The 144,179-nt window shown below is 42.1% G+C and overlaps 1 protein-coding gene across 4 annotated transcripts; it reads left to right on the forward strand.

The window, feature by feature from the left end:
- The first annotated feature begins 6,385 nt into the window (after positions 1 to 6,385).
- JPH1 (junctophilin 1) lies at positions 6,386 to 114,556 on the forward strand. Of its 4 annotated transcripts, XM_065398111.1 has the most exons (6): positions 6,386 to 6,764; positions 13,301 to 14,057; positions 72,315 to 72,433; positions 100,096 to 100,757; positions 114,274 to 114,369; positions 114,539 to 114,556. In XM_065398111.1, exons 1-5 carry the CDS (start codon positions 6,386 to 6,388, stop codon positions 114,352 to 114,354), a joined length of 1,998 nt encoding a protein of 665 aa, XP_065254183.1. In that variant the 3' UTR covers positions 114,355 to 114,369; positions 114,539 to 114,556. The 4 variants fall into 4 exon arrangements, with proteins under 4 accessions (XP_065254183.1, XP_065254185.1, XP_065254186.1 ...); XM_065398113.1 differs by lacking the exons at positions 114,274 to 114,369; positions 114,539 to 114,556 and adding an exon at positions 78,350 to 78,496 and having other exon boundaries at positions 13,301 to 13,486; positions 100,096 to 100,299; XM_065398114.1 differs by lacking the exons at positions 114,274 to 114,369; positions 114,539 to 114,556 and having other exon boundaries at positions 13,301 to 13,486; positions 100,096 to 100,299.
- The last annotated feature ends 29,623 nt before the right edge of the window (positions 114,557 to 144,179 follow it).

Consider the following 144,179-nt stretch of genomic DNA (forward strand, 5'->3'; position numbering starts at 1 on the left):
CAGACTATTGCTGGACAGTGACAAGAGATGCTCCATTTAATGAATACAAGAGACAAGCCAAGAAGCGCCGAGTAGACACTGAATAGGACTAAACTATGTACATAATAGTTTTTTGCCTTTTGTTTCATAATAAATTTTATTTATATAACCCTTTTGCTGATTTTTAAAATGTTACATAAACAGGACAGGTGAAATATTATCATGTAAAGCAACCATAAACACATGAAAAGACCTAGGTTTACAATTTATGATTAAAACTCTATCTACACAATATACATAGACATAAAATGTAAAAACTTAAATATCTTAGAAACAGTAGCCAATCAGTTGTTTTAATTGTCATATTTGAATTCAGCACATCAAAATACATAATAAATAGCACATTTTATCTCTGAAGCAGACGACTTCTCAAAAATTGTAGACCAGTGTAATCGCTAATGGCTCAGATATCCCCTCAGTCAGCTTCTTGAGTATTCTAGGATGCATTTCATCAGGTCCTGGTGACTTGAAGACTTCTCTAAGGGCTGGTCTACACTGGGGGGGGCGGATCGATCCAAGATACGCAACTTCAGCTATGCGAATTGCGTAGCTGAAGTCGAAGTATCTTGGATCGAATTACCTGGGGTCCAGACAGCGTGGGATCAACGGCCGCGGCTCCCCCATCGACTGCGCTACCGCCGCTCGCTCTGGTGGAGTTCCGGAGTCAACGGTGAGCGCGTTCGGGGATCGATATATCGCGTCTCGTTAAGACGCGATATATCGATCCCGGATAAATCGATTGCTACCCGCCGATACGGCGGGTAGTGAAGACATACCCTAAATAATGTTTAACTTGTTCTTTTCCTATTTTAGCCTCTGGACCTACCTCATTTTCACTGGCATTCACTATGTTAGCCGTCCAATCACCACCAACCTTCTTGGTGAAAACCGAAACAAAGTAGTCATTAAGCACCTCTGCCATTTCCACATTTTCTGTTATTGTTTTTCCCCCCTCATTGAGTAATGGGCCTACCCTGTCCTTGGTCTTCCTCTTTCTAATGTATTTGTAGAATGTTTTCTTGTTACCCTTTATGTCTCTAGCTAGTTTGATCTCTTCAATTGTTTTTCCCCTTAGTCTTGCTTCCCATGGAATCTGGCCTACCAACTCCCTGAGTTTGCTAAAGTCTGCCTTCTTGAAATCCATTGTCTTTATTTTGCTGTTCTCCCTCCTACCATTCCTTAGAATCATGAACTCTATCATTTCATGATCACTTTCACCCAAGCTGCCTTCCACTTTCAAATTCTCAACCAGTTCCTCCCTATTTGTCAAAATCAAATCTAGAACAGCCTGTCCCCTAGTAGCTTTCTCCACCTTCTGAAATAAAAAATTGTCTCTAATAATTCCAATAACTTGTTGGATAATCTGTGCCCTGCTGTGTTATTTTCCCAACAGATGTCTTGGTGGTGATGGGGGACTTCAGCTACTAAGTCCTGTGCTTTGGATAATTTTGTTAGTTGTTTAAAAAAAGCCTCATCCACCTCTTCTTCCTGGTTAGGTGGTCTGTAGTAGACCCCTATCATGACATCACCCTTTTTTTACCTCTTTTATCCTTAACCAGAGACTTTCAACAAGTCTGTCTCCTATTTCCATCTCAACCTCAGTCCAAGTGTATACATTTTTAATATATAAGGCAACACCTCTTCCCTTTTTTCCCTGCCTGTCCTTCCCAAGCAAGTTGTACCCTTCTATGCCAATATTCCAGTCATATGTATTATCCCACCAAGTCTCTGTGATGCCAACTATGTCATAGTTGTGTTTAGTTACTAGCATTTCAAGTCTTCCTACTTATTCCCCATACTTCTCACATTAGTATACAGACATTTAAAATACTGATTTGATTTCCCCCCCACCCGCCCTTCTGTCGTCTCTCTCTTATCCCTGCTATAACAGCCCATGCTCCCCCCAAATTCCGACCCTTCTCCCAGGTCTCCATGTTTTGTCTTACCTGTGGGCTTTGATCACCTGCCTTCGAACCGAGTTTAAAGCCCTCCTCACTAGGTTAGCCAGTCTGTATCCAAATATGCTCTTCCCCTTCCTCGATAGGTGGACCCCATCTCGGCTTAGCAGTCCTTCTTCCTGGAACAGCATCCTGTAGTCAAGGAAGCTGAAGCCCTTCTGGCGACACCACAATTGCAGCCAGGCATTCACCTCCAGGATGCATCTGTCTCTGCCTAGGCCCATACCCTTGACCGGAAGAATCGAAGAAACCACCTGTGCTCCCAACTCCCAGAACCCTGTAGTCACTTCTGATCTGCTGAGGGTCATACCTTGCAGTATCATTAGTGCCCATATGGACGAGTAGCATAGGGTAGTAGTCAGAGGGCCGGATGACCCTCCACAATCCCTCTGTAACGTCTCAGAGACAGCCCCCTGGCAGGCAGCATACCTCTCGGGATGCCAGGTCAGGGCAACAGATGGGTGCCTCTGTCCCCCTCAGAAGAGAGTCACCAACCACCACTACCCTACGTTTCCTCCCGGGAGTGGTGGCTGCAATCCTCCCAGCCTTGGGGGTACATGGCTTCTCCTCCTCCACTTTTGGGGGTGATTCCTCATCACTCGTTGCGAGGGCAGCATATCAACTTTCCATCACCACGGTGTGTGGGTTGGGAGTAGGGGTGGAGCACTGCCTGCTGCCAGAAGTAACCAGCTACCAGTGACCTCCCTGTGACAGAGCCATATCCTTCTCCCCTGGTGGTGTGACAGCAGTCCTCTGTAGTTGGATAGTTTCCTCAGCCTTGGACGTCTCCATATCAATACTTTCAAGGAATATCTGTCCTTTGACCTCCTGACTACATTTCTTAAAAGGGCCTCTCTAGGTCATCTCTTTCACCCTATGGCCCCTCCCTGAGCAGCAGCTTCCTATTCATGGCTTGGCCCTCAAGTCACTAAGGTCCTCCCCTTCCAGGGTAGTCAAAGTCCTACTGGACCAGCTTTCTGGCTGATGTTTCCAGTGCTCTGTGCCACTCCCCAGTGGCTGGTAGGAGAACCCTGCCCTGCCCTCTACATTGGGTTCCAGCCCAGGAACCCTATAACAAGCAGCCAAGGTCTGTACAGGCTACCCCTTGCTGCTGTTTTCCTGGGCTTCTTCCTACTTCTCTAGCTTCTCCCTTTTTCTGGGTTTGCCAGCCCAAGTTCCCACCTCACAGAGTGACTGTACACTACTTCCTTGCAGCTCCCTTGCTGCTTATAGTTCCTGGGCTTTATAGAGGCCCCTCCTGTTCCTGCCCAACTGAGCTCATTTCCAATTAGTGGCCTGCTCCCTGTCTCCTTCTGCAGGTGCATCCTGGGCAGTTAATTGGCCTGCCTAGCCATTTCAACCTCTCTAGACCTTGTGTGGGGTAAGCACCCCCATCAAATTCCTGAACGTATTAATAACGTTTGTCGTTTTTTCTCTTTTTGCAGAAAATCCTATGGTGTTGACATGCCAGCATACACAGTAACACTTTTGTGACTAATCTATGTGATATTCAATTTGTACAAAGCGACATGTTCCTGTCTACAGCAAACAGACATCATTCAATTGTGTTAAATATAGTCATAACTAAATATATATGTGTAAATTTATTAACTTGGATAACAAAAATGATATCTGCCACCATGGAGCCAGGAAAGAATTTTCCACTTGTCTTTGAGTTTTCTCATATAAAGGCTTTTATACCACTTTTACTCCTTTCCTCCCAGCCCCTGGTGTCCACAACCTGTGCTGTGTACTACTCAGCCACAGCCAAGGATCTGGCTCTATGTGGCAATACAGCTTTGATGATCACAAAGGTTTTAAACTGCTCACATAAGCCCCGATTCAGCAGTCCATACCTGTTCTGCAAAGCATTTAAGAATGTATTTAAATATTTTGCTTAACTGGATCCTAGGTGTTTGATCCTGAAAAGTGCTGAGCTCTCTGGCCCTGTCTGGCAAAGCTCTTAAGCATGTACTTAACTCTAAGCACATGAGTAGGGGGACTACACAAATGCTTGAAGTTAGATGCATGCTTAAATTCCTTGCTGAATCAGGGCCTAAGTGCCCAATTTTTACTAATGCAAAAATTCCTTATACAAGTAGTCCCACTGATTTCAATCAGACTACTAGCATTAATAATGGTTTGCATGCTATCGCCTGTAAATTGGTCACCACTCTTCTCCAGCTTCCATAGTTTAAGGTCTTTACTTACTATATTATCACTCTATAGTACTCTGTAATCTCCTTGCAGAAGGGACCTTTTCTTCTGTGATTCAAGAGCCAAGTGTACTCTTATGGCACTATGTAATAATTATAGTCCCCAGTACATGAATGATAAAAAAAAAAACCCACCACTTTTTGTTGTTCACGATTAAAGCCATAGCTGAATTTCACAGCTTGAAATGTCACAGGTATCTAGTCCTCAGTAAGAAACAGACCTCTGATAAGTTAGACAAAAATATTTAATAAAGTTAGAAACAATTATATTCATTCATAATTACTTGTGAAATTGCATTACAATTGTGCAACTCAGTACAACCATAAGGTTGTAAATTTGTGAAAGAAAGCCTGAACAGTAGTGTTAACTCAGCAACATTATATAGGTGCAGTATTTTCAGTTAGTGTAGACTTAAGAAAATGGAGCTACACTGGCTTACTCCTGGGCTGAATTTAGCTTAATGTATGTGTCATGGTTGTTACTCTTTCATTTCCTGATTTTTTTTCTCCAATTTTTTCACCTTGCATTAATAAGGTTTTTGCTTATAATAATCTGTAGTTTCTATTAATTTATTTTAGACGTTGCTTGACCAAAACACTTCTTCTTAGCATATGCGCAACATGCCCTCAGGTGGCACATGACCAGGATTCATCACCGAATTTGGTCTGCTGGTTGGATCATTAGCTTCCCCAGTTTGGGCCAGGTACTGATGGGGGGACTGTGACGTGAACACTGATCCAAGCCCCCCAATCAAACCACTTTTTTTTTTTTTAATTCTGCTCTATCAGCGTAGGAGGTCACATATCACAGGAGATGAAATTGAGGAAATTATGAGATGTATATGTACTCTCCCACTCCCCAAACACCCGTTGCAGTGAAAAGTTTGCTTTAAAATGTTCTTTCAACCCATTTGTAACTTTAAAAGAATGTGAAACTAAGGTTTCAGAAAATATTAATCCCTGCAGTTCTGAGCTATGACCAACCACAATTTCCAGTTTCTTCTCCACTAAATCTTGTCCAGTGTTTCTGTGCCACCTCCTGTCACTTCCCTTATATTTTTATCTGATTACCAAATGTCTGGTGAAGAGTGCTTGGCAGTACTTGAAGCTATGCAGTCATCCAAAGGCCATCAAGTTAAAGGCATAATGAGACTTCTTAAAAGGTGACCACCATTATGTCTTTGAAAGATCACAGATACAACTACAGTATCCTGTGCCCCATACGCCTAGACCTCACTTCCTGCAACTATTGTCAGTTCGGCACAGTGTTCATTAGCACTGCAGTGAGGGTGGGTCTTCTATGCTGTTTAGGATGAGATAAAGTACCACAACTAAGCTCAGCTTTACTCAGACAACATTAGCTCCTGGGACCACACCTAAAGCTCTGAGAAGTGCAAAAGAAGAATTATAAACTTGGAATATGTTTGAGCATGTTGGTAAAGTTAAACTATCCTCTAAAGGGGGGCACTGCTACCACCTGCAAGACAGAGAGGCTGCCCCCAGAATCCTTTGTGCATTATCTATAAAAACACACATGTGTAAACATTTGCAGTCACATATGCACCCCCCCACACACTTCCAAACACACATTGTGTCCTTTCCACAGGCAGCTATATAACTACAAAGCTATATTAACACATACCTACAAATCTTCGCAGAGAGCCACAGCTGTATTCTCCCACATACTGTGCTTGCAGCCAGCATACACCCCTGCATAGCCCGATGCTCGCGCACAGACACTCGCCTACAGGCACACCATCCCGTACTGCTCTCTGTGCGCCCAACGCACCTGCACAGGGGAACGCTAGCACCTAAGCAGAGCTCACCCTACACGCGCCTCCAGCACGCTCGGCTCACCCCTGCACCCACAGCGGGGGGGGGGCAGGAGCCCGGCACCCCCAGAAGGGTCCACGCGCCCGCTCCTGCCCCCACCGCCGCGCGCCGCTGCCCGCGGGTGTGTGAGCGGAGAAGGGGCGGGCTGCGGGGGAGGGGCGGGGGGCGGTGCCGGCGCCGAGCTCCGGGGCGCCGGCGGAGGAGCCCTTGTAGTCCTGCCGCGCGGGGCGCTGGAAGCGGAGGGGCCGCGGGGAGCGCAGCGCCCGGAGCCTGGCGGTGGCGGCGGCAGCAGCAGCAGCAGCGGAAGGAAGGAGCCGAGCTCGCCCCGCGCTCCCCTGAATGACGGGCGGCAGGTTCGACTTCGACGATGGCGGCACCTACTGCGGCGGCTGGGAGGAGGGCAAAGCCCACGGGCACGGCATCTGCACCGGGCCCAAGGGACAGGGCGAGTACGCGGGCTCCTGGTCCCACGGCTTCGAGGTGGTGGGCGGCTACACCTGGCCCAGCGGCAACACCTACCAGGGCTACTGGGCGCAGGGCAAGCGCCACGGGCTGGGCGTGGAGACCAAGGGCAGGTGGATGTACCGGGGCGAGTGGTCCCACGGCTTCAAGGGGCGCTACGGGGTGCGGCAGAGCCTCACCACCCCGGCCCGCTACGAGGGCACCTGGAGCAACGGGCTGCAGGACGGCTACGGCGTGGAGACCTACGGGGATGGAGGTGAGCGCCCCGCGGGAGGGAGGGGAGCGCGCCCGCCCCCTGGCGCGCGCGGGGCTCGGCGCAACATGCCTGGCGGGCCACACGCACTGCATGTGTGTGCGCACACACGTGTGCCGCCGCTGCCACCTGGCCCGCCCCACGCACGCAGCCCCGGGCGCCTGGGCTCTCGCAGGAGCTGCTCTGCCCGCGCACACGACCCAGCAGGGGCACGGCTGCCAGGAGTCAGTGTCAGGCGCAGGGGAAGAAGGAGTCTCAACTCTTGACAAAGTTTCGCCCCCCCCCTTTTGTGTATAGATTGCGCGCACGAGCAGGGCCACATCGAAACCGCGGGAGCGGTGCATCTTTTGCAAGGGGCAGCTGCTGAGACTCTGAGCAGATTCCCCATTGTCAGTGGTTGAAGCTGCAGCCAGCTGACAGAGTTCGGTGAGGCCTCGATCCTAGAGCTGGACCGCTAGTACTAATGTGACACAGAGCGGAATGCAGGGAGGTTCATAAAGGAAGCTACCGTTGCTTTACACTCATTAAGGCAATGAAAACAAAGTGTCGGTTACACTGTTGCAGGTGACCTAGGGTTAATATTAATTTATCCTGTTAGAAACGCTGCATTTGAGTGATATATGCAGAGGGGATGAAACTTATGAGCTGTTTCATTTCACTTTTAAAAGTTCCACATTCCCAGGGCTATCGTTTTTCCTACACCAGCTGGTAGAAATGTTTGCAGATTCCTAAGCATTAGAAATAAATTGCGATTGCTTGAAAACATAGGTTTTTGCCTGTTCTTTGTACAACTGCTGGAGGTTTCACAAGTGGTGTTCCCTTGATTTAGCAACACTTACATATTCTATCAGAGAGAAAACTGGCAAATAAATCTCGATCACTCACTTTTGAGAGTTTGTATGGGAAAACAATATTGATAAAGTCATGAGAAAGCTACCAGTGGCCAAATAGATTATACATTATTAGATGTAATGAATCTTGGACCCACCTAGATTTTTATAAAATGAGCTTATTTAATTAACACAGAAATATTGTAACTTAAAAAAACCCCCACATGGGATTCTAAATACAAATCATGTTTTGAAATAAGGCCAGCTGCTGTTTCTCTCCCTTACAAACTCCCCTCCCCCCACCCTCCTCAAAAAAACCCAACCCTTCTAAAACTCTCCCATATTTCGTGACTTCTGACATCATATTTAGCATATCAAGGGGTATCAAGTTGAGGTTCAGCAAGGTGACTCATGAGTAAAGCTTATGCAGTTGCACAGTTTCATTTAATCGTAGTGTACATGTGTCATTTCAAGCGCCACACAAAAGACAGATGGGCCTGTTTCTGCTCTCATGCTGATTTTACACTGCTGTAGCTTTTGGAGTTACAGCAGTGTAAAATCCGTGTAAGTGAGAGCAGTGACTAATGGAATTACTTGATCTATCCCAATGTAAGGGGAGAATCTGGCCTAATTTTTTAGAGCTGAAATCTTTTAGAAATGTTACTTAGTTTAACATTTATCATGTACATTTTGCAAGTTCAAATTTGTGTGAAACTGTGTGAGTGCTGTGCAAGAAGTATAATTTAGCAAAACAATAGATAATATATAAAATCTGCCTTCCTTGTGACTTAAAAACAAATCTTTGGTTCAGGCCTCTTAAGTAATGCTGTGTATCAGTTTCTACATGAAGTTTGATTAGCGACTTGTGGGCAAACCCGGAAGAGATGCATCAAAGAATGGATGCCCATGTGCTAAGGGGGAGTAGAGCCCCACACTTACAAATGAAGCTTTTTATTCCAAAATTTAGTCAGACCATAAAATTAATTTTATAATAAAGTTAAAATACATTGATTTTATAGTTAATTTTATATTGGGATTTTAAAAAAACAACGTGTTTTCACATGCTCATAGTGATCTCTTGGGGCTGAAAGTTTTAATGCTTGGTCTCTGCCTAGAGGGTACATGCATGTTTTTTTTTATTTATTTAATTCTAAAACACAATCAGAGTTTTAGTTCACTTTCACTACACTGTAGGATTCTTTTGTTTGTTTGTTTTCTGGTGGATTAGAAGTTTAAGAAGGGCTGATGGCAAGTATAATTCATTGTAGCCATATTTTTAAAGTAAATTAGCATGCTCGTTATTGTTAGAAATAGGTTTCTCAATAATTAACATACACTGTTCTTTTTTTAGGGTAATTGTGGGAATCCATCGCCCCCTCCCCCCCCTTAATGAAGCAGAATGTAATTCAGAAGACAATTGTCTTCATAGATAGTTTCGAAGTCAGTAGCTTTATAAAAAAATCCACACTATCCTATCTTAAGAATTTTTGTTCTATTAATGTAAATCTATTACTAAGGCCCCAATTCTGCAAACACTTAAGAACATGTCAGTATATTTGAGCATGTGCATTCCTGTGGATTTTAATGGGACTACTCATGTGAGTTAAGTTACACATATGCTTAGGTGTCTGCAGAGTCAGGGCCTTAGTTTTGAGGCACTGCAAACAACACAGCAGCAAATGAGAAACTGCAGAAAACTATTCAGAAAAAATCTGAATTGTTACTACAAACTGAGCATATACCAAAGCTGCTCAAAATAAGCAGAAATCGGGCTTGTTTTATGCTGAATCAGCTTGTGCGTTGCGTGTTGGCTAGTTTTTCTGGCTTGTTATTGTTTTTAAAGTAGCTTGTAATTACAGGCCATTGTTTGCTGTCCTGGAGAACACTAGCATAATGAAATAACTTTATGTATGTACTGATACTTAGATTGTAGTGATTTTAAAAAAAGAATCTAAACAGAAATAGTTTCCACAATAATTTTCTCTTAAAGTGTCTTAGTGTGAGAGGGATGTACATATAAGTATAGAAATAACAAACACTGGCAACAAGCAAACGTCTTCTGCTCTCTCTCTGCATACAAAACTTCCTTTGATTTTCATGTGCACCACAGCGTAATACAGTCCATTGTGCATATGTGCTTTTTAAACTGATGTTCAACTAAATCTCCATGGAAAAGGTTATAAATTTAGGTTTTAATTAGAGCTAGGTAAACTTTTTAGATCAATAGTTATTTGCTGACAAATGCAATTTTGGGCCATCCAAAACCGTTAGTGAATTTAACTGTACTGAATTCAACTATTTGGCTGTGTGGCCCAGTTGTAGCTCGTTTCTTTGAGGAGCACATGTAGTTTTTAAATCACTTGGTAATTACAGTGGTAGCCTTAAAGCCACTATCAATGGCACTAATTAGAACTATCAGTTATAGTTAAAATGAACATGAAAAAAGGCATGTAGTTTCTTGCATGAATGAGTGTGCATAGTACAGGAACCAAAAGCTTTCCGTTATGTTTTTTGTAGATCATGTTGTTTATTGAATATGTTAGCCTTTCATTATATTACAGTATTATTATGGATAATCATATTCCTCTAACAACTTCTTAAATTTTCACTTTGGAAATAATAGATGCAACTATAATTTATGTAAGACTACTGTTTCCACATTTATGTATATGTATGCTTTCAGCATACATTTTAAATGGAAAATATTTTGAATATAACTGGAAAACTTAATGCAAGAGTGGACACTTTTCTACATGATACCGCCTAGTAATAATAAAGAGGGATACCTTTCTGATTAATGCCTAATTACAACCAAATATCTGAGTCCTTGAGAATTGTTGCATTGCAAAACTACACACACACAAAAAATCAGATGAAATATCCATGGCATGGTGTTTGTTTGTTCTCTCCCCTCCCCCATGTTTGATTTATAGAATATTCCACTTCCTCATTAGCTAATTTTTCTTTTCTTTTTTTAATAAGGAGCTGGCCTTGATTTCCTTGTCCCAGTAGAAAGAAGAGTCTGATAAGCACATAAGAGTAAATTAATTGTCCTGGTTTAATGCCCTCCGGGGCAAATTGTAATCATTTCCATTTTCTCCTACAAAGAAGTGAAAAACATACGTCATAATTGAGTTATATGTTTTTGATCTTCTGTGTTCACTTTTCAAAACAAAAATATTGTATGATAAAAAAAAATTGCAGACCATCCTAGCTTTGATATTTATGATAGCTTTTTTCATTTAAATAGAGTGGACCTGATTCTGATCTACACTGTTCTGGCAATATAAAGAGGCCATGTGGTGGGATGCCAACATGATGTAATGGGGCCTAGTCTAAATGAGAGTCAAGTGTATTTATTTTAAAGTAATGGAACAGTTATTACTGGCATAACAAATTAGACAGTTGATATATGTAGCAGCAAAACATCTGTAGCCAGATTCTCACCTCGGGGTTCTAAAGGTACACCTTTTGTAATCACATGGATGGAAGTGGGGGCAAAATATAGCTTCAGTTATGCTAGAATATTCATACATTTATTTCCAGGAAAAATATTTATTAAAGTAACAAGTGTCAAGAAAAAGACTGTACTTTTAAAACTATTTACAGACCACATCCATGTATTATGCTCATGTTTTTTATTTGCCCTGCTCCATATGTTGAGTGTTTCTAAATAACCATGTTTCTAGATTCAGCAGCCTTAAAAAACAGTGCTTCAGCAGGTATCTAGGATACAGAGAGGGAGAGAGAATCTAAGAAAGTTGCTTACTGTTGATGTCAGCAGCCATCTGTTAGAAAGGAAAACCTTCACTTGCTAGAATATTTTAACACTAAATAGTTACATTGTTGAGCTTATTTAACATTATATGAAATATAAATTGGTTAAAAAAATCTTTGTGACAAAGCTTATAAACTGATGCTTTTAAATTAGCGTGTTCAGACAGGTATGATAAGTGATAAATGGTAATAATATTGTATATTGATGAGTAATTGTCACACAGATGTATAACCAAACTGGACTATGTACATAAAACTGAGATTTAATTTCAAACAATTACTCAAATTAAACTTTAAGTGATGTTAAAATTTGAGGCATTTGACAAATGCAAACATTTACAGAAAATCTCTGACTTCAAAATGTCAAATATATTTCTCTGAAGAGCTGTATAACACATTAAATTGCTAACAGACTAAAACCAAACAAGGATATTTTAAAAGTTTCTTATTAGTACTTTTCTAAGAATATCCAGAGTTGTGTATGTTAGTGTTTTGGGTAGTGGATGGAGAGTGGGGGGAGGAGAGAGTGAGATAGAACCTCATGTTTCAGGGTTTAAATCAATCTCTAACTTTTAAGGATTAGGACAAGAACTTCTTGGGGGACAAATCTGCCTATTGTGGGGTTTCTTGCACTTTCCTCTAACACATCTGGTATTGGCTATCGTCAGATGCAGGATATTGAACTAGGTGAACCACTGGTCTTGACCCAGTATGGTAGTTCCTATGTTCTTAAGGAGACAACCATGTACCAGGGAGTAACCTGAAATCACTTTTTTAACCCCAGACAATACAACTTCAATCACACAGATATCTGTTACTGCCTCTTTTCAAATGTTATGCAACTCCCTTTTCTGTTTCCATTTTAAAAAAAATCAGTGTTAAGACTGTGACATAACATATTCAGGTACAGCTAAAATGGTATCCCTTAATTCTCTGCTATTCTGCCATTGGCCTGTCCTAACAACATACCTCTTATTTGTGCTCATTTGTAACTTCAAATTCTTTTCATATTTAAGTGAATAGTGAGAGAAACTTGAAGTTTCTGCCTTAGTTCTGATAGCCTCGTCACAAATTTAGTAATGCAATATTTAATTGAATATAAAAACAAAATTTACAAGCAAAACTATTTTCCATGTCTTGTCAGTCATCATTGTTCTAAATTTCATTATGGCTGATAGAGGCCTTGAACATGTTGTCTTTGAACCTGAACTCAGTTGTTTCTTAAGCAGATCTCCCAGTGATTTCACTGGGACTTTTGCATATGATGAGACTGCAGGTTAAGATGTATGCTATTTTTCTGGGTTCTTTGTGGATGTCTCATAATACAGTATTTCTGTTGCTACAAATAGAATAAAGGTCTGAAATGAAATACAACCTACAGGGAAGTTATTGATGTTATAGAGAACACAGCTATTCAGTATTCATGATAGCGAAATATATGTTGGCAGCAAAAAATGTAAATGCCAAAATTTCACAAGGAGTAAGAAGAGGCAAAGGTAATATACTACGGTTTCATTCCTGGCATCTCAGCAAAATTAAACGTGGTTGTTTTTTTTTCTGTTAAAATATATTTTGACACTAGTGTGCAAGGGGTCATTGTGCAATAAACCATTAGGAGTGCCTTTTTGTTGAGAGACCCAGATTAAAATCAAACTGGACACTACTGGATTTTTAGTTGTCTCAGTACTGGGTAGCATTTCAAATGCTAAATTTTTATTAAACAGCAGAATAATTTTTTAAAAGTTAGAAAAATATTTTTTTATTCTAGGATTCTTTTTATCATGTAACATGTGTTGCCTTTTCTGATGAAATTTTGCCAAAAATGTTTGATAAAATAGCTGGCAGTAGGTATACTATTATAGTGATGGCATCAGTTCCTCTGTAATTGAATTGCTTCTTAAATGTTGTTTCCATTGGTTATTCTTTTAAAAGGTACATACCAGGGACAGTGGACAGGAGGGATGCGGCACGGATATGGTGTACGTCAAAGTGTACCTTATGGCATGGCAACTGTGATCCGTTCACCCCTCCGAACATCTCTAGTCTCACTTCGTAGTGAGCAGAGCAATGGCACTGTTCTGCATGACATTACTTCAGACAGCCCAGCTGGAACAAGAGGTGGGTTTGTTTTGAATTTTCACAGTGAACCGGAAGCCATGGGTAGTAAGAAAAGAGGAGGCTTGTTCAGAAGAGGATCCCTTCTTGGTAGTATAAAACTTAGAAAATCTGAATCTAAATCATCAATATCTAGCAAACGTAGCTCTGTCAGGAGTGATGCTGCTATGAGCAGAATTAGTTCTAGTGATGCCAACTCTACGATTAGTTTTGGAGATGGTGACTGTGATTATTGCCCTATGGAAGACCATGTTGATGCCACCACAACAGAAACGTACATGGGAGAGTGGAAGAATGACAAGCGCAATGGTTTTGGTATTAGTGAGCGTTCAAATGGTATGAAATATGAAGGAGAATGGCTAAATAATAAAAGGCATGGATATGGATGCACCATATTTCCAGATGGCACAAAGGAAGAGGGAAAATATAAAAACAATGTTTTGGTCCGTGGAATAAGGAAGCAACTTATACCAATAAGAAACACCAAAACTAAAGAAAAAGTGGATAGAGCCATAGAGGGTGCACAAAGGGCAGCTGCTATGGCAAGAACCAAAGTGGAAATTGCATCTTCAAGGTATGTAATTGCAAAATGCATACTTCTGCCACTTCATGTGTAGCAACAAAAATGTATTGTTTGCAGTAAATTATATTGATAGAGGCTCTTAAAAGTTTGAGTACAAATTGTTGTCTTCAATGGGCAATATTCAGCTCTGTTTCATATGTGCATTTGACTGACTTTAATGAAGTTGCATATGTGAACCTGAGAGTAGAATTTGCCCCCATAACTTGAGAGAAGTATTACTTGCACACTTCAGAAATATACTGTCAGTCTTGCAAGCTTGCACTTAAACTATAGAACTACTACTAAATTATATCATTGCATTCCATTGTACATATGGGGTTTCACCTTTATATGCCATCTTGAAAATTAAGCTGGTGAAGAATGTGGTGGCCTGTTTATAAAGTGGAATATCTTTCCATAAGCATGTTACACTTTTGCTTAGTGATTTGTTCTTCTTTACTGTAGGTTTCCAGATAAAATTTAAGGTGTTGGTTTTGACTTATAACACCCTAAGGACTAGATTCACAAAAGAACTTGGGTGCCTAATTAGCACTTTAGGTGCCTTAATCCCAGAATCATGTCCCACTGGGATTCACAGAACCCCTGCTCAGTTGCCCCTGAATCCTGTAGGCACCTAAAATAGATTGGCTTCTCAATTTTTGCAATAAAATCTCCCTAAGTGCCTATGTGTCTGCCTCTGCGCATGCGTGCTGCAGCCCCATGCCAGGCATCCGGAGGCCTGAGCCCCAGAGAATGCATGAACCAGGGGAGGACAGGCTTTCCGTTGCCTAACTCACCTGCAGTACCCGATCTGGTAAGCATGCTCAGAGCTCACCTACCAGACTGGGCCTTTCTGGGGAAGCTTACACAAAACGCCAGGGCGAGGAGGAGGAACTCCTTCATAACTTTCAGGCCAGTCGTTGGAGAACTCACCTGGAATGCAGAAGACAGACTTGCACAGTTGTGCTCTAAACATCTATTTATTAGCAACGCTCCCTTCCCCCCAGTTCAAGTCCCCCTAATGCCAGGAGAGGGTTTGCAGCTGAGAATCCCATGCAGAAGGAGGAGCCTCCCTGCAGCCCAGACTTAGGTGCCTATCCAAAAGAGAGGGGCAGGTCTTAGCACGCCTCTTGGCATGGCACCTCCCATTGGCTAAGTTACGGGAGGCGTTGTCTAGCATGCTGGCTTTCATGAATCCTGTTTTTGAGGCACCCATCTCTCTGTACATTCATTGTATAGGGATCTAGGTGCCTAACTCAGGCTTTGTGAATCCAAGTGCTTTTTCTGAGTACCTAAAAGTTATACATGGTGATGTTGAATGTCACCATACCTAAGTTTCTTTGTGAATCAGGACACACTGTGAGCGACACAGTTATACTGACCAAACTCCTGGTGTAGACAGCACTATATTGATGGAAGAGCTGCTCCCATCATCATAGCTACCACCTCTCGGGAAGGTGGAGTACCTATGCCGACGGGAGAAGCTCTCCTGTTGGCGTAGGTAGCATTTTCACTAAGCGCTGCAGCTGCACCATTGCAGCACTGTAAGTGTAGACAAGCCCTAAATGTGATTTGAGAAAGATTGTTGAGGCTGGTACCGTGTGTAATTGAAGTTACAGGATGAAATTAAGAAAAAGAAATTGGTAATGAGGGCCGGATATATACCTAGATTGATGTACAAATGCTCCTTGATAGCCCTTGAAGGGTATTCTCCACCTGTACTTTCTGTAATCAGCTTTTGTCATCCTGAAGCAATCAAGTGATAAAAGAGCAAACACGTAGCAGAGCATCAGAAAATACTTGCGTGTCAATCATAACTAAACAAGGAAGTTTTAAGGTAGGAAAGACCAGTAGTGACTTGTCTTGAAGGACATTCATATAGGAAAAGCACAGATTATATTGACCCTCTGCTGTCCTAATTGTTTAAGACAGTGGACATGGGATGGAGATGGTTATAAAGGATTAAGAGGCTAGAGGAGGTGGTTGATAAACATTTTGAGAAGTAGGGTAGAGTGAATCTGTGAAATGTATGTGCATATAGTTCCATAAATTAATGTTTATGGGAACATCAGGGAATATTCCATGTCAGAAAAATATAACCCTTTAACAAAAAAGAGAGGCAGTCTGGCCTAGCAAGACTACCCATTTTGGGTTGATCTCCATTCAACTTTCCTTTTTATTCACCGTCACCTTGCCTCAGTTTCCTCCATAAGTCAACCAAACTCTATTCTATAACTTTTGCTTAAATTGCCTTTAGTCATTTTGGAAACTCATTCTGTGTTTATTAGTATCCTCTGCATTAAATACTGGTAGCATAAGAATAATTCCCTTTTTAATTCTAGCTCTTGGGCTGTATCCTAATTTTTGACACTGTTCAATAGTGTGAGTAGTTTCTCTTGTCTTTTCAAATGGAAATCATTCAAACTCATTAAGCCTTTCTATAACTGATTTTCTTGAGACTGTGATAAGAGAGATGCTCTGACTTAACAAGATTTGTTTGATGCAGGAATTAGTAGGTAAAATTCTGTGGCCTGTATTATGCAAGATAGACTAAATTATAATAATGGTCCCTTTTGGCATTAAAAATCTATGATGCTCCCTCTCAAAAGAATCAATTTGTATGGAACAGTAAACAATTATATACACACAATTCTATTTGGGGGTCTAACAAGGGTTTATCCAATAAAACAGGAACCATTCTTTTTCTTATTGATCATTCTTCAGGTAATACAATCAGTTTCTGCTTGCCTTCTTTTATTGTAGCTGTATTCCTGGCTGAGAGTTTCATGAATTTTTTTGTTGTAACTCTGAAATTCATTTCCTGATCCATTCATCTCCAGATGCTTTTCTAAAAGATACGCTCTAATTCCAAACGAAATTAGTTCAGAGAAGTTCTATGGCCTGTGTGTTATACAGGAGGTCAAGCTGGATCATCACAATGGTCCCTTCTGGCTTTATAATCTACAACTCTATGAATGAATGTGTAGAATGGCTGTTCTATTTAGCACAGATTCCCTAGCTTCTTCATTCTTTGTTCCCGAACTAATTATGTTACATTTTTTAGCATTTTCAATCTACTTACTCACTCAAATTATGCCATTCCCTTTTATTCTAGTTGTATTGCTAATTATTTTTTACTCAGATTCTAATTTCAATATTATCTACAGATTTGAAAATTTTTGTTTTCAATATCTTGGCCAAATAATTTAATTGTTTAATAATTGTTACTGAAATTTTAAAACTGAGCCTGGATTCATAACCCTTTTTCAACTCGTAAAACTTCCATTTGTAGCTATCTTTTTGTTTCCTTTTATCTAGTGCACTGTTTTGCTTCCTGTTCTCAGACTCTTTGTTGCCATTAATCTCTTGATATATGGAAGGTGTCAAAAGCTTTCTGAAAATCTGTTTTATGTATCCTGCCTTTCTTTTATCATGACTGTAGGATTTATAAAGTAATCTAGCAAGTTAGTTAAACATGACCTCCATCAACCTAAGTTCTATCCTGACTCAGAATGTGCTTTCCAATTTATTTTTATTGGTGTCTTTTTGACATAATTACTGTCATAGCAATTACTCAAAAAATAAATGGACAGGATTACAAAATCATCATATACATACAAAGCTGCTCAACAGTTAAGCATTGTAGACCAATCCCTGCTACAACAAAAGTCACAGAAAGACTAGATACACATCTAAAAAGTGATTATTCATTAGCAATGAATAATAATAAAATTGTTTTAACAAACACCAGTATAACTTGGGGATCGTGGCATAAAGCAAAAGTATCTCAGAACATATTAAACAAAGAGAAAACACTGGAGCTCATGTATTAAAATCTTGGAAGTAGAGAAATTTCAGAAATATAGGGGTGCTTCCCCCATTTTATCACTTTAATAGTCACTGTGGAGAAAATCTTTAAACTATTTTAAAGTCACTGAGACAAATCCATTCATTTATTGCCTTCAAAAATGTTACACTGGGGATAAATCTAGCCTACTTCTCCAGTTTCCTGTATTTGGAAGGAAAAATGGCTACTTGCCAGTCCTCAAGAATATTGAACGGTGGAATTTCTCCTGTGTGTGTATTCTAAGGACATACAAACTATGGGTCCAATCCTGCTGGATGCTGATTGCCTACTGTAAGATACTATGGATGTTCAACACCTATTGAAGCAGTAGTCAATCAGCAGGTTATACCAGGAGACTCCAAAGACTTTGTTTTCTCATTGTAGGTATTTTGAACTTTTTTTTAAAGGCAGTTATACATTTCTAGTGTTATAACGTCCGAGTATTTCTAGCGTAAAGGTTTTATTCTTGCTAACTAGGGTTATGTGAGATAAGAATACTCCCCCTCACATCTTGATGGTGTTAGAAAAGAAGGAGATGGAGGAAATAAATAAGATTAGTTCATTGTTCTTTACAAAAAACTATTTATTGTGATGGAGTTGCTTAAAACAATTTGAACATATAGTAGTTCAGTCTTTGTCATTAGCTAAGATTTTGTCCAGATTTTAAACTCCTCTGTTTTCAGGAGTGTACACCTCATCTGAAATATTTTATTTACTCTGGGCATATAAGCAGTTTCACTATTACAGTTAAGTATGTGTGTGAGGCTTTGCAGGGTCAGGGCTAAGTCTGCAGTGTGTGTGACGTTGCAGTCTATATGATTTTATAAAAATTTGATGAGTGAATATAATGTAACTGGAATATGCTTCATGCAAAAGGTCTCTTGTAAGGTATCATTACAAAGCTTATTGTCTATTGAGTGTGGTCATCCTATTTGTATAAAGGTATCACTCTTGTATCTGAAATTAGAAATATGAAATATAACTCTGAGGGCCTATTGTAATTATAAAAAGTGTGGGCCATTAATGGTGGTTTGGAATCTTAATGGCTCCCATCAACCAGGACAATAGACTGGATGGCTCTGTTTGCAGGCAAGCCTTCCTGTGAGTCAGGCTGGGAGGAATGAAGGCTTGGGGGTCTTACAGTGACATGTGATCATGTCACATGAACTGGAATCCATCTTTAACCTGGTGCTTTTCCAGTGAGGGGGTGGTGGAAACCCAGAGGGACAAAGGATTCCCGCCTTATGCAAAAGATATATAAAGGGGTGGAACAGAACAGAGAGGAGAGGAGCAATCATGAAGAATCCCCTAGCTACCACCTGAGCTGGAACAAGAGCTGTACCAGGGGAAAGAATTGTGCCCAGGCCTGGAAGGTGTCCAGTCTGAGGAAAAAACTTACTGAAGCATCTCGGAGGGTGAGATTATCTGTATTCAGTTTGATTAGACATAGATTTGCGCATTTTATTTTATTTTGCTTGGTGACTTACTTTGTTCTGTCTGTTACAACGTCACACACAATATTTCAGTAAAACTATATTTTTAATCACAAATTTGTTACAATAGTTTGTGGTGATAAAGGCCGCAGTCCTAAAAACACTTAAGTGTATCTGTAACTTTGCTAAAGTGAGTAATTTAGGTTTATTAAGTTTTTGCAAGATCAAGAACAGATTCAGTCATACTTCACAAGTTTGTAAAGTTAGAAGAATTCACATAAAACTCTAGGCGCTAGATCCTTAGCTGATATAAGAAGGGACCTTTAGATCATCTAGCTTGATTTCCTCTATATCACAGACAAAGTACATTTGCTTTTGGTTTTGATTTTGTTTAAAATTTCATGGGAATTTCAGTGTTTGTTATTATTTTTTTAAAAGGGTGAAAATCAGTGTAAAAATGAACTCAGTATTCTGGGTAAATATCAGGGTTAAAAGCATCAACTAAAGAAAAGTAAGAATACTGAAAGTAAAAGTAGTTTAATGCTGTGGTTTATTTCATCAGCTGTACATTAACAGTATGTGTCCACATGTGGGTATCTTCTACTACATTACCTTACTTTAACAGACAGCCTCATATTTACAATTAGACTAATTTATTATTAACAAACACATCTACCTATTGTAATGCATTGGATTTTCTTAACATAATCAGTATTTTCATGTACTTGAGGGGTCCAAAAGTCAAATGAAAATTGGTAAAAACTGAATAATAAATATTGTAAAAACCGAGGAATTTGTCTGTAAAAACTGAAAATGAAAGGCATTAATCACAGGCCATTACATTTCACCCAGTTACCTCTGTATTGAGCCCAGTAACTTGTATTAGCTTACCCACGCTAAACATCTGGGCCTGAAATTTTTTAAAAACCACCAGCTACTGTTTGTTTCAAGAGCATGTTGTGACTGTCTAAATTACATGGTTTTAGAGATCTCCTGTGTCCTCTAAGCATCTTTCCTGAACTCTACACTTGGCCCCATGCTGACTCTCCTTCTCCCCCTCCCCCTTTAGAAATAGGTGGAAGTCACAGGTTCTGTGACAGCCTTAATTAATTAAACCAGAATTGGTAACATGAATAATCAGGAAAGCAATGTGTCCAGGAAACAGCTCACAGTTAAGACAACCTATCTCTAGATCTTACATAGAGGATGCAATCCAGGGAGTTTGCCATTGTATGTATGACTGTTTTCAAGTAATATAAGTATAAACTAATCAATGCTTACTCATTTCAGATATTTAAAAAATCAGAGCATTGTTATAGGATCACAAAACTAAGCTTTGTCAGCTTTTTATCCTTTACTGTGTGCTAAATATTGTCCATAGTAACCGTTTATTATTATGAAAAGTTGTCTGCATGTGTATCATAATATTCTGAGAACTTTTTTGATCATAAAATTTGATTTTCTTGACATAATTGCACTACTACAATATTTTTTTTTCAAGAAGTAGATGAGTAGAGAAGGGGAGCTGGATAAGAGTTTTGACTATATCCTTCTTTATACAACCTTATTAACATCCATAGGGTGCATATTATGGATAAATATAGGATTACAGCAGATTCAAAATAAATACAACTGGTCTTGAAAAAAACACTTGCATTCCCACCAGTGGTGAATGGAAAGCTTTCCCTGTGGGTGGTAGAGAGGGTCTCTGGCATATACCCTTCTCTCCTCCCACTCCCCCCAACCATCCCATAAATTTATGCACTAGAAGCCAAGAGACTTGTCTTTGGCTTGGAATTCCCTTCTTTCCTTGGTATGTGTTTTTGTAACTACTGTATGGATGAGATATAATTATAAAAGGATACAGTTTATTCTTAAGAATAATAATAAGCACATGTGCCCTATACTTTCTGATACTCTATATTACTGAGTTCTTCCGATTTTCTTACTAAGATAAACACTTCTGGTAGTTTTCTAGTTCTAGCTGTGACTATACAATGTTAGAAACAAGCGTAATGATACTTATCACTTACATAGCTCTTTTCATCTTCAGAATCTTTGATTCATTACTGTGTTGTAGGTAGGTATTTTACCAATAGGGGGATCAAGGCAGAGAGATTAATTTCTCCCCTGCAATTCAATTCCTGCCGCCGGCCCATGTCGGCTGACTCGGTCTCTGACTGCAGGGCTATAAAATTGCAATGTAGACGTTCAGGCGCTAGCTGGAGCCCAGGCTCTGGGACCCTCTCCCCTCGTGGGGTTGCAGAGCTCGGGCTCAAGCTCAAGCCCCAACATCTGCACTGCAATTTTATAGCCCAGAAAGCCTGCGTCAGCTGACCTGGGCCAACCGTGGGTGTTTTATTTCACTGTAGACATACCCCTAGTGTCTAACCTGAGGCCAGAAAGAGAGTTTGTATCAGGAGCTGTGACATGAGTTCCTGGAGCTCAGTCATTTGCTCAAACTATGAAATTGTGCTTTTCCCTCTCTCTCCGTGTTAATCACAAGAATTGCTACATTTAGCATTGGATTGATGTTGCAAGGGAGAGAGAGAATAAACGTTGAAAGCGCATAGGGGGAGAAAGTGGGAATGGCAATGAATGGGAAAGAAGATTAGTAGAAGAGAGGAGAGATGGGATGGGGAGAAGAAATCAAAGAAAATGGAAGGCATTCCTGCTTATCCTTTCCTGCCTCATACTCCACAAAATATTTTTAACCAAATCCATACTACCACCTAAATCAGACTTAGACTCAGCATTCTGAGTGTAGTGTAACAAGCTTTAATATGCATAATTATGTAACATTCACTGATCTTTGAGGTGGATAAAACAGAATATAAATAGATATTGTTCATTAACCTTTTTATTCACTACAGCAGCTGTACAACTGCCACAGAGTCCAGCTCTCTGCAGTAAAGCACTTAAATAGAGGCAAAATATTGTCCTGAGTTTTTAAAATGTTTCAACACAGTTTAAACTGGATGCTGTGAATGTATATTAGGATGCTGTGAACAGAACAAACAGGAATTAAAACTGAAGCCTCCTGTAGATAATTACAGTGCAGTGTCCATTACCCTGTCTCACTCACGTCCTCATTTTTGACCTGGACAAACTGTGATTTCAAGGGAGAGAATTTAGTGTGTATTGAGTATGTATAGTTTGCATCCCCTCTGAACAGCAACTGCCAATCATGCCAAACCGTGTTGAATTATGTGCAGCGCACAAACTTTCCACTGTGGATTAAGCTGACTCTACCAATCTCACTTTACTCAAGGCACTAAACTGGACACTCGCAAAACTAGTGCCTTGCAAATCTTTGAGATGCTTTACTTATTATAGATGAAATATGAACATTGTGTTTAGAAATAGGATCCAACTAATACCAAAGGTATTTATATGAGTCTGCTTGCATTAGTACAAAGATAACTTGGGTTTAGAACAAAATCAGTTATATTCATTTTACTGTTTAGTCTGATTCATGATCAAAAATGAAATTTTGCCATGGTAAAAATTAAATCAAGTTCTATGGATAAAATCAAGCTGCTGTATAATACATTATGTGGATAGTCTTAAAGTATAAGCCACTAACTCTACATTCTGGCTCTGTTGAAGTCAGTGGGGCCAGGATTTTACCCATTATACAGTTATTTAACTGGAAAAAGGAATGCAGGTTTGGACATTTAAAAGTCTGATTTGTAACAGTCCCTGTAGTGTGTGTTGGTGTATATATAATATATCTATTTGAAGTGTAGAAATTACAAAACTGTCAATGGCTACTTCTGTGATTTGACTTTATTATTTAGTTCAGATGAGTTAATAGCTTTCAGTTAAGCTGTAAATAAAAAAAAAATCCAAAGTATTTAATTTTTCAATCAAATCATAGAATATTAGGGTTGGAAGATACTTCAGGAAGTCATCTAGTCCAATCCCCTGCTCAAAGCAGGACCAACCCCAACTAAATCATCCCAGCCAGGGCTTTGTCAAGCCGGGCCTTAAAAACCTCTAAGGATGGAGATTCCACCACCTTCCTAGGTAAAGCATTCCAGTGCTTTAGTTTTTCCTAATATCCAACCTAGACCTCCCCCACTGCAACTTGAGACCATTGCTCCTTGTTCTGTCATCTGCCACCACTGAGAACAGCCTAGCTCCATCCTCTTTGGAATCCCCCTACAGATAGTTGAAGGCTGCTATGAAATCCCCCCTCACTCTTCTCTTCTGCAGACTAAATAAGTCCAGTTCCCTCAGCCTCTCATAAGTCATATGCCCCAGCCCCCTAATCATTTTGGTTGCCCTCCACTGGACTCTCTCCAATTTGTCCACATCCTTTCTGTAGTGGGGGGCCCAAAATTGGACGCAATACTCCAGATGTGTCCTCATGAGTGCCGAATAGAGGGGAATAATCACTTCCCTCGATCTGCTGGCAATGCTGATACTAATGCAGCCCAATATGCCTTTAGCCTTCTTGTCAACAAGGGCCCTGTTGACTCATACCCAGCTTCTCATCCATTGTAATCCCCAAGTCCTTTTCTGCAGAACTGCCACTTAGTCAGTCGGTCCCCAGCCTGTAGCAGTGCATAGGATTCTTTCATCCTAAGTGCAGGACTCTGCCCTTGTCCTTGTTGAACCTCCTCAGATATCTTTCTCATCAGCTATAGATTCTTAAGATTTAGAGAAAGGGATCTGAAAAAAGACAACGGGCCCTATGGAATATTAGTGTGGACGAACTCTTGTCTGTAGGTATTAATGCTAGATCACTTTCACAAGCAGCCCCAAACTAAAAACATTATTATACAGAAATAAAAAAATAATTGTGCCGTGAAGTTTACTTGTGGAGCTCCTACTGATTTCAGTGGAAATTGTGCGTGCATATTAGATCCAGAAGTTGGTACAACAGAGTTGTTCTCTTAACATGTTAAAAATTGAGAGATTTGAGAACATGGACGTATAGGAAATTTCTGACTGTATACATGTTTTAGTTAAACTGAAGCTCTGTGCACCAGGCCTTTCAAAAGACCCATATAAGGAAAACCGTTCCACTAAGCAAGACTTTTGGAATGTTTCTCTGTACAGGGCAGATTATTACATAAGTATTTTTGGTTGATTTGCAGACTAATTAATTTAGGAGCTGAAAGAACCTTTAAAAAGGCAGCCCAATATATTATTTAAAAAAAACACCACTTTTTGTGGGTCTTAGATCATATAAGTGTAGGACCAACATCTCTTGTTAGGGCCAGATTGTGAGGGAAGACATTATGTACACGTCCCCTTTAGCTATTCCAATCCATATCACTTCTGATGTACAATACCCCAGTCATTCCAAAAGCTAAGCCTTTGAGCAGTGTCTGCCACTTCTTCTGACTTGGAGTAGAGTTTTTGTGATGGAGAGATGTCTATTTAGAATGAAGAGACCACCAGATGCATTTTCACTTGTAATCTGAAGTACAACTTTGAACCTAGGTGAAAGTAAAAGGTTAATGAATTAACCTACTGTTTCCTATCAAAATGTTCTGCGGTAACTGTCATGCTGTCTGGAGTGGCTCAGAACTGAGTGCCTACCTCAGGGCAGACTGTCAGAAAGCAGGGCAGACACCCCAGGCTGGTGGTGTTTTCTGTAATTAGATTTCACCAAGCCAGTAACAAATGTGAACTCCTGGATCATTATATCAGTGTTACCATGGAGTCACAGACAGTCCCCTTAGACCAGTGGTTGGCAACCTGCAGCCCGTCAGGGTAATCTGCTGGCGGGCCACAAAACAGTTTGTTTACATTGACCGTCCACAGGCACGGCCGCCCGCAGCTCCCAGTGGCCACGGTTTGCCGTTCCCGGCCAATGGGAGCTGCGAGAAGTGGCGGCCAGCACATCCCTGTGGCCCGCGCCGCTTCCCACAGCTCCCATTGGCCGGGAATGGCAAACCCCGGCCACTGGGGGCTGCGGGTGGCCGGGCCTGCGGACAGTCAATGTAAACAAACTGTCTCGCGGCCCGCCAGCGGATTACCCTGACAGGCTGCGGGTGGGCCGCAGGTTGCCCACCACTGCCTTAGACTCTCCAGTCTATCCTGCCACTCAAACAAAGTGGACTTTGTGATAAAAGGTTACTTAAACCAAAAAAATCACATCACATCAGGTTGCTCCCTGTCCCAAGAGACCAGTCACTTACCTCAGATCAATTGGCACTCTAGATCTTACACCAAAGATAACACTGGTAGCAAATTCTATAATAAACTAACTAAAGGTTTATTAGATAAAAAAAGGAAATGAGTTATTGAGAGGTTAAAGCAGGTAGAATATATGTAAAAGTAAGTCAGAATTTGTAAATCCAAATGGTGACAGTGATGTACTAAACTGCCACTTTCCCAAAAGTCTTTTCAGGGTACCCAGATTGTCTCTGGGGCTCTCCACTTTGCACCTGCTACACTTCCCTGTAAGAGTCCAGAGATAAAGGATCTTCCCCTGAATCCATACTTACAGTTTCTTCTCACGAAAACATACTGACAGGGTCACTACCTGCTTTGGCTTTTCCTTTGATGACGGAGAGCAAGGAATATATTTGGAGTCTTAGACCTCTGATCATCACACTCAATGACCACTTGCTTTGGAATTAGCACTTTTCTGTTAAAGTTCTTCATTTGCATTTCACAAGGCTTCTTTCTCATTTGGTTATTTATTTACACAATGTAAATGTTAATAATATTATAACAGGATATTGCTAAGTGAAGACAATGCAAGTAATATCCCATTAGTTTTCATGAAGTTTAAACACCAAATACACTCTTCTATACATTTAATAATCATTTTGATCTATACTAATACATAAGTGAATTGGCCTGGGGCTTCGGCATGAGCTGGCACCTGGTCTGCCAGCATCACAGTAACATTTTTTGATCATACTAATGCATTTATTGCATCATCTTTAGTGTTTGCTAACTATGAATATTTTACTAGTAATCAGAACTTGAGAAATTCACATGGCACCGACTAGTTTGAAAACTAAGCCTGTTAGGAAGAAAAATACCTCTGCCTGTACAACCCTTCCCTTCCCCCAAGCTTCTTCCCTTACAGGAATAAAAGTCATGTGTTGTTTATTTGTACTGTATTTAAGTGCAATGTTATCAATCAATTTTCTATTTAATTCTTTTTTTTAAATGTAACTTACTATAGTAATTTATTTAACTTACCGGTATTTGATTAATTCCTTCTGTATTAAACTAATATATTTGCTGAATAGTTTTGAGCTGTGCATATACCACAAAAAGTATTAATTAAATAATTTATTCCACAAATGCTGTAAAATTAACTGAATAATATATTTGCTGGATACTATTTGACCAGCCCTACTTAGTTACTACTTACTCTTATTTTTGTTAGATTTTTTCCCCTTTCTTGTCTTTAGTCCACTTTTCCTATTTTATTCCTATCTTTTTCTGAGTTGACGTCAGTGTCTGTTTCCTCTCTTTTCTCTCCCTTCTCCCCCATATTGTGGTGTTCTACTATTGTATGTTTTCTGTCTTTTCTTCCCAAACTCCCTTTCCCTGGTCCCCCTGCCAGAGTTCTCTCTAGGGTATTTTTTTCTCTCTTCCCCCACCATAGTTTATCTAATCAGCTTCACCCTTTGCTTCATGTACTGCATGCTGGTAATAACAAGAGAGGACTCCATATTTCTAAAATGAAACTGGCTCTTTATCAAGAGAACCATTTAAAGAGATGCTGCAGCCAGCATTTAAACCATGTGCAAACAGACTGATTTGCTTGTGCCTCCTCCAAGCTCTTCCCTCTTGCCACCTGTGCTCTTTCCTCCAAATTCCATGCAGGGTTGTTAAACATTCACAGCCCTCACAGGACTTGGAATTTTACTAGACACCCAATAGCCACGTGACTAAACCTACAGCTACGACGGCTATGAAAGATGGGGTGCAAGAGGTCCAAAGTTCAGGAACAACAGCCAAGTAAGAAGCCAACCCCTGCTCTCCTCTAGTTGCTACGAAAGAGAAGGCACTACATTTTCTATCAGTGTGCTATCCCCGGACACTGCTCGTGGAGCCATATTTTTTTATATTAGTTTCTGGCTAGTATGCATCTGATGAATTTGAAGCCATCCCAAATTCTCCCTTCCAGCACTCAGAAAGGGCAGAATTATTTTCTCTCTGTTCTTTCTTCCCATTCCAGAGCCTCCTCTACTTTAACTTTCCCTAGTTTTCTTGTTATTATGATGTGTCTCCTCCACTGTACCCCTCCCTCAGTTTACTGGCTGCTGCAGAGAGATGGGGGAAGGCACATTTCTGCTACTCTACTCTTCTCCAGCCTTCATTTTTGGAGTTCCCCTTCCCAGTAAATAGCTTCAGGACATGCATCTGTTGTTGCTCAGAATTTTCCAGGCCCCATCTGAATGAAATTAAACAGTTGTGTGTGGTGTGGGGTTTTTTTGGGTTTGTTTTTGGTTTGTTTGTTTTTTGGTCATTTTTCACTGCTACCCAAAGGGATCTGAAAAATAGCAATGAAAATAGACTGCTTCATCTGATTCTTGTCAGTCTTCAGATTTGGGCAAACATCATTGCATTGATTCACCCTTGGATCACATTTGGAAAGCTGTTTCCACAACTATAATGGCTAGAAGCTTAATTTTTGATTAACTTAATGAAAGCTTAGTTTCTACAGAAGGTAAAGGGATATGCCCAAGAAATATTGCTACTTACCTAGCAGCACAAGTGGAATTTTCAAGTCCTGTTAATAATAGTTCATTGTGTCAGTTTCACAACCATCTTCAAAAGAGCTCAAAGGTGGTGTTGAATGTTTTGTAATGGCAAGCTGTAAAACAAGGAATAGTAAGGTGAGTAAAATGTAAGATAATGTGTGATCAGTCCAAGTTAATGTTATAGCACATCAGTTAAAACCCTTTGCCTAAACAAAATGAGGGGCTTTGTGCTAAACATTTATCTGGAATCATATCCTTACTTCTATGGGGCAGTTTCACTATTGGGATTAATTCCAGATGTACCGAAAATCTAGACTAAAATGCACATTTTATCCATACATCTGATGCCTTTCTAACTATTATTTTGTCAATCAAAAGCAGTTTATTTCTGGAAGCGTTGGACTAGAAAATATTGTATGACACTCCCCAAATCATATATCTAGAAATACCAATTGCAGAATGCCAAGGTGGCTTTTTTGTACTCCTATAATGTTCAGTAATATTTTAAGTTGTACGAATCTATTCAAGTAGTGGGAGGTTGCCTTTGGGATAAAGAAGCACTTTGATTTATTTATTGAGGGCTAGATTCATGTTGTGAATTTAATTACTCTCTATGTGTGTGTTAAGTTTCCAGATACTTGGCGAGTTACTGAATGGTGAAATGTCCAAATATAAATTAATTCTTCTTGTTTATATCCTCAAGTTACAATTGCACTATTAAAAACAATCAAATTGGCTATCTCAGTTATTTAAGTATATATTCATAGGATAATATCACTCCCCTGTAGTTGGGCTTCTTTTTTCTAATGTAGATTTCATCATCAGTTTCAGCAGGGAGTCTTGCAGCAGAATATTTGGATATGGAGGAGTATATCAAAGCTGTAGTTAGTATTACTTCCTGTGTCTTGGAAATGAGATTCTATCTATAATAATTATATAGATGTTTATAATTTAATAATAAAAAATAGAAAAAGATTAAGATAATTTATTAAGAAAAATTGCTCAGCAATCTTGGGTAGAAACCTGAATCTCTGATATGCACGGATGTTCTCTGTAATAATGTACAGCATTTCAAATGAACAACTGCTTAGTGGCACTCCTGGGAACAACCTTTGGTAGCAGACAGATTAGAAAAATTGACAGCATTGTGCTTCCAGCATTGAGTAGAGTTCCCTGACAATGGAATATGTGGTTTGGTTATTCAGAATGACAGCTCTGTAAAAATTTACTGGGTCTTTCCTAAAGTTCCAAAAAACTTGAATATGAAAAACAGTTTTAGTTAATACATGAACTCCTCCACATTGTTTTGCAAGATTCTATTTAGGGAAACATAGGGATGGCAGAAGCAAAATTATAATGCCTTTTCAACTTTGATATTAAGCCGCTTATGAACCATTTACTGTTGAGTTATAGTTTTGAGACATAGATATTTGATGTTAGTTCATTTGCATTCTGCAGTCTCATGTTCATTAAAAAGCTGTAAAATGATCTTGAATTTAATATGATAGTTATTTTGTGGCTATGTAACAGCTGTGAAATATAGCCCCCTGATGATGGCATAATCATAAGATGACTTTTTTAAAGTATTTGTCTTGGACCTTTTCTGTGAGCTGTGCAGGGCCGACGAGGGGGGGGAAAGCCGGTACAAATTACCGGGGCCCGGGGCCAGGCTTCCCCCCCCTCTCGTCGGCCCTGTTTAGCCGGTCCGCCCTTGCTGGGGGGCCTGAAAAATTTTTTTCACCGGGGCCCGAATCCGCTCTCGGCGACCCTGGAGCTGTGTGCATACTTGGTCCTGTATATAGCATATGGATCCTGCCTCAGCAGTTCATAATACAATACAGATGGGATTTTCAAAAGTGCTGGGCGTTGATCTAACTTTTTGCTGCTGTTGAAGGTCAATAGTAAAACTTCCACTGACTTCATTGGGAGCAGCGTCAGGCCAAAACCCACCCTACAATTCAGAGGCGCAAAATACAACATCTGGCAGTACAAGATTGTAACCATGGATATATCTGAAAGGTAATTTCTGAGATCCATTTTAGTCAGAGTCCTTTTTATTCTTTTACTGGGGCAATACCAGGGTCTTCATCTTCCAGGAAATCTCCCCATCTCTTCTAAATCTTCAGAGGCAAATCTACTTCTAATCATCACTTGGCCATAGCAAGACCATTATTTAAAGTAGATTGAAAAGGGGGAAGGGTAAAGTTCTCACCATGCCAGCTAAGGGGGAATGGGAGCACTGCTTACCAAGCTAGAGAGATGAGGAGGCACGCCCTTGTGTGTTTAGCAGAGGAAAGGGAGCTGTCTTTCCCCCTTACTTTAACTCCTGGCCAAATATTTTCTTACTAGATATACTCCCAAACCCTTAGTCCAGCTCTGGGGATACAGCAACTGCTTTTCGGGAAGGCATTCCTGAATTCCAAACTTGTCTACCAGTTCCAACTCCTATTCTGTCTTCAACTGTTCTCCAATCCAGTGAAGTCATCTCCACAGTCACGGATGTCAGACTTGTTTGTGATCAGGCTAGAATTCTTTTGCCCAGAAAAGGATCTTTTGAGATGCCTATTGTTTCACTATTCCAAAATGGGCAAAGAGAATCCAGCCTATAGTACACTTAAAATGGTTAAGCCTATGCAAGGGTTGATAAAAAAATCAAATAATTTTTAAAATCAAAAGTGGACTTTAATGTATTTTTATTTATTTTAAATTACATTAATTGGTTTATTTTCAAAAACTAGACCTTTTTGAAAATGACAATTTGTTTAAAGCCTGAACTTACTTATCTATGAAAATAATTTAAATTAAATACAAAGAATAACATTAAGTGGTACATTTATTGCCAAAATTTTAAAGAAAATCTGGCTATGCACCTGCTACCACAGTTTGCTGAAATGCTAAACCAGCTTTTGACAGCAGTACCTTCTGCTGATGCAGAGAAGAGAATATTTTCTTCATTTGCTCTTTTCTTTTCAGTTGAGTTTCTTTAGCTAGTTCAGTTCAATGACTTGTTTGTTCAAAGTTAAGAAACCAATTGAGAGTTGAAAAAGCAGGAAAGCTTGTTTTGCTTTTCCAATCTATGAAAAAAACTAGGTGTGACAGGGTGTAATCTACTAGTTATATAATCTTGAAGGATAGGGTGACCAGAAACAATTAGTTCAGTTCCCTAACTATAGTGAATACTTCTGTGATGGGGTGTGTATATCTTACAAGGCAACAGACACCAAAGGGTATAAAAAAGGGAGCAGTTATCTCCCCAGTAGTAGTCTATGGGAAGGCTAACAACAGCCGGGATAAAAGGCTGCAGCCCAGCCAAATGGGCAGCTGCTGGAGTCAGAGCCACAGTGAAGGGACTCTACGAGTTCAGACTGGAGGAAGCTGCCCAGAGATACCAGTTTTGCCAGAAGGGATCAGAGAAGATTGCCAGGTAGGAAGTGCCTGCAAGGCCCTGAGGTGGGAAGCAGCCTAGGGGAGCAGTAGGAGAGTTAAACACTAACCAGGGTCTCTGGGCCCGAGGCCCCTTACCATCTGTGCATGGACGGGGTAGAGACTGCCAAGAACCCTGACCGGGGGTGGCAGTAATAACAGAATATGGGACTTTGTCTTGTGTTCCTGCTTAACTTACTTTATTTCTGCTCTGAAGAAAGAAGGGAAGAAATCTATAAAGGGGGCTGTGCCGGAAAATGGATTAGGAGAGACCCTGTGACAAAGCTCCACTGAAGTGGCCCATAGAACTTTGCGTGGAGCCTGACTCCTTTCAGACCCAAAAGAGGAGAGACAAGTAATCCAGCCAGAGGACTGGAGTTACAGACAAAGACAGACAGACAGACAGACAGACATAGGCTCCATCCCTGAACTAACTAAGGGAAACTGAGGGAAACTGAGGCAGAGATAACTGCACTTCTGTGACAGACTGCTCAGGTCCCTCAGTTACAGCTTCCTTTGTTAATAAATCATACTACCTTTGTTTAACAATTCATTTTAAATGTAAAGCATGTTTTGATCAACCTTTATGTATCCAGCACATTGAAGGGGGTAGTATTTAATAAAATTAAAATAGTGTATTTTGAATTGCCATCCAAATAGAAATAATAATCATCCAAATCACAAGTAAAAAATTAATAATCTCATATATAAGAAATGCATCATTCAACATTTTCCAACTTTATAAGAAATGTAGAAACTAAGATTCTGAATACATGTATGTTAAGCTACATAATTGCTTAAATAAATGTGTATAGTTACAGTATTCTCCTGGCTAGTAAAAATCACCAAATTTAGTGCAAAAGCTATATTTAGTTGCAAATCATAATACTGTAATAATTACCAATGAGAATTAACCTTTCTTTAAGAAAACTAAAAAGTACAAATGCAAAACAATTAAAACCTGTGATTTAAATCAAAGTTTTCTGCTTGCTGATTTAAAACACGATTAAAATCAATCCATCCTGGCTTATGCATCACCAAATGTAACTTCACTATATGAGTACTTTTATTTTATCTCTATGACTATAAACCTAGAAGCCTTGGTAGCGTCTAAATCTACTGGATATATATCTAAATTTTCTAGAATTAATGGTAGAAAAAAGAACTAATTTGCAACTAAAATTTTTCTCTAATGTGATTTGTGGTTCTATAGTCCATACGATTAGAGGCATTGTGGTTGAGAAGAGTGACCTAAGGATAGCAAGGCATGAAAGTCTTATTTCAGTCCCAGCTCTGTTAAGGATTTAAAATATATATTTTCAAAATAGACTCCAATCATTCCTATTAGAACCATTGTTGAGTAGAATGCAAATCTGAAATAAAATGGGGTTTTCGTTTTTCAAAGAAGCTTTCCATATGCCAGGGGCATTTGGGTCACAATGACCCGTTTCTGGAACTAAGACTCCTTTCCCTTCCAGTTGTTCATTTAAATAGATGATCGGTTTTAAGGAACTATTTCCAGAAACTTAAGCCAGTAGGGATCCATTGCTAATTTATACTAGTCATTTTCACTAAACTCTGTGTCCATAGTTTCCCAAAGTGACTAGTGGTTTTGGGTACCCAACTTGAGACACCGTAAAGGGGGCTGATTTTCAGAGGTTGAATGCTCATTGCTCCCTGAAAAATCAGGGCTCTTTAGTGCACACTCAATCACTAGTCACTTTTGAAAATCTTGGCTTTTCTGCATAGTACAGATCTTTTCAAAACATGTTGGGTTTTTTTGTTTACTTTGTTTTATTTTTTCAAGCGGCAAATATATATTTATATATATTTTTATATATTAAACAATGAGTTATTAAGCTAGATTAAATTTTGTGTGCTATATATGTAAATTGGCATGAGTACTCATCTACATGTTTGCAGGTTTGAGCTCTTAGACTCTAAGCTCCTCTAAAAACATGATGCACTATGTAAATAGTACTAGCATTAAGTTAATGCTGTAACTCAAAAGCATCTTTTTTGCACTGAAGAGAAAGAAAGAGAAGAAGAAGGGCTGCTATTCTTTTCTTGGATTCTAGCCATTATATATGACTGTTGTAGCCGGACGTGGCCCCGTCCATGGCTTGGCCTCTGCCAAGCAGGAGCAGCTCCTGCTCCAGGGGGAGGAAGGGCAGCCCATGGCCCCCCGCATCTGCCTTTCAAGCAGTGTGTCTGTGTGGGTTTCCTGTTATGCCAGTTATCTTGTTCCTGTCTGAACCACAAACAGCAGCAGAAGTCCTCGCTGATGTGAGGGGCTTGCTTAAAGCTATATTACCAATTGTATTCATGCTTATGAATATGTAATCAATATGTAAGGAATGAGTGAGATAGTATGAGAGTAAGAAACCAATCGCAAGGCTTGAACCGAAATATTACTGTGTAAGGATAATCAAGGTGTATATGGGACTGTATATAAACCTATGGCAGTAGCGGCCAGTGAGAGATGTAACCTATGACAGCAAGAACTCAGGACCGGACCAGAAGCAGTAGAGCCTTCCCGCAGATCCGAAGGGGCTTCGGGGACTCTCGTCGCCTAGCCGTTCGCTCTCTGGGAAGCTGGAACCTGGCTAGTTTCAGTCACCTAAGATCAAAAGCAACATCCGCACCTGCAGCCTGTCACCAGTATGACTGGAATGTGTGTGTGAGTATAATAATGCAGATAAGGGAAGCAAGCAATACATCAACCCTCAGTACTACTTTAGTTTGACCTTTGTTTGTGGTTATTTCTTGGCCTGATTCCCAGGAACTGGCAACAACTGCCACCAAACAAGTTAATAGGTTATTCCACTTTATTTCAACAAGAGGTGCTTGGTATCTTTCAGGGATTTTTTCATGCCCTTCGGCCAGCTGTCCATAGGTATCATAGAATCATAGACTTGGGGATTGGTCCTGCTTTGAGCAGGGGGTTGGACTAGATGACCTCTTGAGGTCCCTTCCAACCCTAATATTCTATTATTCTATGAAATAGTGACAAGCCACTGCCCTTAGAGATATTTAGAAGCTGAGTAAAAGTTAATAGCCCTTACCTAGATTTAGCTGCTGATCTTGCAGGCCTTGCTTGAAGAAAAGCCCTCTCTCCATTAGTTGGTTCTTCAAGAAATTTCTGCTAATTCTCACTATTCCCTTTAGGACCCTGACATTGCGAATACAGGTGTTCTCAAAAAATATGCAACATTAACTTCAGCAGATTAGAAAGACTCATTTCTCCTGTTCCTCAATCTCCTTAATAGAATGCCCTTTTTACTTAGTGGAAAGAAAGAGCGATTCATCTTAAACCTGCTACAGAGTAGTGGTTAAGAGTCTATTAGAGGGATCAACATACTAACATTTGTTTTGAAAACAGTCTAAGATGTGTAAATTAACTGCTGGGGAGAGAGTATGGCTGAGGGTCAAAAACCTCCCAGTAGATTTTTACTGTGGCAGGCAGCATTTATATTTTCACCAGACACTTCACAAGATTGAAACTGATATGAGAATAATATACTTTGTCCTTGTACCCATTTAGATATTTGGTTTTTCCCCACAAATGAAACCACTGTCTCTATATTTCTAGATGCTGTTTTCTCTACACTACTGCCTTTAAATTTACTTCCACCTGATGGGTAGCTTCTATGCTCTATGGAAGTGCTTTGTGGCTTAGATTTGAGCTTAATTTCCCTCTGAACCTGCCCTTCAGGAGTCCTAGACTTAAAAGATTTAGAGCAAGTGATTGAAGATTCTTGGAACAGGGACTGTGTCTGCCTCTCTCTCTTTGCTATAGTTCATAGCTGAGACAATTGGTGGAATGGTAAATAACAGTAAGTACAGGGCTTTTATATAGAGTGATCTGGATCGCTTTGTAAGCTGGGTTCACTCAGAGAACATGCTCTTCAATACAACCAAATGCAAGGTCACATAGTTTGGGCAAGGGTGTCCAACATAAACACAGGATCTAAAATTTTATTCAAAAATTAAAAGCAAGTGTCTAGCCCCATGGGTGCAGCGATAACCTTCTAAATGTGAACTGAATGTAATTGATATGGTGATGGCTGCCTGAGTCTGCAGACAGCTTGAACCAGTGACTCACGGGTGAACTCCTCTATTCTTCTGCTTGGAATGTCTCCACTAAAGCCCAGTGATGACACCTCGGTTGTCATTAACTATTTAATCACTGATTACTGTAGTGTAGCTAAGCTCCTTTGTTGTCAGTTTAAACCGATTTTTACCAAAAAAGTCCCAGGTTTTACAAAAAGTATTATTCATTTTTTTCCAATTTTCACCCTACTTTTGTATCATTCAAATATATAAAAAATAACTTGTTTTATTAGGAAAATACAATACATTTCATGAGATATATGTATTACGATAATACATTAGTCTGTGCATATATGCAAAGCTGCCAGTTGAAGTAAGGCTATGTATTAGTCTAGAAGATACACACAATAAACAAACAGGTAGGCATGCAAGCTCTGAAGTGCGTGCACATCTGAACGTACTGGTAAATCCACGCTCACCACGTACACATTTCAAGCTGTTAGCGCATAACGGTTTAAAGATTTGACCCACTAAAATGGGAAGAAAACTAAAATCTGTATCAGAATACATTACGCAAGGAAGTATTCAAAAGTTTAAAAAAAAACAAAAACAGGAGAGAAGGATGAAGTTGAATGTATGCGCTGCAAATGGTGTGGCCCAATTATTCAATGTAACTATTTATAGGCTAATAGTGCTAAGTCTACAACAGTAAACTATTTATTCAAATGAAAAGTTTTATTTGGGGATTAGAGTTATATTGTTTTCTTAAACTCAGAGGTGGCATTATGTTTTGAGTTCTGTTTTGAGTTCTGCAGCAAACCACATTGAATTCCAGTCAAAGCATTAATCTACTGTATACTTTTCCCCCTGTCCTTCGGTCCACCAAAATAAACCCTGATATTTACCCAGAAAAAAATAATAGTTTTTTTCACTGATTTTCACCCATTTTTGTTGTAGTCATAAAATCGATAAATTCCCTGAAAAAATGAAAACAAAGGGCCCAAAGTGTAGGGAGTGGGAGTGAAGCACTCTGAGCTGTGAATTTGAAGTTGCTGCAGAGAAGGAAATGGAGAGAAAACAACAGGGAAAGAGGAGGGTGAGGAAGCAAGAACAATGCAGGGCAGAAATATTGGTACCTAAAAGGGAGCATTTACTACTCAGCAGAAAAATCTGTAACAGTAAGACACAAACAAATAACTAAACATTTAGTTACTACATAAAGGCCATTTTCTGCCCTTGATTTCTGTGCAAATATCTTATAGACATCAGTGGTCATTCCACTGCACACTAGAAGAAGTATATACTCTTGAATTTATACCTTAGCCCACAGACCATAATTAAACACAGAATTTGACGCTCTCATCCAAATGAGTTTGACACCTCTGATCTAGGGTCAGGGAATGTAGGTTACAGTTACAGGATGAGGATGTATCCTAGAACTCATTGACTCTGAAAAGGACTTAAGGGTCATGGTAGATAACCAGCTGAAATCTGAGTTCCCAGTATGATGTGGTGGCTAAACAGCTAATGCAAATCTTGGATGTATAATCAGGAGAATATTGAGTTGAAGTAGGAAGATGGAATTAGCTCTGTATATGGCATTAGTGAGCCCACTACTGGAATAGTGTCCACAATTTTTTTAAAAATTGGAAAGGGTTCAGAAAAGGCCTATGAGAATTATTTACCATCTAGAAAATAGTGTCTGCCTTATAGTGATACTGAGAAGCTCAATTTATTAAGCTTGTTTATCCAAGACAAGTTTAGGAGGTGAGTATCTATGTGGGGGGGAAATTCCCATAGAGGCTTTTCAGTCTAGTAGGCAAACGCATTACAAGATCCAGTGGTAGGAAGTTGGAAGCTGGACAATTTCAGAGAGTAAATAAAGTGCAAATTTTTAAAGAATGAAGGAATTAACCATCAAAACAACTCAAAAAGATACAGTCGATTTTTTCCGTCACTTAAAGTTTTAAAATAAAGAGTGGATGTTGCCTAAAAGAGATGTTCTAGCTCAGCTATGGGCTTGATGCAGAAATTACTGGATGAAATTCTGTGGCCTGTGTTATTCAAGAAATCAGAATAGATGCCATAATGATCCCTTCTGGCCTTAAAATCTCTGAATATATAATCTGTTTGTACCAGCAACTAGCATAATCAGATTCTAATTGGGTGCCACCATAATGCAAATAAATAATAAAAGCATAAATTAAGTCTCTCCATTGGCTCCCATCATCCAATGCATTAAACATAAACTTCCTGTTCTTGCTTTCAAAGCCTTCCGCAATTTAGCCCCGCTCTCCTTATCCAACATTTTATCTGATCACAAGATTGATTCTTGCCTTTGTTCTGCCAGTAATGCCAGCCTCAAGGCGATGGTTCTCCACTTCCTCAGCAAGAATTGTTGTGCTTTCTCCCACACTGCTGCCCTTTATAAGTGAGAAAAATTCCCAGTCAGGGTGGATTGATTTAAATCAAAGTGTTTTAACGCACCAATTTTAATCATTCAAATCCACAATTAGGAAACCCTGATTTAAATAATTGATTTTAATCTTGTTTTGCATTTGTACATTTTAGTTGCCTTTCTAAAGAAAGGTTGATTCTTATTGGTTGATAACCATTAAAACATGATGATTTGCAACTAACTATAGCCTTTACAATGAAGATATTACTTTTTGCTAACCAGGGGAATATACTATAACTATACACACTTATTTAAGCAATTACAGTAGAATTGCTCAAAGTTACGAACATCTCGGGAATGGAGGTTGTTCGTAACTCTGAACAAAATGTTATGGCTATTCTTTCAAGTTTACATTTGAACAATGACTTAATACCACTTTGAAACTTTACTATACAGAAGAAAAATACTGCTTTCCCTTTATTTTTTCGTAGTTTGCGTTTAACACAGTATGGTATTGTTTTGTTTTGGGGGTTTTTGGGGGGGGGGGGTCACCAAACCCTTCAGTATTTTAGAATAGTACATCTCATTGTCACACATCTAGTTTTTATTGACAGATTGGAAGAGGAAAATAAACTTACAGGCTTTTTCAGCTCCCAATTGGTTTCTTAACTTTGAATGAACTAGTCATTGAACTGAACTAGTAGAATATTTTCTTCATTTCAGTTTATTCACTCTGCACCAGGGGTGCTGGAACAATTTGTATAGTGGGGGTGCTGAAAGCCATTGAACAAAACTGTAAATGATGGAAACCACTTCAAGCCAGGGGGTGCTGCCGCACCCTCAGTTCCAGGACCTCTGCACTGCAGAAAAGGCTGCTGCTGTCAACAGCTCGTTTAGCACTTTAACAAACTCTAGTTCCAGATGTTTAACCAGAGACTTTCAGCATTTCTGGGGGGTTCCTTTCTTTAAAACTTCAACAGCAAACATGGTTTATTATTAGTTACTTAATTTAAATTATTTTAATATATTGTACTGTAGTAAGTGTAGGCTTTAACATAGGTTGTCATAATTTCAAATTTAATTTTAAATACATTTTTATTTTTAAAATATAAATGTATTTAATTTACATTTTAAACTTATTTAAATTTTAAAAAGCATTGATTTTTATCTAGCCTTCTCCTAGTCAAAAGCCATAAGTCTACCACCTTGTTCTCTTCGAGCAACTCCTCACAACTCATCTTTGTGGTAATGCACATGGTAAAGTACAACCTAATAATGGAGAGCTGTGATCACTACAACTGACCAGCTAAGAATTTGCACATCCTAATTTATTACCCTCATGCTACCTCAACCTGCTTGTTTGTCTCATCTACCTGTCACATCTTGTCTTTTAGATTGTAAGCTCTTTGGGGGTAGGGACTATAATTTACTATGTTTTTGTACAGTGCCTAATGCAATGGGTCCGAGTCTGGTTGTGGTCTCTCAGATGCTACCGCAATATAATAAGAGTAGGGAAAACAAACCTCTTTTGCCCTCCAAGATTTCTTGAACCTTGTTTTTCTCAATAGATCCAGGAATATAGAGACTCAAAAAGACACACTCTTAACAGGACCAGACCTGAATTTAATAGTCTTCCTCAATATCAACTGTGATCTTCATATTTTATTATAAAGAAGATGACAAGCTGTCTCTAGCCTCTTCTCTTAGAGGAATGACTATCGCCATCTTGTGAGCAATGGGCATGGATTTAAAAGAAAACTGGGCCCTACCACTTCTGCAAATGGGTATTGGTGGGATTTGTGGAAATGCTGCCAACAGCATGAGAGAATGTGAGCAGGCCTATGCAAGGTGGCCATCCCTCTCTTTAATTTTGGGCTCTATTGTAGTTATAGATGGGCCTTTCAATTATGTCCTTATACAGAGGGATGTCATCATGAATTCTTGCTATTTTAATAAACATATAGGGGGCAAGAGGCTATATTGGACCACATGGCTAAAGTAACTACTTCAAGCAGAGTATTTTAAAAACTGGTACTGGGTTTTCACTTTATAGCAGAGGACCTGGAGGACTGCAGTAGCTAGCAGGAATATCTACATGTGAAAACGTGAGACTTCTTTTAGTAGAAGTAGGCCTTTGTCCTTACAGGAGAAAAGGAAGTGTATTAATGTTCTAAATAGTGGGTGTCTTTCTTTCTGATTGAATCAGTTATGTAGAATTAACAAAAATACATTTTCAGAACAAAGAGCTCTTTGTAGGAAGCTTATATGAAAAGACCCATGTGCTTGAAGTGTCCTCGTCGTCTAATTCAAGCCCATGTCCTGTTTGATTAGCTAAATTGAAATGTGCCCTCCTTTAACAGCATGTCACATTTGAGATGACTGACTACGTGAAACTGCTGCAGTAGTCTTTACTATTATTTTCAGCACAACATGCCAGATGGGCTGTAATGATATCAGCTAATTGTTTTACTCCTGTATATTGTGCCTTTCATTCTGAAGGATCCCAAAAAACTTCACAAACTCTGTACAGCAGTCATATCCACTGTTGTTCAGCTATTTCTGGGGTAGAGATCAACAGTCAACCAGTGAATGCTCCCCAACAGTAGATGAGGGGGAAATTTGGCCAAGAACACTGAGAAAATTGCCTACTCTTAAAAATGCCTGGGATATTAGTATCAATATACAGCAGACAAAACTTCCGTTTTTAAGGTCTCCACCAAAAGGAGCACCCCATCCACATAGTGAATTGCATTATTCTCCATTTATCCATGCCGGATGAAAGGCTGACCTAAACCTGCCTAGTTTTAATCTATTCACCGTAAAATCCAACACTCATGCAGTTGAAATCCTGGTCCCATGCATGTCAGTTGCAAAACTCCCATTGACTTCAGTGGTGTCAGGATTTCATCCAAGGAAAAATATTTCAATAATTTACATTCTTTGGGGGTGGGAGACGGGGATTTAAAAAAGGCTAAAACAAGACATCTGTAGTTATCAGATGGACCATAATGATTAATTAAGTAGAGAGAGTTCAGCTGCTCATGGGGAAAAAACTTCCTCAGATTCTCAGACTGCTGTCTTAAGTGTCAACTTTTCATCCTTTCCAATGAACCTCTTAAATTCTTGGCCTGACTCATGAGTGAAAATTAAAAAGGAGATTAAGAAAGCCAGACAAATGTATGCATTTTACTAAAACCCAGAGAGCCATTTTTGCCAATTTTTATTGCAAATCTTGGGCCACTTCTTGTTTGTTGTTGGAAGGAGGGCCAGAGCTCCTCTAGCTTGCCTTGCAATTCTAAACAGACTAAAGTACTTGCAGAATGGTCTTGAGCCGAGTTCTCTTAGGCAAGGTCTACACTAACCCCCCCACTTCGGACTAAGGTACGCAAATTCAGCTACGTTAATAACGTAGCTGAATTCGAAGTACCTTAGTCCGAAGTTACCGCGGTCCAGACGCGGCAGGAAGGCTCCCCCGTCGATGCTGCGTACTCCGCTCGCCGAGCTGGAGTACCAGCGTCGAAGGCGAGCACTTCCGGGATCGATCCGGGGCACTTCCGGGATCGATCCGGGATCGATTTATCGCGTCTTAACCAGACGCGATAAATCGAACTCAGAAAACCGATTGCTTACATCCGGACCCGGATGTAAGTGAAGACGTACCCTTAGTACTCAATGGGAGTAGCATACCGATTTATCCTGTGGTTTAATAGCCCCTAAGATACAGTATTATGCATATTACAGCATCTTAATTTAATTCTTTTTATTCCCCATCTCAGTCTATGGACTCCATAGTTTCTGATGCGTCTGTCTCTGAACATGATTTTTCTTGTGGTATTTATTTGCCTATGTCAAAGGAGGAGGGGGGGGAAATTGCATTCCTCACTTTCTTTTTTCAGAAGGCTATAGTGATGTTTAAAATAGCATCACGTTCTTACTTCCATCAAGGAACTTCTCTTGCCAGTTTTTGTCCTTCCCCTTCCATAAAAAGAAACTTCTGTTAAAACCCAAATATGTGGGTTCATATTCTGCCACCCTTACTGAAGCTGAGTGTTACCTTACTCTGCAAGTAGTCCCATGGAATCATTACAGAGTAAGGAACAGTAGAACCTCAGAGTTACCAACACCTTGGGAATGGAGGTTTTTTGTAACTCTGAACAAAACGTTATGGTTGTTCTTTTTAAAGTTTACAACTGAACATTGACTTAATACAGCTTTGAAACTTTACTATGCTGTAATAAAATGCTGCTTTTAACCATCTTCATTTAAATAAAACAAGCACAGAAATAGTTTTCTTACCTTCTCAAATCTTTTTTTTAAACTTTCCCTTTACGTTTTTAGTAGTTTGTTTAACACAGCACTGTATCATATTTGCCCCCTTCCTTTTTTTTGTGTGTGTCTCTGCTGCTGCTGCCTGATTGCGTGCTTCCAGTTCCAAATATGGTGTGTGGTTGACTGGTCAGTTCGTACCTCTGGTGTATGTAAGTTTGAGGTTCTACTTTATTACTCAGCATCGGTAAGGGTGACAGAATGTATACCATAAAGAAAATTCAGTTTGGTCTCTAAGAATCATATTTCTGGAAACCTGATTCTCTTTGCTTTATTTGATGAGCATAATTAAGAACACCGTTTCATACTTTGACAAGTAGATTAAATCTCTTTACTAGAGAATCTGCATCTGGGTGTAATTAAGACTAGACAATTAATAGGCAATATACCTTTACAGTAGAAATAACTGGTTATATAGACTGCTGCAGTTTAATTTTTAGCACTAACAAGCAGCTTTTGAAACTGAGGCCCAGAAAATACAAGAAAATCTGAGAAGACATCTATTAAACATGATTATTAACTTAGTTTTGCCAGTTAACTTGAAACCTAAAGTGAAATTTTAGTTAAGCGTAGATTTATGGTTATGAAGGATGGACTAAAAGGTTGGGCAGTCTCAAATCTGGGTTTAATTTCCAGCTCTGCCACAGACGTCCTGTGTGACCTTGGGCAAGTCACTTAATCTACCGTGTGCCTTGGCTCCCCATCTGTAAAAGGGGGATAGTGCTTCCTTGTCTCACAGCACTATTCTGAGGATAAAATCTGTTTAATAATTGTGAGTCACTCCGATACTACAGCGATGAGGGCCATATAGATAGATTATGGACTGAATGCCCCCATACCCTGATTAATGACAGCATTTGTAGAGCCCTGCAAATCTGCGGATATCCGTGGACCATTTTTGCAGATAGTGGATCAGATGCAGATACAACCACGCAAGGCTCTACTCACCGGCAGCGCCTGGCCCGCGGCGTCTAGTTTGGGCACCCTGGGGTGCGCGTTGCGCTCGGGGCCGGCAGCCAATGGCTGGAGCTGGGCGGCAGGTTGGAGTTGGGGCTGTCCAGCACCCGCTCGCTGCACCACTTCCTGTCCAGCAGCTCGGGCCCCTCGGGCAGCACCAGCATCCCCACCATGGTCCGGCCCGGCAGCACTGGCCACGCTCCCAGTCCCAGGCCTGGCCCACTGGCTCGTAGGTGGCAGGGCCTGCCTCCTAGCCATTGGGATTGGAGCAGGCGGGGCCTTGGCGCCCCACTCCTCTGCCCCACTGTGATGCAACACGCACTGCTGCTGCCATGTGCCATTGCTCGTGAGCCCCGGGAGCAGCATGTGATACCCCTTCCCCTCAGCCCTCCCCTCTATGCCACCTCTTTTCCTCGAAACCCTGCCCCGCGCTGCCCCTTACCCTAAGTCCCCACCCTCGCGCTGCCTCTTCCCTGCGAGACCCTGCCCCCCACTCTCTCCCTCCACCCTCTCTCCCGTCGCTAGCCCTTGTGAGATGGCTTGCTGCTGTGGTTGCGGCTGCGGAATCAGGTAAAAGATGGCTAGCGGATCGCGGGTTGGCTCGCAGGTTGATCCTGGTGGATGCAGATCCACATTTTTGTATCCGCACAAGGCTCTAAGCATTTGAAACACAATTTACTTTTTTTTTTTTTTTTTTTTTTTTTTTTTAACAAAAGAGATTTCCCTCACTCATGAAAGTCACTGACGTTTCCTGCCCTTATGAGAAGTCCATTGACTAAGTAGAAACCTAGTACACCTCTACCCCGATATAACGCGACCCAATATAACACAAATTCGGATATAACGTGGTAAAGCAGTGCTCCCGGGGGGTGAGGCTGCGCACTCCGGCGGATCAAAGCAAGTTCCATATAACGCGGTTTCACCTATAATGCGGTAAGATTTTTTGGCTCCCGAGGACAGCGTTATATCGGGGTAAAGGTGTAGTCCATTTGGTTAACTTAAATCCCAGTTTGATCCTGCAGTATAGATGGGAAAGAATTGTGACTAGACCATATGCCTGATGCTTGTCACATGAGATTTACTGTGGCCTAACTCCATTAACATCAGTGGAGTTACTCCTGCTTCTTACTGTTGAGAGAGAGATGAATCCGGTCCATGTTTCAGAACTGTGCAGGGAACCCAAACACTGGGTCAGACATTGCTATTGTTGAGACCTTACATTCATATAGTCGCAGCAGCTCAAGACAGTCAAGTACTCTGCTACTGACTTGCTTGAATGCTGCATCCATGGGCCAACAGATAAACAGTCAATGAGCTATAGTTGATTTTACTTGGACACAAAAGCCCATTGTGAGTCAAACTTGTTTTTCATTGGAAAGTGTTAGAGTGAACTGAAAGGGAAAAATATGTGACAGTGAACTCTCAATGGCTCTCTCTTAACAACACTAAGGCTTTGTCTACACTACACAGCTTTTAGCAACATGGCTGTGTCGCCACAGTGATGCCGCTAAAAGTTGTGCAGTGTAGCCGCTCTTTGTTGGCTCTCCCGCCGACAGAAAAGGTCCACCTCCAATGAGCAGCGTTTGCATTGTCAGCAGGGGGGCTCCTGCCGACAACGTGCTGTTCACACTGGCACTTATCATGGCAAAACTTTTGTCTTTCCGGGGTGTTTTTTTTTAACAGCTCTAAAAGACAAAAGTTTTGTTGTTCAGTTGCCAGTGTAGACAAAGCCTAACTCACAGCTTAACTCTTTTTAACCAAACACCTACAACATAACAATCATGCAGCCATAATGCGTCTGGTTCTTAGGGCCCCTATTTAAAATGGGCAAGTCGTTCATGTTTGAAAAACAGCTTGTATTCAGTAGATGTATCCTCATTCACGATGTGCCAATTTGTAATATGACATATTAAACAAATAACAGAATATATCATAATAGTTCCAAAGGTGCCTAAATATGTGATTCTCAATGGATCTTTCTTTTCTCAAGAGTTCTGCTTTTGGCAGTAGCTGTGAAATATAATACAGCAGAATCTTGCCAATTCTTGCTAATGACTGGCAGACCCAATGTGGATTACTGTATTTTACCAATTAGCAAGAGAAACATGACGACAAAACTTTAGGGATACTGCATCACAAAATGTACTTTGCTAATTTACCTTGACAAGTACAGTTTAGTTTTAAGTATTTATACTTCATAATATGTTAGTAAATGCACTGGAGCATAGTTGATAAAAATAATGACGCTTTACAGAGGAACCTTAGTACAGCAGTCTGCTGTTAAATCTTTTCTAAGAAATGGGGTGAGTCTATTGGATGAGTTATCAGATTAGCAAAGTGAGAATTGGCAAAGTGGTTCTTTAGATAGAAAACATATTTCAAAATTATTCTCTTTTGTCATATAACATCAAATAAAGCAACTATTCTGACTGGTTTAGGAATATTCTGAAGGAATAAACAGTTGAAAATGATACATTATATCTGTTTAGAGAACTAAATTACTAAGTTTTTGTCCAATGTTTAAAAAACAAAACACATAATTAACAGGCACTACATACATGTTTACTTGAATGTCTTCTCATTGTCTTCCAGACTAAAAGACTTAGGGTAAAAATCCCCTTTATAGAAATAGCTGTAATTTTTTTATGATTAGTTTTCTTTCTTAACATAGGCGCACACTTTAGACAGTTGTTAGTAGGGCAGATAAATAACTGGTAGTATATTTAAAAAAAACAAGCCAATAAGGCTCCTTCAGTAAACCTAAATAAAAAGTTTTAAGCAACTTAATATTTGTCATAGTATTACTAAAAGGAGGAGCAAGAGCCTGTCCAGACTGGAAACAGCATATGCATTTGTTACTGTGCTTAAGTGTGTCAGCAGAGAAGTCTGACTAAATAAGGCAATGCCGGAGTTGAACTTATCAGCATTTGACAGGAATATAGCCCGCTAACAGCTGAAACTGTAGCCCATCTTTTCTGTGCTATCATCAGCTCTCCGCGTTGCACACAGATGTATGTTTATCATCTGCTGCGTTGCTGACTGTGCTCAAATTTTATTCATCTGCATTTTTTTAACTTAAACCCAGAAGTTATGAATGATCTGTGGCTCGTAGAAAACTTCAGGGTCTGAATGCCCCCAGGCAAAACTAGATTGAATGACAGATCTAGTGTTCAGAAATACAAATCTAATTTGAATGTTTCTTTTCCAACAAATGCACAGGTGTTCGGCCAAAGATTGCTAGACGTTTCAGAGCTCACTGAAGAAATGTCTTTTTTTAATGTTTTAGAGAAAACAGGGTGGAAGGATATTAAGTGTAATTAATATGAATTAACAGTGTGTATTTCAATGCTAATGGGTGTCACTTGGCTAACACACTGTGCTGAAAAATTATCATGGATATCTTTTATGAATACTCCAAAAACAAGTCCTAGTTGGTCTGATAGCCTTACCTTGCCATCAGGGTGTGATTTTTATGTCCATTGAAATCAGTGGCAAAATTGCCCTTGATTTCTATAGGAACATAATCAGGCCCTTAATGGGTTGATTTTTAAAAAAATAATATACACATTAAAATATCCTTAATGTTATTTTCATAATGGGTTTCATATTTAAATTAAGCTTTTGGAGCCCAATCATGTGTGGAGCTAAGTGCACAGGGTTAGGAATTTTAACCCCGTTTGGAAATGTTACCCAACAGCTACTAAACTGAGGACTAAGCATCCTAGTCAGGTTATAAAATACCTGTGGTGCCAGCCACACAACCTAAGGCCATGTCTCCTGAAATTCAAAGGTGCCCTGCAAAGGATTTTTTCCCCCCCTTGTGTGTGTGTTCTTTATGCTGTTTAAAGGAGGCCTGAATGGTTTTCTATTACCTTAAAAATATCAGGAGTGGCAAGTCTCTGGTAATCCTGGGTTATGCCGGGGGACCTCTTGGGAGATCTCACAGCCTGTTTATTGTGAGCTATAACATCCAACTGAAGGAACAGAGGTGATGAATCTTTAAGAAAATATACCTTTATCCAAAGTGCTCATTAGTGTTTGAAGTTAAATATGCATTAGAAGAAACTAAACTTTAGGACAGTGAATAGAAATCCCATCCCCATCTCACTTGTTCACCTTTCACTTTGTGTGTCTTTCTTTTTGTTTGATCTTTCTCTCTTTCTCTGGCTTCATTCCACTTTTCTTCTCCTTTCTTTCCTGTATTTAATACTGTATTTCTTTTCACATTCTAGCTTCTCGCATCTTTCTTTCCCTTCACTTGGTCTGATTCTGCACGGCCTTATCATCATTTACATCTGTGCAAAGTAGGTGAAAAATGATGTTGATGAGCAGAGAATTCTGGCTTGGTAGTGAGTTATACCTGCTTTGCATTGACTTTCATCAGGTGTAAATGGCTATGCAAAACAATGAAAAATCAGGCCCTCTGTGCTCGTTACCTCCTCCCCTATTTTATGTACTTCCTTCCCTCACAAAAAATTCCTCTTGCCCTTTCACTACCCCCCCCCCTTTTTTAACTGTAGCCCATCAATATCTCCCTCCTCCTCCCATATCCATGTACCCATTCATTCACCCACTCACTCACCCTAGTCCATAGGATTTGAAATAGTTGCCAGAGGATTAAACTACGATGCGAAGACCCAGTGTAACTAACAGTGGTCAACATCCAAGTGAAAAACTAAATTCTCTGTCAGCGGAGGATTAGAGGGAGCTTGAAGTCCTACCAGGATGATCCAGATCACTATGTAAGAACCCCAGATCTTGTAAAAGAAGTTTAATGTATAATGTATAAAATGGGTAGGATGAAGCAGATATTTAGAGGCTTGAAATTGCATAATCCATATTCCTGAGGGAAAGGTCTTTACACCCAATAACTTAAGGTCATTCCTAGACCTGAGAAAACAGGACAAATTCATTTCACACTTGAAGTCCAGTGTGATGTTGTGCAGTCTATATGGTTTTATAAAAACATGATAATAAGTGAATATAATGCAACTGGGATATGCTTCATGCAAAAGGTCTCTTGTAAGGTATCATTACAAAGCTTATAATCTACTGAGTGTGATCATCCTATTTGTAGAAATGTACCACTCTTGTATCTAAAACTAGAAATATAAAATATAACTCTGAGGGCCTATTGTAATTATGTAAAGTGTGGGCCATTAATGATGGTTTGGAATCTTGATGACTCCCATTAACAAGGACCATTGTCTGCAGATGGCTATGTTTACCTGTTAGTCTTCCTGTATATGTGTGTGCTGGCAAGTGGGCAATGAAGTCTTGCAGTGACATGTGATCATGTCACCTGAACTGGAATCCATCTTTAACCTGGTGCTTTTCCAGTGAGGGGGGTGGAAACCCAGAGGGACAAAGGGTTCCCGCCTTATGCAAAGGATATATAAAGGGGTGGAACAGAACAAAGGGGGGAGGAGCCATCATGAAGAATCCCCTAGCTATCACCTAAGCTGCAACAAGAGCTGTACCAGGGGAAAGAATTGTGCCCAGGCCCGGAAGGTGTCCAATCTGAGAAAAACTTACTGAAGCATCTCTGAGGGTGAGATTATCTGTATTCAGTTTGATTAGACATAGATTTGCGCATTTTATTTTATTTTACTTGGTGACTTACTTTGTTCTGTCTGTTACTACCTGGAACCACTTAAATTCTACTGTCTGTATTTAATAAAATCACTTTTTATTTAGTAATTTACTCAGAGTATGTATTAATACCTGGGGGAGCAAACAACTGTGCATATCTCTCTATCAGTGTTAGAGGGCGAACAATTTGAGTTTGCCCTGCATAAACTTTATGCAGGGTAAAACGGATTTATCTGGGTTTAGATCCCATTGGGAGTTGGGCATCTGAGTACTAAAGACAAGCACACTTCTGTGAGCTGTTTTCAGGTAAACTTGCAGCTCTGGGACAAGTGATTCAGACCCTGGGTCTGTGTTAGAGCAGACGGGAGTGTCTGGCTCAGCAAGACAGGGTGCTGGAGTCCTGAGCTGGCAAGGAAAACAGGAGCAGAGGTAGTCTTGGTACATCAGGTGGCAGCTCCCAAGGGGGTTTCTGTGATCCAACCCGTCACATCCAGAATGGCATTCTTAGCCTCTATTATCCCTTCCCTAGTTCCATAAGAAAGTGAACTATCACCTAGTGATCAGGCGCCTGTGTTTCTGTATTGGGGAGGGTTGTTACCAATATAAGCCCTATCAGGGAATTTTCTGGGAGGAGGGGAGATTTTCCTCCCTGGGCACCACCTGAGGAGTGCAAAGGGAACAGAAAAGAGCCAAAATCTGATCCAGAGCTAGTTTATGTGATCCAAAGTCCAGATTCACTGATTGGGCACTGTTTGCCTTTTCCTAAAGCTGCTAACTTTCGTGGTGTCATACATCCTTCATCAGACCCATTTCAAGGCTCAGAATAAAACCCCGGCAGTTTCAGCTGAAAGATTTATTTTCCTCAGTTCACTGACCTGGAAACAAAGGTGTCTGTACTTCAGGAACTTTGTCATTCAGTAGCGTAGTGTTGCGAATACACATGAAAAGGGTAACTTTCTGACCTCTGATTCCAGCTGGTACCAGAAGTGCATACCACTGAGTGGGGAGCTCACCTGAGTCAGCTCACTGTACAGATTCTATAGAGGGCTCACAACACAGCGTCATAGTTGTACAAGTTATTGTGAAGTGTGTAATATCTCTCACCCGTGGGAGAGGGTTTTGTATTTGTTTTTTTATCTAACTCCTTTCATACTAAAGGGATATACTAAATCACCTTTAGCGTAATGAATGGTAGTCCAGTGGCTGTGAAGGCATGTAGGCAGAGATGTTATCTGTTCTGCAATAATTCAAACAGCCCTGAATATTAGAAATATTTTTAAGGTGGGAATATCAGCCAGGACACCAAGCTTATCCCCTCCTAGGGATGTTAGATAATGTTTAATTTGCATGTGGAAGACCATTAAAGAAAGGCAACAGCGACCTTTGTTTAACAGATGTATAGATTCTAAGGCCAGAGGGACTGTTATGATCATCTGTCTGAGCTCCTGCATAACACAAGCCATAGATACTCAGCCAATATTTCCTGCATTGAGTCCATAACTGCTGGTTGAGCAGCTGGTTGAGCTAGACTTTATCTTTTAGAAAGACATCCAGTTTTGATTTAAAGACTTCAGTGATGAATAATCCACTATATCTTGCAAAGGGCATGGAAAAATGCACAGAAAAAAGATAAAAGATAGACAAATAGAAATTATGATAGTGGATAACAGGTGAAATAAAGATATTGGTGGATAAAGTGATGATGAGAGAAAATCTATGACATCTAAAAAGTTGAGGAGGGTATTGGAAAACAGAGAGAAGAACAGGAAAGAGGGGTCAATTGTTTAATGTTAGGCCCCAAACCTGCTTGCAGATCCACGTAGGTGGACTCTTACGTCCATACTGAGCCAAAGGAACTCTGCACTTCTGCAGGGGTCTGCCCATGTGGCAACAATTGCAAGATCGGGGCCTTAGTGTACAGTCTTAATTTTAGAGGTCTTTCAGCTATCAATTTAATTAATGCCCATTAATTAGATAATCCTTACAAATAGTCTCCCCTAAATCACCTCTTCCAGACTGAAAGGGTTGGGGGAATTCTCTGAGATAAAAATTGAATTGACTATACTGAAGCAGTTTTAAAAAGAAAAGCCCATATATAATGGAATTCTTATATAATTGTTTCCAAATATTTAGTCTTATATGAGAATTTCTTTGTAAAAATTAACCTCAAATATCAGTTAACATATAGTCAGCATGCATCCATGTTACAGATTTGTTTTAAACTAGACTAATGTTTCCTTTCTACAATTAGGAATGACAAAATCCTATTTCTTTTTTGTTTTTTTTAAACGATATTTACGTTTCAGTATCTTGTCTGTTTGAATATAGCTCTCTTTAAATGGAAAAATCATGTGAACATACAATCTGTTTTGCAATTGTAGTGCAGTGTATATCAAACTTAAAATCACAAACAATTTGCACTAGTGTCATGCATGTATCTTTTTTTTTTTTAATGCCCAGTCCACTGTCATATGTGTATCAAGATGGTTGCAGATTAAAGGATAGTTTTACATTTTAAAATATCCTTTTATTGTAATTGTTGAATTATATTAGCATTTTATCAAGGCTGGTTCTAATTGTATATAAAATATCAATAAGTGGAAAAGCTAGGTACTGTTAGAAATTAGAAGTCTAATTTAAACATACAGTATTTGAACTTTAAAGGTGGGTGATTCTGTTCATCAGATTTTTACTATTGACAGATATTTCATAAAGTAAGGGATTAATTAATGCAGTTTGGCAGTGTGATTGGCTTTTATGAAAGTTCAATGTATTATACTGAAACTATCCTGAAACGTCAGTGCATTGGATTCTCAAACTTTTGTATGTATATTCTTATTGAGTCAATCCTGCGTAATAATCCCTTTCAGCCTCACAGTGAACTAATTATTTAGTTCTTATCATTTGCTATCTCACAGAAATCTCATGTTTCCCTGAGTTACTAAATTACAAGATTTTCATCGTATGTGTCAGGTTTTAGCTTGGAATACTTTTTTAGCAGATTTCCAATTAGGCAGCAGTCAAAATAGATTTAGAGCTTCTATCTTTAGACACCAATGTATTTTAAGGACATAATCACTATAGTTTTATACTAAAATGTACTTAGAAAAGATACTTGACTACCAATTTTTGTTTTATGAGTGGATGTGTCTGACCTGATTTTTTTCTAAACTATTCTTTCTACAATGCTTTCTTTGTAATAATCATTTTCTAATAAATAAAAGGAAGAATTTGGGCTGAACATTTCCTTTGACTATTAAAAAATACATTTTGAACTTATTTTTTAAAAAATTTAAAAACCTTCATTTCCTCTGCTAAGAAGAGAGAGGATTAGAACCGGGCAGTTACAAGCAGAAGTATGATCCCAGCCCATCAAAAAAAAAAAAAAAAAACGGGCACCTACTAATCATAAGATATTTTTCTGCCAAGACTGAAGCACCTAATTTTGCCACAATCAAAGCTATATTTTCACTGGCTCATTAGACTACGTACAGTACTTGTGCACTGTAAATGTTCCTTGCCACCTCTGACTTCAATCTTTGCTTGATTAATGAATAGAGACATTAACATCATCTATAATTTATCTTTTGTACCATACTGTATACTAATATCTTAAAGTATATTATGTATTTGACAGATTCATCATCTGTATACCAACCAAGCATGTAAAATTTTTCTCTGTCATGGCTTATGTTAAAGGCATTTTTTGTCAGTTGTGAATACTGCATTTCCAGCAATAAAAAGTACCGTATGTGTCTTGCTCATGTTTGCTTTCATGTTCTTAAAATAATCAGATTTTAATGATTTTCCTTCTATCATCTATGAAAATAGATTGAGTATGTTAGGATTTTCTACTTTTGGTTTTCCAAAACTGCTATATCAATTCTGTTCTCTCTCTGCACAGTACTTAAATTATTGAATGAGATCCAACAGAGAAATATCTTTCTATCATTTTATTTATTTCATCCATTCAAGATTCTATGCAAGATTCAATCTTGTACAATGGGCATATGCACTTTTAAACATCTGGAACACAATTTGCTGACTTTGTTGCCTGATATGTAGTGTACAGATCCTGCATTTGGGCATCAAAATACCTATTTTAGGCACACAAATGCCAATTTGTGTGGTTTAGCACAGGTGATTAAACTCAAAAACTGAATTCTGTTGAACTGGAATATCCTGTTCTATACACTGCACATTGTTAGTCTGTCATAGTAAATTTAAAGGGACATTGTCTGAGAGTTTAGGCTTAACATTTAAATGTCATAAGTTACTCCATTTACATATTTCATATGCAAAACAAAAGCCAAATTCTGTTCTTTTTTCACAGATATAAATCAGGAGGTACCTTACCAAGGACAATGGAATTATTCCAAATGTAAACAGTGTAAATGAGAATAGAATTTGATTTTCCTCCTTTTTATTCATTTGAAATTTTTTTCTCTTTCTTGGTGTTTGGGGTCAGGAAAGTGTGGCAGGAAAAATTATTGCTGGTGTTTATAGTAATGACCATCATCCTGCATATGTAAATAACTGGCCAGTGCCTTCTTGAAGAAGTTAGTACCATAAGGCCAGCCCCACAGTTTTTTCCCATCAGTGGGTTATAAGGGAGGGTTATCAGGCAATATGGACAGTTTCCTGAAATATTTGTGGGGAGAACTGTTGTCTATGAAGAGTGTACCGCAGTAAGAAGCCCCACTCCTTCTTTCCCTTCCCCACAGGAGAACGAGTAATGGCCTTCCCCTCTACCCATGAAGGTTTAAGGAGAGGAATCTGTTCTGGTGTTTGTTTGGAATAATTAAATAAATTGGGCAGGGCTGGAGGTTGTTCTATGATTCAAGTGTTAGGTTTTGTTGCTGGTGGAGGGGATTTGATCTGGACATTTAGTTTATTGGAGATGGCAAAGAGAAATTGCTAGCTGATGGATGGATGTTGCTGCAAAGGAAAATTTGGATAAGGCGTTTTGATGCAGTGGCAGAGAATTGCTGGAGGGCAATATAGGGGAAATATCTTGGGGGTAAACAGTGTGTCAGGGACATGTATGAGATGAAATAAGGGAAATTGCTCAGGAATCCTAGGCCCCAATTCTGACCATATTAGCATGATTATAATTCTCAATCCTTCGTTGAAAGTTGCAGAGGGCAGAAATGAGCGCTGATATTTGAATGGTAGGAGGTAAGTGACTACAAGATAGGAACTGAGGAAAGGTGATCTTGTTGTTAAGGCACAGAACTAAGTCGGGATATCTGGGTCCATCCCCATCTCTGCCACTTCGTGTTTTGATATTTGCCAAGTTATTTAGGCCAAAATTTTCAAACACGAGTGCCAAAAGTTAGGCCTTTAAAGACGTGGCCTGACTTTTCAGAAGTGCTGAGCACGCATAGCTCCCACTGAGGGCAGTGTGAGTTTTCCCATTGACTTCAAAGTACCTTGGATTAGGCATTTAGAGAGAGATTGGAGATGAGTGCAATAGGCTTCTGAGCAATGCATCAATATGATGGTGTCAGCATGCTGATGCACCTGAATAACACTTACAGAACAAAGAAAGACCAATTAGATTTAAAACAATTTAAGTTTGAGGTTTCCAAGATGTTACAGGTGCGGGGAGGGAAACTAGTATAAAAACAGTAAATGTTTAAGATGCAAACTAACTTGCAAGAGTCTAGAAAAAATCAGTTTCCTAATCAGATCTTTTACAATTAATCAGGGTAATGTCAGACAATTATTATTGTGAGGATGTAGACATATCTGTCACTAGAAAAGAAAAGGAATCTATATTTCTTTTGTTTTAAAGATTTTAAAATAACTTTGTGCACAACAAAAGCTGTGTGATATCAGCTGGAACTTCTTAAGCATACAGTTTTCAATAGCAATAAACACATATATTAGACCAGCTGTTCTCAAACTGGGGATCGTGACCCTTCAGGGGGGTCACGAGATTATTATGTGGGGGGGTTTCGAGCTGTTAGCCTCCGCCCCAAACCCCGCTTCACCTCCAGCATTTATAATGGTGTTAAATATATAAAAAAGTGTTTTTAATTTATAAGGGGGGGGGTCTCACTCGGATACTTGCTGTGTGAAGGGGGTCAGCAGTACAAAAGTTTGAGAGCCACTATATTAGAGACTTGAAAATGAGTAAGTTGTACATTGTTAATTAGACCAGCAGTGCTTTTTCTACCTGACCAGAGCAATTATTTCTCTCTCTCAGGCCTGGTCTACACTACGGCTATGGCTACACGACCAGACATAGTGACACGGCTGTGCCGCTACAGCCGTGCCGCTAAAAGGCACACAGTGTAGCTGCTGTTTGTTAGCAGGAGAGAGCTTTCCTAATGAGAAAAAACTTCCACCCCCCACGAGCAGCAGCGGCTTTATCAGCAGGAGAGCTGCAAAGCTTTGTCAGCAGGTGAGCGCTCCTGCTGACAAACCGCTGTTCACACCAGTGCTTTTCGTTGCTAAAACTTTTGTCATTCGGGGGGGTGTTTTTTTAACACCCCTGAACGACAAAAGTTTTGCTGACAAAGTGCCAGTATAGACAAAGCCTAGGAAATTAGGTCGGTATAACTATGTTCGACGGGGGTGTGAAAAAACCACACCCCTGAGCGATGCAGTTAAACTGATTTATCCTCGGTGCAGACAGCACTAGGTTAGCAGGAGAATTCTCCCATCAACCTAGCTGCCACCTCTTGGGGTGGTGGATTACCTATACCGATGGGAGAACCCTGGCCGTTGGCATGTGTAGAGTATTCACTGACGCGCTGCAGCTGCACCGCTGCAGCGTTTTAAGTGTGGAGGAGCCCTAAGTCAGACTAGCTTTCCTGGGGGAAAGTTCAATTATTCAGAAATACAAGGGCGTGTGTTTAATGAAAATTATAATTTTTCTCTAAGTACTGGATCTGTTGCCATGTTCTATTGTGGATAAGATCAACATATGTCCTGTTAGTATTAGGAGTACCATGTGCATTTTTCATTAAATGTCTTCCTCAGGTGAAAGAGTATTAAACAAAGAAGTTACACTTGAGGATTTTGAACTAAGTTGTTTACATGGGCAAGTAGCAAAGGATGATCTGCCCTTCCCCCTTCATTGTTAAGTGGTAGATTGTTGCTATGGTGATCACTCTTTCCATCTCATCAGCCATAACCTGGTTTTCCACATCATCTGAATAGCTGCAAGCAAAGCATGATCTTTATTATATTTTTCTAAAATGGGTTAATATTGTTTTACTACATAGTTATTGAACTGGGACTTACAACACTGAGATGAAGTGAATGTATACAAGATGGTCCTAATTCTGTCGTATATAAATTGGTATTTGTGCATTCATTAAAATAAATTTAATTTTAAATCCTTTAACTGTTAAGAACTTAAAGTGGAAATTTTTTGAGATGGTTTATTCTTGTTTGGGTATAGGAGATTGATTTGATCATCTGTTGCCTTTTAGAAGGATGTAAGATAAGAACCAGTAATATATACGTGAAAAAGTTATCAGTTCCTTGATTAATTTATCAATTAAATAATTTGTTGTTTGTTAGCTAATACAGTGAAAACAGGATTTTTATATTAGCAATAGTAACACCCCACTTCAACAGTTTCATTCCCTTTTAATGCAACCATATTCTGTTAGGACAGCACAGTTAAGAATATGATTAATATAATTTTTTAAAATATGTTTTCTCAAACTTCAGTAATACTTATAAGGTTTAGGGTTGAAAAGTTCTGAAATTCCAGTTTAAACTATACACAACTATCATTAGTCAGCATTTCTGTTTCCCTGTGCTGTAAATTACTCTTAGGCCATGTCTACATGACTGGGACTATAACTGCATAACTACAGTGCTGTATCTATCCCGGTATAACCCCATAGTGTAGACACAACCATAGCAAAGGAAGGGTTTTTCCCTTGTTGTAGAGTCTTTCAATGGTTCGGGGAACCATTGAAAGACTTGCCAGAAACAGAGAGGAGTGGAGGAGCTTTGTCGCTGCCCTAAACGCCAGAGGTGTAATGGGAACATGATGATAATGTAGGAACACCACCTCCCTGAGCAACAGTAGGTAGTTCAACAGAAGCATTCTTCTGTTGATCTAGCTGCGTCTACACTGAGGTGTAGGTCGGCATAGTTATGGCATCAGGGATGTAGATTTTTGAGACTTCTGGGCACTGTAGCTATGTCAACTTACATTTTAAGTGTGCACCAAGTCCTATTTTACCATTGTTGTTATATCACATTGTACTAGAAGCATCCCCAAATGGGGATTGTGTAGTTTATCATGGGACGTACTTCTTCTATGTTGTAGAGATTTCTACAGAAGGTGGAACTTCATATGGAGTTTATGGGCTACACAGAGCCTTGCACAGACCACCTGCGCATACCATAAGATCACAATATTGCAACAAAACCTATGTGATTACAGCCAAAAAGCATGTGTATGACAGACTCTTCATTTTGACGTGCATTACACATACCCCAAAATGCTAACACCCATAGTGCACAAGGATGCAATAAAAACTGTTCAAAGCTGTATTCTGTATTGCTAGTTGACAAATAAATGGCTTTATGTATTTCCTATTTTATGCAAGTGTCAAAATATATATAGGGGGAAAGTTTTTTGAAAGTTTTCTTTGGAGAGTTTCTTTTCCCATTTTTTCTGAAGAATATGGATACTCTTTTCATTTACACAGCAGGAACAATATTAGAGAAAGATCATATCTGCCACAGAATAACTTTAGTCAGCATGTAGTCCATTATCCGCTTTATGGACTGCAAGTCCACTTGAGAGTATTACAAAGCTGCAGTGTTCCTCAAGGACTTCTACAGCATTTAGATCTGTAATTCAACATTTGGAAGCATCCAAAATTATCTGATGTGAAAATATTGATGGGGATCTTGACTACTGTCTAGTAGCATACTAAACTTTTTCAACCCTGTATACATACAACATTGTGATGTCTCTAATATTATGCTGCCATAGGCACTCTTCCCATTACGAGTGCTTGACCCATGTTTGCGATGCGACATTTTACTAAATAGTGTCAAAGATAATCTCTCAAGTGAACAATATTTCAGATGATATGTTAAGACATTCATCTTTTAGCACAAATACAAATGTGTTTCAGATAGAGCCAATTTTAGGATTATTATTGGTGTTCTTTCAAGTAAGAAGGGGATCTCTATGTGCTCTGAGGCTAGAATAAGTCACCTTGAATTACCAAAATGCTTAAATCTTTTGGGGCTAGCGATTGGCTGAATACCAAGGATCTAATCCCCTTACTCTGTACAATGCTGAGTAAGTGGGCTTTGCACAGGGGCACTCCATGAAAACTGGAGAGATGGAATATTCCCCTGAGGCTGCAGAGCACATGAAAGAAGTTCCTGACAAAGTGTGTGGCATAGCTCCACAGCCACAAGAGCTGTCAAAGGACTGTCAGAGTGTCCATGAACTCTGCCACATCTCTGCTCAATGCCCATCATAAACAACCAGTCTGGCGTAGCCTATTGAACCCCGGCAGAGATATGCACCAAAGCTCATAAGGCACACAACCCTCCCATGTAGCCTTTCTGTGACTTGTTCACCTGCACAGCAGATACCTATTGTGTCCTATGTGCCTGCAAGGGGCAGGGCAGGATCTGACGCTATCCATGTGTTTTTATCTGAAAAATGCTAACACCAGGACAGTTAACTCCTGGTCTTCTTCCCCGCGTACTCGATGGAGTGGTGAACACCTGGTCCAGCGACCAGATGAAATACTGGAGCAGGAAGTCCTATGAATCCTTATTGTTCTAGAAAAGGTAAAGGACACTGAATTTACTGCTCTGGAATTGTAGGAATATCCTTAACTGGGCCTTGCCGACTTATTTGCCTTCCACTCCACCTTTTTGGAAATACACAAAAAAGTTATCTTCTACCTAGAAATTTTGATTGAAAATCTCTACAACATTCACTGATGGAAGAACCTAGTAGTCACTTTACATTTTGCCTGAAATTAGTTCCAGGAACTATCTCCTATGTAAGACCACATTATACCTTCCTCTACTTTGCAATTCACAAGTGAAAAGACCTAGACAACTTCTAGTTACATTCCTTCTTTCCTGCCTGGTATTGCTGAAATCAGGGGTTCTGGAACAATTTGAATAGTGGGGGTGCTGAGAGTAATTGAACCAAATCGTAAACCCTGTATATAATGGAAACCACTTCAAGCCAGGTGATGCAGCAGCACACCACGCACACACCCCTGCCCACACCCCTAGTTCCAGCACCTATGGCTGAAATTGTAAGAAAAGAGTTATTTTTCCCCACCCGTAATTTTAATTTTCTTTATTTTGGCTACACCACTCCAGAGACACTCCCAGTTTAGTTATACTTGTCTTATTTTCTATGCCTTTTCATCTTGTAGACTAGCTGCTTTTGGATCTTAATTGCTGAAAGCATATCATATTTCCTATTAACCTGTTTGGCTCCTTGCCTCTTAAAACTTCTGTTCTGTGACATAAGCCTACCACTGTTAAGAGGCAATACCATTTTTCTGGAAACTTGCTTAAACAACATGTGCTTTGTTCCACTTGCATATATACTATGGAAATGTCATCTAAGGAATCACAGTGAAAAAGTGGCAGGCCTTTCATGGATATTCTCTGCTGTGATTAGTGGCACTGCTTGTCTGACCTATAACCTTTCATCCTGGAAAGTACAAAAACCAAAACTACAGCTAGGAAACATAATGCATTTCTTCCAAAAGGTATTGTAAAAACAGAGAGCAAGCAAGCGGGGGGATTGATCAAAACAGTATCTTTTGGTAAGCAGCACATGCACACCTGAGGTGTTTTTATTTTTTAATATTAGTGTGCCCTGTGCTGCCTCATGCTCCCACATGAGGACATAAAGGGCAGGGCAACCCTTCCTCAGTTCCTTCTTACAGTCTGTGGCAATCAGGCAGAACCTGACAAGCATCCAACACACTAGTTCTTAGCTCTTAGTTTCAGACTGAACTTCTTCAAAACCTTCCAAAGTCTCTCGAACTACTTCTGATCTCCTACATTCAACCACTGTTAACTAACCTGTCCTCCCTGGACTGAACTCTACTGGTCAGACCTCCCCTTACAGGGCTCTTTAGTACGGCAGATTTGAAACCTGGGGGCTTCAAGCCCTGGCTATCCAACAATGGACTAATTCCCCTAAAGGAGGCACACAGTTGGTGTTACTTCTGCTGGGGAAATCGCATATTCCGAGCAACTTGTTCTTCTCTGCTAGAAGCATTCAAGTCACAAGGCTGAAACTGGTTCTTCTGAAACAGTCCATGACGGTTGTGTCAGATCCCAAGGACATGAGTTTCAGAATCCTGCTAGTGGACAAGCCAGCGCCCTACCAAGCAGACAGGTGATGCCTAAGACTAGCGGAGAAGACAATGCCAAGGAAAGATCCAACACTGATGTCTTTACTAGCACCGATGCCAAATACATTGCAAAAATAATAAAATACAATGCAATCTGCAATAAATGAAACTCCCCTTCTAATTTAACAGTGATTGTACTGCAGCATAGACAGGGACAGCTCCATTTTCCCTTTGGGGCTGGTTTGCATCACCACAGCAAAACAAAGCCCCCTTAAAGCTGGCTTAAACAAGACAAGCTTTCAAACATCACACCTTCACAACTGATCTGAGGAAAAGCTCCGTGTCTCTCTCACTAGCATTACCTCACTAATATTACATTACCTCACTCACCTTGTTTCTCTAATATCCTGTGATCATCAGGGCTACGACAACACTGCATACAACAATGTAGGTTCAATTTAGAACAGCTAACTGAATTTGTCACAAATCCAATTTTTGCATTTGCTTCATTTTAGCTAGTTTTTGGTGTAGTCTGCTTCACCTGCTTTGTGTCTGAAACATTCTGGCATTATACCCAAATGCCAGTGTGCTGTGTTCTTCTATCAGGGGAAATTAGATATTTGCAAATCAAAGCACTGTCAAAGCCTATTATTTTTGCTTGTTTCCAATGTTCAGACTCATGATCTTTAACATATCATAATATGAGCAGCTTGATTCATGTGGGGTGTATGCCATGTGCATTCTGTCACCCCTGCACCTGAGGACCTACCCCTAGGGGAAAGCTTAGACCCTTTGCTACCTTTGAGAGACTCAAACCTCAGCTGTTCAAATACTACTAGTATCTAACTTACCAAATTGACTTGCACATTTCAAGCATTGCTCTCACTAAAAAACTGATATGGAAACTGTTAAGTACAGAAAAACTAATCATGGCGGAGTTTATTAACCTTTTTCTAGGCATTTTGTACCTGACTAAGGGACATGAATGAGTGCAGAAAAGGAAAGGTTAAATTAAGAGTAATTCACAATCAATTTAGTGTGTAATTTAAGACTACTCTATAGGGGACATTAACTGCAAAAAGATGATTTCTTTAAACAAAAATTTATTGAGTACGATTTTAAACACAGAGAGATACTGAAGAACTATTGAAAAGACTTCAGCAGGACTAAGATCTCTCTAGATTTTAGCCTTTTGAATAATATGAATTCATAATGTCAATGTGTCCATTATTTAAACAAATGTTAGCTACTCTTTCCTTTCCAGAGCTCTGAACATCCATATTAGTCCTATAAATTCTGTAATTATGTCTCACAATGGGTTGTTTTGTCTGCCTCTGTTGTACACTCTATTCTTTAACATCCAACCCAAAACTATCTCAGCTCATATGCTGTGTTGTTTTGCAGTGTGTCCTATCTATCAACATTTGCTATTGGGATTTCATTCCATGCTATTTTTATTCTGAGCAATGACCAGTGCTGGGATATATTTATGTTCCATAGCTATGTGAAGAGAAAAGTGGCAAATGAGCATGATGCCTCCATGTAATCCAACTGTAGTTTTTTCTTTAAAGTAAGCCTTTGTATATTGCTATTTTTGCTTACATCATGTACATTTATGGAATTCAGACTCAATTATTATAGCAGAAGTGTAATCAAATGAGACAGTGATGAGTATCAAAGTCTCCTATTAAATATCCAAGACATACTCTTATCGATAAACTAGGCAAATACAATTTAGATGGGGCTACTATAAGGTGGGTGCATAACTGGCTGGATAACCGTACTCAGAGAGTTGTTATTAATGGTTCCCAATCCTGCTGGAAAGGCATAACAAGTGGGGTTCCGCAGGGGTCTGTTTTGGGACCGGCTCTGTTCAATATCTTCATTAACGACTTAGATATTGGCATAGAAAGTACGCTTATTAAGTTTGCGGATGATACCAAACTGGGAGGGATTGCAACTGCTTTGGAGGACAGGGTCATAATTCAAAATGATCTGGACAAATTGGAGAAATGGTCTGAGTTAAACAGGATGAAGTTTAACAAAGACAAATGCAAAGTGCTCCACTTAGGAAGAAAAAATCAGTTTCACACATACAGAATGGGAAGAGACTGTCTAGGAAGGAGTATGGCAGAAAGGGATCTAGGGGTTATAGTGGACCACAAGCTAAATATGAGTCAACAGTGTGATGCTGTTGCAAAAAAAGCAAACATGATTCTGGGATGTATTAACAGGTGTGTTGTGAGCAAGACACGAGAAGTCATTCTTCCGTTCTACTCTGCTCTGGTTAGGCCTCAGCTGGAGTATTGTGTCCAGTTTTGGGCACCGCATTTCAAGAAAGATGTGGAGAAATTGGAAAGGGTCCAGAGAAGAGCAACAAGAATGATTAAAGGTCTTGAGAACATGACCTATGAAGGAAGACTGAAAGAATTGGGTTTGTTTAGTTTGGAAAAGAGAAGACTGAGAGGGGACATGATAGCAGTTTTCAGGTATCTAAAAGGGTGTCATAAGGAGGAGGGAGAAAACTTGTTCACCTTAGCCTCTAAGGATAGAACAAGAAGCAATGGGCTTAAACTGCAGCAAGGGAGGTCTAGGGTGGACATTAGGAAAAAGTTCCTAACTGTCAGGGTGGTTAAACACTGGAATAAATTGCCTAGGGAGGTTGTGGAATCTCCATCTCTGGAGATATTTAAGAGTAGGTTAGATAAATGTCTATCAGGGATGGTCTAGACAGTATTTGGTCCTGCCATGCGGGCAGGGGACTGGACTCGATGACCTCTCGAGGTCCCTTCCAGTCCTAGAATCTATGAATCTATGAATCTAAACAATATTTTTGAATAGTGCATTTAGACCTCTCATACTGCAAAACTAGTAAAAATAGCAAAATATTTCTGATATATTTCAGGATAAAAATAAATTATTTTAAAAAAAATAAAAATCAGATTTTTATTCAAATCAGATTATTTTGATTTAAATACAGATTTTTTTTTTTAATAAACCAGTTACAATTTATTTGAAATGGACATCCTATGTTAAGACCAAAGCTCCTTATAATCTATTAATCATTTAAATGAATTGTAAAAAAATAATAATTATGCAGTACTTGTTTGCTGTCAGGTTTAAGTCAAACAACTGAACTGGTGGAAATCACTGGCTAAGCACCTGGAGGGGAGCTTGTTGAAGTGTTAAAACAGATTTTGACAGCAGTAGCCTTTTTTGCACGTGCAGAGAGAATATTTCTTCATTTAACTTTATTCAGCTAGCTAATTCTTAAAGGACACGGTGACCAGAAACATTAAGTTCAATTCACCAACTATAGATAATGCTTCCTTTATTTAATAAATAAGTTAGTTTTAAATGCAAAAAATAAACATTTTGATCAAAGAAAAAGATTGTATCCAGCATACTTAAGATAGTTTTATTTAATTAAAAATGCTGGTTTTGTGTATTTAGTTTAATTGCATTTCCATCCAAATAAAGCCTGACATAAATCACAAATAAAAAAAATCTAATAAATAAGAAATGCATCATACACCATTTTCTTACATAGTAATTTTTTTTTAAAAATCAGACTGTTATGCCATATAATTGCTTAAATAAAGATGTATAAGTATAGTGTATCCAAAAAGAAGCACCAAATTTAATAAAAGCTATATTTAGTTGCAAATCAACATGTTTTAATGGTTACCAACCAGTGAAAATCAACCTTTCTTTCAGATAATAACTAAAGTACAAGCGCAATTAAAATCAATTATTTAAATCAAAGTTTTCTTCTTTAAGTCATTATCAAAATTGGTGATTAAATCAATCCTCCCTTGTATATTTGCACATTACACAAATAATGCAGATTTATTTTTCACACAATTGGCCTAAATCCCTGACATCTGAAATGTGTTCTAACTGGTCAAGTTATTTAGTGTAAAATTTAATTTGTTCTAATAATCAGCCTCAGGTGAAGGAAGCACAAATATACAACATGTATGCTGTCTATTTTACTGTAACATCATATGAGAATAGTTCACTTCTCAGGCATGTGTAACACTGCAGACTTTTATGCCCTAAAAGTTAAATGGATTATTCTAGTGGACCAGATCCCAGCATATAGGAGATGGGAGATATGGACCCTTCTTAAGTACTTTTCTTAAGTGATTTGTCTGAATGAATCCATCCATGGGTAGATCTAGTTGAAGGTTTTCTAACTAAAAGCTGGGGAGGGGGGGAATATTCCCCCTTCCCTGGAATTGCCAACATTTTTTTGTTTTACTATTGTTTTTTGAAATACAAAAACAAGTTCTCAAATGAAAAATTTCAATAATCATTTTGATAACATTTTGAAAAAATATTGAAGAACTTCCTCACTGATGCAAAGCTCTTATATATGAGACTCCATGAGTAATACTTTCTTTCATTTCCAGTTTGTTAGGAGAGTCTCTCTCATCTTGGCAGACAATGCCCTGGGCATCAGTTATACACACCTTCGTCACCTCCTATCTGGATTACAGTTATTCGGTATACCTGGGCATGGAGCCATCAACCCTTTGGTAACTCCATGTAGCAGAATATGTATATTTTTTTTAAAAAATCCTACCATAACAAAACACTGCTCTGCATGCACATTTTTCCCCTTGGGGAGAGAACAACTCATAAATGATAGATGTTAATCACGTCACTTAATGCTCTGTAGCAGGCCTGCACAACATGCGGCCCGGGGGCCGCATGCGGCCCGCGTGGGCTCATTGTGCGGCCCGCGGGGGTTGAGTAGATGGGCTCACTGTGCGGCCCGCGGGGGGGGGGGGGGGGTGAGTAGACAAGCGGCGGGTGAGGGAGGGGGGCTGAGTAGGTGAGCGAGCGGGCAGTGGCAGGGAATGAGTAGGCGAGCCGGGCGGGTGGAGGGCTGAGGAGGCGAGTGGGCGGGCAGTGGCGGGGGGGCAGGTGAGCCGGAGGGGTGGGGGGCTGAGGAGGCAAGCGAGCAGGCAGTGGCGGGGGGTGAGTAGGCGAGCCGGGGGAAGGGGGCTGAGGAGGCGAGTGGTGAGTCGGTGGCTGACCTGTTCTACTGATCTGGTCTGGCTCCCATCCCCTCTCCCAGGGCCGGCTCCAGGCACCAGCAAAACAAGCAGGTGCTTGGGGCGGCACATTTCTAGGGGCGGCATTCTGGCGCCGGCCATCATAGGTGCCGACTCCGGGGCATGGGGAAAAAGTGCCCTTGCTGCCCCAGCTCGCCTCCGCTCCGTCCTTCGCCTGCTTCCCTGAGCACGCCACCACCGCTCCTCTTCTCCTCCCTCCCTCCCAGGCTTGCCGTGCGCAAAACAGCTGTTTCGCGCAGCAAGGCTGGGAGGGAGGAGAAGCCAAGCGGCGGGGCGCTCAGGGGAGGCGGCGGAGGTGAGCTGGAGCAGGGAGTGGTTCCTCTACCCGCCCGTTACTTCCTGCACCCCCCCACCTTAGCTCACCTCCGCTCCGCCTGCTCCCCTGAACGCGCCGCTGCTCCGCTTCTCCCCCCTCCCTCCCAGGCTTCCATGTGCGAAACCGCTATTTTGCGCAGCAAGGCTGGGAGGGAGGAGAAGCCGAGCGGCGGGCGCTCAGGGGAGGCAGTGGTGGTGGAGCGGAGGTGAGCTGGAGCGGGGAGCGGTTCCTCTAACCCCCCCATTCTTGTGCCCCCCCCCCCCAGCTCACCTCTGCTCCACCTGCTCCCCTGAACACGCTGCTGCTCCACTTCTCCCCCCTCCCTCGCCTGAGAGGGAGAGGGGAGAAGCGGAGCGGCAGCACGCCCTGGGGAGCAGGCGGAGCGGAGGTGAGCTAGGGCGGGAGGTCACGGGGGGCCTGCAGGAAGCAATGGGTGGGAGAAATGCGGCACGCCGGGGGAGCAGGCGGTGCTGGGGATTTGGGGAAGGGGTTCGGAAGGGGTCAAGTTGGGGTGGGGCCGGGGGCAGAGGGGCACGAAAAAGAAAGGGGAGGCGGCCAAAAAATTTTTTGCTTGGGGCGGCAAAAATCCTAGAGCTGGCCCTGCCCTCTCCAAGGGTTGCAGCTGTCTGGAGGTGCCTGCCTTCCACGCCTTCCTCATTCACACCTCATTCATTCAACAGGGCAATCGATTACAAAGTGGGGGGAAGATCTTATTCTACTTCTAGCAAAAAGACATTTTTCTTTTACCTTAATTATACTACCTTAGGGGCCGCTATAACATATTACCGAAGTTCAATACTGCTGTTTCAGTGGGGCGGCGCTGGGAAAGGAGGGTTTGTTTTCGCAGGGCAGATGGCGCGGGGGGGGAGGGTGGTGGCGCTGGGGGGGTTGTTTCCGTGGGGCGGGTGGTGCTGGGGGGGATGTTGTTTTTCAGGGGGGCTGGGTGGCGCTGGGGGAGGGGTTGGCGGCGCTTGGGGGGTTTTGGCCCTCAGCTGTTTTCTTTGGAGTAATATGGCCCTCGCCGCTTTACGAGTTGTGCTGCTGTATAGGAAGGTGCTCAGATACTATGGTAATGAGGTTAGTATGACAGCCTCTGTAGAATAGCTTTAGTATATTGTAACATCAGAAAAAATATGTAAAAATAAAATGTGATTGATTCCCTTAAAGTTTTATTTTGTCATTCATCATGACCCTCCCACCTTGCAATTTGTGGATGTACTGTTGATTTCTATGGGAGTTTTGTATACACAGAGCTTTGCAGCATTGGGCACTAAATGGGTAAAAGGAAAAAAGCAAATGTTAAAAAGGTTCTTCCATGAAGATATGGTATGTTAGCCACAAGAAGAAAGTAAGGAAAGTGTGGGCCCCTTACTGAATGAGGGAGGCAACTTAGTGACAGAGGATATGGAAAAAGCTAATGTACTCAATGCGTTTTTTGCCTCTGTCTTCACAAACAAGGTCAGCTCCCAGACTGCTGCACTGGGCAGCACAGTATGGGGAGGAGGTGACCAGTCCTCTGTGGAGAAAGAAGTGGTTCGGGACTATTTAGAAAAACTGGACGAGCACAAGTCCACGGGGCCGGATGCGCTGCATCCGACGGTGCTAAAGGAGTTGGCGGATGTGATTGCAGAGCCATTGGCCATTATCTTTGAAAACTCATGGAGATCGGGGGAGGTCCCGGATGTCTGGAAAAAGGCTAATGTAGTGCCCATCTTTAAAAAAGGGAAGGAGGAGGATCTGGAACTACAGGCCAGTCAGCCTCACCTCAGTCCCTGGAAAAATCATGGAGCAGGTCCTCAAGGAATCAATTCTGAAGCACTTAGAGGAGAGGAAAGTGATCAGGAACAGTCAGCATGGATTCACCAAGGGCAAGTCATGCCTGACTAACCTAATTGCCTTCTATGAGGAGATAACTGGGTCTGTGGATGAGGGGAAAGCAGTGGATGTGTTATTCCTTGACTTTAGCAAAGCTTTTGATACAGTCTCCCACAGTATTCTTGCCGGCAACTTAAAGAAGTATGGGCTGGATGAATGGACTATAAGGTGGATAGAAAGCTGGCTAGATCGTCGGGCTCAACGGGTAATGATCAATGGCTCCATGTCTAGTTGGCAGCCGGTATCAAGCGGAGTGCCCCAAGGGTCAGTCCTGGGACCGGTTTTGTTCAATATCTTCATTAATGATCTGGAGGATGGCGTGGACTGCACTCTCAGCAAGTTTGCAGATGACACTAAACTGGGAGGAGTGGTAGATACGCTGGAGGATAGGGATAGGATACAGAGGGACCTAGACAAATTAGAGGATTGGGCCAAAAGAAACCTGATGAGGTTCAACAAGGACAAGTGCAGAGTCCTGCACTTAGGACGGAAGAATCCCATGCACAGCTACAGACTAGGGACCGAATGGCTAGGTAGCAGTTCTGCAGAAAAGGACCTAGGGGTCAGAGTGGGCGAGAAGCTGGATATGAGTCAACAGTGTGCTCTTGTTGCCAAGAAGGCTAACGGCATTTTGGGCTGTATAAGTAGGGGCATTGCCAGCAGATCGAGGGACGTGATCGTTCCCCTTTATTCGACATTGGTGAGGCCTCATCTGGAGTACTGTGTCCAGTTTTGGGCCCCACACTACAAGAAGGATGTGGCAAAATTGGAAAGAGTCCAGCGGAGGGCAACAAAAATGATTAGGGGTCTGGAGCGCATGACTTATGAGGAGAGGCTGAGGGAACTGGGACTGTTTAGTCTCCAGAAGAGAAGAATGAGGGGGGATTTGATAGCAGCCTTCAACTACCTGAAGGGGGGTTCCAAAGAGGATGGAACTCAGCTGTTCTCAATGGTGGCAGATGACAGAACAAGGAGCAATGGTCTCAAGTTGCAGTGGGGGAGGTCTAGGTTGGATATTAGGAAACACTATTTCACTAGGAGGGTGGTGGAGCACTGAAATGGGTTACCTAGGGAGGTGGTGGAATCTCCTTCCTTAGAGGTTTTTAAGGTCAGGCTTGACAAAGCCCTGGCTGGGATGATTTAGTTGGGAATTGGTCCTGCTTTGAGCAGGGGGTTGGACTAGATGACCTCCTGAGGTCCCTTCCAACCCTGATATTCTGTGATTCTATGAAAAGAGGAAATTAGTGAGAGCAGGACCTTCTGTTATTGACCACACAGAACTCTGAGCTTTAAGAACTTGGCATTTATTTTTCCAAAGATTGTAATTAGAAAGCGGATAATAAACTTCAAGAAAGTAATGTTACTGATTATTTAGGAGAATCAAGAAACCGCTTGAAAGCAATTAGGAGGAGCCATATGATTGATAAAGAGCACAGGTTCATTAAGAACTGATTGAGTCAGACACACTGGATTGTTCTCTGAGGAAAAATCAGTTTCTGTGGGAAAATATAACTAGGTACACTTAACTTGTACTTATACTAAAGCTTTTGATAATCCAACAGGAAAGGCTAATAAAATAATAGTTGAGATGCTATCTGGTTACTAAGAATATTATAGTGTTTATTCAGAATTTTCTGAGAGGTGGAAAACAGAATAATTAATGGTGTGCCTTTATACTGGGGAGAAAGCTGATTACTAGAAAGGTTTGTTTTGAGATCAGTATCTTCAATAACGTGCTGGAGAAGTACAGTAAATTGTACATTGATCACATTTACAGATGATCCTCAACTAGCAGGTATTGTAAACATACTGGAGGATACTGTGGAGAAATAAAATGATCTGGAGATCACAGAACAATGGAGAATTTTACATAGAATTTAAATTGAGATAAATGTTATACAGTATGCTTTTGGATCCCTGATAATTAATGTATAGAAGACATATGGCACTACATGTAAAGCACATTTAGGATTAGTGCAGAATGCCAATTAATGTTGCTTAAGCTTTTCAGCCCACAGTACACCTCGTTTAAGTCACTTTTCAGGTATAAGCAGATGGACATCTGTAGGATTGTACCAATGGGACTGATTTTGAAAAGCCTCTTATTTTTTGCCCACAGTTCTGTGGGTGTAATTGATGTCATTTAGATATTTAACTACCCTAGTGAATCAAAAAAGCAAGAATACATCTAATGACATTAGTTGCACCCACAGTTTAGAAAGCCGAGGCTTCTTTCAAACTGAAACCCTTTGGTTTAAATCCAAATATAATTTATAATAAAAGCAAGTACAGTAAAACTGAACTATTGACATTATAACAAGAATGATGATCAATTGTTCTCCATGTCCACTGCAGTAACAGAGATTTACTTTATATATTAGGAAAAACTTTCTAACTACAGGGATAGTTAAACACTGGAATAGGCTTACAAGGGAGGTTGTGGAATCTCTATCATTGGAGGGTTTTAAGAACAGGTTAGACAAACACCTGTCAGGGATTCTCAGGTCCTGCCTCAGTGCAGGGGGCTAGACTAGATGGCCTTTGAAGTTCCTTCCAGCCCTACATTTCTGTGATTTCCATGACTTCCCCCACTATGCACACTGTAGATATTTAGGGGGCCTCAGGTCTAGGAACAGTCAGAGTATATAATATATGCTCATTGCTATAGAGCTATATTTATTGTACAAGAGGACTGTAGTTCAACTGCCACTGAAATAGCTTAATTGATCCTCTTCAATTATTGTGTTTTAAGAAACATTTTGGCCTCAGATGTTTTAAAGGACAGCTTTCTGATAGATTAAAGAGCCCTGTACTAACAGGCAAAGGCATTAACAAGATCCAGCATCTGGAAACCAGACTATATATAAGCCACAATTTTTTAACAGTGAGGATAATTAACAATTAGAACAATTTACCTAGGGATGTGGTGGATATTCCATCACTTCAAGTTTTTAAATCAAAATTGGGTGTCTTTCTAAAGGGTATACTCTAGCTCATCCAGAAGTAATGGGCTTGATACAGGAATTGCCAAGTGAATGTCTATGAATGGTGTTATGCACAAGGTCAAAGTAGATGATCATAATGGTCACCCTGGTTTTAAAATCTAATCCACTAGTTTCTATGAACTTCCATACTAACAGTGGTAGTGTCTTTGATTCTTTTCAGTAATTATTATTCATACCTATTGCCATATTAGACACAAAAATACCATAGTTACTCATTTATCTAGCTTGTTTATATATTTATACTATAATTACATTTTTGTAGTAAGTAAGCAACTTTTTTTTTTTATCATGGACACTACTAAACTCTTCAGTTACCTGGTGGGGAGGGGGAGGAGGGGTCAGAGAGATGAGGGAAGGAGAGTGAAGAATACTAAGAGCTTTCCCCACTCCCTCCTTCATAAGGGCCAGCGCAGTTTGGATCTCTGGGTATGTCTACACTGCAGTTAGACACCTGCAGCTGGCCCGTGACAGCTGACTTGGGCTTGAGCTGTGGGGCTGTTCAGTTGCAGTATAGACTTTCAGCCTGCACCCTGAGCTCTGGGACCCTTCCACCTCGCTGGGTCCTAGAGCCTGGGCCCCAGTCTAAGCCCAGAAGGCTGCACTGCAATTAAACAGCCCTGCAGCATGAGCCTGAGTCAGCTGGCACAGGACAGCCATGGGTTTTTAATTGCAGCATAGATATACCCTCTGAGCTCGGGACCACAGAAACTGCTGCTTCTGTCTGCCCAGGGCGCACATACTGTACATTACTTTAACAGACAGTGCAGACTGCAACACTAACCCTCACTCATCAGCAGAGGGATTGTGAAGAGCTGTGCTGCCCCAACATAGGGCTGAGTCTTTAAATGCACAAACTACCTCTGAATAATCAAAGATATACCTAAATAGACTGTTTAACTTGTATATTAGATGTCTGCAACCCTATTTGACTTCAGGATGTTGTCTTCGTTTGCCTACATAGTGATTACACTAGCTGAATATAATTCATAATTTTGCAAAGCACTTCAAGACATCTTAAATGTAAAAGGAATTATATAAAACCAAATTACATTCTGTGCAATTATAGTTGGTATAATCTGGATGACATCCCATGTACTTGAAGGTGGATATTTTTCTAGTTCTAATTATTTTGGTTTGTAAAGCTGTTTGTGGTTGCTGAAATGTTGGGGGAAGTTTTATCAGGATCCTCTGACTGCATTATAATGATTTTTTTCTAAATCTCTTTTCCATTATGGTACTTTTGTACCTGTATGATCAGTTCTGTCCTCTGTCAAAGCCAGTTACATTTTTTTAATTTTGCAAAATGAAGAACATGGATGTACTGTATAAAGCCCTTTAGCATCTATTAGGAACGGTTTATTTTAGATCTCTAAACTTTGCAACACCAAGGCTTAGATTGGCATCTATTTATAAATTTCAATGATATTTTCATCAAAAGTAAATGTATGCAATCATTATACTGTATTTGCTTGTATTACCATCTTTCTTGATAAATGAATACAAATTTGCTTGTTTGAGTTCCCTGGCAAGAAAACCTTGCAACTGATCAGCTTTGTCTTCACATGATGCCACCTTTTAAGGCTGGGCCATATTTCCTACTGACTGTACTTCATTAAAATCACCTTTATATAAATTTCAGCTCAGCAGACGGAAGAAAAATTCCCCAAAGCATCAAACAAAAATATTTTCCATTCACTTCCAACCTAGGCTGATTATAGCAGACCAATACTTGTCCCAATATTATTTTGTGTAGACTTCATGGGTCATGATAACTTGTATGAAGGTTTGCTGTTTTGCAGTTATTCACAATCAACAGGCGTAATATTCTGGTTATGCTTCATCATTTCTTTTCCAGAGACAATAATACTTTGCTCTCGGGTGTATTAATGCAACTAGCAAAAAGGCATCTATGCATATAAACCCTTTTCTGCTCTGTATAGGACTGCACATGCAAGAGCTAAAGCTGATGCTGCGGATCAGGCTGCTCAGGCTGCTCGCCAGGAAAGTGATATTGCAAGAGCAGTTGCCAGAGAACTTTCACCAAGTTTCTACCAACCAGGTAAAGTTTTGATTGGTTTGGTTTGGTTTGGGGGATATTTTCCTTTTTATATTTTTTAAAGGGTTCTTTGTTAAATTAAAAAGTTCATCCCATTTTTAATTTCATCACTTACTCAGAAACCATAGTTGTGTGTAGGCAATGAAGGGCACTTATTGTTCAAGAGGGTTTTGTTTTTATTGTATTATCATTTGGTAACTTTCTATAAAACCTTTCACTGTTGGAGTGTCAGTGTCAAGAGTTTATAGGAGTATGCTGTCTCTCCCTTAAGTTTGAAGTTAGAGTAAGTCTAACTCTGTCTTTAGAAAACATAATACAACTGAATTTTCAGAGTTATTTCTATGCCATGTTCATTACAGGCCAAATCCTGAAATCGTTACTGAATCTTGGGAAGTCAATGACAGCTTTGCCTGGACTAAGAACTAAGTAAAAAAACAGAGGGCTAGATTGTGCCTGACCCTTACCCAAATGTGTTAGTCCCTGTACTCAAAGTATCACAGAAATTGCTCCACCCCAATTTCCCACCTGTAGATCTGCCCATTCACAGCACCTATTCGTGGGCCATGTGGTGGAGAGGGGATAATAAGAAGCACTGGAATGTTTACCATATGTTAGGTAAACACGTCTTTCAAACGTCATTTAAAAAGTAATTGATGAAAATAAAAAAGATTCAAAAACATGTAGACCAAAAAGAACTTCAATTCATGTCGATTCCATTCTAGGTGTGCGAGCCCACGTGCGCGGTTGTCGGAGATTTTTGCCTTAGCGGTATCTGTAGGGTCAGCTGTGGCGCCCCTCCTTGAGTGCTGCGCTCATCCGTCGATGTATCAGGCGCCGCTGACCTACGCCCTCTCAGTTCCTTCTTACCGCCCGTGGTGGTTAATCAGAACACCTTTGCTTGCATAGCAAGGGCTAGCGGTTTCATGTCTTCTGACTGCGGGCCTTAGGGCCATGTAAATAGTTGTTCATATTAGCGGTAAGTAGTTGTTAAGTGTAGTTAGAAGTCAGAGTCCCATTGGGGACTTCACCCCAGGAAGGGCATGCCCCGGTCTCCGGGGTTTAAGCCCTGCACGGACTGTAACAGGCCTATGCCTGTGAGCGCTCCCCATGGCAGCTGCCTCAAGTGCTTGAGGGAATCACAAGTGAAGGGCAAGTGTTGTATTTGTAAAAACTTTCGACCCAGGACTCAGAAAGAACATGCTATTTGTTTGCGGGCTCTCCTCATAGAGACTGCCCTCTGACTGGCTTCCGAGCCATCCCGGCCGGACTCGACCCCTGGAACCTCAGCCTCGGTGTGCAGCGCATCCCCAGCACCGCTCCCCATCGCCGTTACCCAAAAAGAAAACTAAGAAACACGGCTCCCCGGCACCGGGCAAGAAAGGCCATGGGGCATCGGGCAAAAGACCCAGTTCAGGCAACCCAGCCACTCCAGAGCCATGTGGACGTGCATCCCCAATCAGGGCCCTTAGCTCCTTAAAGGATCCACCACCGACTCCCAGGAGTAGGAGGGGCCCAAACTTGTGGTGACATCGACACCTTCCCAAGCTTCCCCGCCCCCCCCCCCCCCGTGCCAACAGAACAGAGGCCTCTGCCCGCGCTGTTGACACCGCGTGTGCCACAGGACACGGCAAAAGCTCCCTACGAGGGCAAACCAGCTACCAGGACCCCCCCGGAGGACAATGGAGGGCCACTGATCCCCTGAGCCAAGGCAGCGCTCTCCATCTCCGTGCCGCAGATCTCTGGCGTCACAGCCCAGATCTTTTGGGGCTTGCCCTTGGTCACTGGCACCACGTTCACGGTCCCCACCATCTCAACACGGATCACCTAGGGGGAGGCGCCGGTCACTGTACTACAGGCACTGTTTGCCCTCCCGCTGGTCGTCCTCCCAGTGCAGATCTCTGTTGCCTGCCCCGTGGGAGCACTCCCCGTCGCGATACCAGTCCCCCCGGCACTGGTCCCCACGACATCGGCACTGGTCCTCCCATTCGAAGCACCAGTCTCTGGCAGCAACAGTCAGCAGGCAAGCACAGGCTGCGACGGCCCTGCCATGCCACCAGAAGAGGATTCCTCCAGCATGGAAGGGCAGTTCAGCCCCTCAGCAAGACTCCACCTTGGCAGTCCGGCCAGTGGCCTTATTGGAGTGCATGGGGCATGCCGGTGATGCCAGTGCCCCCTTTGCACTGCTTATCTGCCACCCCCTTGGAGCAACAGTTGATGGCACTGGGCTCGGTGCATGAAATGCGCTCAGAGGTCGGGATAGAGGAGACAGTGCCCACCCCAAAACCCCTTCCCCATGGGAGATAATGTCCTGGGGCCTCCCCTGGCTGTACAATCATCGTCTTCGTCTCCGGACAAGGCGGTCACGGGACCCTCAAGGGCCAGCCCACTGGACAATTTTAAGGAACACCAGGCCCTGCTTCAACGGGTGGCTGAGAACTTGGGCAAGAGGTGGAGGAGATGGCTGAGCAAGCGGACACCTTGTTCGGTGTGCTCTCAGCCTCTACCCCTGCCCGTGTGGCACTACCAGTGCATGACAGAGTCCTGAAAATTGCCAAGGCCCTCTGGCAAACCCCATCGTCCATCCCTCCCACCTCCAAAACGGCCAAAAAGAAGTACTTCATCCTGGCCCAAGCATTCAAGTGCCTATATACCCACCCACCTCCGGGCTCGCTGGTCGCCTCTGCGGACAACAAGAAGGACAAGTAGGGGCACACCAGTTCAACTCCCAAAAATAAAGAGGCCAAAAGACTGGACCTTTTCGGGAGGAAAATAAATTCAATAGCCAGCCTGGAACCACCAGGCCTCTTGGGCAGGTACAGTTTTAACTTATGGAACTCCCTCTGTAAATTCAAGGAGTCCCTCCCTCAAGGGTTGGCCGAATAATTCGGCACCCTGGTGGAGGAGGGTACCGTGACAGTGTGGTGCTCTCTCCAAATGGCCTGGGACACGGCAGACTCGGTGGCTAGGGTGGTCACATCAGCGGTGGCCATGAAGCGCAGCTCCTGGCTTCAGACCGCTGGCCTGTCCCAAGAAATGCAGACCTCAATCCAGGACCTCCCATTCGGGACTGTCTCTTTGCGGAGCAAATGGATGCGAGTCTGCATGGGTTAAAGGAAACTCGGGCCACCCTTCGTTCGCTAGGTAGGCATATGCTGCAGTCTGCAAGGAAGAAGTTCCGGCCGCCCCCACCACCAGGGCCTTGGCAGTCTCATCAGGGGTCTGCAAGGAGAAGGGATAGAGACACAAACTCTGGTTGTTGCCCCCCTTCCTCCTCCCACTCACCCACACAGCCCAGCCCGGCAAAGCATCCTGGGGGTCAGAAGTGCTCATTTTGAAGGTGTGCTCGAGAGCGACGACCCAGTCAGCTCCCCGGATCCACCTTGTTCTTTCCTTGACCATCTTTGTCCCTACCATTCGGTCTGGTTGTGGGTCGCCTCAGACCGCTGAGTGCTGGACATAGTATCTCGGGGCTATACCCTGCAATTCTCGGCCGCCCCTCCGTCCTACCCCCCCTTCCCCATCCCTCTTCAGGGGCCCTTCTCACAAGGAATTCCTCGTTCAAGAGGTCGAAAACTTCCTGTACTTGGGGGTGTGTGGAGGAGGGCCCTCAGGACATGAAAGGAAAGGGGTTCTATTCCCACTACTTCCTAATCCCAAAAGCAAAAGGGGGCCTCAAACCAATTCTGCACCTGCGTCACCTCAACAAGTCTCTCAGGAAGTTGAAGTTTCTCATGGTCTCCCTGGCCTCCATCATCCCCTCCCTGGATCCAGAAGACTGGTATGCTCCCCTCGACTTGAAGGATGTTTATTTCCATATTTCCATATTCCAAGGTCACAGACATTTCCTCTGTTTCATAGTAAGCGGATGCCATTTTCAGTTCACGGCACTGCCCTTTGGCCTCTCATCGGCCCCAAGGCTGTTCACAAAATGTATGGTGCCAGTGGCTGCTTAACTGAGACGTCAAGGGGTCCAGGTCTTCCCGTATCTCGACGACTGGCTTATCAAGGGCAGGTCTCGGGAACAAGTGCAGAGGAGCTCAGTCTGGTGCATTCCACCTGCCGCAACCTGGGCCTGTTAATAAATGAGAAAAAATCCACCTTAAGGCCAATCCAGTGAATAGAGTTCATTGGTTTAGTTCTCAACTGCATGCGAGCCAGGGCCTTCCTTCTGGTAGCGCGTTTTCAGGACATGTCAAACCTGATCTCCCATGTGAAGAACCACCCGCTCACCACCGCTCACATCTGCTGCAGTTGTTGGGCCACATGGCTGCGCCCAAATTTGGCAACACTGCACTTGACAGCATGGCTACTGCATGGTTGAATGCGGACGAACGGGAATGCTCAGCCCAGGTTCAGCAGGTCTTGTGGGTAGCGGAAAACCCCTCCACCAGAGCGACTTGCCTGGCCAAGTGGAAAACGTTCACGGGCTGGGCCTCGGAACGGCCTCGCAGGCTTCGCTGCAGGAGATCCTGGATTATCTGCTGCACCTCAAACTCCAAGGTTTGTCCCTATCTTTGATCAAGGTCCACCTGGACGCTATCTCGGCTTTCCACCCTCCGTTCCAAGTCAGATCAATCTTCGCTCATGACATGACGGGCTGGTTTTTGAAAGGCCTGGAGCATCTCTACCTGCACGTCCAGGATCCCGTCCCTCCCTGAGACCTGAATCTCATGCTGTTGAGGCTCATGGGGCCTCCCTTCGAGCCTTTGGCTTCCTGCTCTCTCCTGCTTCTCTCCTGGAAGGTTTCATTCCTGGTTGCAATAACATCGGCCCACAGGGTGTCCGAGATCAGGGTGGTTCAGAACCGCCCTATATGGTCTTCTACAAGGATAAGGTCCAGCTGCGACCGCACGGGCGTTTCTGCCTAAGATAGTTTCCCAGTTTCATATGACACAGGAAAGGACATATACTTACTCGTCTGCTTTCCAAAGCCTCATATGTCAGATGAGAAACTCAGGCTGCACTCCCTGAACGTCGGAAGGGTGTTGGCCTTCTACATAGATAGAACGAAGGCGTTCCGAAAGTCAGTGCAGTTGTTCATTGCAGTGGCAGACAGAATAAAAAGTCGCCTAATGTCTGCTCAAAGGATTTCATCCTGGATCACTGCCTGCATCGGCTACTGCTTTGAGCTGGCAAAAGTTGCTCTGCCAGCAATCGTGACGGCACACTCGACTAGGGCGCAAGTGTTGTCAGCGCCCTTCCTGGCCCAGGTACCAGTCCAAGAGATCTGTAGGACCACTACTTGGTCGTCTGTCCACACGTTCGCATCTTGTTATGCACTTACCCAGCAAACTCGAGACGATGCTGGCTTTGACAGAGCAGTGCTTCAAGCTGCATGACCATGAACTCTGAGCCCACCTCCATGGACACTGCTTGTGAGTCACCTAGAATGGAATAGACATGAGCAAGCACTCAAAGAAGAAAAACTGCTTACCTACCTTTTCGTAACTTCTTTGAGATGTGTTGCTCATGTCCATTCCATTACCCGCCCTCCTGCCCTCTATCGGAGTTACCGGCTGGAAGGAACTGGGAGGGCGTAGGGGCAGCTGCGCCTGATATACTGACATATGAGCTAGGGATGTAAAAGTTTAACCGGTTTCTGTTAACAATTAAACTCCACTGGGGTCCCGGCTGCCAGCCCCGTGCGCCCGGGGTTCTGCTGCCGCCTGTGCCCGGCATCCCGGTGCGCCGGGGTCCCGGCAGCCGGGACTCTGGGTGCAGGTCGGCAACCAGGACCCCGGGTGTGCCGGGGTCCCCAGGTGCGGGGCCAGCAGCGGAGTCCCGCGTAAAACGTGGAGGTGCTGCAGCACCCCCTCTGCCCCACACTCCTAGTTCCCCAGTTAAACGTTTAACCTTGTAACCGATAGAATTTTAATCGGGTACATGGTTATTGTTTTTATACGTTATTTATATCCCTAGCATGAGCGCGGCACTCAAGGGGGCACCACAGCCGATCCTACGGATACCGCTAAGGCAAAAATCTCCAACGACCGGGCACGTGGGCGTGCACACCTAGAATGGAATGAACATGAGCAGCACATCTTGAAGAACAACAGTTACGAAAAGGTGGGTAACCGTTTTTTATCTAGTGTTAATATGTATTTTCAGAATATTATCTGGTCTCTTATAATGTCCAATAAGAACATTAGAACAGCCGTACTCGGACAGATCAGTGGTCCATCTAGCCCAGTATCCTGTCTCTGACAGCGGCCGATGATTCAGAGGGAATGTACAGAACAGAGCAATTTCATGTGATCCACTCCCTGTCTTCCAATCCCAGTTTTTGGCAGTTGGAGGTTTAGGGACACCTGGAGCATAGGGTCGTGTCCTTGACCATCTTGGCTAAAAGTCATCCTCCATGAACTTATCCTTTGTGAATCCAGTCATACTTTTGGCCTTCAGAACGTCCCCCTGACACAGGTTCCCTAGGTTGACTGTGTGTTTGTGTGAAGAAGTACTTCCTTTTGGTTTGTTTTAAACCTGCTGCCTGTTAATTTCATTGGGTGACCCCTAGTTCTTGTGTTATGTGAAGTGGTAAATAACACTTCCCTATTCACTTTCTCCTTACTATTAATGATTTTATAGACCTCTGTCATATCCCCCCTTAGTCAAGAGTTACAGCTCTTTGATTACCTTTCTAGGGCAGAGGTCCCCAAACTTTTTACCTCGTGCCCCACCTTATCCCTGTCCACTCCTCTCCCACCCCCTCCTGCCTCCCCTCCCCCTCCCCCCCCCCCCCCCCCCGGCAGAGCTGGGAGCCGGGCCGCAGCTCCGGGAGGCTGGGACACAGACAGGGGTAAAGAGGTCGAGGCTGGGGCCATGGTGGGCATGGGGCCAGGCCTCAGCCGCATCTCCCCCCCCCCCCAAATGTTCTCCATGCCCCACAGTTTGGGGACCTCTGTTCTAGGGCTTGTCTTCACTCCAGGTTATAGCTCAATTTTCCTATTAACTTGTCCCGCTATCAAGACAAAAAACCCTCCTCCCTCATTTATGGGATATGGTTGAAATCACGCGTTAGCTAACATGGTTCAGGGAGTAAGGCAGACCTCAAGTGAGCTTCCCACTCAAGCTATCTGTAGTGTGTTGTAACCCTGCAGTTGAAGGCCACTAGTCCTCCAGTGCCTTCCCACAATCTCCCAGCGCCCTCACCCTGTGACCTTTTCTTACCATCAACCTATTCCCTCTTTCCTTACCAAAAGTCACCAACCACTGGAAATAAGGCAGCTTAGCATCCTGGCTCCATAGTTGCATGTGCCTTCCAGTACCTGCAACTACACTCATTTCCAGAGCATAAGCTCAGAACAATTTCCGGGATATACATGCGGAGACAATACATGGGAAACGACACATTTCATGATCTTCTGAAATTTTATTTTAAAATGAGTTTATTTTTTTTGGTCTCAGCATGCTTTATTCTCATAATCTTGGAACTTAGTCTGCAAAAAAAAAAAAAAAAAAAATTGAGCCAAAACAAAGAAAGTCATTATTACATCTCAAACTACAATACATCCTCATGATTATAAAGAGCAGTTTCTTTGTTTTGACAAAACCTTTCTAGTTTACATTTATATATAATATAAATACAGGATGCGCTATCACTATTTCTACCCTACTTGTGTGTGTATTTTCCTAAGATCGGTATAAGGTCACATCCTGGAAGTGCTCCCAATGATTTCAAATGTTGCAGTAAAGGCGTGTATCTAGGACAGTGGTCTCCAACCTTTTTATGCCTAAATTCACTTTTTTGAATTTAAGGGCAACCCAGGATCTACCCTGCCCCTTCCCCAAAGCCTCGCCCCGCTCACTCCATCCCCCGTCTCCCCGTCGCTTACTCTTCCCCAGCCTTACTCACTTTCACTGGGCTGGGGCCAAAGGGTTCACAGTGTTGGAGGAGGCACTGGGCTGAGCCTGGGGCAGGGGATTGGGGTGCAGGAGGAGGTGCGGGGTGCTGGCTCTGGGAGGGGGGGTCAGGGCTGGGGCAGGGGCTTGGTGCAGGAGGGGTTGAGGGGTGCAAGCTCTGGGAGGGTGTTTGGGTGCAGGACGGGTTAGGGCAGAATGTTGTGGTGCAGGAGGGAGTGCGGGGTGCTGGCTCTGGGAGGGGGGCAGGGCTGGGGCAGGGGGTTGGGGTGTCAGAGGGGGTATGGGGTGCTGGCTCTGGGAGGGGGCTCAGGGCTGGGGGTTGAGGTGCGGCCTCCCATCAGGTGGCACTTACTGCAGCCAGCTCCCGGTCGGCGGTGCAGCGAGGCTAAGGCAGGCTCCCTGCCTACCCTGGCCCTACGCCACTCCTGTAAGGGGCCAACATGCCTCTGTGGCCCCTGAGAGGGGGCGGGGAGCACATGGCTCTGCACGCTGCCCTTCTCTGCAGGCACCTCCCCCAAAGCTCCCATTGTCCACAGTTCCCCATTCCCGGCCAATGGGAGCTGCAAGGGCGGTGCTTGCAGGCAGGAACAGCACACGGAGATCCCTCCTCATCCCATGGCTGCAGGGGCGTGCTGGCCGCTTCTGGAAGTGGTGTGGGGCTGCGGCAGGCAGGGAGCCGGCCTTAGCGGCAGCCCCGCTACACCACCGGAGAGCGCGATCGACTGGGAGAGTCCCCAGGATCGACCAGTCGATCGCAATCAACGGGTTGGTGACCACTGATCTAGGAGAATCACTGGCTTAAACACAGTGCAGTCTTTCACATGAACAATTTAGGTAGGCAGTTTTGTCTCTTTAGAGTGCAAAGTGACATTAATGTAACTGTTATGTAACTATTAGCTTACAGACTTCAAAAGCAATAAAAGGTCAAATAAGAATGATTTAAATTTGATTTTCTAAGTTTCTTTTATAATTGTTCATTTTGGATTATATAATGGTATACGTAAAGCAAACAAGTGTAGAAAGGCGTATGGACAGAGAAAAATTAATCTAAATTTTGAATACATTCACACATCAAGGGTTCAGAATAAAGTCACAGAACCAAATTTCTTGAAAGGACTGCATTGCTTTGAATATATATATATGTGCTTTAAATTTTTAATAGGCTTTGATTTACTCAAGTTGTTTGGCCACATCCAATAATCATAATAGTAATATTTTTGAATAGGCCCAGTTAATACCTCTCCATGAGTGAGTAAGGTAAGAACTTGGAAACAGGGACCTTGTGAAAATTAAATAGGTTAGAGGAGGATAATAGGGAGTATGGAAGCCTACAGAAAGAGAGGTGCTAGAAGCTCTCAAGATTGGGAGACAGAAGGGGCCCTAATAGCCAGACAGTAAATGCTAAAGTGTGTCAATGTGAATCCTGGCCTCCTGGACAAGGCTTCTATCTGCCTGAGATGTTCCTTTTCATTGCATACCTGGAGATCAAAAGTAATGTTATTTAACATGGCTTGATTTTGGTGTAAAGGGGGTATAAGAAGAATTTCTATTTTACAACTGTTTTGTTCCAATTATGTGGGGCAAATCTTGACCCCCTCCTCCGCAGATGTAGAGACCCTCTGCAAAAGAACTCTGTTTCACCTTACTGTACAAGAGAAGAAAGGACAGTATTGAGTCTGCAGGGGGTGCATGCCCCTTGTACATCTTAGCACTCAGTTCTTCAGGGGATCTGCAGCTATACATATCCTTCTGTCAAACCTCCCACAAAGGTGTGTTTGCCAGAATATGTCGGCTACTTCAGTCATTAGGATGAAGTGCAGCAGTAGAGCAGTTTACTGCCCATCTACGATCTGGGTGGAAGGATTCCTCCCCTGGTCCTTGTGACATTCGTGATGCAAAGCTATGTCATTCATCCTCAATTCTGCAGGCAGGATTATGGCCAGCAAGAGAACAGAAGAGGAAAATTCATAGGCAGGTAGATCACGTAATAGTTTTTAGAAAGTTTTTGCTGAGTCAGTCTCTTGTGTGGGAACATTTACAACCTGTGTAGTTAGAGATGGAAAGAGCAGGTTTTATGAATCTTGATTTTAAGTTTCCTAATCCATTATAAACATTTCCAGACATGTGATGTGAGATGTATATTTTAATTTCTGCTCCTTTTCTTAAAAAGCTTTGTTTTAAGGGACTGAAATATTCAAAGATTTTGACCAAATTTTAAGTATCCCACATCATCCGCAATACAGCATAGGATTTGCATTGTGTTGAATTGTGTAGCTGTGAATCTCCTCAAAGGTGCATTAATTTTAACATATCCGGTTTCAGGCTGAAAGTTCTGAATGTTTTGCTCAAATAGATCACTTCTGTCTGATATCATCCAGTTCTGAACCTCACAGTACGCTGCAGTGTTATGTTTAAATATTTCCAATATAGCATAGCTATGACTGATAGAGCACCATTTCTTATTACCATACATCATTAACAATAATAAACAAGGCACGTCCATAATAATATTTATATATCCCTCTCCAAGAGCCATTATTCAAAATATGGGTTCATGGGTTTATGCATGTTTAAAAGAAAACAAACTCACCATTGTTGTCTCCGTTATAGCAATTTCTCAGTTGCCCAAGCCTACAGTATTAGGTTTACAGCATCTCCATAGAGTCCCATTAGGTATTACTGAAAGATAATGAAGCATGAGATATTCTCAATCTCCATGACTCTAGTTAAGACACAGCCTTTCATTGCATTGAATTGTCTTGGGGGAAAAAAAGATATTGTGGGAAAATGTAATTTTACCCTCTTCTTGGCTAGAACTGTATGTGTGATAAGCAAGCAGTCTGTCAGCAAGGCAGACATGACTGCACATGGGATATCAACATGGGATATCTCTTTAAGAAAGAGAAACAGAGTGAAGGCTAAAGTCTCCCATTTGAAATGCAGACGTTTCTCCTTAAACAACTGATTATTGTGTCTTTTCTCTTTTAACCAGATCCGATCTGATTCTCCTGAGGCCTAAGCCCAGTGAAATCTATGAGAGTCTTTGGATCAGGCTCTTAAATTCTGAGTCCTCAAACTCTTGCCTCCTACTCAGTATATACTGGTACAATGTGGGGTGCAATTTACAATTATGAAATGAAACAATTTCAGCTTGCCCCCTAGCATGATGCCTCTTACATTCCAGTTGAACAATTAGATGTACCTATTTTCATACTTAAATATAACACTCATTTTACACAGACACCAGCAGGTGTCAAAACGTTCTAACTGTTATACTGTAGTTTAGAGGGAGACTGAAAAGGGAGTAAAGCAGTAAAACAAACTAGCATATTGTAAAAGTGAGATGTCAGTCTGAATCGTGAATATTGAAATACCATTAAAGTCCTGACATTTACCTTTTCTGTAATTAGTTACCTTAGTATTTGCATATTGGGAATACAGTACCACAAGTGTGACTGCAAAGATAAGTAATGTGGTGAACAAGAAGCCCTGCCTCTTAGCCTACTCATGCTAGGAGCATGCATAATCTGATTTCTAGCACTGCAGACAGCAAAGGGGTATTGCTAGGGGTCTAGGGCAGGGGTGGGCAAACTTTTTGGCCCCAGAGCCACATCTGGGTATGGAAATTGTATGGCGGGCCATGAATACTCATAAAATTGAGGGTTGGGGTGCGAGGGGGGGGGTGAGGACTCCAAGGTGGGGATGAGGGTTTGTGGATGCAGGAGGGTGCTCCGGGCTGAGACCGAGGGGTTTGGAGGGCGGGAGGGGGATCAGGGCTGGGGCAGGGGATTGGGGTGCAGAACGGGGTCAGGGGTGCAGGCTTCGGGCGGCACTTACCTCCGAGAAGCAACTGAATGTCCCCCTTCCAGCTACTACGTGGAGGCGCAGCCAGGCGGCTCTGCGCGCTGCCCTGTCCGCAGGTGCCGCCCCTGCAGCTCCCATTGGCTGCGGTTCCCGGCCAATGGGAGCTGCAGGGGCAGCGTGTGGAGCCCCTTGGCTGACCCTACATGTGGGAGCCGGAGGGGGGACATGCCACTGCTTCTGGGAGCTGCATGGAGTGGGGCAAGCCCCTGACCCCACTCCCTGTGGGAGCTCGAGGGCTGGATTAAAACGTCTAGTGGGCCGGATGTGGCCCCCGGGCCATAGTTTGCCCACCCCTGGTCTAGGGGGCGGTAGTTCTGTGAGGGTTAGAAATTCACTTTTTGGAAAACAAAAACTGAGATTCTCACATAATCACATGACTTGGGGAGAAGCAATGCATCTTTTAATGCAAACGGGGCATGAATTCTGTTATACAATAGTCAGAGATGACTCTGATTGTGAGCCTGATTCTGATCTTGCACTAGAATCATAGAATATCAGGGTTGGAAGGGACCTCAGGAGGTCATCTAGTCCAACTCCCTGCTCAAAGCAGGACTAATCCCCAGACAGATTTTTTACCCCAGTTCCCTAAATGGCCCCCTCAAGGATTGAACTCTCAACCCTGAGTTTAGCAAGCCAATGCTCAAACCACTGAGCTATCCCCCCCCCCCCCCCCCCCCGAGAATCAGAAGTTATTATTGAAGTCAAGGAGTTGTTACTGAAGTTACACTTACGGAAAACTGATGTAACTGAGATCAGCATCTTGCATAATGAGTCCAAAACAGTGAGTATTTGCAGATAAAACCACTCATATCTGAACTATGTTGTGTACCTCCATGATGACACAGCACAATCTTGAGGGAACAACACTGCATCTTCCTTGTTTTGAATTTCAAGCTAATATTGCTCACTGAAGTTCTAAAGGCATAATGAGTGCTCTGAGCTACAACCTATGAGTTAGATCAGCGTCTGGATCTGTTGTTGCTCCAGATTATCAGTGATATAAAATTATTCTACTTAACTGCCAGGGGGCAAATTTGTCACGTACACATGGGAGAAAGAAGGACAAAATGCAGGGTCAGCTATAGGTAGTCAGGAAGTTCCTTCAAGAGGAAATGTAGCCAAACTCCAAACCTGGAGACAATGGACCTTTCTGTGCCTGCATCCTGCAGATAGCTAACCGCTTAGTTTGCAAAATATGTAAGGAGGAGGGGGCAAATAGATGAACAATAAAGGGTCATAAGAGGGGCAGATACATGTAGCTTGCTAATTATGTATGGTAATGATGGCAAATTTTGGCCAATCATAGAGCGATAGATTATCATAAGCAACTGCATATAATGCTTTGGTGTAAGTGTTTTCTTTGTTCTTGCTGACTTATGAGCTCGAACCCAATTGCAATTGAAATAAACGGATCGCCCCTCCCGGGGCTCCTTGCTTGATTAGCTGTGTCCGTCTCTCCTTATTCCTCAGCTGGAACGGACAGAAATTTCTATGACATCAGCATTTTCCCTTTTGGGGAGTGGGTTGCCATCTGTCTTTAAGGAAGCTGTTTTGATGCCCGGGGGGGGGGGGGGGGGAGCCTTTGCTATTACAATTTTGTTAAACATCCTCTCTCCAATCTTCCTATAGTCCATGAGGGGAGTATCCCTTATCTTCTGGGTACAGTAAACCTCAATGGGGGTGGAGGGGATTGTTTTGATGCTACTCAACTTGAATGCTTCCCCAGGTTAGAAGTCAGAATTTATCAGGCTTTCCTCGTGAGCAATTCCACCCAGACATCAACTCAGAAATCCTCTCCTCATAAACAAGATGATTGCACCCCTTGCAGCACTAGAAGGACAATGATGCAGTGAGAGATGGGCTGAGAGACAAGAGCACCCCACAGTAGTGAAAGATATCGTTTCTCTCCCACCTCCACATTGCATATTTTGTTCTTGTTTAAAATTTCTTACACACACAGTTGGTTGTAGTTTTGGCCTAAGGCTGGTCAGTCTATATACCTGGAGTATTACTAATGTTGCAGTAATTTCTGTTGGCTGTGTTAGGTAGATGGATGGACCTGAGATGCCCAAGGGTTGGTTTGTGTATTTACAGATCTCAACTCCCTGCATACAGCTCTAAATCTCATCATGGTGGATATTTTTATTTTCTTCGCTTCTTGTTCATGTTGATATTTCCTCTAAATTGGTCAGACTGCTATGGAGCCTACATGGCCTTGTAGAGATTCTGAGGGCTCAACAGCTGCTCTTATTTTGTATAGAACAACTCTTTTTAATTTACTCAATAATCTCTGCTTTGGAGTAGTAAATATTAATCCCCAGTTGCAATCCAAAAGTCCAGGTTTCGTTCAGGGCATGTTAACTAAACAACCCCTCTCCAAGTCCAAATATGTGCAGGAAGGAAAACTTGTTACTTGGCTTATAATTATACATTTTGTAAATGCATTCAGATGCAGTGAGGCAAATTCTTCTCCCTCCTTTGTGGTGATCTGTGGCCCAACAGGCAGTGGAGCCAGTACAGCTATGCAAATCCATTAGCTCAACATCACGATGGAATGGGGGGGGGGGGTTCACATAAAAGTCTCTGGTAGAGTTTGTGACAGTTTGGGGAATCTGTCTGTACAAATTATGAATTCTGGTCCATATTATGAAGTTGTTACTATGAAACACCTGAATGACAGGTTGGCTGATGAGGCTGGAAAAAGCTACTTCCTCCAACTTGTCTGCAGGGAGGAGGAAGTGGAACAAGTGGAAAATCCTCCAACAGAACAAAGGGACAAAGCAAGAGTTTTTAAAAGGACTCTTAAGGGGAAGGCTTTGGAGAGAGACATGGGAAGTTTGGGCAGGAGATGTGAAGAGACAGGCATGCTTTCAAAGCAGGAGGACTAGATTTCACTGCAGAACCAACCAAACTCAGAAAACGCAAGCTGACCTAGGGAGAGAGGCTCCGTGGTTCAGAAGTCAAGACATGAGCTTCAGCAGAAGGATCCTGGACACCCCAGAGAATATTCTAGAGTGCTGAGGAAACTAAGGCAGGGAAATGTGTGTAAGGGTTATTATTTTTGTATTAAGTTGCGTGTGTTTCTCATGAGATTAAGTCAAGAGCATGGGGTCTCAGCTCGGAGGGGAGGGTGCTAGACAAAGAATTTGCACTTCGAGTGTGCCTGCCCCAAGCCAGGGCAGTGCCTGGATTTTGTTCACACTCCAGAGGCTTAAAGAACATGGGGATTCAGTGTGTGAATCCCCTCACAATAATCTGGGAGTGCCCAAGTTCAACTAGATCTTTGATGGAGTTATGCAACACATGTTAAGGGGGTGAGGGGGGGAGAACTTCTCTAGGTTAACAGAACCATGAGCAATAAACAGCTTGGCTTTTTCAAGAACAAGACATACCAGACCAACTCTATTGAAATTTTCAAATATGACTTGGCAAGAGTCTACTGTAAAACCATGCTTTGCTAAAACAAGATATTACAGTTACTGCATTCCCTTGCCTACTGATTTTGTAATTCTCTTTTTTTAAAAAAACAATCAAATTGGTATAGATATGAGCATTGGCACATGGACTGAAAACTGTGTCATTTTACCATTACCCTTTTTTTTTTTTTTTTTTTTTTGTCCTCAGAGAGCTCAGGGAGGAGGCATCTAATGAGATGACATAGGAAGAAGTGGTAGATCTTTGTTAGTATCTCCATTAATTAAATGTAGAAGAGGCACACAATATATTTAAATCAGCCAGTGATAGTAAAATGAGGTAATGCAAGTGCAAGTGATGACAGAGAAGAACAAAGTAGTTGGTTGAAGTTACAAATATGGACTGGAAATAATTACTGGGGGACAGAAATCAATATTACCACTCTCATATGAGTAACTGCTCCCCAGTGCAAGTAAGGGATTCACAATTGGACTATCTGAGACAAAGCCAAGCTAACACATAAGGCTGAAATCATCAACCTAAATGTTTAAAATGAAAGGAAGAAACTTGACCACCAGTAATAATATCAAAGAAACATAGCAGTGACAGGAGTCAGCATATTAGATATGAGACGTGATCGTACGCCCATTGAAGTCATTTGCCAAACTCTCCTGGGAGCAGAATCAGACCCATGCACTTGAAATGTGATATGGCAGCAAAATAGCTAATGCTATTTTAGGCTGTATATGCAAAGGCAGCACGTCATGGAGAAGGAAGGTATTAGTCCCTTCTCCACGTGACTGGTGACACTGCACCTGGAATACTAAGGTTATTTGGGGGCACCTCGATACTAGAAAGATGTGGACAAGCTGGAAGATATTCAAAGAAATGTTACAAAAATCAGTGTGTAATTCTACTGTGACAACTGACTGTAAAAACAGCTGTTTATGCCACATATCTGCATATATTCAGTCATATCTGCTTATTTTAGTGACAAATACATATTTACTTCTTTTCACTACTGTCAGTCCTGCAGAATCAGCACATCATGGAGAGCATGCATTAGCTTTTCTGTTTGATACAAAACCATTTTTAGAACAGAATACCATTATGCTGCTTTAGTTAATATTGGTTAAAACTTTTTTATGTATTTATTCAGATTTTACAAAATATGATCAAGGGTTACTCTTCAGAGCAATTGTAAAAAGGAATAAATGACCAGAGGTTCTAATAACTGCATTGTGCCCCCAAGAAGCCCAAATGAAATTAAATATTTTTTAAAGGATTGCTGTTATATTTGCAAAGCCTAAAACTTTATTTATCTTGTCAATTGTCCCATATCAAGGTGTCTGCCTATGGGGGAGTAGCTCAGGGCTAAGTGAGCCTTTAAAAATCAGTGGCACTCATGAAGATTACAGCATATGTAAGTTATTCGGCCAGGAAAAATTAAGCCTGTCCTGCCCCAGCAGCCATATCTCATTGGAATATGATCTTGTCAAATATAAACTAAGTACAGTCAGTCCTGGTTAGTAAAGGGATACTTAGGAAAACAAAGTGCCTTCAGGAAGCAGTGTTGGTGATTCAATAAGTTCCATTCTTTCCTCTGAGACAATGAACTAATGTCCCAGCGCGGTGTTGTAGAGAAATGTACTACACACAATGCCATCTTTCATTAGGATGACCAGATGTCCGGATTTTATAGGGACAGTCCTGATATTCGGGGCTTTTTTTTATCTAGGCGCCTATTACCCCCCATCTGCTTTCCCAATTTTTCACACTTTCTATCTGGTCACCCTATCTTTCATATCAGATCCAAATCCAGGCACAGTATTTCCAAATGGGGCTCCATAGATGTGTAGGGGCCTATCATTGCAGGATTAGGCCCTAATTTACAGTGCAGATACTCACATGAGTTCAAAATGTGCTGTTTACACAAACATTCCTCCTGCTCTCCTTTAGACATTTGCTAGGATAGTCATAGAGGGTATGTCTGCATTCCAGTTATAAACCTGTGGCTGGCCCATGCCAGCTGACTTGGGCTAAGAGACTGTTTAACTGCAGCGTAGACTGGAGCCCGGGCTCTAGGAACCCGCAAAATGGGAGGGTCCCCAAGGTAGGGTTACCATACGTCCGGTTTTTCCCGGACATGTCCGGCTTTTTGGTAATCAAACCCCCGTCCGGGGGGAATTGCCAAAAAGCCGAACATGTCCGGGAAAAATACCGCCGGCCGGGCACTTCCCCTCCCGCGGCTGCTGTGCTCCTCCCCTGACTCTTCTGCTCTGTTTAAGAGCTGAGCTGCCCGAGTGCTACCGGCTTCGGGCAGCCCCCATGCCTCCGGACCCTGAGCCGCCGGCCGGGCACTTCCCCTCCCGGGCTCCGGGGGCGCAGGGTCCAGAGGCATGGGGGCTGCCCGAAGCCGGTAGCGCTTGGGCAGCTCAGCTCTTAAACAGAGCTGAAGAGTCAGGGGAGGAGCACAGCAGGCGGAGCCCGGGAGGGGAAGTGCCCGGCCGGGGGCACAGGGTCTGGAGGCTGCCCGGCAAACCGTGAAGCTGGTAGCGCTTGGGCAGCCCTTTTCGCATGGCTGGGAGGGAGGAGGGGGAGTTAGGGCGGGGACTTTGGGGAAGGGGCAGGGAAGGGGCAGAGTTGGGCGGGGAAGGGGCGGAGTTGGGGCGGGGGTGGGAAAGGGGCGGGGCCAGGGCCCGTGGAGTGTCCTCTTTTTTTATTTTTTAAATATGGTAACCCTACCCAAGGTCTACACTGCAGATACACTACAATGTATCAGGTAAGCAGCCCCTTAGCCTAAGCCCTGTGAGCCTGAGTCAGCTGGCACAGTCCAGCTGCGGGTGTCTAATTGCAGTGTAGATGTACTCAAAAAGAACAGAGAAGGGGCACAAACACTGTTGTCCCTTAAGTGTTTATTGATAGCCATTTGAGAGATTCACTAGTCTACTATTTACGCCATCAGATCAAGTCCCTTAATACATATTGTCCATCTTGTAAATATGTACTTGGAAATTTTTTGAAAATGTTGCTTTTAAGGTTTATTTTGAATAATGAGAAATTAGGGTCTTTTTTTACTAATCTGAAAACAGCTACGGATATTACATGCAAAAATCCTGCCTAAATACTGTACTCAATTAAGTGAATGATAGGGAGACTTGTGCTTAAGGTAGCTTTGCAGGAATTGATGTTAGGATTTGATATTGCATTGAACGGTTGAGAAATGCTACCTTTCAAAGTTTTCACTGTTGGATAAACTTGTTTACCATGCTGTTTGAGTTGCAAGTTCATGATGTTGCATACAACCTGGACCATTTTATGCAAGTTCACCTACATTTTTGACACCCTTATACTTTCTCTAGCAAGTCAGGTAATGCTTGGTTGGAGTTTTACGTTCCTACGGTTTGTGAGTTAAGTATCACGTTATGTTATGCTAACAAAGTCATTTCCATTTTATAATGCATTTATCTCTGAAAGGCAGGAGGTTTAGAAGTGCAGCAGCCAATCTCCAATCCATGTCAACAGTTTATCCCCAGCATGTCAACAGCAGAGCAGAATAAATGACAGACTTGGGAACTGACCTTGGCCAAGCCTGTACATGGCCTGTAACTAAGTGACTAAGCACTTTTGGAGTTTGGCTAGAAGGAGGCCAAATTGTGTGTTTGATTGTAAGATTGGAAGAGGCCCCATCTTGTTCATGGGTGTCACGGGAGAGTTAAGCACCAGTAGTGGTTTTGAAAGAATTAGGCATTGTAGCAAAATTACGTGGAAGTTGTTTGTAGTGCACTATGATATTGGTTCTAAAAAGAAATAAAGCAAGCATTTCAGAGGGCTAACTTGAGGTACTATATTTTTTAAGCATAATGAATACATGGGTTTTTGCATGTGGGGTACATAGTAACTAAAGGCCTGCAGCAGTTAAAAATTAAAGTAGCCTCTCTTACTTTATGAGAGAGGGAGAGGTGAATATGAGACTGCTTTAGAGGCAAATGGGGATTTTGGGATGCCACCTTTTAAAGTTTGTCCTCAGACATATTTGTGCATCGTGACATTTACATCACAGCATGATGACATGGCATTGTTGGATTATAGCACAATCTGCCATGACACAACATCATGTTATGTCATACTGACCTCAGAAGATATTTTGGCTCACCTCTGAAGTTGCATGCCAAGGGGCTGCCCTGTCCAGGCACAACAATTCCACATACAAAAATCAGATCTGGAGGATACCCTAAAGAATGTTCAAAGGCAAGAGCAGAGCTATTGGCAGGCACTGGCATCACTATTGCCTCCGATGTGGAGTGGGGAGGAAGAGCAATGATAAAAAAAGCAGCACAATTAGCCAGAGACTTTGAATCCCAAATCTAGGGGGGAAATAGTTTCAGTTGGAGAAGTTGTGTTCTGTGGGGGGCAGGGGGGAGGGTTGTGGAAGTGCACCAGGGCATAATGGGTTTGCTCAGGCAATAAACTCAGATGCTGCAGAGCATTACTGACCTACATCCCCAGAGATCCAGCATTCAGCATCCTTTCCAATCATTGGAGAACTCCGTCGTCAGTGCTCCCTAGGCCCTCCTGTTGACAGCCATCTCTGCCTTGCTGCGGTCTGTCCCCTTCTTTGACTCAGCCCTATACACATGAGAGACCCTATTTCATAAAAGCATCACACAACATTACTGTGGCTGACTGTTAACGGTTCTTGTAAGGCCTCCGTCACCCACACAGCTCCAAAGTTGGCTCTTCTAATAGCCTTGGGTTTTGGCTGTTGAAATTCAGCAGACAGCCTGACCACTTCACCCCTTCAGTGTGGCAGTAGCTTTTTCCCCCTTCACGTCACAGATATTATGCAGTACACAATGTGCAGCTATAACCAGGGGCATGTTTGCCTTGCTGAATTCCAGTCTACTGAGTAAACAGCACTGGCATCTCTTCAATGTATCAAAAGTACATTCAACTGTCATTCTATACCTGCTGAGCCAGTAGTTGAAACTTTCTTTGGTGCTGGGCAGGTGGCCACTGTAAACCTTCATGAGCCATGGGAGCAAGGGGTAGGCTGGGCCCCTCAGAATAGCTATTGCTATTTCAGTATCACCAATGGTAATCCGGCGGTCAGGAAAGAATGTCCCTGCTTAACCATGGAAAAGTATCCCTTTCTGGTGATGTACTCAGGGGCAAAGTGGACTGGCGCCAGAATAGTGATATGGGTGCATCTACCAACCCACAGCAATTCAGGAACCCCAATGTTGTAAATCCATCCATACGTCCTTTACATTACCCAGGGTCACAGTCCTGTGTAGCAGGAGACGCATAATGGCCTTACGCACAAGGATGACAACGGCCCCCATTGTGGATTTTCCAACTCTAAGCTGATTGCCCACTACTGATAGCAGTCCGGCATTGCAAGCTTCGCATGGTTGCCACGTGCTTCTCACTGACAATGCAGCTGTCATTTTGGTGTCCCTATGCTGAAGGTCTGGGTGAGCTTAGCACACAGATCCAGAAATGTGATCTTTTGCATCCAAAAGTTCTGCAGTCATTACTCGTCACCCCAAATGTACCTTATGCTGCAATTACACCAATCGGTGCTCATTTCTTGAGACCAGAAGCAGAAATCCACTGGCATTTTTTCCCATCATCATCCAGTTTCTGCATTTGAACATCTCCATGTCTTCCTCTTTACAATCCCAGTTATAATAGTACTTGCTCAGGTTCTGCAAATACCGGAGAATTGTGCATTCTGTATTAGCAACGTTCATGAGAATTGTGCTGAGCTGTTCAGAGTCCATGCTTCTGCCAAAGAGATGACAGAGACTGAAAAGCGGCATGCAGGACTATGGGAGTTTTGCAACCAGCATGAAAGTTGTGAGCTGTGGAAAACATTATGGAATAGAGAAAGTGGCATGGTAGGAATTTGACCCCAGCTCCCAGAAATCCCTGGGTGAATCACTGGTATTTCACAAAGCATGGCAAAAATGTCCCACAAGGCATTGTGTCAGATGGCGGCACAGGACGAACTCTGATACCTACCCGTGGTGCACCACATTTTACATGGATGCAAGCACTTGTGATGAGTACATGCAGCACCAAAGCACGCACCCAGGCGTGCATGGACCCACGCAATATACAAAGGTTGTCGGCTGTACACCAAAGTAACTTGCATTGACCAAACTTTGTAGCATAGACATGGCTTTTTGTCTTTTAATTTGCCTATCTGGGCAAACCTATTGACCCTGAGACATCTCAATGCTAGAGCTAGCAAGTAGGAAAAATATATTATTGCCAGGCAGGCAAGGACAATTTTAAAATCCAATCCAGAGAAGTTAAAGTTTAATGACTTCCTGGGCACACTGTTGACTGGCACTTAAAAATCCTGGGTATACTGACTAACCAGCCAGAGGCTGAAAATGCAAATCAGCTTCTGACCTCAGGTTCCTTGTAAACAGCACTGAATGCTGTGTCATCAACTATCCCTTTACTTTCAAATCCCAGCTGAAATTGTATTCTAAACCTTTGCCTAGATCATGCCTTTTTCCCTCCTTCTGCTATTATTCATTTTTAAACTACGCAATTGTATGAACCGTGTTCTCAGGTTCAGTTATTATGAAAGATGCTGTACAAGTGAAGTTGTACTGTTTCTGTAACCATTGATTTGACTGTGTTACTCAAAACTTGCTCAAAACTTGCTCAGAGCTTGTGCAAACAAGCTGACTGTTTATATCATATGAACAAGATGGAACATGTTACTGAGTAGTTTGTGTTATTTTGTCATTTTTTTGTACAATTGAGTTCACTGAAAGGTGCTAGATCTACAGTGTTCCCCATCAAAACGCCTCAGATATGACCCGGAATGGGAAACCATCTTTAGACATTAGAAGAATGCTTTAGTGCTGGATCCTGCAAGGTGTTTACTACTTGAAGGAGATCAGCACCTTGAAGGATTGAGTCATTAGTCTCCAATTCCATTCAGTCCTTGGTCACTGTACAGATACTGCCAGAAAATCTCACCAAACATAAATAAATCCACAACCATAGTAAGTGGTAATGTGGACAAAACTGTCCACTGACCCCAGCAATTCATTTTACATATGCCTCTAAACAGCCATCCATTGACATGTGCTGCCTAGCAGTGGAAAAGCTCTTTTTTCGTGTAATTTAACCTTTCGAAATATTAAAATAAAACACGCACCAAAGACTTTAATTATAGCTCTTCCTCCCTCCACATACTCACATCCACAATGAAGTAATAATAAAAAAATCCTGTCTTTCTAAAGTTTACTGAATACAGTTATTTTCACCCTAGTGCTGACTCACTGAAATACTTAGTTTAAGAGACTGATGAGGGATTATTTTTATTTCCTTCCCCCACAGTTATCATCCTGACTTCTGAGAACTGCTTACCTATAAAGGTCCTACCCTGCAAGTCTCTAACGTGAGAAAGTCTTGCTGAAGTCTATGAGCATTCTCCATGTTGGGGATCTGCAGGATAGGGACCCTCTAATATAATCTTTGAGTTCAGGTTGAAGTCAGACTTTAGGCATAAATATTCAGTAGCATATAAAATAATTCTCACTGGCAGAACAGATATTGTTGGCAGCTGTAGTGTTACAGAAAAACATTGATCTCCTCACAGGATAACAAAGTCACAGGATTTTCACTAACTTATTCCTCATACAGTGAACAGCAATCAATAGTTGTAATACACTGTTCAAAAAAGATCATTCAGTTTTTTAAACAACTAGAGCTTCAGCTTTCGCTACAACCAGTGTGCTCTTGCTTTGCTCCAGGGTAAAGTAAAGACCTGTGTATTTACCTGATAATTATTTAGTATTTCTGTCTTCCAGACCAGAATGAATGTAGTAATTACTTTTTAATTCACTAAATGTAACTCTCAACTAATCCACAGTGGTATGACATATCAATGTATCTGTTTTGTTTCTGAGGGCCAAACTGGAGAATGGGCTTTTAGTTATTCAGACATTGGACTGGGATTCAGGAGATGCAAGTTCAATTCCTGTTCTGCCCAAGACACTCTTTGTGACCTTGGGCTATCACTTAGCCCATGATATAGCAAAGCTCTTGAGCACATGCACAGTTCCATTGACAACTGACTATTGAGTTCAGTGGGACTATTCAGTTCAGCATGTGCTTAAGTGCTTTGCTAAACTGGGGCCATGAACTCTCTGTGCCCCAGTTCCTCATCTGTAAAATGGGGATTTGATATTTCCTTTTGCTGCCTTTTTTCTGTCTTGTATAATAGGATTGTAAGCTCTTCAGTGTCTCTGTTACTATGGATACGGCCTCTGCTTAGCAGAGTGGGGCACCAATCTTGGTTGTGCACTTTAAGCATGGATGTAATACAAATATTAGCAATATTTTCTTCACTTAGGCACTGCACTGACTTCAGCGAGCAATGGATCTGATAATGTCATCATTACACCTCTGACAGTTTGGGGTGAGGATTGGAACCAAATTCTGGGAGCATTGCGTGGACTTCTCAGGGCAGAATTTAGCCTTAACACAATATAACTACACTTATTATCATTAAAGTGAACAGAAATGTCATTCATTACCTAGGAATTAAATCTACTGGGTCCAAAAGCAACTATCATTATTATTAGTTAATCAGTTATATAGAAATAAAATAAGTTAGGGGATGTTACATAATTACGCACTCCGGTTTAAAAGACAGGAATAGGTGTTTGCTTGATAATTACCACTGAAATACTCTGAAATTGAATTATGTACTGTCATCATTACTGTACTCTGAATGACATTAGATTCTGTATAGAGAGTTGCCATCTTTTCTTTTTCTACAAAACCCTGCTTATATAAAATTGCACCATTTTAATTCTTCCACGCTAGGTTTCTCCAGGTTTTAAAGTGGTGCCTTTTTTCTAGAAAATTATTTGTACAGTGCTTCTCTTTGAACAGGACCTTTAAATATTTTTTAAATTTAATATAAGTCTATACAGAAGGAAAGACTGAACAATGTTTACTGTATATACAGGTGTGTTTTGTTTGTCATGCTTTAGGCCTGGTCTATGCTGGGGGGGGAAATCGATCTAAGATATGCAACTTCAGCTACGAGAATAGCGTAGCTGAAGTCGACGTATCTTAGATTGAATTAAAATTACTTACTTCGCGTCCTCGTGGCACGGGATCGATGGCCGCGGCTCCCCCGTCGACTTTGCTTCAGCCTCTCGCACTGCTGGAGTTCAGCAGTCGACGGGAGAGCGATCGGGGATCAATTTATCACGTCTACACTACACGCGATAAATCGATCCCCGATAGATCGATCACTACCCGCCGAGCCGGCGGGTAGTGTAGACGAGAGCTTAGATTCCCTTCTCTACTGAAGAGCAAACACAGTTCAAAACTAGTCTCTAGAGTAAACAGTACATGGATCTTTATATTTTAGTCACCATTATTCCAATTATTATTATCCAATTGGTCTCTTAGGTAATGCCAGGTGACTCTCAAACCAGCATTTCTGCATACAGTATGTAATGATAATACTACTTTGTAGTTTTGTAGACCTCCCACCCAAACCACTTAAGGATAAAATATTAAGGATTGTGGCTGGGCCTGCATAGGAATGCAAGTAGAGAAAAAGGACACAAGGAGCCTATCTTGTGCAGGGAGCCAGCCACATTAGGAGTAGAGCGTTCGTTAGCGCTGTTGGTATGGCTAGCCTCCAGAAGGGGAGCTGAAAGGGGTGGGCTGAGAGCAGAGCCACAGACCCACTTCCTTCAACACCAGCAAGTGGAGTTGGTCTAATAGGGGAGGATGCATGTTTCACCCTTCAAAAAGTTGGTAGAGCTTCTTCTACAGCATGTTCTTACCTACAGGCCTAATAGGCATCTGATTTAGTCATCTGGACTCCAAATGCTGCATGACCCAGCTCAACTGTCACTGTTTGGCCTGGGCATCTCAATGTTTTGCATACTGGGATACCCACCTCTCCATTTAATCATAGAGAAAACTCCTCTTTTCATATTCACCAGTCTGAGAACCCATGATCTCTAGCCCTAATGAGTTAATCTTCAGGCAGTAACTCCTAAGAGGGAGCACATTCATAGACATAGTTAAGAGTGCCCAGTTGGAAAGATTTTACTGGTGCTAACAGGATTTCCCATTTTAAAACAGGGAATAGCTCCAGAACAAGGAAGATGTTTTCAAGCAGGCGAGTCAGTTGCGCCCACTAAATTATCCCTTTTGACAGGCGGGCAAACTGAGGCAAAGAAAAGTTTTGACTTACCCAAGGTCACACAGGAATAGAAGTAAAAATCCCAAGAGATTAGGATGTAGTGTATTCATTCTTTAAGAGCAACTGAAAGTGTACTATTACACTAGCGGAATAGGTAATTTAAAAATAATATATTATCATACCATTTTAATTATTAAACCATCAAACTGTTACCTGGTTTATGTGTTAGCATGCACAGCTGGACCAGAAGATGAACTTGTTCACGATGAAGACACTGTATCACAATAAACACTGCTTTTTTCCAGTTGAGACACAAAGACAGAGACTTGATTAGGCCAGGATTTTTCTATCATCAAAAATGAGTCATTTGTACTAATTACCTTTCTTGAAGAGAGGAATTGCCTTTATAGCTGGCAAAAAAAATAGGATTAATTTTTCATTATATCTCTTCAGATATAGAAATAAATATAACAAAATACAATACATGCTCATTAAATTACACTAATGAGATTGGGAGATTCACTGCAAGAGACTGAATTTTGGATATTTAGTGATAAGGGTTCAGATCATGCCTGTGAAGCACAAAAGCCCTGAACTGAGGAGACATGCTGCCCCTGGGAAACAGCAGGAGGAATCATGCTTCAGGGAAACTAAATTCATCCCTATCCATCCTAATGCACATGGGAAGGCTACATATCTGTATGGGGTGCACCCTGCCCCCCCTCCAGCTTTAGCTTTAGCCCCTCTTCCAGGCTGATGAGGAGGCAGGAGCAGGGCCATGGCCTTGGCCCCATCTCCTCTCTACCTCCTTGGGGTTCTCTGTATCCCAAGGGAGTAGGGATGGAGAAGTCCCTGTGCTCCCTGGAGTTCAGAGACTACAATTTTGCCGGGCCCCAACATGAGCTGCCCCTCCTTTTTAAGCCCCTTACACACTCCCCTTTTACTTCAAACCTGTGTAAAAGACTAAGCAGAATGTTGCTCTTAGTGAACAAAGGCAATAAAGAAACCAAGCTCCTGCATTACAGAGTGGACTTTACTCTTTCAGTTACATTTTAGCTTTAACTAGCTGTGAATAATGCATCATAGAATATTGCTAAATGTAATACTGCCAACTCTTGTGATTTTTGTGATAGTTGGTGTTTCATTAAAGTCAGCTTCTGGAATCAAGCGATTATGTGACAATCTCAGCTCTTTTTTTGTTTGTTTGTTTGTGTGTGTTTGTTTAAAGTGTATTTCTAGCCTTCCTGGTTGTGGAGAAAAGCTTGGAAATGTGACTAGAGTATGTCCTAAGGGCTAAAAAAGGAGGCAAAGAAAACAATTAGCTTTTTTTTAAAAATCTCATTACTATTAAAACTGTCATAATTTTTGAACCCTTGAAGACAATACTGTAAATATAATGAAGTATATTTTGTACAAATAATGGCAAACTAATAATAAGACCTTACTACAGATCAGTATTAAAACTTTAAGAGGGAGAGAGACCATCACTTTGTATTTGTGTGTTAGGAAGTCCGTACTTCACTGAGTTTCTGTTGCACAGGGACACAGCCTTTTAGTGGCAAACTAATTCCCAGCTCCCAGCAGCAACAAGTTACAATATTCTGTACCAGATACCATTATTGTAAAAGATTAGAAAGCACCACTAAACTCAGGTGTGTGGGGGGGGGGGGGCTAGGTGAAATTTCTGAGTAAGAGCCCAGGTCTACTCTGCAATGAAGACATACCCAAAGACAGAGACAATGCAATCCCTCACACAAATACCCACTCATAATCAAACCAGAAAACTTATAAAAGATTCAAGCTCAGTCTCCTACAGGCTATTACGGCATAAGGAGAGAGATTGCCTCCTAAGTATTTAACAACCAAAATAACGATCAGGTATCATGGTGATGAGGGCCATATATGGTAGGTAGACAAAAATGAGCAATTAGAGAAAAAATGGCAGATGTATGCATGAGACAAATAAAAAGTTAGCCACTTGGGGGTGAGATTCAGAAAAGTATTTAGGCACTTAACTCCCATTGATTTCAATGGTCTCATTTGGAGACCATCTGCTGTATTTTCTATGTCCCTTTGCAAGGGTGAAGGCAAAGTGATCAAACCAATAGTGAATAGCCCAAATTATTGCCAAGCAGAGAGGAAAAGGTGCAGCAACTTTAATTAGCAAATGCATTATAATATAAAGTCCAGAAATGAGTGAGTTTTTATTTTCCCTCTTAATTTCAGCTTCGTCCCAGATCCATACCCACAGTGTGGCAGATTTGGCACCTGGCCCTATTCTTGTTTTAATGAGATAAGATTTTGTTATACTGTTTTTCAGGCCCTGATTATATCAAACAAAGATTTCAAGAAAGTGTGGAGGTAAAAGAAAACCCTGAAGAAAAGGTTCAAGAAAAAACACCTTCCCCCAAAGAGTCTCCTCATTTTTATCGAAAAGGTACCACACCCCCTGGGACACCTGAAGCAAGCCCAAAGCACAGTTCTCCTCTTCCATCTGAGCCTTCCCCTACCAAACAATTGAAAAGACAAAACTCCAGCTCAAAGGCGAGACTCACTCAAGAAAAAAAGAGTTTAGCTAGTGAGACTGTAACAGCCGTGGTCAACAAGCCTCTATATTCAAAAGTACCCGTAAAGGAGGAGATAGCGGTGAAACATCAGCCAAAGTTTTCAGCCCACCACAATCCCATCAGCACAGAGAATGGGGAACTGCATGGTCATTACCATGGCTACTACGTAAAAATGAATCCAGCACTGCTTCCACATGAGCTCAGGGAGGAGGATGAAGATGTCAACCCATCACCTTCAGCACTCACACGGATACCAACTCCACAGAAGCCAAGTCCTGCCAGATCTGTGACTAATCCAGATGCCAAAGAAAGCAAATCTGATACAAAAGTAAAGAAACCTGAACTTGCTGCACCAAAGAATCCCGCTAATAATGAGTCCCTTTCTTCAGCAGAAAAAGAAGTGGAAATCCATTTGGTAAGTACTATTGGCAGCCCCTTCCCCTTCACTGCTCCTCTGCCTGCTACATCTCAACTTTGCAGTCTATGTCCAGGCAAAACTCACTGACTTCCATAGCAGTTTCATCTCTGTATGGACTGCTGGATAACACCCAATGGGAGTAAGGAACTGAGGTTCTTTACCTCACTGTTGCCTTTCTTAAAAATATGGAAGGGACAGATTGTAGCCGGAATATTGACAGTGGCAGTTCTTAGAATAAATTCTTGTGTATTGATGTAACAGCAAGATCCTTACACACACACACACACACACACACACACACACACACACACACACACACACACACACACACACACACACACGTTTTGGTGTTTTTTCATGTGTTCACCTCAAACCAATATGTTTTCCTTATTGGACATTTTGGCAGTGGTGGTTACACTGTTAGATTGATGCCAGAATCTAACAATTTCTAAATGTATACCCAAAAAATTATGCAGTACCTTCCAAAAATCCAGTTTTATGAGTGTAACAAACATTTTTCCCCATTAATTGTTAAAGTGCCAGTGGGATTTACTGAAGACTGTCATTGAAAGGTTTATAACTTCCATGTAGCTTTGCTGTAAACCTGCATATAAACATTATCAGCACAGGGATTATTGTTTGCCCTGAGAAAGGTAATTTCCAAATGCAGAGGGCTGCTGCTGAATAGTTAACAATGAATTACTGGGCAACCATTAAAAAAATTATATGTAGTATCACATCAGGCACATGTGTGTTTTTATAATTTCAGCTTCAGAATCAACCTAACAGATCAACTTCATCACCCATGTAACTCCCTTGAGCTAAGGGTTACCCTGTAAATGGATATGAATGTTTGGGGCTAAATCTATGTCGGTGTATCAAACAGGCCTTAAATACCCAGTGATGTGATAAAACTTTAATAAAGTCCTGATTACAGATTCTTATTAAATATCAGCTACAAAGGTGATATTTCAGCCTCTTAGGGTACATCTACACTGCAAAGAAAAACCCGCAGCTGGCCCATGCCAGCCAACTCGGGCTTATGGGGCTCAGGCTGCGGGGTTGTTTCTTTGTTGTGTAGACTTCTGAGCTCAGGCTGGAGCCAGGGCTCTGGGACCCTTCCACTCCATGGGATCCCAGAGCCTGGGCTCCAGCCCGAGCCCAGAGATCTACACAGCAATGAAACAGTCCTGCAGCCCAAGCCCCATAACTTTAGTAGCTGCTGTTTAACATCCTCCTGACATTCCGTTGGAATGGAAACTATTTTATCATCATTTAATATGAACATATCGTGTAGGGCTGTCAAGCGATTAAAAAAAATTAATCGCGATTAATCATGCAATTACTCGCGCTGTTAAATAATAGAATACCATTTATTTAAATATTTTTGGGATGTTTTCTATATTTTCAAATACACCTCTACCCCGATATAACGCGACCCGATATAACACGAATTCGGATATAACGTGGTAAAGCAGTGCTCGGGGGGGCGGGGCTGCGCACTCCGGCAGATCAAAGCAAGTTCGATATAACGCGGTTTCACCTATAACGCAGTAAGATTTTTTGGCTCCCGAGGACAGCGTTATATCGGGGTAGAGGTGTATATTGATTTCAATTACAGCACAGGATACAAAGTGTACAGTGCTCATTTTATATTTATTTTTGAATACAAATTATTTGCACTGTAAAAAAACAAAAGAAATAGTATTTTTCAATTCACCTAATACAAGTACTGTAGTGCAATCTCTTTATCATGAAAGTGCAACTTACAAATGTAGTTTTTTTTTTACATAACTGCACTCAAAAACAAAACAATGTAAAACTTTAGAGCCTATAAGTCCACTTAGTCCTACTTCTTGTTCAGCCAATCGCTAAGAGAAACAACTTTGTGTACACTTACGAGAGATAATGCTGCATACTTCTTAATTACAATGTCACCTGATGTTCGCATAGCATTGTTGTAGCCAGCATCGCAAGATATTTATATGCCAGATGAACTAAAGATTCATATGCCTCTTCATGCTTCGGCCATCGTTCCAGAGGACATGCTTCCATGCTGATGACGCTTGTTAAAAAAATGCATTAATTAAATTTGTGACTGAACTCCTTGGGGGAGAATTGTATGTCCCCTGCTCTGTTTTACCCCACATTCTGTCATATATTTCATGTTATAGCAGTCTCAGATGATGACCCAGCACATGTTCATTTTAAGAACATTTTCACTGCAAATCTTACAAAATGCAAAGAAGATACCAATGTGAAATTTCTAAAGATAGCTACAGCACTCGAACCAAGATTTAAGAATCTGAAGTGCCTTCCAAAATCTGGGAGGGATGAGGTGTGGAGCATGCTTTCTGGAGTCTTAAAAGAGCGATACTCTGATGCGGAAACTACAGAACCCGAACCACCAAAAAAGAAAATCAACCTTCTGCTGGTGGCATCTGACTCAGATGATGAAAATGAAAATGTGTCAGTATGCACTACTTTGGATTATTATCGAGCAGAACCCGTCATCAGCGTGGACGCATATCCTGAGGAATGGTGGTTGAAGCATCAAGGGACATATGATTATTTAGCGCATCTGGCATGTAAATATCTTGCGACGCCGGCTACAATAGTGCCATGCAAATGCCTGTTCTCGCTTTCAGGTGACATTGTAAACAAGAAGCAGGCATCATTATCTTCTGCAAATGTAAACAAACTTGTTTGTCTGAGCAATTGGCTGAACAAAAAGTAGGACTGATTGGACTTATAGGCTGTAAAGTGTTACATTGTTTTATTTTTGAATGCAGGATTTTTTTGTACATAATTCTACACTTGTAAGTTCAACTTTCATGTTAAAGAGATTACACTACAGTACTTGTATTAGGTGAATTGAAAAATACTATTTCTTTTGTTTTTTTACAGTGCAAATATTTGTAATCAAAAATAAATATAAAATGAGCACTGTACACTTTGTATCCTGTGTTGTAATTGAAATCAATATATTTGAAAATGTAGAAAACATCCAAAAATATTTAAATAAATGATATTCTATTATTGTGTAACAGTGCGATTAATCGCATGATTAATCATGATTAATTTTTTTTAATCGCTTGATCGCCCTACACATGATATGTTCATATTATATGATGATAAAATAGTTTCCATTCCAGCGGAATGTCAGGAGGATGTTAAACAGCAGCTACTAAAGTTAGACTTTTTAAAATCAGCAGACACAGATAACTGGCATCCAACAGTTTTTTAAAAGAGCTGGCCAAGGAGCTCTCTGGTCTATTAATATTGATTTTCAGTAAGGCTTGGAACACTGGGGAAGTTCCAGAGACCTGGAAGAAAGCTAATGTTGTGCCAGTATTTTGAAAGGGTGAACAGAGTGACCTGGATAATTATATGCTCATCAGCTTAATATCAATCTGAGGCAAAATAATGGTATGGCTGATAGAGTACTTGATTAATAAAGAATTAAAAGGGGGTAATATAATAAATGCCAATCAGCATAGGTGGATGGAAAATAGATCCTGTCAAACTAACTTGATATCTTTTTTTTTTGAGATTATAAATGTGATTGATAAAGGTAATAGTGATGATGTAATTAATATACTTAGAGTTCTGTAAGTCATTTGACTTGGTATTGCAAAACATTTTGACTAAAAGTAGAATGATAGAAAATCAACATGGCACACATTAAATGGATTAAAACCTGGTTAATTTATTGGTCTCAAAAATGTAATAATGAACAGGGAATCATCAAGTGGATGTGTTTCTACTAGGGTCCCACAGGAATTGATTCTTGGCCCTACACTCACTTAATGTTATCAGTGACGTGACAGAAAACATAAAATCATAAAGTTTGGTGGATTGGTAGATAATGAAGAGGACAAGTCATTGATAAAGTAATCTGGGTTGCTGGGTAAGCTGGACTGAAGCAAACAATGTGTGTGTCAATGCAGCCAAACGTCAAGTCCTACATCTGGGGGGAAAGGTAGTCCATACTTACCAGATGAGGAACTCTGTCCTGGGAAGCAGCAACTCTGAAAAAGATTTGGCCGTCATGGTGGATAATCAGCTGAACGTGCGCTCCCAGTGCAATGCTGTGACCAAGAGGCTAATGCAATCCTTGAATATATAAATAGGACACTGATGCAACCGCTACTGGAATACTATGTCTAGGTCTGGTGTCCACACTCTAAGAAGGATGTTAAAAAATGGGAGAGGGCTCAGAGAAAAGCCATGAGAAAACATGCCTTATAGAGAGAGACTCAAGGAGCTCAATCTACTTAGCTTAACAAAGAGAAGGCTAAGGGGTGACTTGATTAAGTACCTACACAGGGAACAGAAATACAGGGTTCTTCAGTTTAGCAGACAAAAGTATAACATGATCCAATGGCTGAAAGTTGAAACTAGACAAATTCAGACTAGAAATAAGGCAAAAAAAAAATTATAGTGATGGCAATTAACCATTGGAATAACATTGCTGTGGGATGTAATGGATTCTCCATCACTGGAAATTTTTAATCAAGATTAGATTTTTTTCTAAAGGATATGATCTAGTTCAAATGGGAATTAATTCAGAGGAGTCCTATGGCCTGTGTTGTATAGGAGGTCAGACTACATTATCACAATGTTTCCTTCTGGCCTTTTAATCTATTTTGGAGCTGATATTGGCCTTTTACCCTGGGAGCCTGACATATGTGGATGGGTCAGACGTACACTACCATGAAGTTGTCAGGCCTTGGGGGGGGGGGGGGGAGAGAATGTGTCCGAAGATGAACGGACAGAATCTCAGCCTGAAATTTGAGTTTTCTGTTCAGCCCTGGTATAAGCAAGTGAAGTTGCACCTGCCTAGGCAGCATCTATCAGGCCAAATTTTTCTCATCTTTTCCACCATTCCTTCCAAACCAAATCATGATTAGGACCTGAGGGAGCTCCTAACTTTACTGACTAGCTGGAGCCTCTCTATATCAGAAATGTATCCCTCCACCTTCTCTGACAATCAGAGCAGGCAACAGACACAAACACACCACTAGCCAATGATCAGGAAGACTATGTCTTCACTACACACCACTGGCAGTGGCATGCAGAGTACGTGTAGCTACATGCTGCAGTGAAAAGCATACACACTGTGGGTTGTAAGTCAGCGAAAGGTGCGGAAAGGCTCCAGCAGCGGGTAGGCAGCAGGGACACTACACTGCCCTTTTTAGCAGAGTCGAGAGGGAGGCATGACTTCGGCAAGTAGGGTATGTACTCATGTACATACCCACACCCTTCAGGCATGTCTTTACTAACCTAAGCTATGCCTCACAGTCTATGGCTATTTATACCTGTGCGGGGGGGGCTCCATATGTACCTACACTGCACACTACTGAAAAAAGCATGCAGTGTAGCCATGCCCAAAAGATGGAGAGGGTAATAAGAGAATATCACACAGCAGACATTTATTTATTGATGCGATAGTTAGCCAGGATCTGTCCCTCTGCCTCTATTGGGGGACTTTAATTGCATTGGTCTTGAGAACATCTGTGTGGTGGGTGTATGAGAGAAAGGAAATTAAGTTGGAGTTCATTCCCAATGTGAAGGCACTTTGCTATATGTCTTTAAAACTAGAGAGAGAGAGAGAGTGTGTGTGTGTGTGTGTGTGTGATTTTTTCCAAGCTATGTGGTGATGTGTGTCAGAGACGGGGTAAATTCTCTACCTATTTGCATTTTTTAAAGCTCTGACAGGAGTAAAGCAACAAGAGGTACTCCAACAGCCTACCAGAACAAGGGTGTGTGTTGGTACAGAATTGTTATTAATGATGCTTGTGCATTTTTCTCCAAAGTTTTCACCACCCCCATTTCAACCTCCGAAATGATTTTCCTCATTCCCTGATTCCCTCTGCTCCGAGTCTTTCCTGAACAGAGATTGTCAGCAAGTTACAGTAACCCATCCACTGAACTAACCCTGAAAAATCATTGGTGATAAATCAGATGAGATTTGAATTGTGATCAAAAAGATGAACAGATAGTGTTTTATCCTATGCGCCCAAGTTCTTCTGCCAAATTGTTTGCATATTGGCTTAAATAAGGTAGTATTGGAAGAAGGGGCATGGCTCTATTATACCGTAAAAGACTATTTTGAGAGTAACTAGTATTAAACCACAATATGTAGCCCTGTTTTACCTAAATCTATGGGCATTACAGTATGCAGAATATCAAGTGGTATGGGGTATAGTCTCCTCTTAATGTGCACTTGACATCCATCAATCATACAATCTAATGTTCCTGTTGTGAAGAAAATACAGAGCTCTGGCACTGATCCTGTGAACTCCTATGCTTAGAGTTCCCACCAAAGTCAATGGCTATTCCTAATGCAAATGGATTGCAGGACCAGTCTTTACATCTCTTAGTTATTTCCCTGAAAAGTAGTGCCATCTTCTACCTCAAAATTAATTACATAGGGTTCTCTGACCTAAGGGAAAAGATGTTATCTTTCCTGCTACTGAAAAGATGAAAGGACAGTTTGATGCAGGACTAAAACTTTGCTGTTGCAGCTTCTTTATTGCACCTGTTCTAGTCAATCCTGCACAGCACAGACTAATTTTGCCTTTTGCTATTTTAAGCTCCTGCAGGGCATTAAGGACTTATTTTTGGTGCTTCACTTTAAAGCATTTAACAGTCAGAGCATATGTCTAAAAACTGGGGTCATGCTTTGCATAGAACAGGGGTCTCAAACTCAAATGACCATGAGGGCCACATGAGGACTAGTACATTGGCCGAGGGCTGCATTACTGACACCTCCCCCGCCCCGCTGCCCTCAGCCCCGCCCCCACTCCACCCCTTCCATGAGGCCCCACCCCTGCCCCGCCTCTTCCCACCCCTTCCCTGCCCCCATTCCAACCCCTTCCCCGAAATCCCCACCCCAACTCTGCCCCCTCCCTGCCCCCAGGGGGGGGCAGGAGGGGTGTGGGGTGTGGTGGGGGCTCAGGGCAGGGAGTTGGGGTGTGGGGTGCAGGAGGGGTGAGGGGTACAGCAAGGGGTTAGGGTGCAGGGTCGGCAGGGGGCTCAGGGCAGGGGGTTGGGGTGCAAGAAGGGTGCAGCAGGGGGATCAGGGCAGTGGGTTGGGGTGCAAGAGGAGTGTGGGGTGCGGCAGGGGGCTCAGGGCAGGGGGTTGGGGTGCAGGGTGCAGAAGGGGGATCAGGGCAGTGGGTTGGGGTGCAAGAGGAGTGTGGGGTGCGGCAGGGGGCTCAGGGCAGTGGGTTGGGGTGCAAGAGGAGTGCGGGGTGCAGCAGGGGGTTCAGGGCAGGGGGTCGGGGGGCAGGGTGTGGCAGGGGTCTCAGGACAGGGGTAACGGTGCAGGAGGGGTGCAGGGTACAGCAGGGGGTCGGGGTGCAGGAGGGGTGCGGCATGGGGCTCAGGGCAGTGGGTTGGGATGCAGGAGGGGTTCGGGGGGCAGGATCTGGCCCGGCGCGTACCAGGGGCAGGGCAGGCTCCCTACCTGTCTGCCCTGCCCCCGCAAGAGACTGGAAGGGGGGGCGGAGGGGCTGTGTGTTTCTGTTGCTTGAGGCACCACCACCAGCAGCTCCCATTGGCCGCGGTTCCCCGTTCCCGGCCAATTGGAGCTGCTGGGGGCGCTGCCTGAAGCAACAGCCACACACAGCCCCTCTGCCCCCCCTTCCCCATGTTCCAGCCTCTTCCTGGAACGGGGCAAGGCAGGCAGGCAGGGAGCCTGCCCTGCTCCCGGTGCACGTCCGGCCGGAGCCGCTCTGGTAAACACTGGGGGTGGGCGGGGGGGCTGCGAGGGGCTCACAGGCTGCAGAAAATCACCCCGCGGGCCGCGCGTTTGAGACCCCTGGCATAGAACAAAACTCTAAGACTGATCATTTTTGGAACATCAGAAAGCTCCACTTTCACAATTCTTGTTATCAAAAGAGGAAACAAAATATATTCACCACTGTGAATGGGGTGAGTCCCCGTTTCTGTCAACTCAACATGGGTTGGTGCCCCAAACTCACCCTTTCTTCATTCTTTACTCAATATCAGTAAACATAATTCTTAACCTCCACTTCCTCATCAGCTTCTTCTTTCTAGGAAGGATGCCTTGTCTCATATCCTACCCCTCTCTTACTTTAGAGGCTCTCTACCTTTTATTCTCCATAGTAAGAGCTAATGAGACCCACTTCATCTGGGTGATAGATGCATCAATAGAACAGCCCTCCATCTCCAGGCAGAGTTCTGGAACCTGATATCTTATCCTGTTGCTGTTTGAACTATAGCCCCATGTTGCTATTCAATCAAAAACTAACGGTCTTGGAGCTCTCATACCATGTGGAATGCAGTTCAGGATGTATGATAGGTAATGAATGAAATCCTGGCTCCACTGAAATTAGTGACAAAGCTCCCATTGACTTTAACAAGGGCAGGGTTTCACCTACTCCATGTAAACCAATATTATTTATGGGTAGGATTTTGAAAGGAGTTGGCACCCAGCTCCAACTGAATTTCAATCCTTTGGAAATCCAGGCCCATATTACTGAAGCATCTACAGGCTCCAGCATGCTAGACACCAGATGAACATGTAGTAAGAGCCAGTCTGCAACCCAAAGAGTTTACAGCCCAAGTAGACAAAGGGAATAGAGTTATTGTTCACATTTTACAGATGGGGAATTGAAACACAGAGAGACTGAGTGATGTGGCCAGGGTCACACAGGAAGTCTGCAGTAGAGCCAGGAATTGAACCCACCTCTCCTGAGTCCAAGTCAGTGCCTTAACCATAACCATCCTTCCTCGCTGGAGAAATATATCCTAACAGTGAAGTGTATTGTATGGTTCTCTGTCCTTCTGCAAACGGAAAAGTGGCTTCAGTAGGAAGGGTCTCATAAGTGTATAAGCCTTGGCCTTTTCGAGTTTGCAAGTCATGCTTGTTTCAAACAGGTTTGTTGTAGAAAGGGATCCCCGTATGGCTGTGGTGCACTGAACCGTGTAGATGTAAGCATCCAAACTAGTTATAATAGCAGCCTCGCCTATGAAAATCCAAAGGCCAGTTTGTGGCAGGAGGGATGAGTCCCCATCTCTGTGAAGTGGAATGAAAGTGAATCTGATGGTCTATTTCAAAAACATCCAGGGGACCCATTGTTTCCTGTGGGGAATTTTCTGTAGACAATATCGCTGAAACCCTGAGTCATTTTTAACACACTCTCTGCTGCAGCAGGGTATGTCTTCACTTCAGAGTTAACTTGGATGATTAGCACCCAAGTAAACCTAACCTGGGTGTGAGCAGCCACACTGCAAAGTCCTGCCTGAGTTACCAGCTGCTGCACTCACCCATGCATGGCACTAGGACTTCTGGGGGTATATCCTATGGTTCCTTGTGCTGCAGTAAGCTGGGCCATTCTTTGCCAGCAAATTGTGAGATAATGTCTGTCCTTGTGGGGACATGGGGAGAATTGCGGGAAGGCACTGGAGACTATCAGCACTTTAGTGGTTTAGCCTGCATCCTCACTGCAGAGCGGTCAGGTTACCGACCAGAGTGTCAGGCTTTATCATACAGCCTCAGGTAGGTCAAAGATTTGTGTATGTGGATGGGGGCTGGAAGAGGGGGTTAGGGGCAACACCTAAGTAGGGGTTAACTGCCATGAAGACATACCCCACCAGACACTTGTAAAAATTTAGCAAAGGCTTCAGGGTGTGACCTTCTAGCTCAGTGATTCTCAACCTTTCCAGACTACTGTATCCTGTTCAGGAGTCTGATTTGTCTTGCATACCCCAAGTTTCACCTCAGTTAAAAACTGTTTGCTTACAAAATCAGACATAAAAATACAGAAGTGTCACAACACACTATTACCGAACAAGTGCTTACTTTTTTACATTTTTACTGTATAATTACAAAATAAATAGATTGGAATATCAATATTGTACTTACATTTCAGTTTATAGTAAATAGGGCAGTATAAACAAATCATTTGTCTGTATGAAATTTTAGTTTGTACTGACTTCGCTAATGTTTTTTTATGTAGCCTGTTGTAAAACTAGGCAAATATCTTGATGAGTTGATTACCACCTGGAAGATCTCTGAGTACCCCCACGGGTAAACATACCTCTGGTTGAGAACCACTGTTCTAACAATTTGTTGTCATGCAGAGCACTGTACTTATGATGGTTGCATTTAACTGGCAAAACTATATAAATGGGGGCATCTCCCAGAGACCAGATTTAGCCCTGTTGGTACTTCTTAATGGAAAGACTACTAGTTAATGGGATCATAACAGGGCAGTAATTCTGCTTAAAGTGGGAAGACTCCAGCTCATTTAGGGTACATCTGCACTGCAGTTGAATGTGTAACACAGTAGCCAGATCCAATCTAGTTTTAATCTAGCGAGCACGGCTAATGATAGTAGTGAAGACACAGCAGCACGGAACAGCAACCCAAGTATGTATGTAGGGTCCCCAGTGGACCTATACAGGGGCTCCTAGCCCAGGCTGAAGCCCATGCCACCATATCTGTACTGGACTGGTTAAAGCTAGCATGGGATGCTTATATGAGCTGCAATTGCACCTTAAATTGCAGTGTAGACGTACTTAGTGACATGACCCAAGATTTTTAGAAGTTGCTAGTGATAGTGTGCACCAACTGGAGACATCTTAAAGCAGTGGTGGGCAACCTGCAGCCCATCAGCATAATCCGCTGGCAGGCCGCGAGACAGTGTGTTTACATTGACCACCCGCAGCTCCCAGTGGCCACAGTTTGCCGTTCCCAGCCAATGGGAGCTGCAGGCGGCCGTGCCTGCGCATGGTCAATGTAAACAAACTGTCTTGCGGCCCGCCAGTGGATTACCCACTGCCTTAAAGGGTCTAATTTTCAGAAAGTTCTAAGGAACCACCCCCTGAAAGTTAGGTCATTAAGTGCCTTAAGTTGGGCACCCAAAAACTGAGTCACTCAAAATCATTAGTCACTTCTGAAAATCTTGCCTCTGGATATTTATTTTAAAGTTTTGATCTTATGCTAGTTTTGTTTCTCTTCTCCTGGTCTTATTTGTTTGTTAGCTGTGATTTGTGCAGAAAGTCCTTCACCTGTTCCTGGCCGTGAGCTCACTTCTTAAATGCTAACTATACATGCTGGGCCATCACACCAGGCAGATAGGCCCAGTACAGATAGTGCGCCTCCTCCCATCTCCGGGGGCCTCTCCATTCGTTTGACAGCCTCTTTGCATCTCAGCAGGCAGTAGCACTATCAAAATGGGAGCGTCTCCGTATTAACGACTTCAAGAGATCAAAAATCATGAGACGCAAAAGATTGTATTGCATTTTTTTAGGTCAGTCTCTTGATTTTTGAATTTCCCATCCCCAGGGTGTGTACATGTGACAATTAGTGTTGCCCATTCTCCCACATGTATTGGATAAGGTGATTTTGGCCCCTGCTGCAGGAGCTCTCACCCCCACATCTGCCCCTCTCCTGCCCAGTAATTAATCCTGTCCTCCAGTCCTCCATCAGTTCTCTCCCCACCCAACCCCCCTTAGCTCAGCCCCCCTAACTCATCGACCCCCACCGGTCTCAGTTCACCCTCCTAGCACTCACACCATCTGCTCAGAAGCCATCATCAATACAGCCTACCCACCCCATCAGCCCCCACTCCCCTCACTTCAGCCCTACCCTGCAGCCCCCACACTATAATTCAGCTCTCCCAGCCTCACCTATGCTCCTCTTAGGGTTCTTCACCCTCCCCAGGCTTAGGAGGCCTCTAGTGGGGTCACCTCTCCCTCTTCCCAGGCTGGCAGGGACGCAGCCGCCCAGGGTTGACAGCCAGAGCGCTGCCACCTGGGGCTGAAAAAAAAATCCTGAGCTTTGAGAGTTCTATCATGAGATCATGAGTGAGGCTTAATTTTACTTAGAAATCATGTCTCTCACAATAAATTCACAACAGTTGGCAAGCCTAGTGTCTGTTAATTGTTAACTCCATTTCTCCAAGCCTAAAGGCCCCTGCAGCTACCATCTGTAGTGGATTCTATTGTAAGAGTACTATGAGCCCAGTCCTTGAAAACACTTATTACCAGGCCTAGTGCTCATCACTGTACACACTGTTCTCACAGTAGTAAGCACTAGGCCTGGTAGTAAGTGTTTGCCTGTAATCATCTCTAAACCATTTTTAATACTATTTGATGTGATATTAGCACAAATACTGTTCATTTAAGACAGGCTTTGCCATTACAATATTCTAGCAAACAGTTCTCAACCTGTATCATTCCAGGGATTGTATGGCTGATGTCAATTATAGGCATTCAATGTAGCGGAATTTTACAATAGATGACATTTGCAGTAAGTCAATAAATTCTTGTTATCCCTCTTGTGATCTTAAGAGTGATAGTCTCATCAACAGGTCCAGCAATCTTGCCCTGCTCAGGTCTTGCCTTTTTGTGTGGATCCTTTGTGTTTTCCATAGGAATTAATTTTATAAGTGGTGTGGTTTTCTTTGTTTTTTTACTAGCAGTGAGTTTGCATTTTTTAAAAGTTAATCACATGGAAGTCTGAGTAAATATAAAAGGAGAACCCAAGAACAGAGGCATCTCATCTGTTAAACGTATATGCCAAGCTATTCATAAGTGAGCATCTGTACAAATTATATCTTTCTGGGCACTGTTAAAAAAGCAGCGGTATATATCAGAAGGCTAACCAGAATCTTTGGTCATCTATTTCATATAAAAATGAAGAAATTATACAAGGATTAAGAGTCTGCTCTTTAATAAAATTTAGATTTTGCTTGGAAGGCGGGGGTTGTTTTGACTTTTACATTTCTCTACGAAATTGACCACCTCCATTTATAAAGTAAGGGAATTTTGCCATCAATATCTGCAAGAGCAGGAACAGGTCTGTAATTCTGCAACTGTTAAAATTACAGTTTAAATATTTACTAACAAATTTCTGGGGGATCTCTATCATATCTTTTTTCTTAGCCAAACTACCTGCGGAGGGAAGGGAAAGAGGAAATTCCAGTGAGAGTACTGCCAGTGCCAGGGCGTATTATTTTACATAACACAGTTATATTTTCTACTTTAAAAAAGAGGTTGGAGTCTATGAAGAGGCCCGAACTAGGGAAGAGGTGCTGTACTATAATCTTTTTTTACTACTACTGAAGTTCAAGTTTTGTTTTAAAAATCTGGCATAGTTTTTGTCTTGCACTATTTTGTTTTCTTTGGACAATCACAGTTCCCAGAAAAACAACTTAATCCTGACTTGATTAAACCAGTATGATACCACATTTAATTTCACCTGCATTTACAGCATCCATTGCATTTCTCACACACATGATATTTAGCACAGCTGAATGCCAGAAATAATGAGTTTAAATGTTTTGTTTATCAGGAGTAGAGTCTGTACCTTTAGGGATGATTAATCTTTCAGAGGCAGGTTTTAAAAGGTCAAGACAAGGTCATGATATATATTTCCTGTTGTGACTTCATTTAGAACATGCATTATGTTCAGGCTTGCATGACTTTTTCATTTTAAAAAATGTAATCGAAACCCATTTTATTGTATTTTCAGGGTCCTAACTCAGTCATGATTGCCCTGGTAATGCTGTTGAATATTGGTTTAGCCATTCTTTTTGTCCATTTTCTAACTTGACTGGAATTAGAGAAGGTAAGAAAGGCCTTGTTTTTATAGAAGATCACCATATCCAAATCAGTTTGATTCCCCAGTTCAAATTATAAAGATTTACAAACTTTTAATGTTCCCTACTGTAATTTTAGCTATGCCTGAATGTGATTCAACATAGTTACTTAATGATATAATTGTTTTGACCCTTCAGTGAAGTCATGACAACTAGTGGTGTTAGCCCACAATTCTCTGCAGTTGTCTCATCAGCCTTTTAAATGGCACCAGTCGTACTCAGACACAGGGAAGGAGGCTTGGAATTAGGATGGGACGCAAGAGAGATGACACTTGGAAAATTCAGCCAGGGGCCTGATCAGTTTCTCTGCTGATGATTTGTGGCTTTTGGGGTCCTCTGGAAGCTGAAGCAAGCAGCCATGTTGGAAAACAACAACAAAAATCTGCTGAAACAGCCCAACCAGTGAAGTGCATTGGCTACTCCATCTGTTCCAGCAGTGTGTGACTAAACTGGAAATGTACGGAGCTGCACTTTTTGTTGATGGAAGCTAACAGCTGCCTTATTATTTTACCGTCTGATGTTTTTAGTAGGGAGATCGGAAAACGACTGCCAGAGGAATGTGGTCAGAGGATTCAGTTGCTGTGGAAGTGATTCCAGCGTTCACTCCTATCTCATTAGAAGAAATAGTTAGCAGCATCACTCACCAGTCTTATTCCATTACCTGCTGCTTTTAACATCTCCTGCAATGGTCAGGGAGATTGAATTTCATTTGCTAGTGCATGATTCTGTTTTCGCTGTTGTTTAAACCTGATGTATAGCCATAATATAGTATGTAGAGCAACCTGGAGAAATGTACTAGTTGCATCTAGCAGCAGAAGCTAAAATCTGTTATACATATATATATTTTTTTATCTGAAGGTACAATTCTTGAAACTTGTTTTCCTAAATTATTAAGGTTTAGCAGGTAATATACAGTAATGGCAAAGTTTTAAGCTATCCTTTATTGCTTCCAAAAAATGCTCAAATGCTTGTGTCAATAGCAAGCCAATTTATAATACCGTGAGAATCTTCAGGCAGTACCAGTACGTTAGAAAAAGGAGGCAGAATATCTTGAGAAATAGGATTCAAGTGTTGCATGGTTTTTCTCCGACACCAGTGTTGTGGTAATCGGTAATTTGAATGATTATATTTTAATATTGGGATTTTTGCCAGCAGTTAAAGACAAGTCTTGTCCAAGTGGACAGTAATGCCAATGAAAGCTAACCTAGTTACTACATACAAAATTATTATTAATTTTAAAATACTAGCTTTGTGTTGAATACATTCAGGTAGAGCATTTAGATCCATTAAAATGATTGTTTATCAATTTGATGCCTTTATGTCTTTAAAGTCCATATATAATTTTACCTCAACAACAACAACAAAAGAAAGCCACAGAAATTGTCATTTGGAACATTTATCTTAAGTTGTTTTACAGTCCTATGTTATGCTGATGTGATCAATGTTTTTTCATGTGCCATTACACTGTAATTACTGTACCCTATATTACTCAAAAGCATGCTTCTTTACTTACAGAAGTTTATGTGGTGTGATCATTTTAAATTAAAATATTTACTTTCAAATCAAAAATAGAAAAGGGCTTGGAATATGGTTTATTTTATCTCTATTAGAAAAGATTTCATAATTTTTAGTTTTTGAACATGTTTGTAAACTTTATAATTGCTTGCATGGTTTAATGGAGAAGTTTCTTAAAAGCTACATTAGGTATCTTTTGATGCAGCACATAAAGTAACATAGGTATGGAATGAATATTGTGTAGCCTGATACAGCTCAGTGCAGGGCAATAACACGGTGTTTTATGCAGAAGCATGTTGAGAATCCTGTGGTTTGACCAGTGTGGAAGAAAGCAGACAGAGAGCAAATGAAGATAACTGGTATATTTATTAATTTTTAAAAATAAGTAAAATCATATTTTACTTTTAAATTTAAGAAAGTAATTTTTAAATGAGAACAAATTTTAAAGTTCCTGTAAGCCTTGATGTAAGGATAAATGCTCCTGCCCACCCCATGTCTCCTTACAAAAAGAACTAATTTTGTAACTGACATTTAATTCTTATTCAATGTTTATTTAAAATACTTTATGCTCTGAAAATAATGGGGTAACAATCAGCTTCTGAAAATGTTTATAAATTTAAGCATGTTGGTACAATTTATAAATATGTATGATTTATAAGCTTTTCTAAAACAAAGCTCAAAAATTGTTGGTATTTTTCTAAAATGTGCACAGCTGTATTTTACATGAAAGGCTATTTATAATTAGTTGTTATACTGTACACTACATTTCGGACAGCACATGAAGCCTGCCAATGTACTTAATAATGTCACTTTGTCTATTTAAAGTTTCTTGCTGTGAAAAAAATGAACTCTTTATGTAGGAGTTTCTCTATTTATAAAAGTCTTGAACCCAAAATGTATAACGTACAGTTTCCACAACTGTATTTGCTCTAATAAAAAGTTGGTTATTAAGAGTTGCAGGTGGATTTTTCTGTTCATGCAAACAGTATACTGCAGATATTTTCCATGGGAAAATGTCTTCTATCATCTGCCAAGAGAATGGGCAAAAGCCTAGCTCCTTGGAAGTCTATTGAAAACAAGGGCCAAATTCCCATGGAGTCGGGATTTTACCCAAGGAATGTATCATTTCAAAGTGGAAGAAGGTTAAAACTGGTGGATAGCTTCCTGATATAGTTGCTCTTCCTTTCGCTTCACAAATAGGATTTTTATGTATTTTTACACAGACTAAACACAACATATAAAACTCCATTAAAGCCAGCAGGGTTGTATAGTGAGTAGATCACTACAGAGTTTTACTACTTCTCACTTGTTGCAAATTGGTACTGGTTTAACGTTCAGCTGAGTTTTCAGGAGCTTCTCTTTAATAGAAATATATATTTTAGGAGCAGTTGCTCCTGTCTGTTTTGAATTAACTCTGCCTTTATAAAGCTGCAAGAATGTCTCTTGTCTACACAATAAGCCCTTCTCTGAAAAGTTTAACAATGAAAAAATAAGGTCCTGAGTATAATGAACAGAGATATATATTGTCAAATATTTTTGAAACTGATAGATCTCTAAACCACCTCTTATTCTCCTGCCACTTTTTGATCCACACGATACTCTTCATATCTTCACAATTGAGATTAAAGTGACATGAAGTATTTCTACAGTACTTTGAATGTGAAGATGTACTAATTCATATGTAAATCCCCCCAGGAACAAGTGAAGGATTTAGGCAGAAACTGAGGAGAAAGTGTTTGCTTGATCACATTTAAACGACAGTATCTTTCCCTGCCTAACAACGCTTCTAATTCTCAAAATTCAAGACCTGCTTTGAATCTGGGGATGAACAGGAACTTTTTCTACAACTATGGGAACAGAATGACATTGTTACAGTGACATCTTTTCCAGCTATGCGCATTTTCTTATTTGTGTAATTACGTTGCATGAATTTATCTGATTACACAGTATATTCAATGTCCACAATACAGAGATACTATAAAATGGACAGTTTTGAGGCACCAAAGACTGTCAAAGTCTCAGTTATCATGTCTTCCTAGCACATACAGTTCTTTATTCATTCTCTGCTCCTTTGTCTATCTTCCCATCAGATAAAAAGAAACTAAAGAGACTCACACTCTAGTGGTGGGACATCGAAAGAAAGAGTGGATTCAATGTGAACACACTGGCCCTGTGGGCTTATACTATCAAAACCATACTCTCAAATACATCGCTTAAGCCATTTCCATAAACAAGCCTAGAAATATTGATTTACGCAAACATTGACACGTATGTAATCATACTACACAGTAGCTAAGACCTATAGTAAAGTAGTCAGGCTGTACAATAAATTTTTCTGATAAGAGTAACAAGCCTGCAGGTATTCACTATGCTGTAGAGTCATATTAACATTCTTAGTTACCATATATTAATAATATGGTTATGAAGGTTATAAAAATGGTTCTGCAGTAGCTCATTAAGTCAGAAAAGATGGCACAGTACATTGTCCTCCTATCAAAGGTCAGCCACTAAACAAGGAGCAAATGGAAGAAGATTAACCAAGCCTTTAAGAAATAATATTTTCAAATCCTCTGGCTTAATATTCACAGAAACAGTGAAGAGGTTGAAGAACAGAAAGCGTTAAACAGAATAAGGGATTGGTGTGCTAACATACTGTAGTTGAGACATCTGCAGCATCTCTCTCAAATTCTGCAATGCATATATCCTGGTGCTTTTCTGTGCAGAAAACTAGCAAGTGGCATCTGCAAACAATAAAGACATATTAGCACTTTATGGGTTACTCTCGAGGAAGTGAATGGAAAGCATGTCTATTCTCCATAATACTAGGCTTTTAATGAGGACAGCCCAAGGAACAGATGGGATTGGGGGAGGAATAAAAACTTTACTGCCTTAAGGGCTTTATACTGCTGCCCATAGTACCTAAGCATCTTCAATGTAAAATCAACAACCTAGTCCCTAGGCGAGTTCATGGAGTCTCTGCCACTTCTCCCTTTTTGGGGTAAAAGCTCTATGTGGAGGAGGTTTTTTGGTTCTGACCCTTTAGATTTCATTGATTTACTTTTTGTTGAGGTTAATGTGTTTCAGGTTAATGTGGGGAGGGCTGGGTGCTATTACTGTTGTGTTATTCTGATGGTGGAAAGGGCTTTTTGAAGAGGAAGGTGTTGCAGTGTTTCCTAAAGAGGAAAATCTTCTATGAAAATTTGATCCATGAGTGTACATTTCTCTTTCCTTATGACTACTCTCTCAAATTGAGCTGAGAGCCCAATAGTTCTCTTCTCCACACCCTCCCCCCGTCATTCTCCAAGAAGTCAAATTCATCTCATATCAGGCATGCTACTTAGCCACGCTGGGCCAAATTCACTGATGACATGACAAGATGGAACTTCAGTTAGTGCTCTGAAAATGCATGTGTTTGTGTCAGTGGCCCACTCTCCCCTTTGGCTCATTTTCACACTCTAAGGCTGTTGCTCTGTATGACTGTATCCTAATTTTCAAACCTATACTTGGGCCTGGTCTACACTACGACTTTAATTCGGATTTAGCTGCTTTAATTCGAATTAACGCTTGACCCGTCCACACAACGAAGCCATTTAATTCGAATTAAAGAGCCCTTTAATTCGATTTCTGTACTCCTCCTCGACGAGAGGAGTAGTGTCAAAATCGGTATTGTTAATCCGAATTAAGGTTAGTGTGGCCGCAATTCGATGTTATTGGCAATTAGATGTTATTGGCTACCCACAATGCAACGCTCTGGAAATCGATGCTACTATGGTAGCTTGGACGCACACCACCGAATTAATGGTGCCTAGTGTGGCCGAATACATTCGAATTTATAAAATCGGTTTCCTAAATTCGAATTATATAAATTCGGATTAATCCTGTAGTGTAGACATACCCTTAGTCTCCCATATAAGATTAGTGATTTGAATAGCTACGGTCGCCTTTCCTTCGTGATAGTATACATGACTGAAACCTCTATGTACAGAGGCTGCAAAAGGCAGATAACTATTCCCAGTGAAACCCTATCACCTTTATGAAAAATCTGATATCATTTGAATTGTGAGATCCACTACAAATGTCCTTGATAAGATCATGAAGAAGAATGGACAGAGATTGCTGCAGCTGACTCCAACAAGGAAGACTAAAGAGTCCTCTGGGGGTTCTTGATTTACGTTGGTCTATGTGGTGTGATTATTATTTTTGGACTTGAGAAATGAACACATGAGCTCCTGGGGAAAAAATACCCTATGCTGCAAATTCATTCTTGCTCATTAGAGTGGGCTTCCACAACCCTGGGAAAGGTGGAGAACCATATACAAATGTTTACATTTTACACTTGTAGCTTGTGAGTTTATTAATATAAATTAAAGAGGCACAACAAATAGAGGAGAAGCAATTTATTGTTTTCAAGCTGCCTCTAGGAGACTGGCCTCGGTTTTGTTGTAATTTAAATCAAAGCGGGGGGAGGAGGGATGGTGATCTTTTTATGCAGAAGATAATTAGAGAACTGAATTCCAGATTTACAAAATACACTGCATGATATTTCCATGACCTGGTCTCCTCTGATACAAGTCAGTGAATTCAGGAGAAGATATGGCCCCTTTTCTAATGTGCAAGGTGTATTAGTTTCACTGAAAAACACCATATAAAGGGTATTTAAAAATGCATGAATATAACTCACTTTCACTGATATTTCCTTTATCAACCTCTTCATATCCCTCACACACAGATAAATTAGACAGGGGCCTAAGCCACGAAAGTCAGATTGGGAACAAGATTTTCAAAACTAGGTGCCTCAATCAGGCCTCCTAAGTAGCCTGATTTCCACACTGAACATGTAATAGGTCCCACTGAAGCAATTTTGAAAATCAGAATCCTAACTTCAAGCATCTGTTGAAAAATTTCATCCTGAATTTCAAACACTCCAAAGTTTGCAGGTGTTTGGCTCTGGGTGCAGGGAGGAGGGTTAGTTTCAGCCATAGCAGCAATAGGGTCCTAGTGCAAAGTTTTGACTTAGGGCTCGATTTAGATTCTGATTCAAAACATACACAGAGCAAACCCCTCGGAGGATCTGGAGTCTTGAGACCATGCACTGCAAACTATTTTTATTAAATTCAGTAATAAAATTTGTTTGCAATAATCCTGGGATAATTACACCACTGTGCTCTGTAGTTGGGGCCCGGTGTTATTACCTTTATTTAAATTTGCTGCTATGATATATTTGGGGGCATTTTCCATAGGATTAGAATACCTCTGAAAGTATCTGGTATTCTATTTACTATACCTAGCTCTTATGGAACATTTTATCCAGGGCTCTCAGAGCACTTTACAAAGGGAGATCAGGATCATTATCCCCATTTTACAGATTCTAAGACACAGGACGGTGAAGTGACTTTTCCAATGTCATGCCAATGGCAGAGTCCCAATCCAGACCTCTATCCACTAGGAAAAGATGCTTATATAGTCCCATTTAGCTGAGAAATTGTGTACCACACAACAGTCTGCATAAATAGTGGTCAGTCAGTGCCTTCCATTTTACTTGTGACCACAGTAAATGATTCTGCTTAGACCAGTGTTTGTGAAGCCTTGACAGTGCAGGGTCTACTGCTGTAGGAACGGCAACATGAGATGAGTAGCAATACCATTTCACAGGGGCTAGACTCCAGTGCTACAAGCAATTTAAGTTCTGTAAAAAGCAATGCAATTGCTTTGATTTACATTTACAGTAGATGGTTTCAGTGCTTTGGTATTGTACTTAAGGGACAAATTCCCAACACGATTTCCACATGCCCCCATTTGTCTATGCAAATAAGTGGTTATACATCTGAAGGGTGCAAAGCAGTTGGCTCACCGCTAGCTCCTTCTTATGGCCGTGCATGAAGTAGCAGCTCGTCTCCCGACGGTGGCTCTGGGCCTGTGGGTCTGTTTCTTCCTGTAACTTGGCTCTCCAGCAAGTCACTTTAAAGTCTGTCCCCTTCCAGAGGTGGCCTTGAACAAAAAACAAGGGGAATTAATGCAAATAAACTGAGTTCACAGGAAACTGGAGAATGATTCAAAGTGCATCAAGAGCTGGCCCTCCCTTTCCTCAGGGAGGGACTATTGGGCACCGGTCAGCTGGGGAGCTCCTATCTTAAGCCAGCCCCTCTCTTCAGGAGATGATCACTGAAGGTCTATTCTATTCCATAGGCTGCCATCAACTGAGCTGGGGCTCTCCGTCTTCCGTTCATCCCTCCAATCCTGACATTTCTCAGAGGTGCAATGGGGTGGAGCCACCTGAGCCCACATTAGATCATTAACCCCATGTTGTCTAGTGGGGGGGCTGTATACCCCATCACACACCCTCCCATTGAGATGGCAGCCAGAGAACCAGGGCCAGCAGACTCTTCCCCCACACACACACCCCACTTCCTAGGGGTAACAGGGGGAAAAAATCACCATATGTTGAATTTGGGAGGCATACAGCTGGAGAGACAGATACCAGCACATAAGCTGGGGGTTAGTTTTTTTCATATTGTTTAACCACAAGGGGGCATGATCAGTGACGAGGTTGAACAGATTTCCCCAAAAGGTGATATCAGAGAGAGAGAGTCCACAGCCCATTTCACAGCCAACCCTTCCTAGGCACCCCCACCCAGGAACCATTCGCAGCTCAAGAAGAGTGCTAGATGGCAGTGCCCCTGGTCCCATTTCTGAGGCCTTGGTTTGCAAAATGACTTCTTTTGAGAAGTCAGGAGTGAACAGGACAGGTTCTTTGCATATGGGGGTCTTTCAATGTCTGAAAGGCCTTTTTGCAGGCATCAGACAAGTGAACTTTCTTGGGGCTATTGGCCTTAACTAGGTCCTTGGGGGGGAAGGGCACGATCCTCAAAAACACTGGCAAAAATCCACAGCATTAAACCACAAGCCCCAGAAACCTTTTGACCTGTTTCTTCTTGGTTGGGGTAGGTCATATTTTGAGGGCATGGACTTGGTCCACGAGGGACCAGACCTGGCCTTTCCCCAAAGGATATCCCAGGTAGGTGGTCTCTTCTCTTCAAGCCTTACACTTTGTTGGGTTTGCAGCTAGCCCAGTGTCTCATATGGACCAAACTATGGCAACGACTTCTGCTAGGTGTTCCTCCCAACTTCGGCTATAGATGCCTACATCTAAATCTGCTGCTATATATGAGCCACGTGGTTGAAGACTAGATCTCATTGCTGGGTTACCACAGAGAACAAAGGCATAGTCCTAAAACGATACAGGCCAAAAGACAGGCAAAGGCTGTTTTCTCTGGTGATTCCAGTGTGAGTGGGATCTGCCAGTATCCCTGGGTTAGAGCTAACACTGTGATATACTGGGCCTCACCCACAGAGTCTAGTAATTCATCCACTTAGGACATGGGTAAGCACTTAATCTGGAGATATCTTTTAGAAAAATCAACGCTATGCAAAACTGGATAATGCCATCCAGTTTTGGGACAAATATAATTGGACTTTGCCAGCCACTGTGGATTCTTCAGTGACCCCTCATTCCAACATGACCTGGATTCTTTTGCTTCACAGCATCCCACATTTTTGGTGGGAGCAGCCAGGGGTTTTCCCCAACAAGTTGCCCCAGCTCTTTGGGTCTGGTGTTTCATGAGAGGTGTCCATCTGGACTGGAAGACAAATACTGTTGGGAAGGCTTTCACTAGGATTCTCACTTGGGCCTTCTGCTCCAGCTGGAGGTTTCCCCCGATCTGTATATGATCTGGGTCCAGGGAAGGGAATACCTGAGGCCCCAGCTTTGGCTTAAGGAGATAAGGAGTAAAACATAAGCTCTCACACTCCTTCCATGGTGTCAGTTTAATATGGTAATTCTGAGCAACTTCCTCTCAGAAGGCTGCCTGATCTTGTAGTTAACTGGCCCAAGTTAGGGGACTACTTCGTATGGCCTCTGCAATGTAGCAAATAGCTTGGACTCTGTACTCGGGAATAGAAGTACCACCCAATCACCTGGCTTAAATATGCACATATGTGCTCGTTTGTTATAGGCTTGCTCCTGGGCCTGTTGGCCACTGAAGAGGTATCCTTTGGTGAAGGTCCCTAAGGTTTTAAGCCCCTCACAGCGCTTTGGTACATACTATACAACTGTCTCTGTCATAGCCATTTTTTTCCTCCCACTTCTCACAGACCATGTCAAGAATACCTGGGGTTGTCTCCCGTATAAAAGTTCAAAAAGAAACAATCCACTAGATGATTGGGGAACCTCTCAAAACGCAAATAAAAGGATAGAGATGAGCTGATATCAGGTTCCTTAGCATTTATCTTTTTCCAATATCCTTTTCAGGATCTGGTTGAATGATTGAACTATACCCTCCATTTGTGGAGGACAGACAGATGTATGTAGAGTTGTCATTTTTAGCAAATCACACACCTCCTTCAACAGCCAAGATGTAAAGTTGGTGCTTGATCCATGAGGATCTCCTGAGGTACCCAGACTCCAGCAGAGACTTTTAACAGTTCTGCTGCAATAGTTTTTGCTTTGGGGGGGAACACAGTGGGATTGCCTCCCCCGTGCCTCGGGATATCAGGTGGTGTAATCAACTATAAAAAAAGTGCAACTGGGTATAAACACATTAAAGGGTCCAACAACGTTCATCCCTGTCCTTTCAAATGGGATGCCTACTACAGGAAGTGGGACTAGAGCAGTGGTGGGCAATCTGCGGCCCGTCAGGATAATCCACTGGTGGACCGCCAGACCATTTGTTTACATTTGCACAGTGGCCGCGATTCACCGTTCCCGGCCAATGGGAGCTGTGGGAAACAGATTACCCTGATGGGCCTCAGGTTCCCCACCACTGGACTAGAGGGAATTATTTCACCCCTTTATGTCCTATGAGTTTGCATTTGGGACAGGAGCTGCAGAAGTCTTTAACTTTTGATTAATCTCAGGCCAAGAAAAATCAGTCCAGAATCCAGGTCAGGGTCTTCTCATAGGAGAGTTGGCCCACAGAGGGGATAGCATGAGCCAGTCATATGTTCTCGCACCTATGAGGCCAGTGAACAAGGAGTTGCAACCAAACAGACCCATTAGTTGGTCTTTCTCCAGTCGCTCCATGTGAAGCTCAAATCGGGAGTACTGCTCTGCTCACTCTGGGACTCCCACAAGGAACCAGTCATAGGCTCAAGATTTCATCCTCCCTCTGATCCTTGATGAAGTTGGTCCCTCTAGTTAGGATGCCCCCTCTTCTGGGGAAGAAGGGGGGGGCAAACAGTTTCATTGTTAGGTGGCCCTTCTGGGAGAGCTTCCTCTCAGCCAGACCCCCATCCTTCTCCATGGTCCAGCTCCTCACCTACACCTGTGTGTCCAACGTCCCAGGGTTTTGAGACTCCCTTCTCCCAGGATTACCTCATTTAACCCCTCTGGGCCTGTCTGAAATCCCCTTAGCACCTCTGAGAAATGTGCCCCATCCCACCCCAAGATAATGAAGTAGGTTAGTGTTGAGGCCAACCCCACTACAAGGGAATTCTTATTTCCCCAACAGTCAATTGCATGCATGCACTGGGATAGGGTTTAACATCTCCATGAATATACTGTAGAAAGATGGTCCCAAACCTAGAAGCACATTCAATATAGGGGCACTCGTGATACTGGTGACCTGCGCACCCATATGAAAAACAAACCCACACAGCTGTCCAAGTAGGCCCTGAACCCGAGCCTGATGTTCGAGATAGCCCTTCCTTATGTGACTCATCTGCTTCCAGCCCCTACCTTCCTGTGGAGGAGACTGCAGGGACCATTGTCCAGGCTGGGACCTAAGATACCAGGGTTTCCCACCGGAAGCCAGTCCAGGACCCTGCAATCCGCTGGGCCTTTTAGAGGCTGGCACTTCCAAAAGCCATGCCATAAGACCACCAGTCCAGTGGAGGGCAACGAAAATGATTAGGGGACTGGGCATATGATTTATGAGGAGAGGCTGAGGGAACTGGCCTTATTTAGTCTGCAGAAGAGAAGAGTGAGGGGGGATTTGATAGCAGCCTTCCACTACCTGAAGGGGGGTTCCAAAGAGGATGGAGCCCAACTGTTCTCAGTGGTGGCAGATGACAGAACAAGGAGCAATGGTCTCAAGTTGCAGCAGGGGAGGTCTAGGTTGGATGTTAGGAAAACCTATTTCAGTGGTAACCCATTCCAGTGGTGAAGCACTGGAATGGGTTACCTAAGGAGATGGTGGAATCTCCATCCTTAGAGGTTTTTAAGGCCCAGCTTGACAAAGCCCTGGCTAGGATGATTTAGTTGGGGTTGGTCCTGCTTTGAGCAGGGGGTTGGACTAGATGACCTCCTGAAGTCTCTTCCAACCCTAATCTTCTATGAGTCTATGGTTCTATAAGGCAGTGTAATCCCGACCCCCATCAGTTCCTTCTTACAGCCCTTGGCTGGAGTCGAAGTTCCGTGTGGTTTTAATCTCAACCTCTCACTATTTTAGTGTTTTTTCTAGTTGCATATAGATAGTAGTACCTGTGACGTTATAAGTGTAATATAATATTTCATTGGAAGGTGACAGGGCCAGAAAGAGTTAATTAATTCTCAGACTGAGTTAACTCAAGTCTTGTCTATTGCTATAGCTTTGATTCAAGGAACAAAAAAGGAGTATTAACATTTAGGAAGATACTTGAGTGAAATAGTATTATTGTCTATATGTCTCTTTGAAGGTTGTGATAACCTGTATCTGAACTGTTTAATGGATAAATTACCCTGTGCTAATTGCCAGGATGTTTGGGAGAAGGAGAGTTAAGCCTATTGTTTTCTCAGGCCAAAAGGCTGCTGGAAATGTATAAGAACCTTGGGACACAATCCTACTTCATCTCAGATCTGCTTTGGGTTTCAAGAGCGGGAAACCTTAAGCCATAAGGATTGAGATCCCTAGTCACTGACTGGAGTCACCCTGAATATGGACATTGAACTATAACCCATGGACTATATCTGAAAGGACTTTTGGCAACTACAAGCTCATCTCTGCGATGTGTCTGAACCTCAAGAACTGAATTCAAGTCTGTATGTATATTGATCTTTTAACCAACACACTCTCTCTTTTCTTTTTTAATAAATTTTAGTTTAGTTAATAAGAATTGGCTATAAGCTTGTATTTTGGGTCAGATCTAAGTTATAATTGGACCTGGGTGTGTGGCTGACCCTTTGGGGTTGGAAGAACCTTTTATTTTATATGATGAGATAAGATTTTCAGTCATTATCATCATATGTTTGACATGTGTGTCTGGATGGAGGCCTGAGACTGGGCACTTTAAGGGAACTGCATTGCTTGGACTTCTGAGGAACCTGTATGGTAATATAGAAGTTGTTTTGTGCTGGCTTGGTAAATCTAAGTATTGGAGTATCCACCAGCTTTTGGGGTTTGTCTGCCCCATTTTGTTTGCAGTTCACCCTAATTGAGTGACCTCAGCTGGCTCCCACGGGCAGCACCGTCACAGTACCCTTCATGTTTGTTACATTAGTGTTAGTTGTATTTAGTTAAATATACCCTTCCAGCTCCACCAGTCCAGGAAAGGGAGCCTTGGCACAGTTAACAGCCTCTTCTTCGTCCCAGGACGATGCAGCAGTGCCTGGCTCTTCCTCTGCTCTAAAGCCAGAGGATTTCAAGGCCTACCAGGACCTTCTGTGGTGCATTGCTGCGTCCCTGGGCATTCAGGCGGAATTAATGCAGGAGAAAACCCATACATTAGTGGATATCCTTCAGCCATGTGCTCCTGGGAGAGTAGCCTTCCCTATCAGCGATGCACTCCTAGAGCCTGCAAAGGCCCTCTGGAGCATGCCAGGTTTGGTATTGCCTACTGCAAAGCACACAGAGAAATGCTACTTTGTCCCAATGTAGGGATTTGAGGATTTTTACATCTATCTGGCCCCAAACTCCCCAGTCATAACCACAGTGAACGATAGGGCCCAGCAGGGCATGTTTAAGTCCACTCCTTAGGGCAAGGACTCCAAAAGGATGGATTTAATGGGCAGGACGATTTATACCTCCTCATCCCTGCAAATGAGGATTGAAAACCAGCAGGCATTGTTGTCTAAGTATGACTTTGTAAATTGGACAGCCATGTCTAAGTTTGCAGACCAGCTGCCTGAAACCTCCAGAGAGGAATTTCAGGCATTTGTCAACGAAGGCTGTTTAGTGGCCAAGATGTTGTTGCAGTCTGTGCTGGATGCTGCAGACACTTCTGCCAAAGTATGGCCTCTGCAGCGACCATGAGAAGGGCGTCCTGGCTGCAGAATTTGGGCATTGCTCCAGATGTGCTGCAGGCCATAGAGCAGTGGTTCTCAAACTTTTTTTTTTTTTGCGGACCACTTGAAAATTGCTGAGGGTCTTGGTGGACCACTTAATGATCTTTCCAAATGTTGTTTGTAAAATTAGCTAACTATTGTAAAACGCTTTGGATAAAAGTGCTATATATTAAAAAAATGTAATAATAATAAACTTTTTTGTTCTACAAATAAAAGCACACAACTCCTATTTTAGTACCAGTAGTCGTACATTTCTAATGCGATGGATGTGCCCTCTCTCCCCTGCTGCAGCAGCCCCCGAGCTGGGACTGGGAAGGAGGGGGGGGGTCTCTCTCTCACCGCAGCAGCCCCCGAGCTGGGGCTGGGAAAGAGGGGGGGGCCTCTCCCCGGCAGCTGCAGCTCTGGAGCTGGGGAAAGTCACCTCTTTCTCTGGCCGCCGCAGCCCTGCACATCCCAAATTCCCCCCACCACATCTGGTGGGCTCCACTAATTAGGTGGGTGGCCCTTCATTCTCTTGTGTGTGGCCGCCCAGGCACACACCCTAGAGGGAACTGTCCGCGGACCACTTGAATGGAGCTCGCGGACCACTGGTGATCCGCAGACCACAGTTTGAGAACCTCTGCCATAGAGGATTTCCCCTTTGACAGCAGGGGGTTGTTTTCAGACAAGACCCTGCATTCCTTTAAGGACTCTTGGGCCACCCAACGTTCCTTGGGCGTGTATACACTAGCAATGTAGAGGCACCACTTTGGTGGCCACCAGCAGCAAAACACTGTCCACAATTCACCTTTGGGCAGCCTTTTCCTCCCTTCAGACAGCAGGATTACCCCAGAAAGGGGCATAGATCCCTGAGGAGGCAGTTGGGTCTGGGGTTCAGCCAGTCATCATGCCCATCACCCCTCAAGTGTCCATTTTGACTTCTTGGTCCAGCGCATTAGTCCAGTAATCACTTCCTTTATCCCACCTCTGTCCAGGGACAGGTTGGCTTGCTCGTGCAATGTTTGGCGCTCTATTACAACTGACAGCTGGGTCCTAAGCACCATCAGGTTGGGCTTTGCTAGCCAATTCCTCTCCACTCCTCCTCCCACCATCCCTCCCCAGGGACCCCTCTCACAAGATACTGCTTCTCAAGCAGGTCTACTCTTTACTGGCCTTAGGAACAATGGAGGAAGTTCCTCCAGAATACCGGGGTCAGGGCTTCTATTCCCTGTGCTTCCTGGTTCCCAAATCCAAGGGAGGGGTAATACTTATTCTCAACTTCTGCAACCTCAACAAATATATCAGATATATGAGGTTCCATATCATCACCCTATCAACTAGCCTCGCCATGTTGTCTCAGAATGACTGGTTGTCTCAGAATGACTGCTCTGTATCTTCAGGATGCTTAATTCCACGTGGCCATTCTCCCAAAGCACAGAAGATTTCTCCTGTTCATTGTGGCAAACTGCCATTTTCAGTACACAGTCCTTCCCTTCGGTCTGTCTTTTGCCCCCAGGTTTTTACCAAATGTGTGGTCATGGTGATGGGGTACTTCAGGAGCAGGAGAATTCAGGTCTTCCCATTTCTGGGCAAATGGCTACTCAGGGAAAAAGTCCTTTCTCATGTACGCATTACACTGCACTTACTCAACTCTGGGTCTCATCCTAACCACTGGAAAGTCAATGCTGGTCCCCACCCAGAAAAATTGAGTTCATTGTGGTCCTAATAGACTCTACTTATTCAAGATGTTTTCTGCTTACTGACCATTTCCAGACAATTTGCTGCCTTTGTCTCAGTCTGCAGTTTCAACCTTCATCCATTGATCCTAGGGTCCTTGCAATGGTGGATAGTTCAGGGGAACGTATGTCAAGGCATTCTCTTTGCCCAGTCCTTAACCAGGACTGTTGTCACTGAAACCTCCCTGATAGGTTGGGGAATGCATCTGGGGTTGCTGAAGGTTTAGCGCCTGTGGTCAGAGCAGGTAGCTCCACTGCATATCAATGTCCTGGAGCTTGGGTCCATCTACAATGCCTGTCTCACTTTTCTAAATTGCATCAAGGGTTCACGTACTTACCAACAATGCCACTATGATGTATTACGTGAACAGGCAAGGGTGCTCTACCAAGAGGTGATTAGGTTATGGCAGTTCTGCATTGACGAGAGTATCACTTCCATAAGCTGATCACTTGCCTGGGGCTCAGAATCATCTCATGGACCATCTCAGCAATAATTTTTTCCTTGAACCACAAGTGGTCTCTGAAGCCCTGTGCTCTGAGAGGCATCTGTGCAGCGTGGGGCATCCCAACAATCAACCTGTTCTCTACAAGGGACAACAGGAAATGCCATTTGTTCTGCTCTTGAGGGGGTCTCCCTGACCAACGCCTTCCACCTCAGCTCGCAGTCGACTCTCCTGTACACTTTTCCTCTGACCTCTATCATTCCACAGGTCATTCTCACGCTGAAAGCAGATTGGGCCAACCTCATTCTCATTACCCTGGCATAGCCAAGGCACTGCTGGTTTTCCAACTTTCTTGTGCTGTCAATTCAGACCCCATATCTCTTCCCCCATTATGACTTGCTCATACAGAATCATGGTCACACTTTACATCCTGCAGCTCCCTGCATCTTACAGCATGGCTGCTCTATGGTTGAATTAGGAGGAAGAGCAATGTTCGGCAGCTGTTCAACAGGTTCTACTCAGAGGTAGCAAACACTCTACCAAGATGGCCTATTTGGCAAAGTGGAAGCCTTTTTCAACATGGTCATTGGCCCACAGAGTTCAGCCAACACTGGCTAGTATCCAATACATCTTCAGTTGTCCAGCCTTCTGCTTACTTCATTGAGGATGCATCTAGTGGCGATCTCAGCCTTTCAACCACCCATTCATGGAAGATCAATGTTTTCCAGTGGTATGGTGGCGAGATTCTTGAAAGGAATCCTTCGTCTTATTTTCTTATGTCTCCATCTGCCAGTGTGGGAACCAGTTCCCTTATGGGACCTTAGCACAGTCTTAGCAGCTCTCATGGGATCTCCATTCAAGTCTCCGACATCCTGGCCCTTTCCTCTCCTATGGCAAAAAACTGCATTTCACATGGTGATAACAGCTGCAAGGAGAGCAAGAGAGTTGCAAGCTTTGATTGCAAGTGCTGCCCCTCTACGGGTAAAATTTTCCAGCTCCAGTGCCCTGGGTGCACACACACCAAAGTGGAATACACCTCTGCATCACATCTCAAAGACCCACAGTTACAGTAACTGGCTGTTTCTTTTCCATCAGCCAGACAGAATTGGCTAGGTTCTCAGGCTGGTGTTTGAACGCCCACTCCCTACCCCCAGCTGGGACTATATGGGCAAAATGCTCCACCACAATGAGCTCAGCCACCTCGACAAGTGTCCAACTTTAACCACCGCTAGCATTTCTTGGCCACCATGTGGGGCCTGGCCCCATTAAATAAGGAGCCAACAAGGAGGCCCACTGGTAAGGTGGCCACTGGATTGCCATAGTCACTTACTCAAACATTATCAGGAAAGCCTCTGGGTCACCTTCAGGGCCCATCTTTGTGAATTTCACTGGCATGGCACCAGGCCCAGACCTACAGCTCCTGGAGGGGAAGCCCCAGGGAGTCCCCGAGGCAGCACTGGGGCCATTACCTGTTGGACCAGCCTTTGTTGCTGTTTTTGCTGTCGTTCCCTGAAATCCAAGACCACGTGTTGATGCTGGGCAACCACTTGCTGCAGGAGTTGCTGCTGCTGGGCTTTGATCATCCATTTCAGAAGACCCTCTAAGTCCATATTGCCACCATCCTATCAACCCACATCCCTAGGTCTAGGGTGTTTGACCATCTAGGTCAGTCAGTCCTCCCCGCTCCTCTTCAGACATTGGCAGAGACTATGGGCATCCTTCCTGTTATAAAGCGGCTGTCTCACCACTAGCTCATCTTGTGGCCATCTGTGGAATAGCAGCTCACTCTCCTGCTGAAAATCACTCCAGGCTTACAGAGGTCTGCCTCTTCCTGTGACTTGGCTCTCCGGCCAGGTGATTTTAAAGTCTCTCCCTTTCTCGGGTAGTCAACAAACAAAAAACAAGGAGAATTAACATAAATAAACTGAGTTCACAGGTGATAGAGGGGAATGGTGAGTCAGTATTTGGCCCTCCCTGTCCTCAGACGGGGGCCATAGGTCAGCTTCAGTCAGGCCTTTCCAGGAGCAAAGTGCTACTGTCCCTTCTGGTCACCCATCAACTGAGCTGGGGCTCTCTCTCCAATCCTGACATTTCTCCAAGGTGTGACAGGGCAGAGCCACCTGAGCCCACATTAGCTCATTAACGCCAAGGTCTAGTGTGGTGTTTGTATACCCCATCACAAGGGACATTGTTAGCAGGGGGAGAAGAGAAATATTTGGAGGGAGAAAGAACAAAGGGAGAGGAATAAAGGAGATTTGGGGGGAGAAAGAAGAAGGTGAGGGATGTGGGGAAGAGAGAAGGGTGATTTGAGGAGATAAAAATATGGAGGGGGAAGGAGAATCTGGGATACGGAAGGGTAGGTAAAAGACTGGGGAAATGAGGGAGAGGAGAAGCATTTGAGGAGGAGGCGGTAAGATACCAGAGGGAAGGGTGCCTGTATATAAACATAAATAGATTGGAAAGACTGTAGGATTGGAAGGGAAAAGAAACTTAGGACCGGGGAAAGAAAGAAAGAGTTTAGGAGGATTGGAGGGCAAGGCAGAAGCAGGGGGAGAAAAAGTTTGCTTGACAGAGGAATGAGATTGGGGGAACTGGCGGGGAAGGAAGGGGGGGGTGTTGAGGGAGAAGATGAACACAACTGTATGAGATTAAGGGGATTTCGGTGAAAAGGAGTAGGACAACTGAAGAGGGAGTAAAGTGTAGAGAACGGAATGATGAGAAGTGGGTCTTGAAGACACTGCTTCGAGGAGCCCTGCAGGAACACAGCCAGGGAGCTCAAAGATGGCCAAGAAAACAGGAGGAGACCAAATCAAGATGAGCAGCACCAAAGTAAGTGCTGGGGCTTCACAGGGAAGGTGGGATATAGAATGACCTTGTGTCTGTCTCCTCTAATTTGGGGGCCAAGAACTATGTAAATGAGATAAATATGATTTTAAATTGTGCTAAATGACTGAAAAGCTTAATACAAGTGTTTCATTTTTAAATGTACATGAAAACATTGTGCTAGCTCTGCAGCTTGACCGAGGATGAACATACACTGAACAGCGAGTGTCTTTAGAGCCAGCTCGTTGTTCTGCAAGTTTGTTTTAAACCTACCAAACACCCAGGGCAAAATGTAATAGAATTGGAACTATTTGGGGATTATTAACTCGCCTACACACATTGTGTAATCGCACTCAAATATTTGAATTTGTGACTTGCACACATAGATGCTGATCTATGATCTCCTGTCCTAGGGTGAATTCAACCCCTTTGAAGTCAATGGGAAACATTCCGTTAGCTCCTGTATGGACCGGGGTCACTCCTAATATTCAAAAAACAAAAAAAATCCACTTTGCTGTACTTGGAGCTGAAGTCTTAACAACCAACCATTGCTACGACATGCCATTGTTCTGCTAACCAGAGTGACACACACCCCAGGGTGCACATAAGCTGTCTTTTTGTCCTGTGTTTGTACAGTGCCTAGCACAATGGGATCCTGGCCCACAGCTGGGGCTCCTACATGCTACAGTAAAACACACAAGATTTCTGACCACATGCTGAATCTGCTATTTGAAACTAGAATATTTCTAAGCATAATTCCACCTGGAAGGGATCGCCGTGTATTGGAACTTTATAATGTTCCACTAAAAACAAAACCTCTTAATGATTGCTAGATAAAGGAGAAAGAATATCTAGGGCTGTAACTCCAGCTAGAAGAACAGAGGTTGTTAGTACAGCAAAGTGGAGTCTGGCTTAACTAAAAACATTTGCGCTCTTCCAAAACTACATGTACTTTACAGCTGTTGATTAACATTAGTGTGCTTATGGTGAAAATATTAGAGCCCATGGGCCAACTCCTGGTAGTTTTGCATTTGTCCATGTTGTTTCCCCCTTATTTGGAGTGAAGGAGAGCCAACAAGTATAATTCACATGTCAGGCTGCACGGTCAGTGGTAAAGAGGGGAAATACAGCTTTATGGTACATCCCAGATCACCCCATGGTGCTACTGCCAACCCTCCTGCCCATACACATATGCCTATACAAAAGTGGGGAAGGAGCCAGGGAACTGCTTTTCATACAGGATAGTCCCCTTATAAAACTGTAAGAGATGCTGTGGAAATTAATGCTGAGGCATTTTTCTAAGGAACCTGTATGGGGCCAAAAGAGACGGGGGGGAAGAAATGAAGTGCATCCTTCACAGTCTTGCCGCTGACTGGCATTCATCTTCCAGCCCACCTCCACAAAGTTCTCTCTCAGATCCATAATGGTGTGGAGATGATGCCATGGAGGTAACTAAGCTCCTTTTTCCATGCAGCAGTGAGAGATCTGTGTGGACAGGGTCCCCCTCCATGGACAGAACTGGGGAGAGCCACTATGGGCCCATTATATTACTGTACTCTTCATAGTTAGCAAGCTAGGCGTTGCTTACTTTTCTGTGTTCAGTCAGCATGTTGTTAAAAGCTACCCCGTGAATTGAATGCCACTGAAAACAGTCAATAATGCAAACACAGTGGTAATAGCTTATATTGACTGATTGCATAAAACAGCTCTGAGGAAAAGATTTTAACCAACAGGGTTTTCCCTGCTATTAATAAGTTGTGATAAAACACATGAGAAGAAAATAAAAACCAACCAGATAAGCATGCAGCTCCCTAAATTTAAGAACTTAAAACACAAAACTATAGATTTCCTCTGATGTGAACAACGCCTGAGATTGCAAAAACATTTAGTATTTATGGCTATTCCCCTTTGTACCAAATGTTACATACACATCGTTGTGAGTCACACAGATTATGTAACATGTGAAAAAGCATTCTAGCATCTGCTTGCTACAAAAGTATTGCTAACAGATTCTCTTTTTATCTATTTCTCCTTTTCTAATATCCTAGTTATTTCCACAATTTACTCAGGGTGAAAATGACTCATCGCTGGAAAGCAAACATAACATTGTAATGTTTGAAAGGCATCTAATGGCCAGATCTGTTGGAGATCAGACATTGTCATCTTCCAGCTATGACAAAAGAGAATTTATAAACCATCTTTTCCAGATCATATTTTAAAAATATGAAGTGTCATATTGCTGAAAGTTCTATTTCAGTTTTTAGATCTATTTCAGGAGCACCAGTCCAGGCTCTACATAGTTGCACAAATATTAAAATATACAAGAGTAAATATCCAAGTGTGCACGCGCCTATGTGTGTATTTTTTATAAACAAAACAAAACTCAACCTTGACCATAAGCAGTACTCTTTCTAAGCATGTCACCCCATCAGATAATAACTTCCCACATTCGACCATTCATCTCTCAACCCATCTCCTCCTGAAAGGCGGAGAGAAGAGATGAGCCTTGCAATAGGCGCAAAGGATGAGCAACCCTAGAACCAAGGGGGGGGGAATGAGTTGCAGAGTCAAGAAATGCTTCCAACAAACAGCCTTCGACCAGCCCGCTCAGATTTATCTGAGCTGAGTTTTAATCAATTAGTCCTCAACCAAGGCCCATTCTCAGACTCAGGGTAAGTCACTCATCTGCACTAACTGGGTTAAGTGATTAGAGACAGAGCTAGGTGCCACAGCATACTTAATAGATATACATAATCCTGCCTCGCACGGGGGGATGGACTAGATAACCTCTTGAGGTGCCTTCCAGTCCTACATTACTGGGATTCTATACTACAGGCATCATGATCCATACAGGCAATGTGACCAGATAAAACCATGTGGTACTTTGCGGCAGACAAATAATTGCCCAGTACTACCTTTTTGGGCCTCTCTAGCAGAAAGAACACTTAAAAGCAATTCTACTTACCCCTGCTAGGGACAACTGGTGGATCTCACAAACCAACAGTATTGAAGGCAACTAAGGGATCTCAGATGATCAGCATGTGCACTTCTTCATCCGTTAGCAGGAGATCAGGCACTCACATCCTACAGTGATGATAGATGGGTAGGAAGGTAGATTAATAAGATAGATACATAAGCATAATATACAGACAACCACCATTGGTTATGTATCAGTCATGTTTGCCTTACAGCTATTTGCTTCTCATTGGTCTTGGAGCGGGAACCGAAAATCTGGAGTGACCCATATAAATGAAAATGGACTGGCTGTGGTTTCCATATTATGGATTGTAATTGCATGTACAAATATGTGAACAAAAACATTTTGTAATCATTAGCCTTCAGTGCCCCTCATAAGCAGTACCTGGTTGATTGACTCTCAGTTGTAAAAGGAAGTTCAGCGCAATCTCTTCATCCCAAATGACAGCCACAGTTATTGAAAGAAAAGCAAAAGTAGAATAACTGTATTTTAAGCCATGAAAAGTAGCATTGTTTGAATTTATTTTTAATAGCAAGCAAGCAAAGATTTTAGGTTTCATTTATGGAACCAAAGAAATTCAAATTCAAGAAATTCACTGTTTGTACATAAAGTAATATTCTAAACATTGAAGATATACTTTAAACTCAAAAACTGGCTAGAGAAGTTATATATGGGTAACCTACTGAAAAACATTATAGCTTCTCTATCATATATACAGCTATCTTCTCTATAGGACATGACAGAGAACAGTAAATTGAGATACTGAACCGATGGACCATTTCTGAAATAAAGCAACAGACAATGCACCTGTTTATTTCTCTGCATCTTGCTAACTTAAAGCATAACAAGCTAGGTGTTTGGAGTCAGAGCATCCACCAGTTATGCAATGGCTTCTAAGTTACAACTAATTCCAAAATTTACTGGCAGTCAAAGCAAAAATTATACAACTGGGGTGATTAGCCGCTGAAACTTGGCCTGAGTAAGAATCCTTGCTGCTACACTTTTCGTGTGTTGCAGAACTTAGGCTGTCTTTTTCTGCAACACTGCTTCAAAATCTTCAGTTTATGTAGCCACAGCCTCCTATATACACAGAAAGAAACCACGTGATGTCCGGAATAGATTTCATGACCTTTACCTCAAAAGCACAAGTCTCTAACCCTCTGCCTAGTGAGCTAGAAGAGCAACTCCCATTAGGTCAGATAGTAACAAACATGGAGGTCTGCTGCATTCTAAAATCACTCCAGACAGCAGGTTTGAAACATTAACATGTGTTTCCATTACTGCCCTCTGCACTGGTGTCCACTACACATGACACATTCCCAATCCATCACAGCTGTGTGTGCTTTCACTCTCCTTAAAAGCTAGGTGACTACAGCATACCACTAATATTTTGCATACTATACCAGGAGCCAGTTGTTGTGTCTAGGCACCTAAAAGATATTTTCAATATTCCAAATATGCTTCTATCAAAGCTCTGTTGACATGTTGTGTTACATTAATGGGAAAGTAAAAAACACATCAAGGATATCATCAAAGAGTTACCACCTGCAAGACAAAAACAGAATCAAGCTGTAGTTCTGTCCTTAGTTTGTACACATGGCAGCAGAACAAGGCTGGAGGCCAAATTCTGACATTGTACCTATCAAGTATCCCTGTGTTAGGAGAGAATGTCCTGAGGAACTGACTAGCCAGTGACATTTGGAAAATGAATGAATTGTGCTTGCCAGGTGCTTGGGAAGAGTATTTGTCATGAAGTACTTGGCATGGAATATGCTTTCATGCTGTGTTATTATTTCCTATTCTTCTAGTCCTCCTTCTTGTGCAAAGGGCAAACTAAAGTCTGACACCAAGTACATTAAGTAGTCAGTCCAGGTTGTATATGCATGTACATGTACATGTTCTTTCCTGTGCCATTTTGGATTGAACAAATTCTTTACTACGGTGGGATCCCATATAGTATATGATCCATAATTTCATAACAGTCAGGGAGACATGAAGTTTGTTCAGATAACCAGGAGCTCATATAAGTGGGAGTCAATGCTAGGGGAGCCAAGAAACAGGAAATCACTTGCTGTTTTAAGGTAAAGGGGTTTAGATAAATTTGCATTCTACTGTCTATATCCCCATGTGAAGCATCTTGATATGATGACCTGACTGTGACCAGTGTTTGTAATATCCTACCCCATTCTACCACCACTCTATGAACTAACTAGTTCCTAAGAAGCATAATAAATACCTGCTTATTACATAATGTATTGATCATTTTCGAGAAATGGATTAGCTTGGACTTAATTGATGTAGTGATGTCGCTTCCATGCAGCAGTTCAAATAGAGGATTTTTTTATTGTATAAATGATTTCTGTGATACTAACTAAGCAGCTTCTGGTCTCCAAATGGGGATTTACATCAACTAGAGATGGTTCTGAACTCTCCTCCCCTTTTGCATCCCTGGGGACTGAGATTATTCAAAATCATTCCAGATCTATATTTCATGGCTCACCAATCATAATAATAGGTCAATCACAAATCTCTGATCTTAACATCCCAAACTTTGGAGATACTTGAAATCCATTATCAGTTTTAGGCACACGTTACTCTAGTCCATGTACTTTAAAAACTCAGTGTTTACTGAAAAGGGGGTTTCCTTATGGAGTAACCATCTACAGTGCATCATCTTCATGATGTATACATAGCATAGAACGCATTTTTATATTATTTTCTTGTATTAGTCAAATCACCTTTTTATTGATCAGAATAATTACTCTTATTCAATAACATGTATAAATCATAGAAAATACAGTTATATTCAAAGTAAATCATTTATATTGTCAGACAGTATGTTACTAGTGAATACATGACAAGGAAAAAGGTCTAACTCTGGCAAAATTTTGTAGGGTGAGTTTGGACAAGCAACGAATATGAGCTCAGTCACCAATTGTCTGTTTCCCTATAAAATGGATATAATACTTACTTGCCTCATGGGGGTCTTATGAAATTTAATAAAAAAATAAGTGAATTAGTTCACTTAATTCTGTCACATTTGGATTTTAGGTCCTCAGAACAGAGAAATTCAGAATATAATATTATTACTGTACATTTTCAAGCAATTCCATAACTATTCTTCCTTTTTGCAGCTGAAGGATAAAGTTTATTTAGTACTTCAGATGTACTGGCACTGCTCAAAAGAAAAGCAGCAGAAGGAATAGATAGGAAATATTCACACCACTCAGTCTGAGAGACTTCAAAGGACTTCATTTCCATCCTGCTCATTAGTGATTTGAAAGATACAAATGATATCCTCAGCCTTTCCTTCATCTCTCTCTCTCTCTCCCCAATAAATCTCTGTGATATTTTCTGAAACATACAGGTTGTTTAAGGACACTGAAATGCTAGGCATTATTTCTCCTTGACTTCACAGGCACTATTCTTGTCAGTATCATATGACTCCAAATTGAATACCCATCCATTTGAAAAAGTTCACATAGACCAAACTTTAGGTGGCTTAGACCTTCCCATTGATAAACTTACAGGCTTCAATAGAAAGAGCAGGAAACTTCAATTTCTAATTTAAAAAATCTCAGAATGGTTGGAGCATAAACAAACACTTGCAAATTGATAAGACAATTATTTATTACATTAATTCAATCACAGTATTAAGGATATAGTTAATGCCCCATCAACAGTGTCACAATGTAGAATGAATAAATAAGCAATATTCATCTGGACTGTCACAGGGTAATTGGCCCCGTAAGGGGAGATGGCCCCGAAGCCACCTGTGACAAGTTTAACTCACCTACCAAGTGAGGAGGATGAAGGTTGTGTGACTGGTTGGTTAAGTGCAGGATGGATAACAGATTTTTAAAAATATTTAAAAATTGGATTTATTTAAATTAAATACAGATTTTCTTTTTAAAAATAAACCTAATTAAATTTGAAATCGACAACCTACATTAAGCCCTAAACTTTCCACAATTTATTATAATAATTTAAATTAAGCACAAAAATATTAAGCAGTACATGTTTGCTGCTCAGTATTAAAGAAAGTCAAAGCATTGAATGGTGGAAGTCACTGATTAAGCACCTGGAACTAGAGTTTGTTGAAAGTGCTGAACCAGCTCTTGACAGGAGTAGCCTCTTCTGCAGTGTAGAGAGAATATTTTCTTCATTTCAGTTTATTCAACTAGTTCAGTTAAATGATTATTTCATTTGAAGTTAAGAAACCAGTTGGAAGCTGGAAAAGTAGGAAAGCTTGTTTCTTCTTCCAATTTATGAACAAAAACTAGGTTTGAAATGTGGCCTCCACACTGGCGTATGCAAGGCTGGTGCTGAAACCTTTTCCCTCAATGAGTAGGAGGTACACAAACACCCATGTGTGGCCACTGACACAGCAGCCCTCCTCCCATCATCATGAAGCCTCTATGCCTCACAAAGGACTCTATTGCCACACCTAATCACTCAGCACCTGGAAAAGTCACTGGGATCCACAAAACCTGAGTTAGGCACCTAGGCTCCCTATATACAATAAATGTGGAGAGATAGGTGCCTCAGAATGGGATTCACAAAAATCAGCACACGAGGTGGCTCCTATCCTAAGTTAGACAATGGGAAACGCCAAGCCCCTCTCTTGGGGATCGGTACTGGCAACACAAGGGAAGCCCCTCCCTCTGCTTGGGATTCTCAGCTGCAAAGGATCTCTTGGGGTTTGGCCATTTTAGCATAAAGGTCGACCACCTCCTCATAATTTTTAGCCTAGTGGTTAGAGTACTCATCTGGATGTTGGAGACCTTGGGTTCAAGTCCCCCACCCACCTGACAGAACTGCACTATGGGATATTTTAATTTGAGAGGTGGAGAGGGCTCCCTAAGTTTCTCCTGTTCCACTTTGGATTAAATAATGAAAGAATCAGAGACACAGACATGCACACACCTGCTGGTTAGAGCACTCACTTGGTAGGTGGGAGACCCAGGATCCAGTCCCTGCTCCAATATCCACACTGGAACAGCTTCAAACAGGCGACATTGTGGGAGCCCCACACCAGAATATCCCATAACCAGTGGTTAGGGCACTCACCTGAGAGGTGGCACATCCCAGTTTAAATCCCTTCTCTCCATCAGGCAGACTAAAAAGTTGTGAAGGAGGTCCAAACTGGACTAAAAGTTATGAAGGAGGTCCAACGCTCCCCAGTTGTTTTGAGTAAACTCGTCTATAGTGGCCCAGTCCAGTAGGTGAGATCTGAACATGCTTACTGGCTAAGGTCCCACAGATGAGGTGGGCAGAGGAATGCCCAGTTTTCCCAGGTCATGAATTGCTCTGGGGCTTAGGCATACAGACCCCTAGCATGGGGCTGCAGTGCACATGCTCAGAGGTAGAAACATAGGTGCTTAAGGAACTTTCACTGCAAAAACATAGGCATGAAGCAAATTTAGGTGCCTACAGGGGTTGGCAGGAGCTGGAGGGGTTGTGAATCCCAATATGGCCCAGTTCTGGGATATAGGTGCCTAAAGTGGATATTCAGCACCTAAGTCCTTTTGTGGCTCTAGCCCTTTGTGCCTAGGTGATTTTCACCCATTGTGAGTAAATCAAAGGATGAATTTGCATCAGCCCTACGGAGAGCTGTACATACAATCAGTATAATCACTGTAATTTCAAATGAATCAGTGAAACAAAGAAGGAGTTGCTATGTGCAGTTTGTATATGTGAGCATTAGAAATGAAAATATACCATCACAAGAAGAGTAAAATAGACTAACAAAGAGAGGCATAATAACGCAGAATATACAAGACCAATTGCAAGAGAACACACAAAACTCCTTAGCTTTGTTGTTAGAATTATGTCACCTACTTGGCCAACATAAAACTGACAAACAAAAGCAACAATTATATAGCATCAAAACATTGGCTTATAATTGTAGTAAGCACTGCACCTGCACAAACACCAAGATTAGAAAAAATGCTCCCCCAAAAGGCAGCTTGTGGCAAGGTTCTACTCCTTGCTGGGGGGGGCCTCTTGTTGTGTCTGGCCAGGCCTGGATTTAGGTTTTTGTTGTTAGCGACAAAAGGGAAAATAGAATATTTGAAGTAACATGTTTCAGGTATTCTAGATGTGGATTTATTTTTCCCTAACCTCCTAGAATGTTCTGGACCTTTGTAGAATCTTGTGGAACCTTCCAGACTTTCTGAGAACTACATTTTCCTCAAACCTCCTAGAATGTTGTCAGCCATGCCCTCGCAGGTATATAAGGGACAGTCAGTGAGATACAAGAACAAACTGAAGCGAAGTGAGATCCCAGCTATGATATTGTGAGCCTTGCTTTATTGTAAAAACAACAAGGAGTCCGGTGGCACCTTAAAGACTAACAGATTTATTTGGGCATAAGCTTTCGTGGGTAAAAAAACCTCGGGTTTTTTACCCACGAAAGCTTATGCCCAAATAAATCTGTTAGTCTTTAAGGTGCCACCGGACTCCTTGTTGTTTTTGTGGATACAGACTAACACGGATACCTCCTGATACTTGCTTTATTGTGTAACTGTGAAAGTGTACTTGTGTTTTAAGACTTGAAGAGTGTAAGTAGCGACTAATAAATAACATATTTAATGTGACTGAACATAACGATAATTTCCTCGGTTTGGTAGAGCTCACTGGGCAATACAACGATGACATGCATGAGCACCTGCGTCAAGTAGTTTGTAAAGAAGCTATGGACCATTACTGCAGCAAAACAATTCAAAACGAATTGATTGACCTTATGGCAAGGAAGGTGCTTGATAACATATTGAGGCGGCTTGGCAAAGCGAAGTACTATGCCGTAATAATAGATTGCACTCCCGTCAGTCACAGTGAAATTATGTCATTTATAGTAAGATTTGTTGACAACGAGGATGGCAGTATCCAAGTAAAGGAACACTTTATTGGTTTCCATTCTGTGAAGGACTCTACTGGAAAAAGGCCTAATAGAACTATTTATGAACGTTTTGAATGAGAACAAAATAAAGCTTCAGGACTGCCGTAGCCAAGGCTACAACAATGGTGTGAACATGAAAGGAAGAAATAGTGGCATCCAAGCAAGGATCCTTGTGCTGAATCCAAGAGCTTTCTTCATGCCTTGTGGCTGCTATTCCCTCAAGCTGGTTGTGTCAGACACAGCGTCATCTTCTTTAGATTCAGTATCTCTCTTCGGAGTACTGCAAAGGATATACGTCCTGTTTTCAGCATCAACTATCAGGTGGAAGATCCTCACAGACAATGTTACAAATCTGACCATAAAGCTGCTAAGTGACACTCGCTGGGAGAGTCGCATTGACAGAGTAAGGCCAGTGAGGTACCAAGTGACTGAGGTTTATGATGCCCTGATGCAACTGGCGCAGTCGAGTAAAGTCGAGGCTGGAATCCAACACGAGGCTCAAAGCCTGGCAAACCAGATCACTAACTTCAAATTTCTGGTCTCAATTGTGGCTTGGCACTATACCCTGTTCCATGTAAATGTAAGCAAAGCATTACAAACACAGTCGATGGACATCGCAACCACTACTACTTGATTTCACTGTGGCCTACAGAGACAACAGATTTGAAGATGCCATCACTGCTGCCAAAGAAATGGCAGAAAACTTAGGAGTTGAGCCTGTCTTCAAGGAAACTTATATTCATCAGAAGAAGAAACAGTTTGGTTCTGAGGGCAGAGATGAGGTGATGGGAATCTCAGAAAAAAAATTCAAGGAGGAGTGTTTTTGCTTGCTCGTTGACACTGCTTGAGCATCCATTGAAGAAGAGTTTGGACAAATGAAGCACCATGAAAAGACCTGAGGTTTTTTGTATGACCTTAATAAGCTGCCAGCGGACAGGAAAAACACTCTTGAACAATTGTACAGACCTTCACCGGATGCTGACACATTGAGAATGGTTTGGACATCAACGATAAAGACCTCTATGTTGAATTGGACAACATCCATCACATTTTGCCACATGGGAAGCACTCTCCACTCCAAGTTCGCCAATTCATTCATGATGCAGAGCTGAAGGACACTTTTCCTAATGTGTGGATAGCTTGGAGGAT

The sequence above is a fragment of the Emys orbicularis genome, chromosome 2 (genome assembly GCF_028017835.1).
Source record: "Emys orbicularis isolate rEmyOrb1 chromosome 2, rEmyOrb1.hap1, whole genome shotgun sequence".
Classification (NCBI taxonomy): Eukaryota; Metazoa; Chordata; order Testudines; family Emydidae; genus Emys; species Emys orbicularis.

Coding starts and splice junctions, on each gene's coding strand:
- JPH1 (XM_065398111.1), top strand. CDS start 6,386: ATGACGGGCGGCAGGTTCGACTTCGACGATGGCGGCACCTACTGCGGC. Junction 6,765..13,300: donor GGAGACCTACGGGGATGGAG/GTGAGCGCCCCG, acceptor TTCTTTTAAAAG/GTACATACCAGGGACAGTGG. Junction 14,058..72,314: donor GTGGAAATTGCATCTTCAAG/GTATGTAATTGC, acceptor TGCTCTGTATAG/GACTGCACATGCAAGAGCTA.